Raw genomic sequence first — 144,179 nt, 5'->3', positions numbered from 1 at the left:
GCGGGAGCACTTGTTTATGTATCATTTGTCATATACTGGATTTCTGTTTTTCATGACGGAAAGTGAATGTACTGTTCTAATGTTAGAAAATATTTCTTATACGATTCATTTGTTGCAACAAATTGTAATTGAACACGATCTATGAAAAAATTAAATAAGAGATTTAAAAAATAATAATAATAATAATATTATTATATAGGGGCTTAAAAGTAACAGAACAATTTTGCGTTCACTCTGATGTTACCAAAAAAGATTGTCTTACAAAATGTATAACTTTGAGACTGAGGCTGAACTATAAACTACAAAAGCATAATAATGAAAAATATATATCTTCAATGGGAACGCTCACATTAAGATACTATTCATGCAACTAAACACATTGTTAGATGTTTGGGTCTTATTGTGAAAAAACATTCAGCATACTACACAAACAAATATGCTATTTAACTTAAGTGACCGATACATACAATGTTTATTTAACGGTACTGCGTCTTTCGAATGCAACAGCTCCGAGCTAATGGCCACTAGTTTGTTCCACATAATTTTCTTTGTATACGGAGATAACCCCAAGAGCTTCATTAGCTAGTGCATGACTCTTGAGAGAACAGTCCTCGCTCCGTACTGAATATTTATGCTACAAAAACAGCAGATTTTTTATCCAACATTTCCGCATTTAAATCCTTTAACTAGCATCCCACATACAACGCATTATCACATCCCTTGACAACCACGGGCTTTGAAATCTTAGAACCAGATTCTACATTGTACAGCATTAGCATTCAAAAGGATGGCATACTTATTAATTCACAGTTTCCAATCTAAGCTCAGGGACAATGTAGAAATTACTTAGGTGACTACGTTAAATAATGCCCTGGTAGATAACACCACTCAAAAGTTCAGGAGTTCAAACGATAATAAATGAGATGCCAACATTTCTTTCCTGTCAATGTGTCAACTGAATATGGAAGTTAGAGCAAAATATGAGATAAAGAGATTTTGCAAGTTTTTTTCTTTTTCTTAACGTATCATTTTTCAAGCAGGCGAAAGCACGAATACCACAAAATGATAGAATAAACTAAAAGTAATGTTAACCGATTAAGAACCAGGCTAAAGAACCAGAGACAATTTCACAGATTTGATATGCTCCCCTTTAGCTAAATATCACTTTGCAGGTGAATTAAGTATATTAATTAAGTACATTCTTTTTAACCCCTTGGTCAAAATGCAAATTTTCATTTTTTTTTTCATTGCTGCATTTCAAGAGCCATAACTTTTTAAAATTCAAAACATTTTTGTGGGACAATTTGTGGTTTATAATGGTACCATTTAATGTATCATATAATGTACTGGGAAACGGAAAAAAAAATTAAATGGGAAAATGGGGGAAAAAAAAACCACTGGTTCCTCCATTGTTCTTTCAGTCTCGTTTTTACAACATTCGCCGTGCGGTAAAAACGATATGATAATTTTCTTCTGTGGGTCAATACTATTACGGCGATATCAAATTTATATAGCTTTTTTTTTTATGATGTACTACCTTTTATAAAGGAAAAAATAATTTCTTTATTTTGTGTCGCCATATTTTTCTGTCAGTGGACTATGTTTTGATGTTGTCGTTTTTATTGATAAAAAGTGATCACTAAAAACATTGTATTTCATTTTCTTTTGGGGAGTTGATCAAAAAACAGCAATTTTCGTTTTTTTTTTTGTTCTACAGTGTTCACCCAGTGGGTTAAACAATTTGATATTTTACTAGTTCAGACTATTACAGACGCAGCGATACCAATTAAGTTAACTTTTTTTTTTTATTGCTTACATAATCTTTGGTTGAAAAATTGCAAAAGGTTTTTTTTTTCTGCTGATATTTTCTTGAATAAGACGTAACAAAATTAAATATGCATTTTTTTGGCAACCGTGTCATTTCACGCAAGTATTTTTACACACAGTATGAACCATGGGTAAAGTTCATCTCATTTCACATTCTGCTACTTCTCCCGTGTATGAAAAAAAGAGGCCATTTGTGCTTTTACTGCCTTCCTTACTGGCCTGGCCAACTTATATTCTGATATGTCATAGAAACCTGTGTGAAGATCACATAGATAAAGTCTGCGATTTCTGACCACCACAGATTTCCAGAATAAAAGGGCTGTTTAAAGAGCTTAAAGGAGTTATCCGGTGACAAACTGATCGCCTATCCTCAGGATGGGCCAACAGTATCGGATTCCTGCCAATCAGCTGTTTGAAAGGGCTGTGGTGCTCTGGTGAGCACGGCTTCTCCTTAATTCCGTGCACAGCTGTATACAGTATTAAAGTTTGACCAATTCACTTTAATGAAAGGAGTCAGGAATACCGTGCCGCTGCGCTACTAATGTGACAGTGGTGTGCAGTACAGAGCTGTGAAAGGAGTGAAGGGGAAGCAGTGTACGCCAGATTAATTAATTAAATGACATGTCCACTGGTATGATTTCATAAGTATATGACGGCTTTTGACAGGAGCAGCGTAAAAATATGAATATGTAAGGCTGGTTTCACACTCAGCATTTTGCTGCATTTTTCATGGCGTTTTTGTGGTTCTGTTTTGGTGCAGCCAGAAATTGCATTAGCCTCTTCATACCGAAGGGTACATATCATTTCTTGATTAATTTTTTATTAAATGTTTTTGGGGGGTGTAATGGGAAAAAAACCAGAAATTGTGCAAATTTTTTTTTTCGTCTTAAATTTACACGGTTTATCGTGTGGTATAAATAACATTGGTAATTTTAGGGTAAATTTGGAGTACGTAGAATTTTTTTTAAAAAAAATGTTTTTTTATTGAATTTAGAAGCATTCAAAAACAAGTATAAATGTACTATAGGAACGCAGGCCGTCAATCGTAAGCAGTACAGAAATAACAAAATAATGCGGAGAGGGGGGAAGGGGGGAGGTTTATAACATTGAATAAAAGAAATAGAACAGAGTGTCTGCATATAGCGGAACATCTACAAATCATAATGTATTGCACACAGAATGTCAATGTAAAGGATCTGCCAGACACAGCTTCTGTGTCGACGCCCGTGGGTAATCAGTCTGCACCTGCTCCTAAGTCTGAGAGAGTGACACGATCTTCTACCAGTCAGGCTGGGAGGCTGAGGAGTGGGAGAGCCTATCACGGCCTGGCCAGACGGAGCTAGCTTCCGCCCTCTGTCTATTTATACCTGCATTTCCTGCTCCTCCTTTGCCTGTGATTCTTTTCTGTTTCCTGGCTCTGCTGCTCCTGCTATGATTATTGACCTTGCTTCATTTTTGACCCTAGCTTTACGGACTACGCTCCTGCTCTGCGATTTGTACCTCGTGCACTCCTGGTTTGACTCGGCTCGTTCACTACTCTTGTTGCTCACTGTGTTGCCGTGGGCAACTGCCCCATTTTCCTTAGTTTCTGTGTACCCTTGTCTGTTATGCACTTATTGAGCGTAGGGACCGTCGCCCAGTTGTACGCCATCGCCTAGGACGGGCCGTTGCAAGTAAGCAGGGACTGAGTGACGGGTAGATTAGGGCTCACCTGTCTGTCTCCCTACCACGTCATTACATAATCACAGGCCCATATACCTTTTCTACCCTGGTCCCTGACACAACTATGGACCCCCTTGAGACCCTGGCTCAGCAAATGCAGGGCGTCTCCCTACAGGTCCAAGCCCTGGATCAGAAGGTAAACCAGTATGATCCTACCCTGGTAGTGCCCCCACCTCACCTCTTGAACCCCACCTCAAGTTGCCTGACTGGTTCTCAGGGGACCGGAAGACTTTTCTCCTTTCGGGAGAGTTGTAGACTCTATTTCCGTTTAAAGCCCCACTCCTCAGGTTCTGAGAGCCAGCGAGTGGGTAGAATTGTGTCCCGGATCCAGGACGGGCCCCAAGAATGGGCCTTCTCCTTGGCTCCTGACACCCCTGAACTTTCCTCTGTTGATCTTTTTTTTTCCGCTCTCGGGCTCATATATGACGAGACTGACAAGACTGCCTTGGCCGAGAGTCAGCTGGTGACCTTACGTCAGGGTAAGAGACCCGTTGAGGAGTACTGTTCTGACTTTAGGAAGTGGTGTGTAGCTTCTCGGTGGAATGACCCTGCCTTGAGGTGCCAGTTTAGATTGGGTCTGTCGAATGCCCTGAAAGACCTGTTAGTTAGCTATCCCTCTTCTGACTCCCTAGACCAGGTTATGGCTTTAGCGGTAGTCTTGACCGATGTCTCAGGGGACGACGACTGGATCGTTTTTGTGCCTTCCCCTCTGACCCCCCCATGATGCCTCCCGAGGTTCCGTTGCTTCATTCTTCCACGGAAAACTCGGATGAACCTATGCAACTCGGGGCCTCCGTCTCTCCCCAACAACGTAGAGAGTTCCGCAGGAAGAATGGTCTCTGCTTCTACTGTGGGGATGACAAGCATCAAGTGAACAACTGTCCTAGGCGTAAGAATAAGCAGCCGGAAGAACTTCCGCGCCTAAGTGACCATCGGGGAGGTCATTTGGGTGCACAGGTATTTCCCGTATATATGAAACCTAATGAGATCTTGCTTCCCTTTCAGGTCTCTTGAGGGTAGGTCTGCCACTGGCAGTGCCTTCGTGGATTCAGGGTCTTCTGCTAATATTATGTCTGTGGAATTTGCTATGTTTCTAGCTATGCCATTGATTGACTTGCCTAAACCTGTCCCGGTAGTGGGTATCGACTCCACTCCTCTTGCTAATGGTTATTTTACACAGCATACCCCTGTTTTTTAACTCCTTGTTGGCTCCATGCATTTGGAGCAGTGCTCTGTACTGGTGATGCAGTGATTATCGTCCGATTTGGTTTTAGGCCTTCCCTGGTTGCAGATGCATAATACCACGTTTAACTGGAATACTGGGGATCTTACCAAATGGGGTAATGAATGCATGACGTCGTGTTTTTCTGTTAATTTTATCGCTCTCCCTGAGGAGGTGAACACTCTACCTGAGTTTATTCAGGACTTCGCTGATGTTTTTTCTAAAAAGGCCTCCGAAGTGTTACCTCCTCATAGAGAATTCGATTGCGCAATCGATTTGGTACCAGGAGCTAAGCTCCCTAAGGGTAGGATATTTAATCTCTCTTGTCCCTAACGTGAAGCCATGAGAGAGTATATCCAGGAATGCTTGGCCAAGGGTTACATTCGCCCCTCTACTTCTCCGGTAGGTGCTGGCTTCTTCTTCGTAGGGAAGAAGGATGGTGGTCTTAGGCCGTGCATTGACTACCGAAACTTGAATAAGGTCACTGTAAGGAACCAGTATCCCCTTAATTTGATTCCTGATCTCTTCAATCAGGTTTAGGGGGCCCAATGGTTCTCTAAGTTTGATCTACGGGGGGCTTATAACCTTATCCGCATCAAAGAGGGGGATGAGTGGAAGACTGCGTTTAACACGCCCGCAGGTCATTTCGAATACCTCGTCATGCCCTTTGGGTTGTGTAATGCTCCCACAGCTTCTGTGTCGACGCCCGTGGGTAATCAGTCTGCACCTGCTCCTAAGTCAGAGAGTGACACGATCTTCTACCAGTCAGGCTGGGAGGCTGAGGAGTGGGAGAGCCTATCACAGCCTGGCCAGACGGAGCTAGCTCCCGCCCTCTGTCTATTTAGACCTGCATTTCCTGCTCCTCCTTTGCCTGTGATTCTTTTGTTTCCTGGCTCTGCTGCTCCCGCTATGATTATTGACCTTGCTTCATTTTTGACCCTGGCTTTATGGACTACGCTCCTGCTCTGCGATTTGTACCTCGTGCACTCCTGGTTTGACTCGGCTCGTTCACTACTCTTGTTGCTCACTGTGTTGAAGTGGGCAACTGCCCCATTTCCCTTAGCTTCTGTGTACCCTCGTCTGTCGTGCACTTATTGAGCGTAGGGACCGTCGCCCAGTTGTACGCCGTCGCCTAGGATGGGCCGTTGCAAGTAGGCAGGGACTGAGTGGCGGGTAGATTAGGGCTCACCTGTCTGTCTCCCTACCCCATCATTACAGTCAACAGGCTACATGTCAGAAATAAAGTGTGTCATTTAGGCGAAAGACTAAGTCCAACCAATGAGGTCTGACAACAAAGAGACCAGCTAAGCAGCAAATGAGGGGGCCCACCACTTAAGAAACCGTTTGTATACCCATGGGTCCCAACCCAACAGAACAAATACATCATGCAGACATAGTTCTACTAACAGTGGCATATATTGTATCATTGAAATCCCACCACGGTTTCCATAATTTAAAAAATTTGGTATGAGTACCTCGCTCCCAACTAGATAGTTCCTCCAACCGAGCAATTTGTTGCATTTTCTAAAACCATTGTTCCAAAGATGGAGGAGTCATTGATGTCCACTTCAGAGGTACGAGAAGCTTAGCAGCAGTTTACAAAATCGTGGGGAGATTATTCTTAGAGGGGATCAACTCCGGTGTTGGGAGTCAAAAGCAGGAGAAACTCAGGAGAGATGGAGAGAGACTTAGAACAAATTAAATTTACACGATGTAAAACATCTCTCCAAAACGGTTTGATAACCGTACAGTTCCACCAAATATGAGACATCATTTCTCGCTCAGAATTACACCTCCAACAGGTATCATCTGGAGAATATAATACGACCTTGTCATGGTATTAGAAGAATTCTCTTGGATTCTAATGCATCTCGAGAACCCATGTGAGTTAGCTAAGATTCTGGAGGTCTCAGCTGGTGTAAACCGTGTGTCCAGTTCCCTTTCCAAAGCTGCTATAAAGGATGGAGCAACTGAGTCATCATTGGAGAGCAATAATCTATACATTTTGGATAACAGGCCCTTAGGTAGCTGAGGAGCCACCAAAAAGGACTCCAGCCAGTTGGTGTCTCTTAAAGGTGATCGAGTTATTTCCGCAAATCTTCTACATATGCGCTGAAAAGACAATGTATGCAAAAAGGATACCCTATTAGTCTGGGTTGCAGATAACAAGGAAACCAATGCAGGTATTTGCGTGGGGTTCCTGAGGTGGGGAGAAATAGTACAGTTTGTTAACTTTTACCAGGGGAGTAATAAAGATGTAGGGTGTTGTGTGACATAAGCCGGGAGTAGACTAGGCGGCATTAATGGAGACGGGGAACTATAAGCTTGTGACAATGCCATAAAGTCTTGTACAACTGCAACAGTTCCTCCGGTAGTCAAGCTACAAAGAGGGTGGCTAGATTTAACCCCTGACCAAAGATGAATAATACCTTCGTCCCCTAATAAATATCTCTCTAACTGTAAGTGAGGGGAGTCTTCTGTCTGATGTACCAATGTTGATAGATGGTTTGCTCTAAAGTAGGTCCAGACATCCGGCAGGCCACAGCCCCCTAATGTCCTATGGTGTGTAAGTTGTTGAAAGGCTATTCTGAGGTAAGATATAGGTTTTAATAATATTCTCCCTCCCCAGCCAGGAAACAAATGAAAGTGAGAAAGTTGGTCTGCTATTTTCAATGTACATGCAAATTTTTGATCGCTTTTTATAAAAAAAATTTGAAGGCAGGATGAACGAAAACACTGCACTGTTTTTATTTTTTTTTTACAGGGTTCACCATGCAGGTTAAATAATGTAATCGTTTTATAGTTGGGGTCGTTATGGATGCTGCAGTACCAAATATGTGTAACTTTTAAAAAAAATTTTTTTTCCATAATAAAGCATTTTGTAAGGGGAAAGAGTGAGTTTTTCATTTTTAGCTATTATTAACTTTATTAAAGAGGCTCTGTCACCAGATTCTCAACCCCCTATCGCATGTGATCGGCGCTGCAATGTAGAGAACAGTAACGTTTTTTTTTGTTTTTTGAAAACGTTCATTTTTGGCCAAGTTATGAGCTATTTTATATTTATGCAAATGAGCTTTGAAATGGACAACTGGGCGTTTTTTTTTCGTTATGTCCAACTGGGCGTGTATTGTGTTTTTAACTGGCCGTGTTTAGGTGTATGATGCTGACCAATCAGTGACCACTCCGCGTCATACACTCAACATCTGCACGCTCCGCTCCTGAAATATTCTGTGCTGCTGTGAACTCTGCTCTTACCATTACGTAGCTCTCAGTCTGTTACCTCTCCTCCACTCCTGTCCTCAATAACACCTTAACACGATTGGCAAGTCACCACCCCGCACAAGATCCTACTGCACGGCTGACAGCCGTCAGCTGTATAGCTAACAGCACGGTTGTGTTGGAAGCGCGTCCTGCTGTGTCTCACTTAGCAGCTGGGTGTGTTCCCCTCATCTAGCTGCTACGTTCTATCCTGACCGCCGGTGAATTCTCCGTGCTGTCTTCGCAGCGCTGCTACCCCGTTTACCTACGGGAGCAGAACGCGGCTCCTTAAATACTCTGTGCTGCCTTATACTCTGTGCTGCCTTAAACTCTGTGGACATGTCAGGATCCTGTTTTTTTTAAATGCTGCTGGGGAACCCGCTCGATCCACTATATAAGGCTGCACCTCGATCCTTTTCTGCCCCAGTCACTTAAGGGCTGAGCATTTCATTGAATTCAGTCTTCTACTGCTTGTCTGTATGTTCATTACCCTGCACATAAACCAATCACGTTCTCCGAATATTCACAGCACAACCAATCTGAAAGTTTACAGTGCTTGGGAATAAGTGTCTGGGGCAGAAGAGGATGGAGGCGCAGCCTTATATAGTGGAGTCCTAAACGGTACTTATACAAGTTAGGTTACATAGGTTATTTTGACATAATCACTTTTGTAAGCCTTTAAATGGGTTGTCGGGTTTAGAAAATCCATTTAACAAATACCCCATTAGGGAATTCTGAATGAATAGAGGACTGTCCTCACTTCAGGACTCTTCTCTATCAGCCAGAGCAGCTGCAAAGAATGTCATACACTCTGGAGGACCTGCCATGTTCATGCATTAGACAGACAGCCAATTGATTTCAACAGGTGCTATGCAATGCTCAATTTTCCCAGCAGAGGCACTGCAAGAACATTGAGTTACACAACACATTACTGCTGATCGCTGGGGACAACCTGTAATTATTTTAGCATTTATGGTCCCTTAAAACAGACAACCCCGTTAAGCGAGTGCCCAAAGTGTTAAAAAAAAAAAAAATAGGATTATTTGAGAAGGAAAGCTTTCAGATTTAATGAGAAGTATGGAATGTTTGACTGTTATAATTGTCAAGTAACAGACTTTCTCTCTTAATAGCAATTATCTTCCACCTACATGTTGAGGTTTAGTTGAACAGGAACAGCTAGGTAATGATGATCTAGTCAACAATTAACTCTGTTCTTTATTATCTCAAAAACAAATTCAATTTTAAAAAGTATATAATTACAGCAATAAATTATATAATTTAGTGCCTCCAACACTTACTACATAGATATATGAAATATTGATCTTCTAAGCTACTAACTTTAGGCAGATTGTTAATGTCAAAAGATTTGAATTGTCAAAAGAAATTGTTTGCAACTATGACACCTAGAAAATAAGTTTATTTGGCAATAAATACAAATGTAAATTCTCTAGTTAAAAGGCGTATATCTGGAACAATATATTTTTCTCAGTAGTAAATTCATAATAGGGCTTCTTTTGTAGTGCATGTGTTCTTTACTGTACCTCCTTTTACATTGTTCACCCATAACATTAAAACCACCTGCATAATGTTCTGTAAGTTCCCCTCGTGCCGCCAAAACCGCTCTGAGCGGTGGACTTTACAAGACCTCTAAAAAGGTCCTGTAGTACTGTATCTGGCTCCAAGACATTAGCAGCAGATCTTTTAAGTTCTGTAACTTGTGAGTTGGGACCTCCGTGGATCCGATCGAATTGAAATCTGGGGAATATGGAGGCCAAGTTAACACCTTGAACTCTTTGTCACGATCCTCAAACCATTCCTGAAAATTTTTTGCAGTGCGACAGGGCACATTAACTTGCTGAAATAGGTCGAACGGCCTTAGGAAAAACAGATGCCATGAAGGGGTGTACTTGGTCTGCAAAATATATAGGTAGGTGTCACATTGGGTACGTGGACCCACTGGACCATACCGCCTTGAAGGTATGGCAGCTGGCCAACAGGACACAATTCACAGTCTCTAGTTCGTATAGGTGTACCTGTGGTAGCTCAGACAGTAGCAAGACAGGCTCGGCTGGGACTTAGGCAGCAGGCAGACAACAGGCGTGGTGAACCAGGACAGGCGTGGTACTCAGCTCAGCACGACTCGAACTCAATATGGCACTTGACCAGGATAGTACGGGTACGGGATACAGGTTACAGGTAGCAGGAATGGGAAACACTGGGTACTGGAAAACACTTAGGAGACCATTTGCATAGACAGATTAGGGTGATGACAACAAAGCTCAGGCAATAAAGGAAGGGGCAGAGCCCTTCTTATAGTCCATGGTGCTCTGGGAGCAATCAGCTCGATCTCACACCTGTGTGTGCTCTGGCTCCTTAAGGCTGGAATGAGCTTGTGAGCGCACCCTTGTGGTCACTGTGGAACAGGATGGCCGCACGTGCCAAAAATCTCTGGAGAGAAAGGCGTCGACTGGATGGAAGGAGTTAGTGGTCAGCGACCACAGACGTTACAGTAGGTACATAGTACGTGTCAAAGTAACATCCACATAAATGCGAGGACCAAATGTTTCCCAGCAGAACATCACACTGCATCCACCTGCTGGTCTTTTTACCATAGTGCATCCTGGTGTGATCTCTTCCCCAGGTTAATGATGCATATGCACCCAGCCATCCTTAAAATGTAAAAGAAAACGTGCTTCATGGTGCAAGCTTCTTATACGGGTAGTGGACAGGGGTCAGCCATGGGCACTCTAACAGGTCTGCGGCAACACAGCAAGCTGCATAGCACTGTGTATTCTTACACCTTTGTATAAGGTATAACCCATGTTGCATATAGATAAACTATTTCAAAAGGGTGGAGTTTTATTTTTCCAAATTCATCTGATAATCCATAACACTTGTAAATCCCACCCCCACCAGGTCCTGTAAATACCAGATTAATACAAACAAATAAATTATTTTACTAAAATCTGGCATAAAATGAACAATGTTCAGACAATTTTTGCCTCCTCCCCATCTAAATCTGTAAAGACTCATCGGTGAGTGACGTCACCTCAGTCTCCTGTGCAGATTTGTTGGAGGGGGATGGTCTCTTACATAATACCTCATATTGGGTGGAGGCTACAGCACAGCTTATCCGGTGTCATATTTACCATTCTGGAAGGATCTGGAACCATCTATACAGAAAAAAACTCAAAATTTAGGGTACTGTCATACACATTTAATCTGGATTACTCATTGGGGTCTCATACACATTTTGTAGACCTCCTAGAACCAAATTCATTAATTCAAAACAAAACTGGACCTGATCAGTCCCCTCACTACTCCCCTCTATTTGGACTCTGTAAAAGTAATGTAGCAGGGTTCAAAACGACATATCTCAACATAATAAGGTTGGGCACTCTATCTGGGGGCACTAATTTTGCCCCCTTTAATACACAATAGCAATGGAATAAAAATGACTTTCTCCTGACAAAAATACATTTTATCTTTTAAATAACTTACAACCATTTACCTTTAAAGCATCATACATTTTCAAAAATAACATTTAGGCAGCACTATAGCACTTGCCTGCATGTGTAAAAACAAAAACAACAATTATAATTATTTATCCAATAAAATAGAAAATATCTGCTAATATTAATTACTGCAAACCAATAAACTATATGTGAGAATAGGGATACATACATTTTCAAGACCCTGTGTCTCACAATATCTGTATTTGAATTCATTTGAATTAACTTCAAAACATTACAACATTAAATCTTATGACATCATAACATAAATATGCAACGTAACTTATCTTTTTGCAGACAAATTCAGCCGGCTGTAAGATTTTTCTCACTTGGTGTACTTCCAGACAACAGCGCATGCACAGAGATATAAAACATTCCTTTACACAGAGGAGAGGAACTGATTTTAACCCCATACACAAGACAGTAAAACATTTTTAGACAGTGCTGCTGTACAAAATAAGAGCATACAATATAGATCTGCTATATTGTGGGCACTAGTTTCAAACTCCACACGTGTTACATTACACACGTCTCACACATCACACAGATGTCACATCACACCCGTTTACATTACACTCCCCCCATTTGTCACTGCAATGTACCTGGCTGCTCCGTTTTCTTCACTCTTCCTATTAAAATTTAGACCTGTATTCAAATTGTTCTCTCTCATATCAACTTTCTTGTAACCACCTGTAATCACTTACTTTGTCATTTTAACTTATGCCCAGTTAACAGACTTTAACATCCCCGGCCATCCACCATCCCTTTTTCAACTTTCCACAAACCATTCTATTTATCACATGCAAACAACCATCTTACCGCTGACAGCCTCTTCAACAATTTTTTACAGTGTTAATTTGTCCTTCACATTCTTCCAGCATCACAACATCCAACTCCCATCAGTATTTAACATTCTTTACAATTAAATCCACAGCTCCTTTTTCTCATTCTACTATAATGATGGCCGGGACCCATGCCCCAAGGCTGTCCCACATTTTTGTCTCACTTTCTCTTGACCCCATGGTCTGAGAGCAGTAGGGTGATCTCCGGTAAATCCCCCACCTCCAGGCCAACTGGCTGTCTGCCGACAGATATCTCAGACCAATCTATCTCCTAGACTGTCTTAACAATACGATATCAAAAGTCGTTCCTCCAGACATTCTAGCAGTAAGGTATCCTTTCCTCTGATCCCTCACTGTTTTGAACATCAAGAACAGACAAAATGCTGCCAACCAACAATTGCAACAGCAAATTCTTCAACACAATCGACATTCGTGAACCTCCATTGAATCAAGCAGGAGTTGGTCACATACATTTCAAACATCTACAAACCCCTCACTGCTGGGGTATACAGTGAAGGAAATAAGTATTTGATCCCTTGCTGATTTTGTAAGTTTGCCCACTGTCAAAGACATGAACAGTCTAGAATTTTTAGGCTAGATTAATTTTACCAGTGAGAGATAGATTATATTTAAAAAAAAACTGAAAATCACATTGTCAAAATTATATATATTTATTTGCATTGTGCACAGAGAAATAAGTATTTGATCCCCTACCAACCATTAAGAGTTCAGCCTCCTCCAGACCAGTTACACGCTCCAAATCAACTTGGTGCCTGTATTAAAGACAGCTGTCTTACATGGTCACCTGTATAAAAGACTCCTGTCCACAGACTCAATTAATCAGTCTGACTCTAACCTCTACAACATGGGCAAGACCAAATAGCTTTCTAAGGATGTCAGGGACAAGATCATAGACCTGCACAAGGCTGGAATGGGCTACAAAACCATAAGTAAGACGCTGGGTGAGAAGGAGACAACTGTTGGTGCAATAGTAAGAAAATGGAAGACATACAAAATGACTGTCAATCGACATCGATCTGGGGCTCCATGCAAAATCTCACCTCGTGGGGTATCCTTGATCCTGAGGAAGGTGAGAGCTCAGCCGAAAACTACACGGGGGGAACTTGTTAATGATCTCAAGGCAGCTGGGACCACAGTCACCAAGAAAACCATTGGTAACACATTACGCCGTAATGGTTTAAAATCCTGCAGTGCCCGCAAGGTCCCCCTGCTCAAGAAGGCACATGTACAGGCCCGTCTGAAGTTTGCAAATGAACATCTGGATGATTCTGAGAGTGATTGGGAGAAGGTGCTGTGGTCAGATGAGACTAAAATTGAGCTCTTTGGCATTAACTCTACTCGCCGTGTTTGGAGGAAGAGAAATGCTGCCTATGACCCAAAGAACACCGCCCCACTGTCAAGCATGGAGGTGGAAACATTATGTTTTGGGGGTGTTTCTCTGCTAAGGGCACAGGACTACTTCACCGCATCAATGGGAGAATGGATGGAGCCATGTACCGTCAAATCCAGAGTGACAACCTCCTTCCCTCCACCAGGTTATTAAAAATGGCTCATGGCTGGGTCTTCCAGCACGACAATGACCTGAAAAATACAGCCAAGGCAACAAAGGAGTGGCTCAAAAAGAAGCACATTAAGGTCATGGAGTGGCCTAGCCAGTCTCCAGACCTTAATCCCATCGAAAACTTATGGAAGGAGCTGAAGATCCGAGTTGCCAAGCGACAGCCTCGAAATCTTAATGATTTACAGATGATCTGCAAAGAGGAGTGGGCCAAAATTCCATCTAACGTGTGCAAACCTCATCATCAACTACAAAAAACGTCTGACTGCTGTGCTTGCCAACAAGGGTTTTGCCACCAAGTATTAAGTCTTGTTTGCCAAAGGGATCAAATACTTATTTCTCTGTGCACAATGCAAATAAATATATATAATTTTATAATTTGGTTAATGTGATTTTCTGTTTGTTTTTTTATATAATCTATCTCTCACTGGCAAAATTAACCTAGCCTAAAAATTCTAGACTGTTCATGTCTTTGACAGTGGGCAAACTTACAAAATCAGCAAGGGATCAAATACTTATTTCCTTCACTGTAGCTTTTGGTTCACACAGCCGGTGATGTATTTGGGTGATAATTTCTTTAGGGGCCCTGGGTGTGAGCTAATAATGTCTTTCACTGTAATTTGTGCAGGGGGGCACGACGGCAGAAGTCATCTCTGTCTAAGTGTCATACTGTCAAAGTGTCCTGGCAGTGATACATGGCACAGATCTAACATCCATCTCTCTTCTCTTCATACAGGTATATAATCCATTTCATTCCTGCATGAACCTCATCCCTGCTGTAGCTGCATTTCAAAAAGCTGAAACTTTTATTTTATGGTATATAATCAATTTCATTCCTGCATGAACCTCATCCCTGCTGTAGCTGCATTTCAAAAAGCTGAAACTTTTATTTCATGGTATATAATCCATTTCATTCCTGCATGAACCTCATCCCTGCTGTAGCTGCATTTCAAAAAGCTGAAACTTTTATTTTATGGTATATAATCCATTTCATTCCTGCATGAACCTCATCCCTGCTGTAGCTGCATTTCAAAAAGCTGAAACTTTTATTTTATGGTATATAATCCATTTCATTCCTGCATGAACCTCATCCCTGCTGTAGCTGCATTTCAAAAAGCTGAAACTTTTATTTTATGGTATATAATCCATTTCATTCCTGCATGAACCTCATCCCTGCTGTAGCTGCATTTCAAAAAGCTGAAACTTTTATTTTATGGTATATAACTCTGCTTTCTTGTCTTGCTATATAGTCTAATGTTATCTCAAAGTTTTGTCAAAGTGTTTGATCGTCGTTAAGTTTTATGATCATCCAGACCTGCTAGTTTGTTTGTTTATCTCTGCATAGCTTTTCACCTCATGTGTCTAGTTGATTTGATTAATAGCTGAACGAGCTTAATTAGGCCTAGATCTGAGCATCTACTCCCCTATAAATTTAGATGTAGCATATGGGGAAGGCACTCGTGCAGGGGGGCACGACGGCAGAAGTCATCTCTGTCTAAGTGTCATACTGTCAAAGTGTCCTGGCAGTTATACATGGCAGTAAGACAGGGTCAGTGACAGGTAAGCTGCATTACCAAACCAGACAAACTATCCCACGCTCTCAATATTAGATTTCTAACTATCTGTAAACAAACATGTTTGCCACCGCTCTCATCATTATAGCTGCTCTTGGTTTTCAATCCTATCGCCCATTTAAGACTTGCCCAAAAACAGTCTACATCAGTCCCTCTCTCCTTGCCTCGCCCATGTACAGCTCCCATTCACTATTCACTTTCCTCAGTCAACTTAACCCATCTCATCCCACTGCCCAACATAAAACACGCTCTCATAAATCACAGAACCATCTGCTGTCTCTCTCCATTCTCCTGCTACTAGCTGCAGGGGACATCTCTCCCAACCCTGGTCCTCCCTTTTCTTCTGACAAGCTCAACCACTTACCTGCCACACATAGAAACCCTGCAAATCTTCTTGCCATTCCTTGTATGTCTTCTCCTGTCTCTTTTAACTGTGCTCTCTGGAACTCTCGGTCCGTGTGCAACAAACTCACCTTTATTCATGACTTATTCCTTTCTAACTCTCTCAACCTCCTGGCTCTTACAGAAACATGGCTACACCTGTCTGACACTGCTTCCCCTGCTGCTCTATCTTATGGTGGTCTCCAGTTCTCTCATGCCCCCAGAACTGAGAACAGGCAGGGTGGAGGAGTAGGTATACTTCTTTCCCCACACTGCACTTTCCAGGTCATTCCCCCGGTCCCCTCACTCACATTTCCCTCTTTTGAAGTCCACACCCTCAGACTCTTTCACCCTTTTCCCCTCCGAGTGGCAGTTGTCTACCGCCCCCCGGGCTCACCCCGCCAATTCCTGGATCATTTTGCTGCCTGGCTTCCACAATTTCTATCCTCTGAAACACCCACTCTCATCATGGGTGACTTCAACATCCCCATTGATAACCCAATCTCCTCATCTGCCTCCCAGTTTCTATCTTTAACCTCGTCCCTCGGTCTGTCACAACTTACTAACTCTCCTACACATGAAGACGGGCATTCACTTGACCTGGTCTTCTTCCGGCTCTGCTCAGTTTCTGACTTTATTAACTCTCCTCTCCCGCTTTCTGACCACAATCTTCTCTCCTTTACTATCAAATATTCTCTGCCTCCTCAGGTCATCCCTACGTATCAGACATACAGAAATCTACATGCCATTAACACTGTGAAACTCATAGACAGTCTACAGTCCTCATTGTCCCCTATCTCTTCCCTCTCCTGTCCCAATCTGTCTGCCAAACTTTACAATAACACTCTCAAAAATGCATTGGATGAAGCAGCCCCCACTACACTCCGAACCACCCGACAAAGACGACGACAACCCTGGCACACGCCTCAATCCCGCTTTCTTCAGCGGTGCTTGAGATGTGCCGAACGACTGTGGAGAAAATCGCATTTGGATGCAGATTTCCTCCATTACAAATTTATGCTCAAAACTTACAACTCTGCCCTTCACCGCGCCAAACAAGTCTACTTCACTTCTCTCATCTCCACACTATCTAATAATCCAAAACGCCTCTTTGATACTTTTCACTCCCTCCTTAGTCCTAAAGTGGAGACGCCAATCACAGATCTCAGTGCTGAAGACCTGGCCAATTATTTTAAAGTTAAAATTGACAACATCCGGCATGATATTATCTCCCAGTCCCCTAGTAACATCGATCCCCTTCCCCCCCGCACTCCCTCTTCTTCACTCTCAGCATTTGACCCAATAACTGAAGAAGAAGTCTCGAGGCTCCTCTCTTCTTCTCGTCCTACTACCTGCCCTAGTGATCCTGTCCCCTCACACCTCCTCCAGTCCCTCTCCCCAGCTGTCACTAGTCACCTCACTAAAATATTTAACCTCTCTCTTTCCTCTGGTATCTTTCCCTCCGCTTTTAAACATGCCATTATAAACCCATTATTGAAAAAACCAACACTTGACACATCCAGCGATGCCAACTACCGACCAGTCTCTAATCTGCCCTTCATCTCCAAACTCCTGGAACGCTTGGTCTACTCTCGCCTTATCCGCTATCTCTCTGCTAACTCCATTCTTGACCCCTTACAATCTGGTTTCCGCACTCTACACTCCACAGAAACTGCCCTTACTAAAGTCTCAAATGATCTCTTGGCGGCTAAATCGGACGGTAAATCCTCTCTCCTGATTCTTTTGGATCTCTCTGCAGCCTTTGACACTGTAGACCACAAACTCCTACTTAACATGCTCCACTCTATTGGCCTCAAGGACGCGGCTCTCTCTTGGTTTTCCTCCTATCTCTCTGACCGCTCATTCAGTGTGTCATTTGCTGGTTCCACCTCTTCTCCTCTTCCCCTTGATATCGGGGTTCCTCAGGGATCAGTCCTAGGTCCGCTCCTCTTTTCTCTCTACACAGCTCCTATTGGACAAACCATCAGCAGATTTGGCTTCCAGTACCATCTCTACGCTGATGACACCCAATTATATACCTCTTCCCGTGACATCACCCCTGCTCTAATACAGAACACCAGTGATTGTCTGTCCGCTGTCTCTAACATCATGTCCTCTCTCTATCTGAAACTGAATCTTTCTAAAACTGAGCTCCTTGTGTTCCCACCATCTACTAACCTCCCTAAACCTGATGTCTCCATCTCTGTGTGTGGCACTATCATAACTCCTAAGCAGCACGCCCGCTGTCTCGGGGTTATTTTTGACTCAGATCTTTCCTTTACTCCTCACATACAATCACTTTCACGCTCCTGTCATTTTCACCTCAAAAACATCTCCAGAATCCGCTCTTTTCTTACGGAGGAAACTACCAAAACTCTCATTGTTGCTCTGATTCACTCTCGTCTTGACTACTGTAACTCATTACTAGTCGGTCTTCCCCTCACTAAACTCTCCCCTCTCCAATCTATCCTCAATGCAGCAGCCAGGCTCATCTTTATGACCAACCGCTACACCAACGCCTCTAATCTGTGCCAGTCACTGCACTGGTTGCCCATCCCCTTCCGAATAAAATTCAAACTTATTACTCTCACCCACAAAGCTCTCCACAGTGCTGCACCTCCTTACATCTCCTCCCTCATCTCTGTCTACCACCCTACTCGGGCTCTACGTTCTGCCAACGACCTTAGATTAAAATCCTCCATAATCCGAACCTCCCACTACCGTCTCCAGGATTTCTCTCGTGCTGCACCCGTCCTCTGGAATGTGCTACCCCAGACAATCAGATTAATTCCCAATATCCACAGTTTTAAACGTGCCCTGAAAACACATCTATTTAGACAGGCCTATAACATTCCCTAATCTGACTCCTTTCCATGGCCCTCCATTTAGATTAGTCATCAGAATAAGACTCCCTCACACTCCTTCTCTTCATGTCCGTCATACACGGATACCGGCTGGTGAACGGCTCATGCAGCTTTATGTTACCACCGCATGTGTATAAAAATGGCCGGACTATTGTACAGAACAAACACTGTTACACTTTGTGTCTCCCTTATGTCCTCATAGATTGTAAGCTCTTGCGAGCAGGGTCCTCACTCCCCAGGTTTGAATTGTAAATGAACTTTGTCACTATGTAATGTCTGATATTGTTTTCATGTTCCCTCTAAATTGTAAAGTGCTGCGTAATATGTTGGCGCTATATAAATAAAGATTATTATTATTATTATTATTACTACTACGACACAGATGGCAATTGGGGTAGTGTCAGGTTCATCCATTGAATACAGGATGTTATTTTACAATGGTATTCAAGCCGGTGGTCTGATGTTAGATTACTACAGACTGACTGAATTTGGATGTTATACTACATCAAAAGTCCATGCCAGATTATCAAAAGCTTGCTAGAAATCAGTCTGTACTGATTCCCACCTTTTGCCAGTCAGACAATGCATACAACTGGTGGTTTTTAAAGGACCCGTACACATAATATTACAAGCTGGCAGTGTGTACTAAAAGTGTATCAATGATTATTCAAAACAACATTCAAAGTTTTCCCTATTGCACTGGATTCTCCATTATCAGGTCATTAAAACCCTTGTGGAACTACAGGATATTACTCACAAATATCCAACTTTTCCTGTCACCTACAGACAGTCAGTACCTCCCAGCCATTATCTCAGAGCAAATGGGTAACAGGATAACTATTAGGGTATGTGCACATGGTAGCAGGCTTTTACGTCTGAAATGACAGACTGTTTTCAGGAGAAAACAGTTGCCTCGTTTCAGACGTAAATGCTCCTCCTCGCATTTTGCGAGGCTTCTCTGACAGCCGTAAATTTTGATCTGTGCTTCATTGAGTTCAATGAATAACGGCTCAAATTACGTCTGAAAGTAGTGTCCTGCACTTCTTTTGCCGAGGCTGTATTTTTACACGTCGTCGTTTGACAGCTGTCAAACGACGACGCGTAAATGACAGCTCGTCTGCCCAGTACGTCGGCAAACCCATTCAGATGAATGGGCAGATGTTTGCCAACGTATTGTAGCCCTATTTTCAGACGTAAAACGAGGCATAATACGCCTCGTTTACGTCTGAAAATAGGTCGTGTGAACCCAGCCTTAATCCTTAACGATTTTACACAACAACTAAACAACTAATAACACTTCAACAGAGCAGCACAAGTTTTTTTTTCTCACTGTCCAAACTACAATCCTTTCATTTAAAGAACTTCATGTGAGTTACAACTTCTCTCAACCATGCGCTACGCCACCGCATTCCAAAGGGGGAGGTCATCACTTCTCACAACTTTTTCTGGTTAACAATGTAATTGCCTGCAAAAATTCTCTCATGTCTTTCATATCAACAGTTCAACATTACGTACACACCTGCAATCTTTCATCACACAAAAAGTTCAACATACCTTTTTGAATCCATCCTTTCATACCATTACTGGATAAAAGCGCCCTGTCCAGAAGATGGGACGTCAGGACAGCTAAATTCCGAGGCTTACGCAATACATGTGTGAATGGTGTAAGAATAAGCTGCTTACCTACAGCAGTTTTTTGTAATTCCCAGATGTAAAGCCAGACCTCTCTTGCGACAGCTATCAGACCACCAATCTCCTGGGGTTTTTCGGCACCATTACGGTCGTGGAAGTCAAAATATATTAGACAACTATGTAGAACTATGTAGATGAAAGGTCATTAAAATAACGGAGAATACATATCTTAGTAATTCGGCTTCCTGCTTGATAATTCATAATGTAAATTAATACAGAGAATATAAGCAAATAAACCATCCTTCACAGCAGTCACAGACATCGCAAATCTGTCAGAAAATGAAAACAAACAATGCAGGCGCTAAGATATAGGCTTATCCTGAACACATTTGAATACATTTTGCAATCCTAGGCCCAAGAGAGAGAAGGGAGTCTCTTTTTGTACAGTTATAATGTTTAGGAAAGAGATCACCTTGTCGTGGCTAGGGGGCACACACAACGTAATCAAAATGTGTGCGAAGAACCTTACATTTATAGGCAGGGCTGCCATTAGGAATTTCTAAGTCTCATACAGTCAAGAAGTAAGGGCCCCCACCCCCACACCTCATTACTGGGCTATAAAATTGTGCAGTATCAAAGATCTCCCACCACCGCAGCTCGCCTGGATAAGGTCTTTGCACCGTCCTCACAAGTGGCACCTACACCACCTGCTTAGACCCCCAGACCACATGCCAAGATTATTTTATATAAATAAATTCAGATCCCAGCCCAGACTCCAAAATAAATGTGTCACGCACTCCACCAGCCAGCATCAGGATCTTTTGGGTAGTTACCCAAGCAGTCGTTAGAGAGGAAAAGTTTCCATCACATATGTATATCTTAGCGCCTGCAAGGTGCTGCTGCATCTCTGTGTTTGCTTGCTTTTGCATTGCAGTCATAGCAGATTAACACCTGCCAATTTATTTCACTTTGTTAGGAGGTACTAACTTTGTCGGTCAAAAAATGACTTATTAACTTCTATGGTGTGACTGTTGTGAGCATGCTCTGTGACTTGTGCAAAGAGGAGGAGGATGTTAGCGGTCACTATTGTCTGTAGTGTGATCCTGTTTTCTGTCTCCAGTTTTATAATAGAGGTGATACATTTCACTGTAATCTATAAAAACAGTGTCAGTCATTAGGGGCTCGGCAGGCAGTAAAAAAAACTGCAAATTTACTTCAGTAACTTTTTTTTAATATAGATGGTAACATGGAAAATAAAAAAAACAGCCAACATTTTTTGTAAATGTTTAACAAAAACTTGACAAACAGTATTTTTTTAGGGATAGACTTCAGATATTCTGTGATAACCATGTGGAGGTAAATATACCCTTTTATAAATGGCAAAATAGGGTCATATATTGCCTCATTCTAGCTGGATGAGATCTGCTGTGTACTCACACCCATCTACCTACACATACAACTATCTTGGGATTCTCCCATTTCTTTCAGACTAGGCTGAGAACTATGACAGAATCCTTAAACTCGTCTGATATCATTGTAAACTTCAAAAGAATATACAGTGATTGTGTTAAGCTATCGTCTTCCTTTGTTATATATCTGAAAGCGTTTACTTTAAAATTTCTAGTCTTGAAGATCACCACGGAATATTGTGTATTTCTTCTTCTTGTAATATACAGGGACTCTCCTGCCACCTGCTGGCACACAGTAATAGAAACAATATATTTTTAATGCATTACAAAAGTCTTAAATTTGCGTGGTTAAAAGCTATGACCGAGGAAAGCTTTCGCCAAAGTACGAGTCTTGACATATCAGAATTGACCATCCTTCTGTATTAAATGTTAGACCAAAGGCCCATTTCTTTTTCACCCTTAGTGAGATCACAATGTCAATATTTTTTCAAGACCGTTGCATCCTCTGAAGCTGTACTTCCAGCCAATGTCACATGAACACATATCACTACTTAGTACAGGGTGTTCGAACCATGATGGAGATTTGTGCATCTTGAGAGGTTCTTGTTTCACGTAATCTGAATAGTTCAATTAAATATATGTGCCCTGAGCCATGTGGCAAAAAAAACATTAAAGTTGTTGTCCGCCTTTTATAATCACGGACCAGAAGTCTGAGTTGATATGTCTTTATAGCAGACAGCGCTGGTTTTCTGATATAGAGCTCCAAATCCCCAGTATAGACAGGTTTAAATGATTAAATCGGATTGCCTGCAGCCGCCACTACGGGGATTCAAAAGTAGTTCAATATATAAATCATATGCAGTTAGCACCGAGGAATCCCTAGTGGTGACTTCAGGCATCCTCCTCATTTAACTCTATATCTATGCCAGGGATTTGAAGCTCTGTTTCACAAAAACTAAGCTCCACTGCTATAAAGATATAAGAAATTAATCAGCACAAATTTTGGACCTATTGGTTTAAAAAAAAAAAAAAAAAAAAAATGGTGAACACCCACATTAAGAAAAAGAAGTGTTGCCTACAATAAAGTATTTGGCTTCTTCTGTTGTAAAGATCGCTAGGACATACATTTCTTTATTGCAGGATGGTTAAATTTACAATGTGGGATAATCTCTCTCTCACATGGTTTCAATATTCTCTTCTGGAAACTAAAGACTAAACACAGAAGTGGTTTGGAGCTTAGGATAGGATTATAAGGCTGGAATCATACATCGCGTATTTGTTGCAGATATTGATGCAGATGTTTAAGCCAAAGGGTCCTTTTACACTGGCCAATATGGACCGTAAAAACAAGCGCCGATCAATGAGACCGCTAGGTGATCGGCGCTCGTTGGTTTCTTTCACAAGGAGCTATAATCAGTAATATATGGGGACGAGCGATCGTTACTACGATCGCTCGTCCCCATACATTTCCATCATGTCAGCAGCACACCTCCTGAAGATGTGCTGCATAAAAGATAATATTTATTGCTGAATAAACTATACGATCAGCCGATAAAGGAGCATTTGATTGTTCATCAGCTGATGCTGATTGTTGCCCCGTTTACACAAGGCAATGATCGGGAACGGGCATGCATATGAACACTCGTTTTCCCAATCATTGGCCCCTGTAAAAGGGCATAAAGCCAGACGTGGATCCAGGAGAAGTATAAGTTCTTCCTTTTTATTTCCCATTATTTGGCAAACCACAAAAATCTGAACAAACATGCGATGTGTGAACATAGTCTGAGAGGTAGAGATTAAATGAGGCATATAACTAAAAAAAAACTGCTAAAGATTTTGCTCTTCCCCGTCCCAATTTTTAGGTGGCTGTGGATGTAATACTAAACTAAAAACATCTTGGAAATATTTCAGAAGTATGCACAAGATCTAATCGAATATCTAGTATCTAATAAAAAATAAAATAAGAGTTATATAGTTCGCAAAGTTTATTATTTGAGAAGCAAAATGTGATAACATTTTCATTGGCGACATCCAATATCTTAGGGAGCACAACAGGATTTATAATAATGGTTCATACAGTCAATGATTCATTGGACTAACTACTGCCTAAAGATACATTCTGATAAAAATATAGTTAAGATTATTTGCTTTGCAATAGGCACACATTAACAAAACCAAAGGAGTCAATAATATATAGAAAGAGAAAACTCCCATCAGCTTACTTGTTGCAGAATAACATCTTACTTGGAAGGGTCCTCCGATGCCACTTAGGCAGAATACTCTGGGGACATCCAAGAGATGAAAGAGCAACCGCTGCATTGAGAAAACTTGCACATACTTGGCTTGGCCGATCAACTTCAGGCACAACATATTTACATATATTGTTTCCATTCATAAATCTCATAATTGTTAGACGTGATTATCAGGTATGTGGATTGAGGAGATTAATATCCAACCAAAATTGTCTAAGCGTCAGCAATGCATGGAAAATAAATATCACACAGAACAGCACCTGCAACAATTTACTTAGAGTAATGTATTCGGTCTATGGGTGAACTAAGGGCAGCATCGTATACAGCAATGTCCCCTCAAAGACGTTTGGTTTATACTGGGCATTACCAGAACTAGATTCCCTGTTTGTTGGCATTTATGTGCATTTAACACTTATCAGCAAAACCGCACGTTACATGAGACGGCCCGATTATCTGCTTTGCTTTCCATAATTACAAAAAATATATATATTGTGCAAGTAAGAATGAAAAAAAGATAATCACACTGATATGATAAGCAATGCAGGAAACAAGATGGATGTTGTGATGGACAGTAAAAACAAAATTCAATAAAAAAAAAAAAAAAAAGACTATTACAAATTACAACAAATAGATATGACTATAGGTGGATTGTTCCTTTAGCGACCTCAATCTGTTCATAAAATACTTTAAAATGTAGCTAACCTAAACAATAAAAAGTTTAATAGTGCGTTAACATTTCTATGACCTTCCTTGAATAAACATATAAAGCGCTAGTTTCTTCATTAACCAACAATTCCATTATCTTAAAGTTTCTAGATTTCAAGTACAGCATATAAGCTTTTCATTAGCACTGTTCTATCCTGTGTTCATTTCGTGAGCTGTAAATCCCTTTTTAGTTTGCTGAAATCTTTTTGAAATGGGTCCCAGTGCTTAGTGGAACCTCCCACCCCCAAAAAAAAGAAGTAGTTTAAGGCGACTGCGTAGTCAGATTTTAAAAAAATAAAAAATTTAAATGTATATATGAAATACTCATCAAATTATTAGACACTATAGACCTAGACTGTCTTTAAACTTCTGACAGCAAGGATATGCAGCGCTATTTTTGCAATCAAAACCTTGCCAAAGGCCCAATGGACCCCGTCATAAGCCAATAAGGTCCATCAGTTGCCGTTGTACAAGAAAGCTTCATGATTTTTGTTATAAATGGAAGCCATGACGCCCGTGCGAATAGAGCTTTAACTATGAAATGTTGCTGAATTTGTATGTATTGATAGGTGCCATGTTGTAAAATAACTCTTGAGCCAACACAATGGCTGCCTCCACTAGTAGTGTAGATTGTTGGAGAAGTTAAAAAGCATAAAGTGAACTGAAAATTGTGCCTACAGTATTTACTGAATAATAAACTGTGTGTTTCTCATTATGGTTGTGAGACCAGTGATCTTCAGCTTTAGTAACAGTAGATTGTTTATAAAACTCATAAAAGTATCCCCGTGTATTGCATTTATCACCAGCGACAACATATTCAAGTGCCGGGAAACATCACATCTGCCTAAGCTGGATCTTCCCCTTAAATTAAATAAAAACCTTGGTCGGTAATTTTGGTACTAAAACAATATTTGCATTCTACCGTCCCAACAGTCCTTTAGGTTCAGTGCATACGATATCCCACCTTCCCCATTCATTTTAATGTACATTATTAGCATTATCTACAATAGTACAGCAAACTTGGTGAGTCACTGTTTCCAACCGGTAAAATAATTTTGATACAGTATAATATATATCTACATATTTATAGAAAGTACACTCTCCACTTCTCATCTAGGCACAATGTTGATTTGTCAGTACAATGTATAAGAAGGATGGGAGAGAAGGGGGCCCAAAGAAAGTCTTGGCTTAGTAGATGAGCACTCGGTACAAAAGGTTCAATAGACAATATGCAGGGCTAATGCAAAAAGCCTCTGACCCGTGAAATAGTCATCGGTAACTGGACGTTTTTCATCGTAAACTCGTCTGTTTGGGTAATTTAGCCCCCATCAATATACCTGGTGTCATCGTTGATGGGGCTTTCATTTGCATGCTGGACCCTACCATAGCTGGAAAGCTCCGATTCCTTCTAATTCCTGTGTTTAGATGGATTCCACCTATAGCACTTGTTACAACAGGATAACTTAAAGGCAGACCTTCTTGTAGAAGACCTCCAGGTACAAACGCCCGTACTGGCCCCGTGGCACCACACAGAATGGGACTGTCACATGCAGCAGATGCTTGTGCTGGTCCTGAGACTTTGACAATTCCAAATTTCTTCACCTTGTCCACTAAATTTAGGTTGGACACAGAAACATCAGTTTGGCTTTCACTGCTTCGTATGTTTTTCTTTTCTCTTACCTCCTTCAGAATGGAGCTGGCAGGTTTAGAAGCCAGGAAGTTGTCATATGGTGGGCTGGTGCATTTAAAGTCTAGAGAGGGAGGAGAGGAGCTTGGTGTCTGCATAGGCGAATTTGGAGGAGTGGAAGGTATGATCGTCATTTTTGGAAGACATTGATTCATGATGGAAGTCTTCCCAGCCCTGTCCCAACTCTGCGGGTTGTACATAGCTGCTGAAATACCCTGTTCCTTAAGGAGCCTTACCAATCCAAGAGATGTGCTCATAGTGGTTGTGGATTCCCTCAGATTAGTGGATGACTCTGCCAAGCTAAGACGTCTAGGTGTGCATGGTGTGCTTGCTGGCGTTGATTTTAGATTACTGAAGATGCTAGAAGCTGGAGTGGGTGCTGAGTTAAGGCTGCAAGACACAAAAAGAAGAAGTTAAACAATTATATATAAACCCTGAAGAAACCATATAAAACAATAATGGTCATAATATTTTAAGGTGCATACGGTTAGTGCTTGCAGTCCACATGCATACGGACATAATTGAATTCTTCATTTTTGTGATACAGTCTAACTTTTACTTGTTTTTCTCTGATTTAGCCATATATATAGCCATTTGAAACCCTAATAAAGCTCTGTTTGCACTACAGTTTGTGAGTTATAACAGCGATTCCATCAGGATTTCCAGTTTGACAGCATAGCGCAGTAAATCTCATGCCCATGCTGCGGGAAAAAAAAAAAGCTGTTGCGGTTCTCTCCATTGAACTCAATGGGGATGTAAAACCCGCAACAAATAGCCAAGTGCTGAAAGGCTGCAATTCCACCGCATAAATTGCAACTCAAGTTTTTTTTATTTAAAAAAAATAAAAAAAAATCTTATACTTCCCACCCAGGCGATGTCAGTGACTCATTCTTCTGTTTTTCTTCCTGGCCGTTTCATCCCATGTGACTGCTGGAGCCAATCACATGCTGCAGCAGCAACCTAGGAGGCCAGACTGCACGGACAACGGCGGGATATGTTGACATAAATACGGCTCGAGGTAAGTATGATGTTTTTGGTTTTTTTCCAAGCATTGCTTTCCGCAGCGGAAATTCTACCCGAAAAACTGCACCACATTGTGGTGCATTTTTTTGGGAAGAAATATGCTGCGTTTCTAGGTCAGATACATTGTGTAGTTTTACGCAGCATATCCAACCTGTGGGATCCCGACCTAAAGCATGCCTATGTGTTTTCCCTTGATTTATTTTACCCAAAAATACTTCTAGTAACATTTCATTTATGAGTTTGCAGCTTTACAACAGAGACCTGAAAAAGATGCTTCTTTCGAAAGTCACCCTGTATCACTTTAACAGAGGCAGGATCACGTTATATGCAGTATCAGCATTGTCAATCATATTATTACTTAATTTTTGAGAAATAAGCCATTTCATTCTTCTGTATGTTACTTTCACTAATGTCGGTGTTGATCAGTGATGGGCTGCTTTCTATGGAGTGCCAATTTAACATCAAAGCCATGTCAATTACTGGTGTCTTTCACTATCCTTACTTTAAAGCAGAAACAAACATATAAACAACACAAAAACTTCCCGGAATTGTTACACATCAAACATGCTTATATAAACTTTAAGGAAATTATAGCACATAATCATTTTTCCTTATTTAACACAAGTGGTTACTTTTAAATATTTAGCAATAACACAAGATAACATGCCAGAGAGTCCGATAAGACTTCTCTGTATTCCATTTTAATGAGAAAATCCATCATAGTCTTCTAGCTATATGGATCTTAGTAGTATTAGGATGATGATTCGGTCAGTGTCTATGTTAGCTGGGGGCAACACACACGTCTCAACTACAGTGACCCAGTCAGCAGGGGACTGTATCTGCAATACTGCTCACCCCCTGCCATGCTTGTCAAAGTGTCTGCCCTATAGCTTCTCTCAGCAAAACCTGGTATAAAGTGCTTTCTTCCTCTTCATCAAAAGACCTGTGAAAAACCATTTGTGATTAAGTAGCTCTATAAGCAATTAATGAAACAAAAAAGGACATTTCAAGCATTATACATGCTATCTAGTTCTCAGCCTTAACCATTAGACACAAGTTGAAATCTATATGTACCTTAAAAACGGAGAGCGCCGATACAAAATAAATTACAGATTTTTTTTTTTTTAATTCCCCTTTAATGCTGCCTAAACACATCTATTCCTCCAGACTCCCCTATACACATGCACGCTCGGCCGAGTGTCTAATATGTAAAGGCACACTAAGTTCTAACATTCTGTTAATGAGCGTCCGTGATGAAGAGTCATCCTCATCTCACAGGAAAGGTGTACTATCACCAACGTTAACAGGACTTTCAGGATTTTAGGTATATTAAACCAAGGACAGGAATCTGCATGAAGTAAAAAAACGAAACTACTAAACAATTGATATGAATTTAAATTCTGCCACTGTCCTCAACTCTTGAAATCCTACAGTAATATGTAAACAATACGGCCAGGTCTAGAGCCATTTTGGGAATGGGGGACAGCAGTGGAATTTTTATTCAACATCAATAGCCAAATTTATTTTCATAATGTAAAAAGAGGTATTTCCCAGAATCAACATTTATCACCTATCCCACCGTTGGGACCTCCACCGAACACTAGAACGGGGGACCCGAACCCCCTGTTCTTTTTCACTGCCATACCACAGTGAGGAAAAGTTTGAATGGACCTGCGAACGAGTATGTGCGGTGCCGCTACATTCAAAGTTTATGGAACGAATGAAGATAGCCAAAGAACAGCGCTCAGCTGTTTCCGTCAGGCCCATAGACATTAAATAAAGCAGCAGGGTAAACGCTCGTCCTCCGCCCCATTCAAGCAAACACTTACTGCAGGGGACATAGTGAGGAGGAACGGTAGGCTTGGCACCCCATTCTAGTGATTATGGGGGTCCCAGCGATCAAACACTTAGCACCTCTCCAGTGTATAGGTTACAAAATGTTGATTCTGGGAATACTCCCTTAATGAACCCAAAGTTCCAGACAACCATAGCATATAGAAAACTTAATATAACACTATTTTTAGCACAAGTGGTGTTAATGAAAGGTATGAATCGTTAAATAAACAAACAACCAAAATAGTGTTTAAAACTTTCTGAAAATGGCCTAAATGAGGGTCTTTTTGCACTTGTGCTGGATTCAGTTACATTGGGGCTCTGGTGTCTGAATGGAAGAGAAGTTTAGTCTGCACCACTATTATCGCAGTCAAAAACACTAGAAACCTGGTGGAGCACAGGGTTCTCAGTACATGGGGCCTCCATATACCCCTCTGACCCTATATATCTATATCTGTAGATATATATCTATAGGTATAGATCTATATATACATATACACACATACATACAAACATCTACAGAGCGAGGGTCTACACTATTAAAGTGGGCCAGCACTAGAATACGAGGCCCACAGACATATGTACGCGTATTTAGTAGGCTGTGTTAGAGGAGTACATGGGGGCCTAAATGCTGAAAACCTGGCCCCCTAGAGGACCCACCGGTAAGATACATCTAGGGAGCATGAGAGTCAAGTGTTGTTACCTAGTTACTGGTTGGAGAACAATAGAATAATATATAGCGGCATTTTATAGTCCACAAATTGCAGATGGTATGCTAGATCACTATATTAAGAAATTATTGAAATGCTTCAATTGTATGTTTTTTTTTTAAACAAATAATAATAAAGGTGGAACTTCACGTAAAACACAAAAGCAGTGCATAAAACTAAGAGCTGAATTAATATCTGACCTCGGAGTGACACGTGTGAGTTCATCAGACGGGTGCAATATCCGACATGTGGTGAAGGTGAAGGTGGAGTTGGTCTGAGACAAACATTTTCCAGGATGGTGCACTGTACACAATAGAGCAAACAAAACATCAGATATTGAATACATTTATATGAACTTCCTTAATAGAATAACATTTCTTCAAAAGAAACCAGTTTGATTGTTTTATTTCTAATATATGTATCTTATTGAAGAAGGTATCAAATGAAACAATTTCCCACCAAACTATTATCACCAAATGAATAATACGAACACGACATAAAAGGTTAGTACACATTTGCAAAAATTCTCTCTTGTATTGCACTATTCCATCAGTCTCTTTGCTAACTTGCCGAGTGTATGTTAGCAAGAAGTAGTGGAATCTGTCTGAATGGCCAGACTACACATGGTTTGTTTGGAATTTGTTACCATGGAGACAGATAGGTCTGAATAATAGCTGTAGACACAAAGCAGTAGAATATTTTTTTAAGAAAGACTCATAACAAAATTGCTTCATTTTAGGTGCACTGGGGCAATAGGAAAATGTTTGCAAAGGTGAATATACAATTAATTGTTGCATCTCCCCTCAAACTAGCCAATATATGATTTATTAATCCACATAGCAACGGAACAAAGATGGCTTCTCCTCCTTGCTTCTAAATCCAGACTGTGCAATGCTCATATTATGTGTGTGCGCGCGCACGCAGGCACACACACACATATATATATATATATATATATATATATATATATATATATATATATATAATATATACACCGAGATATAAACAAAACAGACAAGTAAATCACAGACATGAACAGATTTATGAAGCAAAGTTAAAGAGGTTCCAAATCTTAAAACAGTTGACAGAAGGAGCTGTGCAAAATCCATCTTGTATATGGGTCCACTATGTAGCGCACATAGGCTCCTTCTAAATGAAGGCCCACAACGAAGCTAGTAAGAGAACACAGATCAGCAATATTCTTTCTGGAATTTCTTGGACATAAATTTAGGAGCACCATATGCAACAATGACTGATGATGAGATAATAGAACATTTTGTAATCAGTCTACAATATAATAAAATATCTGCTGCATATAATTCCAGAAAGAAATGTGTTATTCTGCCCATTGGCAATCTCATCATTGTGCAGATCACTGGGAATGTATAATCATAGATTAGATATAGAGGCTGCTAAAAGAAGAGAGCCGAGTAAAGTTCTGAGCACAGAAAAACAGAGAATCAATACAATGTTCCCTGGTCCCGGGAAAGTGGAAAAGCGACAGTAAGGAGGTCAGATATATCATAATAGCTTGCATAACAAACCTTGATATTTTTCCATATTTTCAGGGCTGTAAGAGACAATGTCACGTAACTTAAAGCTGCAGGATCAACGCACACAAATTATTAAAATATTATCTTCATTTTATTTAGTAATAGGTTTTCCAGAGTAGCTGCCTTATTATACTGTATATCAGAATTGTCCCTTTTACAAGTGAGGGTGATCACACAAAGTACCATTAACCAGTCTATATATATTAAATAGGGGCTCCCGGCAACTTAGCCAGAGTAATAATAATAATAATAATAATAAAAAAACAAAAAAACAAAAACAAAACTAGTAATAAAAGTCCTGGCCCTTTAAGAGCAGAGTCGACTTTAGGTGAAGTGGGCTCTCCACATGCAGTGAGAAAGCGAAGTCTTAATATTTTTACTGATGTGAGAACTCCTGCTGAGCTGGGAGAGTCCACTGTGAGTGGGGAGACTGAGTGCACAACACGTGTAGACTGAAGATTCCTGCTTCCATCTTACCTTATATCATATAAGATGGTTTCCTGTGTATTATGGAGCAGTTCGAAGAGAAGGAGCCTAGTGGATAATCTGAAGCCTCTCGCTAGAAGCAGAGATACAAAGAAGGTAAATCCTGTCAAGCTTCTCTCCCACTTTCTCCTCAGTATGTCATTGCTGCTGGTTCTGTGTATGTAGTCAGAGACTCAGATTAACCCTTTATAAGCAGCAGTCTCATTTCTTCTAGCACATTAACCCTTTTACAAGCAGTTGTCTTCTGCTACTCTAGCAGATTAACCCTTTACAAGCAGCTGTTTCCTCCTCCTCTAGCAGATTAACCCTTTACAAGCATTTGTCTTCTGCTCCTCTAGCGGAACTAAATAATCCACAGTAGCAAAGTCTTATTACATGGCAGGAAAATTAACAGATATTCTTAAGTATGAAGTAAAGTTAAGGCTCTTGGCTAGTGGGATGCCAATGTTTCACCCCAATTTGCATTTTGACGCTCATTGGGATGCATTGGTAAATTAAATCACCAGATTTGAGATTCACTAGTGGCGAATTTATTAATTCTCTGGATCAGCGAATCAACAAAATAGTGAATTGATTCGCTCATAACGAATCCTGGCCACAAGGCTCCACTTATTCTACGCAGTATCTGAATGGCAAAGTTCGTCCTCCCCAGAATCTCATACGATTGGACCTCAGTCACTGAAATGAAAGTAAAACCTATGTCCTGTAAGGGCTTATTCAGACGAACGTGATATACGTCCGTGCAATGTACGCCATTTTCACGTGCCTCGCACGGACCTATGTTAGTCAATGGGGCAGTTCAGACAGTCAGTGATTTTTACGCAGCGTGTGACCGCTGCGTAAAACTCACGACATGTCCTATATTTGTGCGTTTCTCGCGAATCACGCACCCATTGAAGTCAATGGGTGCGTGAAAAGCACTTCCGTGTGACGCGCGTGATTCGCACAACAGCAGTAAAAACTATGAATGAAAACAGAAACGCACCACGTGCTTTTCTGTTTACAAACATACAAACAGAGTGTCATAATGATGGCGGCTGCGCGAAAATCACGCATCCATGCATCATACGCTGATTTTTGCGGGCGCAAAACGCACAAGCTCGTGTGAATCCGGCCTAATACTGAGGAAAATCCGCTGTTTTCTAATGATATGTGTAGGAAATAGTTATAATTTCATCTACCATCACTTTTTGAGTTCTCAGAACTAATAGGTCCTTCTTAGGTCTGTGGCTGTGTAAACAGAAGCGCGTGATTTGAAGCTCTATAAAGATTAATCTGCACAGACCTTTAGAGGATATATGTGAACACTGGTAAACTTTCTATTGGCCGCCCACCCCTATTGAAGAGAGGTGGAAAAAGTCAACGGTAGCCAAAGAGGCACTTTGCTCAGCCACAACAAACCATTTAACAGTATGGGGGCAGTGTCGAACCGTGGGTAGAGCTGCAGAGGTCCTCAACCATTTATAATACAGAATTAGTGCATGATAAATCTCATGAATACCTTGTCCGAAATAAAAACGGCTCCATATATACCCTAAGTATAAACTAAGAGGCACTGTAAGCCCTTGCTGACAGCACAATCACGGTAAAAAATACAGTAACAAACAAGCTAACATGGACAAATGGAACAAGAGCCACATGTATAACAGCTAGTGCAGAAAAACATGGTCAATGCTGCCCAAAGCAACCAATTTAGATCAACTCAGGAAAAATGAAAGATGGAATAGACTTGGTTAATATGTCCTTTCTCTGCACTAGTTTCTATGTATGAAGTCCTCTGTGTCTTCGCAAAACATTCAGGTTATTTCTAAACTCCTACCAAAATCCCAGAGTTAACAGAACCAAGAATACAGAAAGATGATCGCACCAAACAACTGTAATAACCTTCGCTTGTATATTAGGGAAGTTATCTACAGTTCAATAAGTTACTCCTATTAACAGAATCTTCATGGGGGATATCTAACAATAGTGTAGGGAAGACACGATAGGTCAATTTCCCATCAGGTGCCCTGCAGCATGTCAGCAGGTACCCTTTATATAGTGTCCCAAATATAGGGCAATGATGTCACAAGGTAAGGAATTGAATGTCTTTACGGATTCCCTGATCTATTGTTTATCACAAAAGGAGATTGCAATAATAAAGGATTTGGTGAATAACATGTAGTACCCTAGTACAGTGTAAACCAAGTGCCCTTACACAATTAAAGGACATCACACAAGTGTGTGTATATATATATATATATATATATATATATATATATATATATATATTTGTGTGGCGTCCTTTAATTGTGTAGGGGCACTTGACTAAGGCTTCGTTCACATCTGCGTCAAGGCTCTGTTCCATCTGGGCTTTCCGTCGGAACAGAGCCCTGACTGACACAAACGGAAACCATAGGTTTCCATTTCCATCAACATTGATTTCAATGGTGCCGGATCCGGTGCCAATGGTTTCCATTTGTCTCCGTTGTGCAAGGGTTCCGTCGTTTTGACGGAATGAATAGCGCATTCACGATGGAACCTTTGCACAACGCAGACAAACGGAAACCATCGGCAACGGATCCGTCACCATTGAAATCAATTGAGATGGAATCGGAAACCTATGGTTTCCGTTTGTGTCAGTCAGTCCTCCGTTCTGACGGAAAGCTCTGGCAGAACGGAGCACTGATGCAGATGTGAACAAAGCCTTACACTGTACTAGGGGACTACATATTCATCAAATCCTTAATATACTATTTTAATATTCATCAAAAAAGATTGCAATAATAAATCAGGGAATCCTTAAATAACTTAAAGAGGCTCTGTCACCACATTATAAGTTCCGTATCTTGTACATGATGTGATCGGTGCTGTAATGTAGATTACAGCAGTGTTTTTTATTCAGAAAAACTATAATTTTTAACGGAGTTATGACCTATTTTAGCTTTATGCTAATGAGTTTCTCAATGGACAACTGTGGGCGTGTTTTACTTTTTGACCAAGTGGGCGTTGTACAGAGGAGTGTATGACGCTGACCAATCAGCGTCATACACTTCTCTCCATTAATTTACTCGGCACATAGTAATCTCACTAGATCACTATTTGCAGCCACATAAACACACATTAACGTTACTCAAGTGTCCTGAGAGTTAATAGACATCACTACCAGCCAGGACGTGATGTCTATTCAGAATCCTGACACTTCCGTAACGTTTGTGTGAGATTTACAGAAAGGCGAGCGTAATCTCGTTTTAAATGACATTTTACAGCGTAATCTCGCGAGATTACGCTTGCCTTGCTGTAAATCTCACACAAACGTTAGCGAAGTGTCAGGATTCTGAATAGACATTACGTCCTGTCTGGGGGTTATGTATATTCACCGTCAGGACACTTCAGTAACGTTAATGTGTGTGTATGTGGCTGCGTGTTCTTTTGATTCCTTTTCAGAACGTCTATCTAATGTTTCCAATATCAGAGATCACACTTACTCAGTAGTTTAGTCCCACCGCCCGGATCTGATTGTATACAGGCGGTGGAGTAATTCCTGCTATTGTGCAGGCCAATCAATAAGAATCAGTGCACTAAAAGTCTTTCTCTGAGAAGGTGAACATTGATCATGCTTTGCCTGATCTAACAGAAAAATAATAAATGTTTTATCTGAACTCGTTGCAGAGGTGGCTAAACATGTGTGGTCACTTTCCAGCAAGCAAGGCAGTACACAACCACATGTGCTTCCACTGCCACTCGCCTACCACTGAATTAAAGCCATCATTGTTTTTCTATTCAGATTGGCTTCATATGGGTGTGAGAAAGAAGCAGGCTAACAAATTTATGAGAAAAAGGTAAGCAAGATCGAAAATTTAGATTCGCTTGAAATTAATCCCAAAAATCCATGACAACAGTAACCTATAGGGACCATTAAAACTACTACTACTATTCCTAGTTATATGAGCAATTATAAAATGTAGAATTCCAAATTACTACTACTAATGATGAAAAAAAATTTGTATTCCAAAATCCCTTTAATCCAAATATTCAGCTTTAGCCCTGCAAAATCTCAATTAAGATTTTATGCAAATCTGTACAAATACAATATTTTTTTCATTAGTGCAAAAATAATTATTTAGCAGTGCAAAATACTTTCCATAATGGATCATTTGTTACTTACAGATATTTACAATAGTTTTAATAAAATGCTGGGTACAGTGTAAAAATGGGGAGAAAAAGTGGCAGGTATGTAGGGCACATAAAAATGTGCAATTCCGTTACGCAAAGAAATATTTTAACTAATAAATCAATTAGACATGTCAGAAAAACATGATCGGTGGGGAGACTCCACCAAGAACATAGGGGTCTTCTTCCCAATTCTTGGTGGCCGAGTGCAGTCAATTTCCATTGAAATGAATGGCAGATGCAGAAACAGTCAACCTGGACTCCCGCTGATCCAACTTTTACAATATGTCTAATTGACACGCCACAAAAGTGTGAGCTACAAAGTTTATATTTCAAGGCAGAAGAGTACATTTTTGGAAACAAGCATTCTGCCATCTGTGGGTGAAGGCCTGGGCTGCACAGTGTGATTCCCGGTGCATTCTAGGCAAACAACTGATATTACACAGTGCAATTTTTGTGTTATTTGAGTAATGTAACCATTTGTTTTCTTCAAAAATTTATGGCGACCAGCACTACTGTAGTACAACTTAGGAGTCCAATGTGATGCTATCCTAGCGCAATGTTTGCATGTTAACTGAAGCTTACGGCAGTAGCATACAATGTGCGACAATGCGTTTATATGGACGCGACAGTCATGTAATTGATTGCAGCACTGTTTTTCTATTCCTAGACACCCCCGCTCCAGAGGTACGGCTCACTTGTGTTGGCTCCCTATATGCTAATTTGCTGTAGTTAGTCCACAGGGTGGAGCTAGCTTCCTTGCCTCTGATGCTGACCAATCAGCGTGAGGCAACCTCAGGGTAGTTCACGCCCTGTTGGCTAACTACAGCAAATCTGAATCAGCCGACACAACAGTGGGCCATATGTCTGGAACGGGGGGAGGGGTCCAGAAAAACAAACAAACAACGATGCTGGAATCAGGGCGACAGCGCTATTCTGGTCAGTTAACCAGTTCAACTTACATGACCTAGTGACAGGTCCTCTTTAAAATGCAGTCTGGCACTGTGCATTCCAAGTCAAAATGTAGCCCTGCTAGCATAACTCCACAAGATGGCAGACTAGTAAATATGCTCACAAGGATTAAAACATACTAACTCCTAATAACATAAAGCAAGTACATTCCGTGTTTACCAGCCTCTTTCTTTTAGCAGCCTCTACATACTATAATAAATGTTGTTCTTGTAAAGTATGTAAAACTGAAAACAGATACGAAAGAGGTGATGAGAGAGATAACAAAAGATCATTTGTTAATTACTCCGATCACTTATTGTATGATGTAAAACATTTGCGGATGTGCTGTGGTGTAGAGGTGAAAATGGCCCAATACTCAATATCCTGTAAAGATGTCCATTTTACAGGACGTAAGGAGGATCCCTCACCAGACCCCTCATCACCGTCTGTTGCAGGCTCTTGCAAGTCCTCTGGGGCAGCCTGAGAATGGCTTGGACAATTCTTGCTGTCAGATACAGTCACTTGTGCTTGAGACCTCTCACCTGAGGTCTCTAAATGATGGACGGGACTCGAGGTAGTTAAGCTCTTGAAGGGAATGTCACCTGTCTCGTCTTCTTCAAAGTCTGTGAAGCAGTACACGTCCTCCTGGTCAAGATCTAAGGTGCGGAAGCCCTTGGTAACCACTCCAGGTCTAGGATCCAGAATTCCTCCTAGGTGAGGCTGTGCCAACTGCTGCCAATGAAGTAAAGTTGCTGAACCTGGAATAGACAAAATAAATGGATATTAAGTTAAAATGATACAGGTCCATATTCTAAAAATAGTAGATCTTCAAATCTGATTCACTCATGGTAACCGATTTTGACTTCCAAGTGTAAATGAAAAAGTATTTGGATCAATAATCACCAGAGAAATAGAAGCCCCAAGTAAAAATAGTATTTTCCAAAATACAGTAACTTTGAAACTAGACTTTTCTCAAGCTTTGCAAATTTTGGTAAACATCAAGGTTGAAGTTATAAAACACAAACTAAGTATAGAAAAGTTGTAGGCATTTTTGCAAAAAAAAACAGTTGGCACAACCGTAGAATAACAGTATTTCCTTCCATAGATAGAGATAAGACTTGTGATATCCAGGGACGTTATCGCCCTCTGGTCGTGAGATTAGAAAATACATTAATAAAGCACAATAACTAGAATATAATAGTATAACTTTTGGTCGCTCTACAGAGCTTTTTTTTTCCTTAAATAAAATGAATTACTAAGTGGCAATGGAGAGAAAAGCAAACTTGAACAAAACTTTGCGAAGATCAATGCAATCTAAGCTACTTGCTTTATAAAGATGTGAAAAGTCCTCATGACAGGTTTGCCAACATGTGCCAAAACAATATTTCCAATTGATGAATTTTATGAAGAGACAACTTTCCATTCACCTGGACAGGAAAACAATTTTTTTCACCTAATTTTTGGTAGACACCTTAAAGTGTAGATTTAGTCTTGCTGAGATTTGGCAAGCGCCATTTAAAAAGCTGTGAGTTGTTCTCACAGTCGACAAGACGTCACTTTATCAACAACCATTTGCAGTCGATTAACAGCGACAGCGAGGAGTAATTGATCGGATTTAAAATTCCATCTGGCAAATTTCAGCAATACTGAACCTACTTTTAATTTTCCAGAAGAAATCGTATGTTATATTTATTTGAAAGTATTTCATTACAAAATGTTTAGTGATGTGCAAGTACAAAGAGACAGTAATGTTCTTCAGACTCAGAGCAGTGAGACTAAACTAGAACTCCCAGCCTGCAGCTATCAAGTTGGTTGCTCTAGTTATACAACAGATGTATGGTCACTGGTTAGAGATAACGTTTTAGTGCAATTTCAAGCAAAAACGTAAAAAAAAAAATGCACAAGGAGTTAAAGAGGTGTAATCCGGATCTAAGGCTATGGCTGGAAAAAATTAGGCGTAAAAAAGGTCAAAACTATTATTAAGCGGTGATTCAATAAACAAGCGTAATTTGATGTGTATTTGGAGCATTTTTAGGGGTGTTTTTTTTCATGTATTTTTTAGCCTCCCAGTGAATTCAATGGAATACAAAATGTTTAAAAAGTCCCAAGAATTGATAGGACGCTTCTTTTTCTTACACAACGCATAATTTAATTACACATCTATAAAAAAGTTAAAAAAAAGTCAAATGTGAAGCTTAATCCAAGTGGCTTTTCATAAGTATTTCAGATCATAAAACGCACCAATATACACGTTAGAAAGACGCTGTGTGAACAAGGACTTCGTGTTACTTCAGATATCTTACTTGCATAATTGTTTATTATACCTTCAGGATGAAGACTCTCTTACAAAGTTGCACCAGTTTTAAAAAAAAAAAATGTAAAAAAAGTACGTGATTTTTAGGATCAAAAATGGTTCTTGCTAGGTAATGAGATCCTCGTGAACAAACCGTATAAAGTTTTTATACGCTCAATGTGGATTTAAAGCGAACTACACATAATGCACTGCAGAGCAAATAAATTATAATTGGACGACCGATACCCATAAAGATTGCTACGATAGAATCATGGTAGTTAACCAACCTATAAGGACAGCATTCTACTCTTTGGTGATTTAATTGTTAACAGGAACGACACTGGGGGCAGCATAAAGTAGCGACAGGCATGCTGATTTCAGCGTTTTGTTGTGCGAACACGAAGTAGTTTTGGAGAAATTACACTTTAATTCTTGCAGTCCGCAGCCAGAGAAGAGTCACGCGTATTCGTGAGGTGGAACTCTGCCCCGCCCCCCCCCCCGCCCACTTGCTGCCGATTGACAGATCCATCCCTGAGCACAGAAATAGGGGGAAGTCCAACTTAGCGGTGTTTGGGAGGGGAGAGCAGCACCTCATGAATACGCCTGGCTCTTCTCTGGCCGCGTGCTGCAAGTGTACTCAATTACTACTTAACTTTAGCACATAAGTGACAAACCTGCTGAAATCAGCGTGTCTGTCACTACTTGTTGCTGCCCTCAGTGAGGGTGACATAACGGAGATTAAAGGTCATATACAAGTCATATACACAGTTAAGGTCTTAGGGACCAGGTGTGTGCCAGATTGGCTGGACTTTGGATTATTGGACTGATCATAGTCAGCTAGAAGCTTTTACGGACATGTTTGGACCACTGAATTCTTATGTAATGAGATGATACACTCATACTCATGTCGTTGTTAAGAGTATATAAAGCGAATATAAAGATAACAAGAAGACGTACTGAATGAAAGATTATGTAAAATATCCATTATCCATATTGACCTTTACGTCGGGGTGGTTTTGGTTTAGAGGCACAGACATTATAGCAGCATATTTTGTTGATGGTTGTGCGTGTGCGTATATAGAGATCAACCTCAAGTACTTCACAACACATCATTATTCTCATCAGCATAGAAAAGAAACACATTTTATAGTATTGGCTGATAAAAAGGTATACTTACTGTATTTATTTAGGACTCAATACTGACTACAGCACTAGCTATTCTAGGACGAGCTATACTCCCATAGCGGCCATTACATCCGTGTCGTACACGCGCCAGGAGGCTATAATCAGCACATAAACAGTCCCTGATGAAGTATCACGCTGTTAGTGATACGGAAACGCGTAGGATCAATTGACTTTTGTGGCAAGGGTGTAGCGAGTAATTATAAAACAAATAGGGAAAGGTGGTCTCTTGGTGCAATATACCTATCACTCCTGGACACCTCTCCTTTCGCTTACCACTTGCTTTTGCCTGTTTTTTGGACCTAGCGGCTGGTAGGGCCATATTTTAATGAAACAATAATAAAATTTTCTTTTAACGGGTTAATTGCCTTAATCAGCGGCGATGAGCCACTGATCGGCAACACTGGAGTGTCAGCTGTCGGGGACAGCTGACCTCCAGGTTCCCGATGCACACCTGGTCGCCGACAGTGTGCATCGGGAACAACACAGTGACTTCCTGTCACTCTGACAGGAAGCCTATCAGGACCAGCCGGAGGTTGGTCCTGATGGGCTTCCGTCCATGGCAGACATGGAGGCCATTGTTTGGCTTCCGTTTGCCATGCTAACTATCGGCAAACCCCGCGATTTCAGACCGGGGTCTGCCGATATGCTAGAAACCCCTAAAATGCGGCGATCGCAGCCGATCGCCGAATTTAAGGGGTTAATTCGCCAAAATCAGCGGCAAAGGACCGCTGGCCAGCAAGAGTGGAGTGTCAGCTGTCGGCGACAGCTGACCTCCCGGTTCCCGGTGCACATGGTCGCCGACCGTGTGCACCGGAAACAACACAGTAACCATACGTCCTCGTGCGGGAAGTAACCTCCCGCGATGACGTATAGTTACTGACTCGTGCGGGTAGGTGATAAGGAACCATGAATCTCTGGAATAATCTAATTTAGCCATTGGTCACAGCAGGAACAGTAAATGGTTTTCAAAACGGCTTAGATTATTTCTTAGAACAAAAATATATCAGCGCCTATGTAAATGTTAAGAATTGTTGTTTAAATGTTGATCCAGTCTGATCTCCACTTAGGATCAGGACGGACATTTTTGCTTTTTAGGGCAGATTGGTTCATTCCTTATGTTTTTCTTTTTTTAACCTTCCTCTGGATCAATAGGAGTAAAACAAAGTTCTATAGTTTAACCATATCCTTTTTCTTTCTCCCATCCCTTGGTTGAACTTGATGAACATATATCTTTTAATGTAATTGTACCGGCCATGTTAACATTCCAATCTGACTGGGAGATTCCACTTTTTAAAATATTTGATTTTTCCCTACTTATAGCTCCTTCCAGAAGTCAAGTGCAAATTCGAAGTAATCCAGGGAAACATTGCATCTAGGGTATATACACTAAATCACCCATAGCAAAAAAAGGTTGAATGGAGGATCTAACAAGCCGAAGCTTTCAATTCTACGCTACTGTAAATATTTGATAGTATACATACCCACCGGTTACATCACAAACCCTTCATATTTTTGTCTGACCTATGAGCATGGTCAAACTGAAAGCAATAAAAAAAGAAAAAGAAAAACGGCATGAAAGGGATGAAAAGGAATGAAAAATCAGTCCAGATGCACAAAAAGAAAGGAGGAATCAATACACTGTACATGAAAAGTATAACATAATAAAATATTAAAGCATATACTGTCCATAATACAGATTCGCCTTTCACATATGTATTGAAAATCAAGGGATTTATTTATGGGATTATGCAGATTTAAAAAAAAATTGGAAAAAAATAATCTGAGTGAAGAGGTTCAATTTGGTAGAACAAATCCCCAAATGGGATACAGATAAACCAATGAGAAATTGCATTGTGCTTCATGTTCATATAATATACAACACAAGCATTGTGGCTACTTTTGCTTGTAGCCATTATTTATTCTTTTGTCATGCTTTAAAACTATACAAACCTTATTATGGGCAGCCAAAAATAACTAACTGTGTATGGATTTAGGACAATGATGAAAAAAAAAAAAAAAGCATAGGAAAAAGATAGAAACAAATAGGATAGATTAAATATAATGGAGATTTTATTGAAAGAGAAGAATGGATACAATAGCAAAAGATATTACAAGATGACCAACTCAAAAGGAGGAGTGAAAGGGAAACATAAAAGAACATATATAGTATAGGTTACAGAATCACTGAAGTGCTTGTCTGGGAACACAGTTCAACAACTGCGGGCTATACATGCTATTCTGATCAATATGAATAAATATTATCCATAATAATAATAATAATTAATGGCAAGAAAATGATAACAATTGAAGCATAAGTGAAACGTTACTTCCAAAATACCTATAAAGGTGACCCCCCCCCCCACTCCACATGCACCTACATACTGAACATCCCAGGAAAACAATTGTGTGTATGAAAACGATGAGTATATTCTACATGGTGAATTCATTGCAATGTATTTTGAGTAATAAATCTTGGTAATAATTCTCGGATCTTTGCCTGCAAATTGTTTTTTAATTGGTGACCACCACGTACTGGACATATGAGGAAAGTTGCTTTAAAATTTCTACAACGATAACTTCCTAACACAGAACTACAAACGATCCATGTAGTGGTAAGACACGCAGGATCCATCCGATTACTCTCCGAGATAGGTAGGCTATAAGATGTTCAAGTTTTATATTAACGGCATAGAAAGGCGTGAATGTGGAAGATTTATGAAAAATAGTACAAGTGAGAAGTGGAGGAGATGATCATAAGACACTAATCAAATTCCAGTTCTAGTTTTTTTAAGATGCCGTTTGGAAAACGAAGGGGGCAAAGTGATTGTGAATCTCCTCCATTTTTCCGTTGCAGTAGTTTTGATACATCTCCCCCTGTATGAGATGTTTAGGCAGAAGCAATGTCAAACTTTCTCTCGTAACATGGCCATTCAAAATAAACATAATTTCCATAAATTTCGGGATAATGGAGACGCAAGTCAAAGCGAGTTGCAAAAGTAAAATGATTCAATAGTTTAATAATTCATAACATTTTTGCTCAATCACTAGGTTTGTGATCAGTCTGCCCTTCATTCCGTTCATATCAAATGGAGATATGGTAATCTCTGAGTCAAAGAAGTTTCTACTTCAATGTCTGAAGATGGCTAACAATAGACATCACTAAGGCTTTGTTCACATCCGTTTCCATCACCTTTGATTTCAATGGTGAGAGATCCGGTGCCAATGGTTTCAGTTTGTCTCCGCTGTGCAAGGGTTCCGTAGTTTTAACAGGAGGAATACCGTAGTATAGTACGGTACTCATCACGTCAAAACGACGGAACCCTTGCACAACGAAGACAAACTGAAACCATTGGCACCGGATCTCTCACCATTGAAATCAATGGTGATAGAAACAGGATCCTTTGGTTTCAGTTTGTCAGTCGGGGCTCTGTTCCGACGGAACGGAGCCCTGACGCAGATGTGGACATAGCCTTACATGTGTCTCAAGCAAGAGAGCAATCTGCTATTTTAAAGGGGTTATGCACGGACCAACAAATTATTAAAGGGGTATTCCCATCTTGATAAATAAAGCTTAACATCATAAAATTACGCATTTTTGTAAATACCTTCTTTTTTTAAAATGCGGTACTTTGCGAGACATCCTGGCTCCATCTTTCCATTTTACGGACAGCCCCTCTGTTTATTGCTCGTTGCCTAGGGATCCGGCCAACACTGCTTTGTTCTAGCGGTGGCCGCGCTTGCGCTGTTCTACCTCTTTATTTTGCAGTGAGGATGGCCGGGATCTCAGGAACGCGCATGCTAGAGCATATGCAGTAGCTCCCTGCCCGACCACCTCCCTTGAGTTCTATTCAAGTCTATAGGACAGCCCCCAGGCATGCGCAGTAGCCCTGGAGCCGTCCTGTACTCGGTACATCAGTAAAGGCCAGCCGAGTTAGCTGAGCCTTTATCAGAACAGGTAGGTAACATTGTCGGTTACATACATATGCTACACAGCAGCATGGACTGGCCGCTGTCCGTGGTGTAAGCTGCACATAAATCAGGTGTATGAGACAGCGTCCTGCACGGTCTCCGATACTCTCATCAGCTGTAAGGAAGAGAGCCCTGTATCAGTGCGCGCTTCGGTACAGCCGACAGGAGCACAGGAGACAGAGCAGGACGCGGTCAAATACAGCAGCTTATAGCACAGACCCTACGGTCAGGGGCTCCTCTAGGACAGGAATTCCCGGCCAGAGTGTCGGAAACTACATTCCTAGAAGGAGTCCCAATTGAGTTAGCTACAGGGAGGGGGAGGGGGTGTAGCAAAAACGACATTATCTAACATCGTCGGGAGCGCGCACTAAAAGAGCAGAGCGGCTTGATTGACATCAAGCCGCTCACGCCCCCTTTTAGAAAATATAACCAGCACTAGTTGAATTATCTAGTTGAGAAAAAAGGGAGTCAGGAAATGAATATGAATTATTTTTTTTTTAGAGCAATACATTTAGATTTTTATTTATGTTTAGGATGTATTAAAAATAAATAAATGACTAACTTGGGGTACAGCGGGGTCGGACACGAGATGAATAAGTCGTATCGTCATCGAAGATGATTGTGCAACTAGACTTCCGGTCCCCGGCAGTGCTATAAAAAGCGCTGAAAATCTCAGAATCAGCGCGACGGGGGACGGGAATGTATATTAACGAGTGTACTCACATACTGCAGTGAGTACACTGCTAATAATTTTTGGTGCCCGCATAACCACTTTATTCAGCGGAGAATCGTTCATACAATTATAACGAATGCGGATTACATTTTATGGAAAAGCATTCTGTTTATGGCCACCTTGAGGAAGCAGTATAGGACTTTAATACCACATGGAGTACATTCAAATTTGATAAGACGACCATTTAGAATACTCAGAACTGCCTAATTTTAGCAGCCGGTGAACCCCTAGTTTCCTTAGGCCGCTATGTATGCATTAAGGTGCAAACTTAAAAGTCCAATGGCTGCCTTAGATTCTTGAGAAATACACGCTACCTGCCAAGTCGTGAACACAGATTTTTAGTTTGGAAGCAACAGTTAAGCTTTACGGTGAGAAATAGCAAAAAGCTAAGAACAAAAACAAAAAAACATATGCAAATGTATTGTAGCACTAAATGTCAAGCAGCTAAGTGAATATTTGGGTAACTAAAAAATTGTCTTTAAAAATGTCTTAAGCGTCTGATAGTCTTACCAACCATGAATACGGATGGCACTTCGACAAGTCTATAAAAGCTATACTATTAACACACTGCATGTTACTCCTCAGCAATAAATATGTGGTGTGTAACGGAAATAGGAATACAAGTATTAAGGGTTCTCTTTTTATACTACTAGATACATAACTTATTATTTTCTTTATACCATATTAACACTAAAATATCTCAAACCAACAGCGAGGATGGCTATCTCTAAAGTAGAAAGAGTGTGTATTATGTAAAGTGCCTGCTTTCTGGTGATGTATCAGAGACCACAATGAGTCACTAAGCAAAACATAGAAGGGCCGGGGCCCCTTGTCACCTTCTAGGGGCTTCACGATCTGAAGTTTCTCTGGCAGGTAAGATCGGCTGCTGAAGGATATTCCTGAGATGCCGGTGAACTCTGATAGTCTGGAGGAGTGGGTACCCAAGGACATGATGCTTTCTGTTGGTGTTACAGATCCACTGTGAAGTTCTCCTTTCTCAGCTAGCCTGCGCAACTTCCGTTCTTGATCATCTTCAAAAAACTTGCGCTCCAGGAGGTAGTTCTCACGCCGAAGTGACAAGCGTCGAAGGGCTGTCTCAAGGTCATTAGAACCTGGTGTTCCTGGCGTGCCGGGCTTCTTGTTCTTCTCTCCATCACTAAAGATAATGGGAACAGCATAAAATATATAAGGATATGAGATATTAACCCATCTTTAATTGGGTTTTTTGTTTTTAATAAAAGACAGCAGATTATTTGCTCTTGACTATGTTAAAACAGATTTCAGGGTTTTACCTAGAAGTTTTAACCAGAAACCTAAAATGAGGTGTTCATTACACTCAACACTAAATGTTACATCACTTTGTAACTTCCATTTGAAAACAGATATGAAAACCAACTCTATATGTGAAGAATGCATTATATGTATGTTCACATACAGCCAAATCTATGGAAGAGCTGCCTACATTGATCTCTATGTTTGTAGTTTGTCCATAGAATCAACAGTACAGACAGGCCTGTGTAAAACAGCATACTATCCATACAGAACTGATCCCTCAAAAAAATGGGTGACCGACAAAAAAAATCAGAGCGGCTAGATGGTCTTCATGGTTAAACACTATTCGGTTAGAAGACCGGACTAGAACAAGTATAGAATTTATGACCATTGTTAAAATGCAATGTTTATGAAAAGCTTACAAGATTCTACACAAAACATGTGAAATATTCAGAAGGGGCAAATAAAAAAAAACAAAAAAAAACCCATTAATAAATAGAAATACATTATGAAGCACTGTACTAGCTTAGTAAAGCTGTGCTATCTATGTTTTATAGTATATGTTATAGTATATATAACTAGAAATAATGCTACATTCAGGACTTTAGATATTGCTAAACACTCTACACATTGAATAAGAGTCAAGCAGCAGCACTAACCTGTTATCAGGTGATTCCGTTTCCAGTATAATGCTATTGGTTTTATTATCTATGACAATATTAGAAATGTCTCCTCCATAAAGACTGGAGCGTGGCGTACTGACACAGCTAGATATTAAGGAGTTTATTGCCGAGGACTGGTTAGAACCTGGGATGTTCATTGGAGAAGGCGCCAATGACCTCTGTTTCACTACTTGGTTCACATTCCGCACAGTTTCAAACACGCGTTTTTGGTGATTGCCACTAGGAGAAAAAATATTATTTCATACAGCAATTAAAATATCTGTTTGTTAAAGAAAGTGGTAAAAATTCATAAAGAATTCTTAAAGAGCTTAGTTCAGTTATTTGTGTCAATATCTTCATTATATTCAGAGATTCTCTAGTGACTGGTATAGTGCCAAGGGACTGGCGCAGGGCAAATGTGGTGCCTTTTTTCCAAAAAGGGCTCTAGGTCTTCCCCGGGTAATTATAGACCAGTAAGCTTAACATCAATCGTGGGAAAAATGTTTGAGGGGCTATTGAGGGACTATATAGAGGATTATGTGACAATAAATAGTATTATAAGTGACAGCCAGCACGGTTTTACTAAGGACAGAAGTTGTCAAACTAACCTAATTTGTTGTTATGAAAAGGTAAGCAGAAGCCTAGACAGAGGGGCCGCTGTGGATATAGTGTTTTTGGACTTTGCAAAGGCATTTGACACTGTCCCTCATAGACATCTAATGGGTAAATTAAGGACTATAGGTTTAGAAAGTATAGTTTGTAATTGGATTGAGAATTGGCTCAAGGACCGTTGTGGTCAATGATTCCTACTCTGAATGGTCTCCAATTCTAAGTGGTGTACCCCAGGGTTCAGTGCTGGGACCACTATTATTCAACTTATTTATTAATGATATAGAGGATGGCATTAACAGAACTATTTCTATTTTTGCAGATGACACCAAGCTATGTAGTAATGTTCAGTCTATGGAAGATGTTCGCAAATTGCAGGCAGATTTGGACATACTAAGTGTTTGGGCGTCCACTTTGCAAATGAGGTTTAATGTAGATAAATGTAAAGTTATACATCTGGTTACAACCAAAAACATGCATGCATCATATGTCCTAGGGGGCGCTACACTGGGGGAGTCACTTGTTGAGAAGGATCTGGGTGTACTTGTAAATCATAAACTAAATAACAGCATGCAGTGTCAATCAGCTGCTTCAAAGGCTAGCAAGATATTGTCGTGTATTAAAAGAGGCATGGACTCGCGGGACAGGGATGTAATATTGCCACTTTACAAAGCATTAGTGAGGCCTCATCTAGAATATGCAGTTCAGTTCTGGGCTCCAGTTCATAGAAAGGATGCCCTGGAGTTGGAAAAAATACAAAGAAGAGCAACGAAGCTAATAAGGGGCATGGAGAATCTAAGTTATGAGGAAAGATTAAAAGAATTAAACCTATTTAGCCTTGAGAAAAGACGACTAAGGGGGGGGGACATGATTAACTTATATAAATATATTAATGGCACATACAAAGAATATGGTGAAATACCGTTCCATGTAAAACCCCCTCAAAAAACAAGGGGGCACTCCCTCCGTCTAGGGAAAAAAAGGTTCAATCTGCAGAGGAGACAAGCCTTCTTTACTGTGAGAACTGTGAATGTATGGAATAGCCTACCGCAGGAGCTGGTCGCAGCAGGGACAGTAGATGGCTTTAAAAAAGGCTCAGATAATTTCTTAGAACAAAAAAATATCAACTCTTATGTCAATGTGTGTTTGTGAAATTTTGTTTCACCCCTTCCCTTTTCCCATCCTTTGGTTGAACATGTGTCTTTTTCAACCGTACTATGTAACAAATTACTATAGGCAATTTCTCCACATTTCATGCGCTAATTTTGATAAATCTCCACTGTGTTAATAATATTACTAATAAAAAACAGGGAAAAAAATTAATATAGTTATTCATTTTCATAACTGAAAGGGGTTGTCCACTTTCAAATTAATGTTATTTTTTTGTATAATTAAAAGTTATACAATTTTCCAATATACTTTATATATTAATTCCTCAAAATTTCAAAATCTCTGCTTGTTGTCATTCAGTAGGAACATTTACTGTTTACTTCCAGTGGATAAAAATCTGTCTTGGTCATGTGGACACAGGTGCACGGCGCATTAGTTACGGTATGTGTATCAGAGCTGTGTCTTCTAATGAGCCGCACACCTGTGTGTCCATCACATGACCATGGACAGAATATTATCCACTGCAAGTAAACAATAAATGTTCCTACTGAATGACAACAAGCAGAGATCTTGAAAACCGTGTTGAATTAATCCAGAAAGTATACTGGAAAATTGTATAACTTTTCATTATACAAAAAATAACATTTGCTGAAAACTGGACAACCCCTTTAAAGTAGATCCCGCTTAAGAATTTAAAACGGTCTCTGTTGCTCCTTAGAAATAGACTACAAACTGTTACCATAACGGCATGTATGATTAATAACAATGCAGCAACTGGTAAGAGGAAATTCAGTCAAAATGATAATCTGATATGTGATAAGCACATTTAGGAAGATTACATGGTTTAGTAAAGTCCTTGATCTTTGCTTCAGATATTCAGTAACAAAAATCTATAAGAGGAACAGTATCTATGAAGTCCTTACAATATGGAATTCAGAGGAGGTCACAGACTTTACCAATGTGATCTTCAAACATGTATCTATGATATATTTGAAGATCATTTTAATTGAATTACTCCTTAAAGGGAATGTGTCGCGAATTAAACCTATTTTTTTTAAAGTAAGTCATTTATTTCTATTATATTTTTTACGTTTTTTTGCTGTATTTTTTTTCTTCTTCCACATGGTGGAAAGTATCAAAAATTAAATAATAATTTGACATGTTTTCCTATGTTGGCCACCAGAGGGAGCACTTCCCAGAATTACAGCAAAGTGAATAAGGCAAAGCAACCTGACTCACAGCTTCCGTAAATGTGGGAGGAAATCTCACCCCCCCCCCCCCCCCTCATACAAGCCAGGAAAAGGTGTCTTCAAATTGCTAAGCAGTGTCCGGCTGCCATTTTGGGTGTGATTGTACAAATGGCAGCTGGCAGAAGCTATGGGACACACCAAAAGGCTAAGGGTATGTTCACACGCTTAGGCTGGATTCACACGAGCACATTACGTCCGTAATGGACGGAACGTATTTCGGCCGCAAGTCCCGGACCGAACACAATGCCGGGCTCCTAGCATCATTGTTATGTACGACGCTAGGAGTCCCTGCCTCGCTGCGAGACAACTGTCCCGTACTGTAATCATGTTTTCAGTACGGGACAGTAGTTCCATGGAGAGGCAGGGACTCCTAGCATCGTACATAACTATGATGCTAGGAGCCCGGCTCCCTGCAGTGAATTCGGTCCGGGACTTGCGGCCGAAATACGTTCCGTCGATTCCGGACGTAATGCGCTCGTGTGAATCCAGCCTTACTAAACAAAGGGAAAACAGCTCCTGATTTTCAGCCATTTTTTAATCAAACTCGCGTTTTTGGGTTTTTTACGGCCGTTTTTGGAGCTGTTTTTCTATAGAGTCAATGAAAAAGGGCTCCAAAAACGTCCCAAGAAGTGATATGCACTTCATTTCGGCGGGCGTCTTTTTACGTGCCGTTTTTGGAAAACGGCCGCGTAAAAAACGCCCCGTCGGAACAGAACGCCGTATTCTGCTTCCGATTTTTCAGCCGTTTCTCGGCCGAAAACCGGCTGAAAACAGTGTGTGTGAACATACCCTTAGAATGATGAAAGTGAAGTGAATGACTTTTCAGTTGACAGGTTCACAAAGCGTGTATTTGCCACTTTTTTTTTGGGAGCATTTTACGTTCCAAAAACCGCATAAAAAAATGCTTGATTACGCTTGATTTTGCATGTTTGGGGGGATTTGTGTGTGTGTGTGGTGGGGGTGGGTGCTCGCCGCTGATTCTTCAAAACAGCTGATAAGCGGCTATGAAGGATCAGCGGCACCCGTGCATACTCCACTGCACAAAAATAGGACACCACTCTTCTGCGCACACAGATCTTCTGCGCACACTACACACACAGATCTTCTGCGCACACTACACACACAGATCTTCTGCGCACACTACACACACAGATCTTCTGCGCGAGCCCACACACACAGACAGCTCTGCCACACAGACACACACACACTCAGCTCTGCGACACAGACACACACTCAGCTCTGCCACACAGACACACTCAGCACTGCTACACACACACTCAGCACTGCCATACAGACACACTCAGCACTGCGACACACACACACACACTCAGCACTGCTACAGACACACAGCACTGCTACACAGACACACTCAGCACTGCTACACAGACACACTCAGCACTGCTACACAGACACACTCAGCACTGCTACAGACACACAGCACTGCTACACAGACACACACTCAGCACTGCTACACAGACACACTCAGCACTGCTACACAGACACACTCAGCACTGCTACAGACACACAGCACTGCTACAGACACACAACACTGCTACAGACACACAGCACTGCTACACAGACACACAGACACACACTCAGCACTGCTACAGACACACTCGGCACTGCTACAGACACACACTCGGCACTGCTACAGACACACACTCGGCACTGCTACAGACACACACTCGGCACTGCTACAGACACACACTCGGCACTGCTACAGACACACACTCGGCACTGCTACAGACACACACTCGGCACTGCTACAGACACACACTCGGCACTGCTACAGACACACACTCGGCACTGCTACAGACACACACTCGGCACTGCTACAGACACACACTCGGCACTGCTACAGACACACACTCGGCACTGCTACAGACACACACTCGGCACTGCTACAGACACACACACAGTACTACTGCTGCACACACACACACAGTACTGCTGCACAAACTCAGCACTGCTACACACACACACACACACACACACACAATTACAGCAGGTGTGGGGGGCTACGTTGGTCACTTTTTTCAGACATTTTAGCCAAAAAGACAAGTAGATTGAAGGACAAACTTTATACTAGATTAATTAAATTATTTATATTTAACTATTTAAAAAGTACAGACGGTATACCATCTCACCAGGATTAAAATGTCCCTTTAAATTTTTATTTTAATATAAAATTATCCATGTGAAGCACTTCTTACTTCATCTCAGGAGAGTCCGTATCATCAATCTGCAGCTCTTTCCTCATAGATCCCTCTATCTCGGCTGCTAACGAGTCCTGTTAACCCAGAATAAAAGAGTCACCAACATCAGATCAGTCACTGTGGCCATGTCCTAAACTAAAAAATATGGAGGAGCAAGCACATGTTTATGAGATCAGAACCAGTACTTAAAGTGTAACAGTCATTTAATATATCTTTTCTTAAATGTATAGGGCATGCGATATTAGGAAATATTGCAATACTTTTCATAAACCAATTCAGCCTCCTTTCATTGTAAAACTGCTCCTGAACTGCTGCCCCTATCCTCTCAGTTACTGGTCGTTACTAGCGAAATTTGGTTTTCAGCACTGCACACGTTGAATACAGCTACTCTGTATGGGTGACACTTCACTCGGACTGCTACTGAAACCTGATGCACAAAATGTCTCAGTGCATCAGGTATTTCTACAAACAGACTGTTTCAGTACGTTGCTAACAACCAGCCACACTGAGGGTCCTTTTACAAGGCTCGATATGGACCATAAAACGAGCACCAATAAATGGGACAGCTCGTCGATCGGCGCGCAGTTGCACCTTTTACAACTAGCAATGATCGGTTATGTATGGGGACGAGCGATCAGTACTACGATCAATCATCCCTATACATTTCCATCATGTCGGCAGCACATTTTTGTGTTTACAGGGAGATATGATGCCGACTAGTGGCCATTTTTAATGGCCACATAAACGAGCTGATCAGCCGATGAACAAGCATTTGCTCATTCATCGGCTGATCGTTGCACTGTTAACACAGGGCAGTGATAGGGAATGAGTGTTCATATGAATGCTCGTTTGCCCAATTGTTGGCCCGTGTAAAAGGGCCTTAACTACTTGCTCTTCCTGCTAGACACACTGCAGAGTAAGGGACGAGCGAGGAAATTCAGCCGAAGGTGAACATCCTACACTCACGAGAGCGCCTGGCAGAGAGAGCAAGGAGAGAAGTTCAGTGTGGCTGGTTGTTAGACATCGGATGCATCGAGTTTTAGAAACAGGCAGGATAAAGTGTCCCCCATAGAGAATAGCTGTATTGCAGCAGCCAGTAGTTGAGAAGAAATAGGCAGCAGTTCAGGTGCAGTTTTACAATGTTTCCTGAAAAAGCCTACCCTATACATTGTTAAAAAAAAAAAATATAAATGACAGTTACGCTTTAATGTATATAATAACACAAGCCTCGTCATTGCTAAAATAGCCCGTGTGATGTATGGTGTACTAAAAGTATGTAAAATAAAATAAAAATGCAAAGTACAGTTTGAAAAAAAAAAATCAAGTTAAAGTGTCCTGCCACAGTGTATTTAATGAATTAAGAGTCAAGTTAAAGATTGCTACATATGTATCCCCTCCACATATGTGAGAAGACCATGAAGCAATAAAAGAAATAATGACACGTAGATGGTTTAACTATTCATGTTAAAAACATATGTGATTAACACCAAAATTACTATTTTTGACCCAATAGAAATTGTACATTTATTTACTGGTGGGTAGTGCAGTGACCTATTCCCTACTTACCATGGGAAAAACGCCCAGATTGTGGTAACGTCGGGAAACAACATTTGGCATTGTTTTATTTCTAAGGTTCTTTAGCTCTTCCTGCGCCTCATGAAGCATTTCCATGCACTCTGCATACTTGTCCTCGAGCTCCCGCAACTGTACGAAACAGAAACAAATATTAATACTTTTGGCTAATAAATGGCTTCAAAACATGACAAATTAAATCCTTTCAAAACTTAGAGGCTCTGTCACCACATTATAAGTGTCCTATCTCCTATATAAGGAGATGGGCGCTATAATGTAGGTGACAGTAATGCTTTTTATTTAATAAAACGATCTGTTTTCCCCACTTTATTAGGGATTTTAGATTTATGCTAATGAGTTGCTTAATGCCCAACTGGGCGTATTTTTACTTTAGACCAAGTGGGCGTTGTACAGGGGAGTGTATGACGCTGACCAATCAGCGTCCTGCACTCCTCTCCATTCATTTACACAGCGCATAGGGATCCTGCTAGATCCTTATGTGATGTCTTATACTTACACATTAATAATACTGAAGTGTTTAGACAGTGAATAGACGTTCCACGGGATGTCTATTCACAATCTCTGCACTTCGTTACTCTGTCTGTGGTAGTTACAGCAGAGGAAGCGTGATCTCGTTGTAACCTGTCATTTACAGCGAGATCACGCTTCCTCTGCTGTAACTACCACAGACAGAGTAACGAAGTGCAGAGATTGTGAATAGACATTCCGTGAACGGTCTAAACACTTCAGTATTGTTAATGTGTAAGTATAAGACAGCACATAAGGATCTAGCAGGATCCCTATGCGCTGTGTAAATGAATGGAGAGGAGTGCAGGACGCTGATTGGTCAGCGTCATACACTCCCCTGTACAACGCCCACTTGGTCTAAAGTAAAAGTACACCCAGTTGGGCATTAAGCAACTCATTAGCATAAATCTAAAATCGCTAATAATGTGGTGAAAATAGATCGTTTTATTAAATAAAAAGCATTACTGTCACCTACATTATAGCGCCCATCTCCTTATATAGGAGATAGGGAACTTATAATGTGGTGACAGAGCCTCTTTAAGGCCAACATGATAAACAGGTTTTGCTTGGGCTTTGGGTTTTTGAAAAATGCCTCATCATATAGGACATTCAAGCTGGTTTCTTAGGCGGAAGGTCAAACACTAACCCAATGGGTACCACAAAATGAGTAATGCTAATGAAAAGACACGTGGACAACACATTTTCCCATTACAATACTCTTACCTCTGCTGTAAGTTGGCGCTGGGCATCTTTTGCAGCCGCCAGATGTTGCACAAGTTCTTCATTTTCTACTGCATACTATAAACAAAAAGTCACAATACATACAATAAGACACTTCTACGGCTTAGAAGACACACCAAACTTTATAGCGAAAGCAACTGAAGAGTGGAACACGCCACCATCTATTACAGATAGATGCACTAACAGGACATATAGACAGGGTTTGACTATAAATGACATCGGTTATAGTAAAAAAATAGGTATTTAAAAAAACAAAGGGGGGGGGGGGTTTTAACAGTCAAATGTTGTGTACGTTCTTGTTCAAAAGTGGGGTGCTCCTCAAAGGGAATCAATGAAACTAGCAACAGAGTAATATAGTGTAGCCTAATCTGAATCTAGCGCTTTTTAAATTTTTTAGCTGAACGCCTCCTCCGCAGCAAAAATCACTATATTCAATATATGCAAATGAGCTTTTCGGAGCAATGATGGCATCACCGTTCCACCAAACTGCTCCGGCTTCTATCCCCAGTCTTTCCGTCCGTCCCGCCCTTCTTTCTTTGATTGACAGGGGCCAGGCAGTGTAAAAGCAGAGTTCACGCCTGACCCCGTATTCTCCTGAACGCGTTTCTGCCTCTGCTTTTGAATCGGTGCATGTGCAGTAAATCCCGGAAGTGTCACCGGTCTAAACGGCTGTGTTGCGTATGCGCCGATTACCTCAAACTACACCCCGAAGAGATCACAGATTAGACTAGGGTGTAGCCTCCAGTGCTGAATGACCTTTGTTTTAAAAAGCTCCAAATGAATGCACCAAACAAAAGTGAAAACTCAACAATAAACATTTATTTTAGAATTAAAGCAAGGGGGAAAAAAAAAGGAGAAATGCTTAAAGAGGCTCTGTCACCAGATTCTCAAATCCCTATCTCCTATTGCATGTGATCGGCGCTGCAATGTAGATAACAGTAAAGTTTTTTCTTTTTGAAAAACGTTCATTTTTGGCCAAGTTATGAGCTATTTTATATATATATATATATATATATATATATATATATATATATATATATATATATATATATATATGCAAATGAGCCTTTCTAATGGACAACTGGGCGTTTTTTTTTTTTTCGTATGTCCAACTGGGCGTGTATTGTGTTTGTAACTGGGCGTGTTTACTTGTTTTACTAACTGGGCGTTCTGGAGAGAAGTGTGTGATGCTGACGAATCAGTGACCAATCAGCATGATGCACTCCTCTCCATTCATTTACACAGCACATAGTGTTCTTACTATAACGATGTGCAGCCACATACACAAGTGTCCTGATAATGAATACACATGACCTCCAGCCTGGACGTCATGTGTATTCAGAATCCTGACACTTCTGAATCTTTTCAGTGAGATTTCCAGCAAAGGAAACGAAATCTCGTTTACCTCGTAATCTCGCGAGATTACGCGTGGCTTGCTGGAATCTCACAGTAAACACGCCCAGTTAAAAACACAATACACGCCCAGTTGGACATACGAAAAAAAACACGCCCAGTTGTCCATTTCAAAGTTCATTTGCATATATATATATAAAATAGCTCATAACTTGGCCAAAAATGAAAGTTTTTTTTAAAAAAACAACGTTACTGTTCTCTAAATTGCAGCGCCGATCACATGCAATAGGAGATAGGGATTTAAGAATCTGGTGAAAGAGCCTCTTTAAAGGAACAGTGTCATCACAATTTTTTTTTTAATATGTTAAAGATGTTAGTGCTTTATTAAAAACGTTTATATTTATTTGTGTGTTTGTGTTTTACTTTTTCTTATTTTTACACTTTTTCTTCCCTATGGGGGCTGGCATTTTTTTTTCCATTTCTGTATGTGTCGATTAACGACACATACAGACATGGAATACGGCAGCCACAGTCCCATAGGGACTGCGAACGGGGCCCGTTCCATCTACTAACATGTACGCCGTCTGTGTGGGAACTGCGCATGCGCCGCTCCCACACAGTCCAATTTGAAATGCGCGCCGTCCGGCGCCATTTTCCTGTGGACCGGAAGTCGCGGCTGGACAGTAAGATTACTACTTCCGGTCGCGGCTTCCGGACTTGTGCACTTGGACCAGCGGCAGCAGACGGAGCGGACGGGCCGGAGGGAGCCGCGGCGGCAGGAGCAGGTAAGAGATTTCTATGTATGTTCGTGTTTGTGTACGTTTACTACTGTATGTAAAACCTACTACACTGTGTGTTAGCTCAAAAAATGGCGACACACAGTGTAGGAGGTTAGACCGTTCAAACCCCTCGTTTATCCCGGCACTAGCCAGGATAAAGGAGGGGGGGGGATGCTGAGAGCTCACTAGAGCGAGGGCTTTTTACCCAATTTTGAAGCATAAAGCAATGTGGTTGCTTTACCACATGCAATGCTGCAATTTTGGGAATAGCTCCATCTAGTGACCAGCAATGGGAAATATTATAAATTAGAATTAATTTATAATATTTCCTGGCTCGTGAAAAAAATAAAAAAAATTTGAACAATGTTTAATCACCTACACACTAAATGTTTAATTAAAAAAAACAAAACATGTTTTTCTGGCAACACATTCCCTTTAAGCTATAGTTGTTGAAAAGGCAATAACAGGGAATTGTGGACTAAAATACTGTAAGAATTAAGGAGATCTAATGTCTTTTCTCATTTTTAACGGAATGCGAAAAATCTCAGTCACATGTTGTCACATTTGGACAGATCACACTATTTTATGCCTAAACTGGCAAAACTATTCAGCTTTTGTTGCACAATACTTACTGCTTTAGACTTTTTCTGAATATCAACAATTTGAGAAAGCAGGTGAGTAATCTCTTCTTGTTGCCGAGCTGCATCTTCGGTTTTCTTTGCCAATTCGTCTGATATACTGGCAATCTGAATGCTGGCATCCCCTAGAAAAGAGAACAAACAGGACATCAACAAATCAGAAGTCGCATTAAATACCATAGAAAGGTAGAGTTAAGAAGAGACTTTGTTTTGGGTATACTATACAGCTTTTAATTTCTCTGTACTGCTAGAGAAGGACATATTAGTCTCCATGGACATTATAGATTATAATTAATGCACAGTATTTGCAATTTTTATAAATGACCTACTTAGTTCTTTCACACAATCATTGACAAGTTGCTGTTCCTTCTCCTCATACGTGATGGTCTCTGTTTGCAAGTGGCACGCCTGTGACAATAAACATACCGATAAGGCACCCCTTCAATAACAGGAGTCAATTTAATAACATCTACACTGACAGACCTACAACCAAACTAACAAAACACAGGGTAGCTACCTGCAAGATATTCTGCTTCAACTAAATAGTGTTAAAAAAATTCAAACAAACTGTATATATATATATATATATATATATATATATATATATATATATATATATATATATATATATATACCGAAAGCAGCAGCACTCACAAGAAACTGTTGCACGGGTGCCCAGCATGTCGTCCTGATCCTCGGACGGAATATCATATATAGAAAAAGAAAAATTTGCAGCACTCCAGTGTGAAGAAAATGGTGGTTTATTCAGTCAAACACAAATCGACGTTTCAATCCTACAATAGGATCTTTATCAAGCATGATAAAGATCCTATTGTAGGATTGAAACGTCGCTTTGTGTTTGACTGAATAAACCACCATTTTCTTCACACTGGAGTGCTGCAAATTTTCTTTATATATATATATACACACACACACACACACACACACACACATACATACATACATACATACATACATATATATATATACACACACACACACAAGCACGGTTCTTTGAAAAACCGCCCCATCCAAATTTCTTCTATTTTTGCATGTTTGTCATGCTTGAATGTCTTTAGACCATCAAACTACTTTTAGACCAAGATAACTAAAGTAAACACAAAATGCAGTTTTTAAATGATTATTTCATTTAATCGAAGGAAAAATGCTGTTCAGCCCTACCTGGCTCTATGTGAAAAAGTAATTGCCCCACTGAGATTCTAAATCAAACTGTTGACCAAATTTAATTGACAATTGGGTTCAATTTCACTACCCACACCCTATTACATATTCCCTCTCTTAGGGCCTATTCACATCAGCGTTCGCTTTCCGTTCCAGGGTTCCGTCTGAGGTTTCCGTCGGGTGAACCCCGCAACGGAAAGTGAAACTGAAACCACCACTTCAGTTTCAGTCACCATTGATATCAATGGTGACGGAAACATCGCTAATGGTTTCCGTTTGTCACCATTCCGGCAGATTTCCGTTTCCAAAACCACCATAAAGAAGTCAGGTTACAGTTCGCAACTACAAATGGGGACAAAGATCTTACTTTTTGGGGAAATATCGTCTGATGAAACAAAAAAAAGGAACAGTTTAGCCATAATGACCGTTGTTAATGGATAAAAAAGGGGGAGGCTTAGAAGCTAATCTCAACAGTGAAGGACGTGGGTGTCAGCATCATGTTGTGGTGGTGCTTTGCTTAAGTAGAGACTGGTGCACATCACAAAATAGATGGCATTATAAGGTAGGAGAATTATGTGGAGATATTGAAGCAACATCTCAAGACATCAGCCAAGAAGGTAATGTTTGGGCGCGAATGAGTCTTCCAAATGGATAATGACCTCAAGCATACTTCCAAAGTTGTGGCAAAATGGGTCAAGGACAACAAAGTGAAGGTAATGAAGTCGCCATCACAGAGCCCTGACCTCAATCCCATAGAAAATGTATGGGCTAGGGCTGAGCTATTAATCAGAAAAAGACCGAAATTCAGAGCAGATCACAGATGTAATCTTGCGCATTTCGTTTTTTCTCCGGTTTCAACTGTATCTGCGTCATCAGGACGCAGATACAGTTAAATCCTATAGCAGAGAAGGGGAACGTCCATTCCATGCTCTAGTATTCACTGTATAACGCTGGCCGTTCACGGCTCAGCGCTGACAAGCGCGATGACGTCACTGCCTGGGCAGAGCTGTGAGCGGTTCAGAATGAATGTATTCAGAGTCCGCTGCACTTCTGTCATGTACTGGCGTTGAAGGCAGCTTATTAGTTTTCAGTGTCCACAATACCCATCCCATTTGCTTGTCCCAATGGTATAGACACAGATGATGGGGGTAATATATAGGAACGATGAAGGCAATATACAATGCATTCAGAAAGTCTTCAGACTCTCTACATTTTTTCACCTTTTGTTTTGTTGAGGCCTGGTGCCAAAATAAAAATTATAAAAATTCAAGTTTTTCCCCATCATTCTGCACTCAATACCCAAGTGAAGACAGAAAGTTAGTCATTTTTGCGAATTTAGTAAAAAGGAAAAACTTAAATATTGTATTGACATAAGTATTCAGACCCTTTACACAATACTTAGTTAAGATATTTGGCATCACTAACAGCCTCCAGTTTTCTTGGGTATGATGCCACAAGGTTTGCACACCTGGACTTGGGGATTTTCTGTCATTGTTCTCTGTAGATCCTCTCAAGCTCTGTCAGGTTGAATGTGGACAGCCATTTTAAAAACTCTCCAGAGATGTTCTATTGGGTTCAAGTCAGGGCTCTGCCTGGGCCACTTAAGAACATTCACAGAGTTGTCCCTGTGTTATCTTGACTGTGGGCTTAGGGTCATTGTCTTGTTGGAAGCTGAACCTTCGGCCCAGAGCACCCCGGATCAGGTTTTCATTAAGAATATCTATACTTTGCTTCATTCATCTTTCCCTCAACCCTGACCAGTCTCCATATCCCAGCTGCTGAAAAACACCCTCACAGCATGATGCTGCCACCACCTCGCATCACTGTAGGATGGTATTGGGCAGATGATCAGCAGCGCCTGGTTTCCTCCAGACATGACGTTAAGAAATGAGGCCAAAAAGTTAAATCTTGGTTTCATCACACCACAGAATCTTGTTTCTCACAGTCAGAGTCCTTTATGTGCTTTTTTGCAAATTCCAGGCAGACTTTCATGTGTCTTTTACTGAGGAGAGGCTTCTTTCTGGCCACTCTGCTATAAAGCCCAGATTGGTGGAGTGCTACATGGATAGTTGACCTTCTGGAAATTTCCCCTAGCTGCACGCAGGTTCTTTGGCGCTCACCCAGAGTGACCATTGGGTTCTTGGTCACCTCTCTTACCAAGGCCCTTTTCCCCGATTACTTAGTTTGGTGGGGCGGCCAGCCCTGGTTGTTCTAAAATTCTTCAATTTAAGAATTATGGAGGCCGCTGTGCTCTTGGGAAGTTTCAGTACAGCATAATTTTTTTTTTTACCCTTCTCCAGATCTGTACATCCACACAATCCTGCTCTGAGCTCTACAGTCATTTCTTTCCTCCTCATGGGTTGGTTTTTGCTCTGATATGCCTTGTCAGATGTGAGACCTTATATAGTCAGGGGTATGTCTTTCCAAATGATGCCCAATCAAAATGAATCTTAAATTTAAAAAAAACAAAAAACATCATAACAACATAACAAAAAAAATGTAAAAAAAAATAAATAAAAAAAAGTTAAAGGGTCTGAAGACTTTCTGAAAGCACTGTACAGGGATGATGGAAATTATGAAAATATGCGCCGAGCAACACAGACCGGAGGAGCAGAGGGATCTCCTCCACTAGTCGTGTTTGTATTTTATTAGGCACTATTGGGGCATTATACCGCGTGGGGGCAGCTATAGGGACATTATACTGTGTGAGGTGCAGTGTCAGGGGTATTTTATATACAGCAGGCTCAGGGGATCTATATTAATTAAATTGTGCGGCATGCAAATAGGGGGCATGGCATGCAAAAAGGGGAGTGGCCTAACAATTGTTTATTCATTTTAAATCGAGGTTACACCTTTATTTAATCATGATTTTGATTTAGGTCATAATTGCACAGCCATAGTATGGGCAGAACTATAAAAAAATGTGCAAGCAAGGAGGACTACAAACCTGACTTTGTGGATGTGCCAAGTAGGTGGAGAGATGCAGTTGCTAGGAGCAACCAAACACAACAACTGGTCAACCTGGTTTAAAGGTACTGTGCTAATTTACTCCAAGAAGTGCCTGCTCGACTTTAACCCCAAAAACAGCCAATCATCTAGATAGCCTGGTAAGACTGTTCCGTTTAGTAGTTTGGGGGAAAATGTCTTAAAGGGAGAAGGCTCAGTAGGGAAATAAGTTCCAAAGGGACACTGAAGACCAGAACCAGGGTCTCAAGTTGTGGATCTGGCCCGCATAGAGTGTTGGCGGTGTATTGCACCCAAGCATGTTGCTGCAAATTGTCCCCTGACTACTGAGCCAATGGAGTGTGATACAGCCAGATGACTGTCCTTGTTTGCTGGTCCTGTCTGTTCTGCTGAGTCTTTACTGTTTCAGAAACTGAACAGCAAAGCTTTATTACAAAAGTTATTAAGGTTGATTATGTTTGCTCGGCGATTAGCCCTAAACCATTTGACCAGGATATAGTAGGTGTAGTTACAGAAAAGTCCTTCCCTAATGTAATCAGGAGGCAGGTGGACCTGCAATGAAAGACTTGGGGGTTAATCCCACTACTTGTCAGTCTGGATCCTGTCCAGGAAGTCTGTTCCTAAAGAAGGGTTCTGAAAGTGAAGAGATTGGGACTATACATTTTGAGAATGAGTTTGGAACAGTGAAAGATGAACTTATTAAATCAAATGATCTTGGTGAAGAGGTCGTGCTAGGCTGAAATTTTAGAATATTTGGGAAATTGGGGCAAAAGAACGTCTCTTCTAGCCATACTATTTACTCCCAAGAGACCACTTCACCAGAAAATGGTATTCATTTAATCAAAAAAGGACATGAACCTGTAGTAACTGTCTGGTAAAAATGTGTTGCATGGAACTGTACCGGATACAAATGATATACAGCAGGTATTTGATAACACTAGAGAAAGGTTTGAAAAGTGTTTACCTAAAGAAAATGTGTCAGTCATTGACCCTATCCCACTGGGTGAACTTGACAACTTGCAAGACATAGAGGTGACCCTAACTAAAACTGAGCTCTCTCTTAGAGGTTATTGAAGGAAATTGGTAATTTACCAGTCACTAGAAGTCACTTGCGAATAGCTGAACTCCGGGACCCCATGCTTACCCGTGTATAAAAGTAATAGGTGGGGTACCCCAAAAACCCAGGGCTGAAGTTTCACAGTTTTCAGTAAAAGTGTTTGAGTGCTCAAGTGTTCACGGTTGAGGATTCATTACACACAGAGTGATCTATTTCCAGCATTTTTTTCTGTTAATGTTGATGATAACAGTTAATGAAAACCCAAAATTTAGTATCTCAGAAAATGAAAATATTAAATAAGCCAAATTCAAAAATTATTTTTAATACCGAAATGTTGGACTACTGAAAAGTATGTACAGTATATGCCCTCAATACTTGGTGGGGGCTCCTTTTGCATGAATTACTGCATCAATGTGGCGTGGCATGGAGGCGATCAGCCTGTGGCACTGCTGAGGTGTTATGGAAGCCCAGGTTGCTTTGATAGCTTTGTTGCTCAGTGGTGCAAAGTCCTGTTTTCAGATGAAAGTAAATTTTGCATTTCATTTGGAAATCAAGGTCCCAGAGTCTGGAGGAAGAGTGGAGAGGCATCAATCGGAGTTGCTTGCGGTCCAGTGTGAAGTTTCCACAGTCAGTGATGGTTTGTGGAGCCATGTCATCTGCTGATGTTGGTCCACTGTGTTATATCAAGTCCAGAGTCATCGCAGCCGTCTACCAGGAAATTTTAGAGCACTTTATGCTTTCCTCTGCTGACAAGCTTTATGGAGATGCTGATTTCATTTCCCAGCAGGACTTGGCACCTGCCCACACTGCCGAAAGTACCAATACCTGGTGTAATAACCACAGTATCACTGCGCTTGATTGGCCAGCAAACTCGCCTGACCTAAACCCCATAGAGAATATATGGGGTATTGTCAAGAGGAAAATGAGAGACACCAGACCGAACAATGCAGACGAGCTGAAGGCCGCTATCAAAGCAACCCGGGCTTCCATAACCCCTCAGCAGTGCCACAGGCTGATCGCCTCCATGCCACGCCGCATTGATGCAGTAATTCATGCAAAAGGAGCCCCGACCAAGTATTGAGGGCATATACTGTACATGCATTTCGGTAGTAAAAATCATTTTTGATATTGGGCTTATTTAATATTCTAATTTTCTGAGACACTAAATTTGGGGTTTTCATTAACTGTTACAATAATCATCAAGTGCTGGAAATAGATCACTCTGTGTAATGAATCTATTGAATATTTGAGTTTCACTTTTTAAATTGAACTACTGAAATTAATTGACTTTTTAATGATATTCCTATTCATGGAGGACTAGTTTATATATTATACACACACATACATATACATATATATATATATATATACACACACACACACAAACACGCACACATACACACATATATATACATATACACACACACACACACACACACTCACTCTGTGAACGCATACTAGCACGAAAATAAATAATCCAGCTGTTCAAGGATAATTAAAAAAATAAATAAAAGTAATACAATAAACTCAATAGATAATCGAATTCCGGCAGAGAAAAAAAACAAACCCCCAGCAGGAAAGCCACTGCCACCTACAATTGAGCACGTTTAAAGGGGCTACTGAAGAGTGTCATTCCCCCAAAACCTGTGGTTGTATGTAAACTATATATACCATTATGAATGACACCATCGCAGCTATATTATTTACATATGGCCACAAGTTTAGGTAGTGGCAGCAGCTCTATTTAGGATAGGACATATAAGGGCTAATGGCATGTATCACTATGTACTGCGATTAACATTTAAATCTTTACAATAGTTTAATAATATTTGGACCTCTCCTAAGCAAATGGAGGGGATGAAAAAAGTTTCTATATGGAGTCGGAGGATGAATATTGAAAGTGGAAACTACAGTGTTCACTGGATCTTCTATCTAAAATGCAAAAGGACAAAAAAGGTGTAAGACATCAGATCAGTCACTAGGTGTCAGTAACATAACTAAACTTTGCACTGAGAATTTACAACTTCGGTAATCACCTCTACAACCGCCAGCACAGATACACACTGTATACTGTAGGTTGAACACCAGATAATATATTTGGGGCATTTTACTTGTACCCAAGAATAACAGCGGAAAGAAACACCGTGACAACTCACCTCAGACCGCAGAACAATGTTCTCATCTTCAAGGTCTTTCAGTTTCTTGTGTAGCGAGTCAAAGTGAAAAATTTTTTGGACGGATGATGAAGATTCGTTCCTCTTTAGGCTTCAGGAAGAGAAGAAGGAGAGAGAGGGAGAGACAGAGAGTTTTAGTGAATACTTGTATTCCCCAGAAAATAACAACTAGAAAACAACAATTCTGAAGCATCTTTTCTTCTAAATCTGCCAGGAATTTATTAGGCATGGCAATTCACATGCCAGTCTTAATATTAATAGTGAAACGTGCCTAATTTATTCAATTTGGCGTATCACTGACTGTCCGTGTGGCAGAGTGACATCTACGCCAGATTGGAGCTATAATATAATTCAAATCATAGCAAATGTGTTGGGCCGCTGGAAGCTTCACCTGCAGGAAATATGGTCAGACAGCCCTGGGGTCAGTCAATGGACCCTAGGCTGCCTGCCCATATATGGTATGTCCCTTGATTGCTTCACAGGGATTCCCCGTGACGAGAGTCAAAGGGCATCCCCATTCTCATTTACCCCTTTGAGTGGCGCGGAGATGAGAGATTTCTCTGATCTCCTCCATTAGAGCGGGGCTGCGGCTGTGTAATACAGTCATTGCCCCGTACCTGACAAGAAGTGCGCGGGTGCGGTCAGCATAAGTTGATATGGCCGGCGCTGCACTAATCAGCAGCTGCGCAGGCACTGAAGACAGAACATGGGGGTGTTTTGCAGTGTGCTCGCCATGTTCTGTCTTCAGTGCTGATTAGTGCAGCGCTGGCCGCATCACATCATGCTGACCGCACGTGCACTTGTCAGGACTAAGGAGCGGGGCAATGGCTGCATTACACATGTATCACACAACTGCAGCCCCGCTCGAACTACATTCATGTGTAACAATGCTAAGCTGTGTGGCCGCACAGCTTAGTATAGAAATACATGAAAGAACGGTATCGAACCGTTTCAGGGTGCACGGTATCGAAACCGTATCAAAGTTTCGATGCATCGTGCATTCCTAGTGCAAACACATGCTTACAAATATAGTAGGGAACTTGAATTCAAATTTTATTTGCTCGTCTACATTGCTGACAATTGCAGTAATGCAACAAAAAAAGTCACACGCTTTGTTCAAGGAAGGGGTAATAAAGGGGAAATCCATCAATAACAATCTTCTGATGTGCCATAGGCACATGTGAAAAGATCACCTCGGTGAAGTCTGTGAGCTCAGACCATTGCGGATTTCTGGAAGGAAAGGGCTCTACAGGGGACTCAACCCTTTTGGAACTACTCAGACTTCTGTTAGGGGAAAACTGACACGTCATTTTAAGCATCAGAAGAGGCTGTTTGCACTTGTAATTGCTTAAGGAGGTTTGTCCGACGGAGAACATTTATCACCTTTCCACTGATCGCTAGAAAGGGGACACCAAGCCCCATCTCCTCACTGCACGACTGCAGAAACGGAGGAATTTGAATGGAGCGATGGTCACGCAGATAATAGGCGATATTCATTTTAGCTGTCCATACTGAGATCAAGAACAAGCATATACAACACAACAAGCTACAGTGAAGGAAGCAGATGAGTGCGTGTAAGTATTGCCTAGCCCAATTTACCAGGTCCTACCCTTATTATATTTCCTTGTATACCAGTGCCCTCCCACCCTACACAAATAAACATCTATCACAGAGGAATGTGTTTTAGAGAAAGGTGGAACTCCAGGCAGGCGACATGCTCTTTGTCCAGATCAAGTCATAACAATGATTCTGGGGAAGTCAGGGACTTACGGCGTGGAACAGATCGACTCAGGCTCGCTCTCTTCAGCTGCGTTGGTGTAAAACTGAAGTAACTCATCTTTCATAGATAAGTCATGGCGCAGCTGTGAAACCTGAAGATGAAAAACAATGAGAAAATCAGTTCTTTTGTATTTTGGAGTAAAAAGAACTATACATGAACATTATTGGGATGCAACATAGGATCTGATTATCTATTTTCCCCAAATGTAATGGTCCTTTTACACGGCTGTGAAAACGAGCGCCGATCGACGAGACAGCTTGTTGATCGGCACTCAGTTGCTCCTTTCACAAGACGCAATGATCAGAAATGTATGGGGAGGAGCAATTGTTACTACGATCATTCGCCCCCATACATTTCCATCATGTTGGCAGCACTTCTCGCAGTTTACACATGGAGAGGTGCTGCCGACTAGCGACCATTTTATTGGGGCCGCATAAACGAGTTGATTAGCCGATGAACGAGCGTTTTCTCGTTCATAACTTGATCGTAGCCCAGTTTACACAGGGGAACGATCAAGATTGAGTGTTCATATGAAAGGCTCGTTTGCCTGATCATTGGCCCGTGTAAAATGGCCTTAACAGTGTTTTGTTAGCCACTAGTTTACAGTGCACAGATCATTTTTATTTTTTAGCTTAAAAAAGTTAAATATTTTACAACCTACCTTTAAATGTACCTTAAAAGCTACGTACACTTTTGAATGAATTTTTGTTTTCATTGAATCAATTATTTTTTTTTCACTTTTACGATACAACTTCTATGAAACCTGTATACATAGAAGCTGTATCGTTCTCTCTCAGCCGATCCCATCAGGTCAGCTGTACTGACAACTCGGAGGAAAGCGAGACCTAGGTCAACTTAGATGTGATCGATGTTAGGTGGATTTCTGTGTGTCAGAAACACACAGGACCTGCTCTAAGCAGAGCCGACCGTTCAGCAAAACTGACGGAATTGGCTGAAGGAGAACGATACAGCTTCTATGTATACAGGATTACAGCATGCATAGAATCTGAATTTCATTAAAAAATGTTTTATTTTTTACGATACAATTAGGAAAAAAAGTGATTAAAAATACAAGAAACATTGATGTAGTAATAAAAAAATTCAAAAGTGTATATATAGCCTTTAATCCCTTATATACGAGTGTCATCAATAGCCAGCTATTAATTGCATCGAACGATCAAGTTATATGTACAATATACATACAATGAAAAGTTCTACAATTCTCCAATATACATTATTAATTCCTCACGTTTTTGTTTTTTTTAAGAACCCTGTTGCGGGTAATCAATAGGAATCTTCATTCCAGGGGGTAAAAATCTGCCTGGTCATGTGATCATAGGTGCCACACAGGTTACAGTACGTGTATCAGAATTCTATCTGAAACACATGAGCAGTACAGATTTATATCCCATGAGCGTAAACAATGTGAGTTACTATTGAATCACTGCAAGCAGTTGATTTTGAAAACCGTGTGGTATGGAAACAAAGCTTATTGTAAAATTGTATAAGGAGCCTCACACACGAGTGTTCGGTCCGTGATATACAGTCCGTACGTCGGGTGCATTTCCCGGACCAAACACACTGCAGGGAGCCGGGATCCTAGCATCATACTGAAAACATTATTACAGTACAGGACAGTTGTCCCGCAGCGAGGCAGTGACACCAAGCGTCATACATAACTAGGACGCTAGAAGCCCTGCTCCCTGCAGTGTGCTCGGTCCGGGAAATGCGGGTGACATACGGGTCGTATATCACGGACCAAACACACTCGTGTGTGTGGGAGGCCTAAGGGTAGGTTCACACAGGCTATTTTCAGCCGTTTTTCGGGCCGTAAACGCCCTGCAAAACGGCAAAAAATGTGGGGGATGAAAGCCTACAAACATTTGCCCATTGATTTCAATGGGAAAAACGTTGTTCCGTTCCCACTGGAGTTTGTGCGGGAAAAAAACACCTTGCATGCCGTTTTTGGAGCCTCAACAGAAAAACTGCTCGAAAAACGGCCGCGAAAAACGCTAGTCTGATTAAAAAACGGCTTTAAATCAGCTGTTTTTCCTTGAAAACAGCTCCGTATTTTCAGCCGTATTTTGTTAACCCTGTAAACATACCCCAAGTCTCCAATATACTCAAAAAATAACATTTAGTTGCCGATTCCAGAATATCACTTTAGTATAAAACACAATATTTCAATACAAGCAAATAAACGAAAACTGGAAATTATTATTGTGCCATGTTGTGACAAGAGGTACAATGTTATAAAATACTGATATTTTACAGTACTGTGGGTTATCTTTATGACACAATCTAAACAATGACTTTTATACCATTAAGGGCTCACGCCCATTTGATAGTGCCCAGTGACCGTTGCTCCCTCAGTGACTTGGCCTTATTTATAGCAATACAGTAGGTAAAGAAATAAAGGAACACTTAGCAAAAGTAGTAAAAGATGACATGAAAATCAATACAATGAGAAATCTACAAAACTAAAAGCGCGAGATAGGACAAGGATTGAGAACTCCACTAGCTACAAGCTAGTGTATATTTCACCTTCTGGCGCACGCACAACAGAAGAGGCATCAAATTAATTAAAAGCCGTGTGCCGCTTAATAAATTACACAAAACAGGTTTACACTCATCGTATAAAAAAAACATGAATACTTCATTAATTCACTACAAAATAAAAAACATACAATAATTAAAAGGACATCGCACACAAGACATGTCCCAGAAGAACCAACAGCGAAATGCTTGTTGGGCAGGTGGTAGTCATCTTGGTCTGTATACCTCATCCCGCCTGTACTCATTATACACGTGTACCTCCGATTGTGTCCAGTTATATACTTGGCAGCTGTATAGGTACTTTTTTGCTCAGTTGTATACATGTGATATAGTAATGATTGTACTGTGCACTTTACATCCAGGTCTACGCATAATTTATACTATTGACTGCACCAAGCACTTTATTTTGGTTACTCTGCATAACCTGCAGTGATACTTTATTGCTCGCACATTACTGTATCAAGGTTGATCTGCATAGCCTGTATTAAAAATCTATAGTCTGAAATACGTTTTATCTTGGAATCTGGGTGAATTTTGGCATGTTCGTATCCTCGATGATACCACATTTCTTGTATGCAATGTTATTTTAATTATTTGTCCTTTTAACAAATTGTGCAGAGTGTGAGCCTGTTTTGTAGGTGTTGTGTGTAAGATAGATAGATAGATAGATAGATAGATATGAGATAGATAGATATGAGATAGATAGATATGAGATAGATAGATATGAGATAGATAGATATGAGATAGATAGATATGAGATAGATAGATATGAGATAGATAGATAGATAGATAGATAGATAGATAGATAGATAGATAGATAGAATAGATGTAATTTTAGAGCACTTCATGCTTTCCTCTGCTGACAAGCTTTATGGAGATGCTGATTTCATTTTCCAGCAGGACTTGGCACCTGCCCACACTGACAAAAGTACCAATACCTGGTTTAATAACCACAGTACCACTGTGCTTGACTGGCCAGCAAACTCACCTGACCTAAACCCCATAGAGAATCTATGAGAATTGTCAAGAAGAAGATGAGACACCAGACCCAACAATGCAGACGAGCTGAAGGCCGCTATCAATGCAACCTGGGCTTCCATAACACCTCAGCAGTGCCACAGGCTGATCGCCTCCATGCCACGCCACATTAATGCAGTTGACTGTTAGCACACACACACACACACACACACACACACACACACACACACACACACACACACACACACACACACACACACACACACACACACACACACACACACACACACACACACACACACACACACTACCGGTCTTAGTTTTAGAACACCTCAATTTTTCCAGTATTTGACATTAACACAGTTCTAGTACAGCAAATAATGTGAAATAGTTCAAAAGTAAGTGAAAACCACAAAAGTATTATGAATTTTTAACTTCAAAACGCAACAATAATCAGAATTTCTGATTTTAAACAAAGGGCTTTGTTCAGGGAAGGCATCAAGGACAGGATCAGGGCTGCAATTCAGGATATAGACTGGGAAGAACTAATCTCAAATAATGGTACAAATGATAAATGGGAGATTTTCAAATCTACTTTGGGTAATTATAGTGCAAAATTTATTCCTATAGGTAACAAGTATAAACGACTAAAATTAAACCCCACATGGCTTACACCTTCTGTAAAAAGGGCAATACATGACAAAAAAAGGGCATTTGAAAAAAACAAATCTGAGGGTACATCTGTAGCCTTTTTAAATTAGTAATAAAATCTGTAAAAATTTAATAAAATTAGTAAAAATACAAAATGAAGGGCAGGTGGCCAAGGATTGTAAAACAAAGTATAAAAATGCAAAAAAGCCACGGTCTGAACATGTAGGACCTTTAGATAGTGGTAATGGGGAGTTGGTCACAGGCGATCAAGAGAAGGCAGAATTACTAAATGGGATCTTCAGCTCTGTATATACAACAGAAGAAAGAGCAGCTGATGTAGCTGGTGCCAGTGCTGTTAATATATCAGTTGATATACTGAATTGGATGAATATAGATATGGTGCAAGCTAAATTAAATAAAATAAATGTACACAAGGCCCCGGGACCAGATGGGTTACACCCTAGAGTCCTTAAAGAGCTTATTTCAGTTATTTCTGTCCCCCTCTTCATAATATTCAGAGAATCTCTAGTGACTGGTATAGTGCCAAGGGACTGGCGCAGGGCAAATGTGGTGCCTATTTTCAAAAAGGGCTCTAGGTCTTCCCTGGGTAATTATAGACCAGTAAGCTTAACATCCATCGTGGGGAAAATGTTTGAGGGGCTATTGAGGGACTATATAGAGGATTATGTGACAAAAAAAATAGTATTACAAGTGACAGCCAGCAAGATTTTACTAAGGACAGAAGTTGTCAAACCAACCCGATTTGTTTTTATGAAGAGGTGAGCAGAAACCTAGACAGAGGGGCCGCTGTGGATATATCCTGTTTTTGGACTTTGCAAAGGCATTTGACACTGTCCCTCAGACGTCTAATGGGTAAATTAAAAACTATAGGTTTAGGTAGTATAGTTTGTAATTGGATTTAGAATTGGCTCAAGGACCGTATCCAGAGATTTGTGGTCAATGATTCCTACTCTGAATGGTCCCCGGTTATAAGTGGTGTACCCCAGGCTTCCGTGCTTGGACCACTATTATTTAACTTATTTATTAATGATATAGAGTATGGGATTAACAGCACTATTTCGGTTTTTGCTGATGACACCAAGCTATGTAATATAGTTCTGTCTTTGGAAGATGTTCGTGAATTGCAAGCGGATTTAAACAAACTAAGTGTTTGGGCGCCCAGCAAATTAAGTTTAATGTAGATAAAAGTAAAGTTATGCATTTGGGTACCAACAACCTACATGCATCATATGTCCTAGGGGGAGCTACACTGAGGGAGTCACTTGTTGAGAAGGATCTGGGTATACTTGTAAGGGTATGTGCACACTCACTAATTACGTCCGTAATTGACGGACGTATTTCGGCCGCAAGTACCGGACCGACCACAGTGCAGGGAGCCGGGCTCCTAGCATCATACTTATGTACGATGCTAGGAGTCCCTGCTACTCCGTGGAACTGCTGTCCCGTACTGAAAACATGATTACAGTACGGGACAGTTGTCCTGCAGAGAGGCAGGGACTCCTAGCATCGTACATAAGTATGATGCTAGGAGCCCGGCTCCCTGCAGTGTGTTCGGTCCGGTACTTGCGGCCGAAATACGTCTGTCAATTACGGACGTAATTAGTGTGTGTGCACATACCCTTAAATCAAACTAAATAACAGCATGTAATGTCAATCAGCTGCTTCAAAGGCCAGCAAGATATTTTGTGTATTAAAAGAGGCATGGACTCGCGGAACAGGGATGTAATATTGCCACTTTACTAAGGATTAGTGAGGCCTCATCTAGAATATGCAGTTCAGTTCTGTGCTCCAGTTCATAGAAAGGATGCCCTGGAGTTGGAAAAAATACTAAGAGGAATGAAACTAATAAGGGGAATGGAGAATCTAAGTTATGAGGAAAGATTAAAAGAATTAAACCTATTTAGCCTTGAAAAAAGACGACTAAGGGGGGACATGATTAACTTATATAAATATATGAATGGCACATACAAAGAATATGGTGAAATCCTGTTCCATGTAAAACCCCCTCAAAAAACAAGGGGGGATTCCCTCCGTCTGGAGAAAAAAAAGGTTCAACCTGCAGAGGCGACAAGCCTTCTTTACTGTGAGAACGGTGAATCTATGGAATAGTCACCGCAGGAGCTGGTCACAGCAGGGACAGTAGATGGCTTTAAAAAAGGCTTAGATCATTTCCTAGAACAAAAATATATTATCTCCTGTGTGTAGAAAGGTTTCCCTTCCCTTTTCCCATTCCTTGGTTGAACTTGATGGACATGTGTCTTTTTTCAACCGTACTAACTATGTAACAGCACAGAAAGCAAATTATGGATTGAAATTTAATGCAAACTATTCCTACAGGTGTCAACTTTTGGAGATTACTTTCAAACCCTCTGATTCTATATAACCAGTGTTGGAACAGACTGTATTACAACACCCTGTAGGGAAAGTTTTGGTCAGCTTTGCTCTTCAGGACAGAGCACATTGATATCATAATGGCAAGAAAAAGGCAATTAACAAAAGAAGACGAAGACAAAAACAGACAATTATAACCCTTAGAAGCGTAGACCTGACCTACACAGAAATCGCCAAGAAAGCCAAGGTGGCAATCCGTACAGCTTCCTATACCATCAAAAGGTACTTGGAAACTGGTGAGACGTGATCGATCACAGGTGGATCCGGTTTGTCGACCCGCTGACACTGAACCCGTCAGGTCCGCGGGACTAACGTATTCAGTGTAAAGCGAACGATGCAGCTGTTCTGTATAGAGAATACAGAACAGCTGTATCTCCAAAAGTAAAACACATTTTTAATAAAAAGTATTTACAAAGTTACATTAAACACACTGACTAATTATTTATAAAAAGAAAATAAAATGCCCTCAAAGGTGTATATAGCTTTTTAACTTGTTTATTTCTTCTATGCTTTCATTTAAAAGTACATTTGGGACATTAAACTGTGTAAAGATCAATAAAAACCAGAAAAATTAAGGTGTTCTACAACTCTCTATATACGGGTTGACGAGGTTAGGAGCTGTATACGGATAACCTATCTGCCTATTGTATAGCGGCCGTGCTGCAGCTCTGCTCCTATTCGCTTGAATAGGAAAAGAGCTGCAGTACTGCAGCACGGCCGCTAATCTGTGGTCAGAGCCTTCTGCCTCTGGCACTGATCTGGGTTCTGTGGATCGGTCATCAGTATAAAAAACAGTCTTAAATGGGTGTGTCCAGGTTGGGGGCTAAGACTGGCGTATAAAACGCCAGTCTTGGTAAATCTGCCCTATTGTATTATAAAACAGCCCATTTCTGCTGATAGGTTGGCAAGCCAACTGTGTCTCAGCAGCTAAATGGACCTGGATGCTGTCATTCACAGCATCAAGCTCCATCTCTCCCACCAGACGTGTTCACAGATTGGCCTCCTAGACCTAAAATACCCCATATGAGACAAATGCAGAACAAACCTATTATATTTAAATTGTTTGTTCATAATGGTAATCAGATTGCTATTTACAACGTGACCCCATTTACAACATTGTCTCTTTATTTAGTCATCTGCTGACCACTCGGGCGATCACTTACTCTATATGTATTGTCTGCTTGCCAACATGAAAAAGGTTTTCTGCAACTGTCTAATAAACATTGGGGCAGATTTAAAGCAGGCGTGGAGTACTTAATAAATTCATCCCTTCGTATTCCAATTCATCACCATATTTAACATATCTGTTTGAAATCGATGAACGAAAATATTCTGGTTTTTAATCCCGGAAAATATAAAAAGAATATTTCCAGTCGCTGACAGCAAGAAGTAGTCTTGAGGTATTGAAAAACAAAAGTATATTAGAAAGTTTCATAACATTTTATTACACGATTTGTTGCATATTAACCGGAGGATCTACATACTTGACAGAACAGGTAACCTTGGAGTCAATTCTTCAGAATTACACAAATAATAGAACAAATATATAATCAATCCATGCAAAGACTTAAAATAACTGTAGAAAGATTATTACCTCTTCTCTGATATGTTCGACTTGCTCTTCTAAGTACTCGTTCCTTTCTGTAAGCGTTTTATTCTTCTTCAACAAGGACTGGCCAATACGAGCAGCTAATTCTAGATCCCTTTCTTTCTGCAAAAGTGGAGAGAAAATTCAATACAAGCAATATCCAAAAGCCCCTCCCAGTGGAAGTGTCTGAATAGATAGTGGTATAACAAGGAATTTCCCTCTGTACTAGAAAGATTTCATTTAGGCGGGATTCACACGACAGGGTCCCGCCCGAGTGTCGGCCGGTAAAATCGGTCATTTTGCCCGGCCGGTTTGCATAAAGTTTTGCATCCGTTCCGGGCCGGGCAGATCTGGACAGTGAAATCAGCAGCAACTGCTGAAGGGGAATTCCCATGTGTTCGGGGATTCCGCTTCAGGAGTTTCCCCTGATGTCACTGCCCAGATATGGACAGAGACATCAAGCGCTCTGTCCAGGAGCGGAATCCCCGAAAACACGGGGATTCCGCTCCTTCAAGGAGCTAAAGTGGGGCTAGCACATAGAGCGGGGAGATACCTCCCTGCTCTGCTATAGTGGCGTCGCTACAGTAGTAGCAGCCGCAGCAGCTGCTAGCGGCGCCATGGAAGGTGTCGCCGGGCCAGGGAGCTTTTAAAACAAGCAGGGGAAGGGAGCCAGCGCAGTGCTCCCTCCACCTGCTGTACACCCCGGCCTTGCCACAAAGTGTACAGCCATTCGTCCTAATGGCATCAACTCCTCCTCCTCACACGCACTCTGCGCTGTGAGGAGGAGGAGATGGAGCGCAAGCGACGGAAAACCCGGCCATCACTCGGGACACATTCCGGTGATGGCTGTGTATTACCCGGCCCCATAGACTTCTATGGGAGCCGGGCACCCGGCCGAAAATAGAGCATGTCCCATTTTTTTACCCCATTAGGGGTCTATTATTCCTAATGCAGCCGGGTGCCGGCCGATTTATGAACGGCCGGCACCTGGCCGGGAAACCCTGTCGTGTGAATGAGGCCTAAGGCCTTTTTACTGATAAAAAGGAGGATACCTTTACCAAAAAAATAAAAATACCCCTTGGGGTTCAACGGACTGAGGTAACAGTAATTTAAACTTAGGGTATGTGCACACACACTTATTACGTCCGTAATTGACAGACGTATTTCGGCCGCAAGTAGTGGACCGAACACAGTGCAGGGAGCTGGGCTCCTAGCATCATACTTATGTACGATGCTAGGAGTCCCTGCCTCTGCGTGGAACTACTGTCCCGTACTGAAAACATGATTACAGTACGGGACAGTTGTCCTGCAGCGAGGCAGGGACTCCTAGCATCGTATATAACTATGATGCTAGGAGCCCGGCTCCCTGCACTGTGTTCGGTCCGGTACTTGCGGCCGAAATACGTCCGTCAATTACGGACGTAATTAGTGTGTGTGCACATACCCTTACAGTGGCCTTTCCTGGGCCATCTTAAATGGAATGTGTCATGTATTTAATTTTAGTTCCATTCATTAAATATGGATGATAAATAACGTGTTTTGTCTTTTTTTTTTTTTGTGTCATATCGATTTATCTTTTATTTGTAAAACCTTCCCTAGGGCGGCCATGTGAGAGACAGTACAGCAGGGTGTTTGCGCTTTATGGCAGCTGAAATGAAAGACAGAGAAATCTCATGGATTTTTTTTTACGCTCTCCATGAAGTGATGGAGTATTGACCCTCCCACAGAGCCCAGTGAGTGACAGGGAACAGTCTTTCCTTTATACCACTCCTTTTTCGATCCACTACTGTGTTTGACTTAAAGAAACTGCACCAAAAACTGCATGTGCGATTCCAGCGTTAGGCTAGATTTACACATGCAGTTTTGATGCAGTTCTTTGAGCCAAACACTGTAGTAGATACAAAAGGAAGGTAAAGTATATGAGAGACTGACACATATCCTCTCTTGACTTTGCCTCAAAAAGCTGCATTAAAAATTGCACCAAAACAGAATGCTTATATTCGGCAGTAGACAGATTTTCCCAAAATATTTTATCTCTGACAATGGTTTGTTTTTCTTTTTTCGAATGAATTAAGGATGGCTTTATATTTCTACTAAATATCAAATCTAATTATTCTAATTTAATAATTACACTAATACACAACCCATGCTGCTCTCCAGTGATATCATCCATTATCTCATGATCCACTAATACACTATTTGAAATGGGGGTTTCTAAACAAGGTAACCCCCTTTTATGATATCTATAAGATGCATTGCTAAAGGAAGTCATCGACTAACTCCTCTTAAAGGGGTATTCCCAGAATCGACAATTATCACCTAGGTGATAATGGTCTGATCGCTAGGGGCCTTACCACTAGGACCCCCACTGATCGCAAAAAATTGGGTCCTAAAACCATTTTTTAAGGGGTTCGGGGAGTCCAGTCAGGTTGTGAGGATTTGGGACACTCGTTCTCGTGATGGGTGGGGGTCCCAGTGATCACACAATTATCACCTATTCTGTGGATAGGTGAGAATTGTCGATTCCGGGACAATCCTTTGAGCAGGAGGTCTTATTGAAGCCCTGAAACACAGAGCACTGTCAGGTGACAGATGTTCTTTAAAACTGAAAAAAAATAATTGATGACTAAACTTGCTTTATATTAATACTTGGTCATTTAGATTAGGTTCTTTTCACACGGCGCTAATTATCTCCTCGTTTGACGATTACACCGGGAAAAGCTCCCAAAAGTATGCGCTAGACGGAAGTTGTGAATGATGCCAATAGCTTTTCATGACAGATACATTAAAGGGGTGCCATTATAGCCTATGGGTGATGGATGCATGAAACTAATGTTTAACAGTGGCATCTGTAATCCATAGGCTATAATGATATCCGTTTAACAGATACATCATGAAAAGGGTGATGAGAGTTCATTACCTTGCGTTTAGTGGTCTTCATTTGACTTATATGGTGGGAAAAGCTCCTGACGTACACGTTAAACAGAGGTCGTCACGATGCCTAACAATGGCATCTGTCACCCATGGACTAGAACGGTATTCGTTTAACGGATACATCATAACCCTTTTTATGATGCATCCATTGAACGTATACCATTAGAGCCTGTGGGTGACATGTGCCAATGTAAGGGATCTCTTTAATACATCCGTCCCCCATGGGCTACAATGGCATCCATTTAATGGAAATTCAATGAAAAGCTCATCACATATCAGTTTAACGGGTGCCTGTGACAAACACCATACAGTGACCTCCGTCACCCATAGGCTATCATCTTAAACGTATACTTTTTTTACATATCCATTTTTTTTTTACTGGATGCCTCTGGATAGAATAGTATAGTTTGCAACGCTATTCTATCCAGTAAAAATGGCAGACCAGACATATACAGCCTGAGGCCCCATGCACACGACAGCAAAAAACCTCCGTTTTTGCGGACCGCAATTGCGGTCCGCAAAAACGGAGCCATTCACTTTCATTGAACACTGACACCTTTCCGTAGCACTACGGAAGGGTGTCAGTGCCGTGGAAATGTTCCGGGAATTATGGAACATGTCCGTTCTTTCGCATTTTGCGGGCCGTGCTCCAATACTTTGTATGGGAGCACGGCCCGAAAATGCGGCTGTCAGTCAGCGGCCGGCCGTGCCCGCAATCGCGGGCCGTGATTGCGGGCACGGTCGTGTGCATGGGGCCTCACAGAGGCCAAAAGAACACTCTTAACCTCCGTCGCTATAATGGGAGCCTATGGGTACCTTTTTAATTTTGTTAGGATATGCTGACAAAATTTTTATGGGTACGTTTGACGTAGAGCTTTCCCGACGCATTCGTCAAATATATAAGGGACAATGCAGTGTGATATCAGATCTAATGCACAGTGGCTGCAGGCTTGCGTGGTGTTTCTCCCTTAGCATATTACGCCTACTGTTGATTTTTTATATCAATTTTATTTATAATTAATAAAGAATTTATTCCATATGTCACATTAATTCTCCCACACACTTTTCCATTCTTTCCCTTTCCCTTCAATTTACTCCCTTAGAATAATATACTTCCATACAACTGGGAAACATCATGTACAGTATATGTAAACGGGGAATCCATATGCACTTCTATACGGTCATGCATGTGTCAACAAGCAGAAGCCAGCTGGTGTTTTCAGTGATATCTAGACATGACAGAATTCGGACAGGATATATTTCAGTGCAGAAATCCTTTAATTATGAGCAACCCGTAAAAAACTAGAAAAAAAAGAAATCTGGTTTATGGTTCTGTAGAACAAGATATGTCCTTTTACTTTGCATACTGAAAATATGAATGATTATATTATTGGTTGCTATAGACAATGCCTTTTCCACAACTTTGCGGGTGCAGTAATATATAGATAAGTGAATAGCTGTTAAGGGAATGTCTAATGGCTTTGAACAAGGTTACAGACAGGTGCTCATGGACACCACGGTATCTATGTGCACTGGACTTTTAATTTGTGGCTTAGATTAAGGAGCTGTGTACTTTGTTGCTATCAACTGGATACAAAATACCCGGCACGCCTTTATCAATGTCCTCTAAGTCACAAGGGCATAGTCCTGTGCCAGCACACATTGTACTACACCTCAATAGATGAAACTGTCCATAGTTAAAGGAAAATAAGAATAGGAGCACATGGACACCCTAAGGGTATATTCACACTTTGAGTTTTTTGCAGGCAGAAAATTTTGCCTCAAAATTCAGTTTGGACTCTTGAGGCAGATTTTGATCTGCCTGCATGCCACGGGCAAAAACGCAGCGAAATACGCTTTCTCTGCCTCGCATTGATGTCAATGGGAGGTCAGAGATGTAAACGCCCAAAGATAGGGCATGTCGCTTCTTTTTCCCGCGAGCGGTATTTAGCGCTCGTGGGAAAAAAAAACACCTCCGCCTCCCATTAAAATCAATGGGAAGCATTTTCGGACTTTTTTTGGCGCGGTTTCCGCGTAAAAAAACTTGTAAAAAAACTCTGTGTGAACTGACCCTTTTTGCAGGAGGAAAATTCCTCCTGCAAAAACTGCTCCAGTAGGTTTTTGCACAGTGGTTTGACAAAAACTCGTCAAAACACTCGTCGAGGGTTTTTTTTCCTCTTTCTGACTCATTGAAATGGGGTTTTGGAGGAGGAAACCGCCTCAAGATGGGTCATGTTGCTTCTTTTTACCACGACGAGTTTTTTTTACTCGTGGAAAAAAAACTCGTCTGCCTCCCATTGAAATCAATGGGAGGCATTTTCGGGCGGTTTTTGAGGAGTTTTTTGGTGTGGTTTCTGCCCCAAAAAACTCGTCAAAAAACTCTGTGTGAACAGGGCCTAATAGCTCCATTACAAAGAGCTACTTTGAAGGAGGAAAGTCATGAGCTGGTTGGGAATATGGGACAGGGTAGTTCATGTTAGAATGTGAAGAAAAACCCGAAAGCCTCTGAATAAGCCTAGGGACACAAGGACATTGGTTACATAATGGGATGCATTTTTGGTCCATTGCAAAAGCACGGCATCATACCAGTCTACACACTGCCCAACTGAAACCGTGTGCAATATATCAGACAGGGCAAATCTAATGACCGGACAGGCAACATGTAGCCTCAGATGACAAATGACATCAAGTAGCCAAGGACTAATCTTGTTTAGTGGTCATCGAATTTGGAACAACCCATAATTTTTGGCCAAAAGTCATGCACTGTGATGTTCGTTTTTTTAAAAGGAAACGGTCACAGGGAAAGGCTCTTTTACATTCATCACATCTATAAGACCAGGCTCATGTGGAAGTTATCTATAGTAATTTTTCTACAATGGAGGTAATAAAACAGACTAGTGAAAAGCATTAGGGCATAACTTGTCAAATATGACCATACATGGACCCGTATACGGTAGCAAAACCAGAATGAGACGTTAGAATACACATTTCCCTAAGGAGTCAGATGATGGATGCGCTCTTCAACTCCTGATTGGCATTGGATGCGAGACGTTTAGTGGGCACAATTGCACTAACTAGCTAAGCTTGGTTAGGTGGTTGCACAGATACTCATATCTAAAGGTCCTGTTAGACGGGAAGATTTTTTTTAATGAACAAATCCACAAAATATGATTTAGCAGGTCGTTTCTGTTCGAAAGACGGTCTATTACACGTGAAAGTTTTGCTTATAGGTGGTGTGCAAATGACTGATTTGCGAACGATTGAAAGATAGAATTAGACGAGGGGATGTGGCAGTGACGAACGATAATCTTTCACTCAGGTGGATGTGGCAGATCCACGTAAAAACCCAACAATTTATTATTCATCGTTCGGTTATTGAAGACTATTACATATGGCGATTATTTCCTACATTCAAACCATTACACAAAAATTAGTTGAATTATCGCTCTGTCTAATAGGGCCTTAAATGAAACCTGTCCCGGTGGTTGGTCCATATAAAGAGATTTACATAAATTTTAGGCAAAGGCGTGTAGACCAGCCACATATTAAGTAGTCGTGGTGTTATGTTATACAACACAGCAGTAAAGCAATATTATGTGTCTTAAAATATTTCGACGGACAAACCTCAAATTCTCAAATTTAAAAAAAAGATTAAAAAAACATTTATAACAAAGTGTTGCATTACTGGCCCAAGAACCCATAACCTCTATTAACCTTCGGATATAGAAATATTTAATAAACATCTCGACAAAATGTACTTTTAAAAAGAAAAACGTAACAACCTGCACAACAGTGTACTACATGACAATTTATAAGATGCAATTTGACTTGCAGATAAAGTACATGGAAACCAATGCAAATCCCTGGCGGGCTCTACAGTCAATATGTGACTTGTGTTTATATTACATCCAAACAGCAAGACATTGTATCTGACTCGCCAATAATTAATATACCTGATCATGTTAAACAAGCCATGTGAATTACCAGACGGGCTCGCTACAAATACAATACGAGGAGAATTTTTTGGTAACAAAGACATTGCTAAACTGTCCTAAATGTAGAGAGGTAATGTAATAAAATTAAAAATATATACCTTGGGCACAGTTATACAGGCTACCAAGCCGGTCATCCCAACCAGTTCCCTACTGCTGGGAAAGCAGTGGGTGGGGGTGGGCAATAAGACCTCTCTGTTACATAACAGATCACTGCAGTGTTACAGAGGAGATATGACACATGATAATGGGACAATGATGTCATCTCAATTGATAGAGCTACAGAACTAAACAAAGAGCAGGATGACTAAACGCTGCGGCCAGTGCTAGACTGCAAATTTTCCTGTGTAGTCTCAAGAACAGGCCTGCTGCAGTCACACCCATTGAAGTCGGCCGATTCCACCGGTTTTGGGTGAACATCGGCCAAAAGGAGGACTGAACATGCTGGCTTTTAGCTGGGAATTATTCTCCTCTCTCTGATAGTACCAAAATTCTGTGTATACATTATGAAATATCGTCATAGTTGCGCTGGGACAAATTCGTGAATCCATTAAATATTTTAGGCCATTATGTGCACCTTCTCAAGCACTTACCTCTTCTAGAAGACGTGTAACAGCATCTATATCATTGTATGTTTTAGTCATCTGGCCCACTCGTTCAGCACATAAAACTGAAAAGAGAAAAAAGTAAAAAAATAAAAATAATAGTACTATGCTCTGTAAAACAAATCAAAGAGACTATTGTCTATATAGACATTAACACATTACATGGTTTCCATGCTTTCAATATTACGAACAGCAAAACCTCAAAGAATTTCATTGGTTCAGAAAAGCACTTTTGCAACTACAATACAAATCATGGCGGACCCCGTCAGCGGTTAAAGTGCTGCACACAGGCTTTTTGCAAACACTAATCTTAGAGAGCAATTCCAGGCTAAAACAATATACATATTACACAATCTGCAGTATTTTGTCACCTTTACCGATCTGCAGATAGTTAACTCTACCCATACCCGCCAGTGCGAAACAAACAAAATACCACTGAGCTACGACACTGACAACAATAGTCATTTCCAACACACACAAGTGAGTGGGGATGGAGGTTCTACTCAGAAGATGCTTGATATTGTACATGAGATAGTCACACTCCCATTATCTCAATGGAAGAAATGTGTGACTTATTGGTGACATTACAGAGACGTAACATCCACAACTCCCAGGATGGAACCCAATTTTGAGGTGGGAGGGGACGCCTTTGCCACCATTTTGGAGTACGGTGATAAAATAATATGTAAACCCTATGAGTAACGCTTTCCTGCAATTTTCCTATGCGTTGGTTGCTTATTAGCTGTGCTCCATCAGGGCGCAGCTAGGATTGATGACCTCCGCTTAACCGCAATGTCGAACAATCACATTAATTCCAAACATAGCTTTAACTGTGCCCTGAAAATACATCTTTTTAGACAGGCCTATAACATTCCCTAATCGGACACCTTTCCTTTACCCGCCTATTACATAAGTCCTCAATTAGCAGTATTGTCCCCCATACGCCTTGCACTTTATATCTGTTATACACAGATACTCGCTGGTGACATGCACATTAAGCTTTATGTGTACTACCCCATATGTATAAAAGATGGCTGGACCATTGTACTAAACAAGCACTTTTTACATTTTGTGTCACTCTTATTTTCTCATGGACTGTAAGCTCTTCAGAGCAGGGTCTTCACTCCTCGTTTGAATTAATTTGTTTGCTCACTATGTATTGTCCGATACTGTCTGCACATGTTCCCTCTTGACCCCTTGAAAAAGCGGACGGCGAAACACACGCCGGGGTGTCTTGGTGTGGTCTGTGGTTGACTCATTTAGGGGCAGACATGCAGAATATGGGTTGGTATTTGACATAGATCTGATCCTGACTTTATATGTTTTTTATATCTTGGATCAGTCTCTCTGACACTGTCATTTGTATTTTTTGGCCAGTGTGTACATATTTAGTATACCGTTAACTGTTGAGGTATTCTTGTACAGTATTGTCAATACCTTGACAATACACTGTTTGATTCCATGGATGTATAATATGATACATTTGTTGGTCCTAGATACCACTACCACATTTTTATTACGTGTTGTTTTATGTTGTATGTGTTGGTCTATGTATGTTTTTAAATATTTTCCAAATAAAGATATTTTTTTGATATTGGTTAGCGCTTTACTTGTACTATGGTTATTTACACTTCTAGTATTGTTGTCTATATATGTCTTCATAGGTATTCTCTATCTTCACTGCTTTTGTTTGAATTCATTTGTTTGGTCACTATGTAATGTCCGATATTGTCTGCACATGTTCCCTCTGAATTGTGAAGTGCTGTGGAATAGGTTGGCTCTATAAAAACAATATTAGTTACTCTATGTTATACTGTTTTTCAAATGGATGCATTTTTTATGAAAATTTCATAAATATCACAAATATTATTCTAAAAATGATCTCTCTCTCTCTCTCCAGCTATATAACTGCTGCTACTATGTAGAAAGACCATATAGTTCAGCCAGCATCAGCTCTGTATTCTATTCTCAATAGAGCAGTATCACACCCACACAATGTGAAGAGCTTAAATCGGAATACAATTGACATTCTGCGGCAGTATTTTCAGCTTCTTTACATAACATCCAGCGATTGGTGATCACAAACATGAGAAGTGGAGGTTCCATAGATACCTTTCCCTACACAAGATAATAAAAATGGCACTTGAAAACAGTGCCGGTGAATTTAGGGATTTATACTTTTTTTCATTTATTTATCAAGCATAATATAAAAAAAAAAAGCAGAAAACTCGAAAGTAAAATAAACAGAACAAAAAATGGAAGCTTGTGGGATGATTGAGGACTATGGATCTCATTGATCACTTTAGTCAGCCGTATCACAGCTCTCTGCAGGAGCCTTATATTAAGAGGCAAAATTGGGATCAGATCCCAATATGTGTTTTGTTTTTTTTTTAGGAGAGCCTTTTCCGAACTTTTACCTTTGGAAAGGCTCATCTGTTAACATATAAATGGTCCATTCTTTCAGCTTTAAACATGGGTCTGGCATGGTGCCGTGACAACTTCACTTCTGAAAAAAGACAGAAGCTGTCATAGTCCCAACTCTGTGACTAGTATCACTAGAATATGCTAGTCTTAAATTCTACAGCTTTATAATGAAAGAAAAACGTCACCCAAAATGTTGAGTAGTATATTTTATATATATATATATATATATATATATATATATATATATATATAGTGGAAGAGAAAAGCAGCTATGCAAACCTGACCATAATCTAAAACGGCCCTATAGACATGTGAAGAAATGATCGCAGCACTCCAATAGTTTGATGTAAAAAATGTGGTTTACTGTTCCATGTTTTAAAGGATAAGCTATGTTTCAGTCCAGAGCTTGAAAAAGGTCCTGTGAGAGGACTGAAATTTAGCTTATCCTTTGAAACATAGAACAATAAACCACATTTTTGTTTGACATCAACCTATTAGAGTGCTGCGATCATTTCTTCACACATTATATATATATATATATATATATATATATATATATATATATATATATATCTATGTCACTTTTACTACTAATGCTAATGACTAAATCACGGAGGATCAAATTTTCTCGATAATCATGAAACAGTATAAGAAGGTTTAGACTTTAGACAGCCCTACATATCTGTGAATATGATTGGTAGATAACAAAACATTACATTGGATTTATGGTTGTGGGGAATGCTGTTGTATCTTCATCTAATATATAAAGGCTTGATGAAAATAGTTCTTTCGAGCTCATTTGTCTATTTTATCTGTGGATTTTTTGTTGTCATAACAGTAACTAACCTGCAGACATTACACATAGATATTGATAGACTTTTTAAAGGTTTACGATGATTAATAGCTAGAAAGCAACATGAGATGAGATAAGATAGAAGCCTATAAATAACAGGAGGGAACTGCCCAAGACACCATTCTAATAAATAAAACTTGTGCTTCACTCCCATAGGGTATGTTCACATGGCGTGCAGCAAGCCCTATCAATCTCACTTTTGGCATGGCATAAGAAATAACTCAAGTAAAGTAGGAGAGAAACATTGCGCAGTCCTGAAAGTTGGAGGAGCACACTGAGAAAATAGAGCAGTACAAGTACTAAAGTCCCAAAATGTATATGTTGCTACAGCAACATTGGGGGTATGATGGACTCCCAGGACCCTGGGAAGTGGAGCCAAAGGAGCTCGAAGAGACATACACAACATAGAAAATTACAAAAGAAGAGTAAAATTATAAAGCACAAATAACAAAAAAAAATTAAAAACTGAAGCATTACTCAAACTGATAAAGTCACAACACAAGAAGTATGACAGAGTAAGAACTCTCCATAAAACATAACCTTTATACATTATTCAGATTATAATACTCTAGGTAATTAATATGAATACAAATACCCCTGACACAACCAGGGTTGAATCAAATAAGCAATACACAATAATAGGGATGCACGATGCATCGAAACAGTATCGATACCGTTAATTCCTGTATTTCGATACTAAGCTGTGTGGCCGCACAGCTTAGCATTGTGACACATGAATGTATGAGAGCAGGGCTGCGGGTGTGTAATACAGCCATTGCCCCGCTCCTGAGTCCTGTCATGTGTGCACGCGGTCAGCATGATGTGATGCGGCCAGGGCTGCACTAATGATCGCCGGTACTGAAGACAGAACATGCCGGGCGCACTACACAACACCCCCATGTTCTGCCTTCAGTGCCGGCGCCACCGCTCATTAGTGCAGCGCCAGCCGCATCACCTTATGCTGACCGTGCACACACACTTATTGTCAGGAGTGGGGCAATGGCTGTATTACACAGCCGCAGTCCCGCTGTAACGGCAGAGATCAGAGAAACCTCTCATCTCCGCCGCTATTCCCTTGAATGCTGCCATCAATGCTGACCGCAGCATTCAAGGGGTAAATAAGAAGGGGGATACCCTTTGGATTGCCTCACAGGGAATCCCTGTGACGGATTGAGGGCCATACCATATATGGACAGACAGCTTAGGGTCCATTGAAGGACCCCAGGGCTGTCTGACCATATTTTCTGCTAGGGCATACTGAAGTATGTCCTAACAACTATATAGAACAATCTAGATATGCCAGTACATTAAAGTTTACAAATAAAAAGTAGAAAAATAAAATAAAATTATGTTAAATTTAAAAAACACACTTTTTTTTTACAATAAACATTAAAATAAGTCTCAATACATAATACACACGTATTTGGTATCATCGCGACCGTAATAAATTTATAGCGTCATTTATGTTTATACTGTTATAAAATAAAAACTGCTTTCTTACACTTATTAATGTGAGGCACGAGGTATTATTAATTTTGAACCTCCATGTGCCTCACATTAATAGTAATTAACCCCATCATGTACCTCACACATTAACCCAATGTTGTCCATTATGACTGAGGAACATGGTGGGGTTAATTACGATTAATGTGAGGCACATGGAGTTTTAAAATTAATAATACCACGTGCCTCACATCAGAAAATGGAAGAACTTTTCTTTATTCTTATTATTGTTGGCAAAAGTATCGTTTTAGTATCGAGTATCGCAATACTACACGAAGTATCAGTATCGAAGTTCAAATTCTGGTATCGTGACAACCCTACACAATAATGACCTGGAGTATCCAGAAAATAATATCTAGATGGCATCGTACCATACACCACCTATGGACAAACACCAGGGATACAAAATTTCCGTCACACACAATTAGTGTAATTTCTAAGCACCAAATATTGCATAAACTGACCATCACACTAACACTTCATAACTGTCCTACCACCTGTTGGTTCATCAGGGGACAATATTGGACAATTCGTGTGTAATTGGAGACCTATAAAGGTATATATACTTGTATCGGCATGTTTGTGCCAGATTACAACTCACGACTCCTGGGAGTAAAGACGACAATTGGTTAAGGAATAAACAGGTGGATGAAGATAGTCCATTTCACTACATACCACGCCTCCCCAGGGAGTCATCACAGACCATGCGGAATGCCAAGCACCTATCAACAGCTTCTACAAACCAGCATGTTTTGTAAAATGAACCATCTTCATCCACCGGTTCCTTCCTCAACCAGTTATCTTTACTCCCAGGAGTCGCGAGTTGTAATCTGGCACAAATGTGCCGATACAAGCAAATGTTTATCATATATGTATATATACACCTTTATAGGTCTCCAATTATACACAAATTGTCCAATATTGTCCCTACATGAACCAACTAGGTTGGGGAAACGCATTAGGACGGTTACGAAGTGTTAGTGTTGTAGTCATTTTATGCAATATTTGGTGATTAGAAACTACACTAATTGTGTGTGATAAAAAAAAAAATTGTATCCCTGGAGTTTGTCCATAGGTGGCGTATGGTACCACGCCATCTAGATAACATTTTCTGGATACTCCAGGTGATTATTGTGTATTGCTTATTTGATTCAACCCTGGTTGTGTCAGGGGTATTTGTATTCAAAAGACTTAAGTAGTATTTTAATCTGAATGATGAATAAAGGCTATGTTTTATGAAGAGTTCCCACTGTGACACTACTTGTTTGAGGAACCCACATATTGATTTCAGTGATAATATGGCTAGCTTCTGTGCGTCTGGGGTACAATATAGATAGCCATGAAGGTGGAACATGGAAGTTTCTTAACTCCAGTTAACTTGGCGTCAAGGAGTTAGCACCAAGGTGAACCAGTCCCTCCCTTGCCATACTGAAGAAAGCACAAATGGTGCCAAGCTGATAAAAGGCAAACCACTTTCCCTGACCACATGGAGGGTAACTGATAATCCAGGAGACTCTCTTGGATGGCAAGGGCCCACGGCAGAGGGGGTGTACAACTGCAGGGTATAATACACCCGTTTCAACAATATAGTTATTATGGCCAAAGAGTACAGCAAGTCACAAGATAGAGATGAGAACAGGGTGCAACCACAAGTGGGGGGCTATATTGTTGTTAAGACACAAAGGCCCAAAGTACTTTCAGAGCAAGTCATGACCTGTAGTTTTATAGGTGTAGAGAAAGCCCATCGGAATTAGTAGTGCTCAGGAATTGTATCTTATTCCTGTAACATTTACTGGTGAAGCCCGTAATTGAGATACTGGGTGTTTTTCTTCTTTTTTGCGTGCTTATTTTTTTCTTTTTTTAGATAGAACTTAGCAGTCAGAAACAGAGCTCAATTTATGTTTTTCTACTTCCAGGCCAGTACGAGGGCCTCCCTCTTTTTATTGCAGATGAGGCTCAGCCAGCCCTCGATGTGTTACTTAGAATTATTTATTCCTGGAAAAACGGATTGACAACCAATATGTCTGCCATTACAGGTCCCATAGTGGTGGTCATCCAGCTTACAGATGGCACTGAACTGGAAATCTGCCTAGTTTCGCATCATAATGGGAATACAATGAAATTACAAAATAGAATTTTAATAACATGACAAGGGGACAACTGAAGGATTATTATTAAAGAGGCATTCTAGAAACAGACTTTTATCCCCCCCTCCCACCCAATGTGACCACAGTTAGGAGGAGTTTGTATAGAGCAGTGGCAAGAAGGTGTATAGAGCCATCAGTGGTGGTCCACTTGGTAGGTAAAGAGTGTTGCTCACTGGAATAACTTTTTAAGAGGTGCTTCAGATCTACATCTAACTGTTACACCTGAATTCCCGTGATAAAATCCATCCTTGTGGTTATGAAATAGGAATGCGTACTGGTCAATAATCTTATTCCAAAGTAATCTGCTTCAAAGGAATAGTACCATTTTAAAACTGATTTTCAGGCAGATGCACAAGGATTAATTTTGTAAATCCAATAGAATGGAAGCAGCTGACATCTGCTTTGTTAATCCAGTCGCTCTATTCAGCTATAGACTGAAATGCTATTATGTCTATGTCCCTACAATAGTGGGTTCAAAAATGAAGTCCGAGAGGTGCAGCATTGCGGTTCCTCCGGTGTTTAGACCATAGTTACTATGTGTATTTCACAACGATCTCATGCTACAGCAAACAAGCGGAGAACCTCATAATACCTCACACCATCCTACTGTTTGTACACACCACAACCAAATGAGAAATAAACCACAAAGTGGATAATAGACATAACTTTACACAAAACAAAGATTGTACAATGTCACTCATTGTAGAGTCAAAGATCACTCCATGAGGCTTTATTAAGATAACGTCTGGTCGTAGTTTATGATCAAGGATTTTTCATGTAAATCATTATTTTATGTTACAACAGCTACATTAATTATTATACAAGTGTAATACAGTTCAGTACGGTCAACTAGTTTCTTATCTGTCAAACTTAAAGGGTTAATCCCATCACCAAAAGTGATGGCATATAGCTAGGATATGCCATGCCTTTCTGATTGGTGGCAGTCCATGTGCCGGGACCCTCATAATCCTGAAATTTATTTAAGGGGCCACAGCGCCACTTTAGCGATGCATTCCCTTCAAAGGCGAGGCCCCCGGCCGTCGTTTGTGATGGAAACTGCTGCACGACCCCTTTCACATGAATAAAGTTGTGCAGGTAAAGACTAAAGGTGTTGTCTGAAGTGGACAATCCCTTCAACTCCCCTGCAGCGCCACCACACATGGGAATGACGCATTACACGCTACTCACTGAAATCAATAGGCTCACCAGGTCACGCACGAACGTGCAGGATCCTCTATAGTAATAGATGTGATTTGTAGCTGCTCTCTGCTCCAGCTACTTGATGGTGGTAATGAATGACGGACAATCCGGTTTGTTTACATCGCAAACTTGTTCTTTTGTCCTCTCACTAGCCTACAAGTTTAATGCCACCTAGCACTGGCATCTCAGCCAGCTGACAAGTGATACTGTGATGGCAGAGGATTGAGCAGGAGTCGTCACCAATGACCTGCCTGTACATGGAGTGCACCGGAACAGATGTACGGGAGTACGGTGGAAGTTGCGATTTCAAGTGTGAGATGCATCACATGACCTGCTAGGAGAAACAACGATACTGAGAAATACAGAACTACAAGTATATTGAAAAGTGTGATGTTAAACACGTTGTTATTTAGAAATTAGTGGATTGGTCCCGGAAAACCGTTAACTGCAGTCAAGAATTAATTTTCAGATTGTGTGTGGAATTTGGCTTTATTGCAACCTTTATAAAGATGCTGCGCACCCTACGGTATTTACAAGTGTATAATGACCGCAATATATATCTATATCCATCCATCCGTATATTGCGCATTCCTAGACCAGCACTTAGATTAAGAAGCATACTTTCTTCCAGACTTTTTTTTTTGTTTTCTTTTTGGTTTCCATAGAAACAATTTCTTTAAACCTGGGGCTTCGCCAAATGAGATTCCAAGGAGTAATAATCATTGTTACCATAGAAACAAATCATGGCTAGGAAAGGAGCATGTGCCGAGGTAGTCACCGAGCCAAACCTGCCTTTACTGATAAAAGTTTCACTGGTAAGACGTGCTGTATGTGACCGCTCCCTGGAAACAAGCCAAACAAATTATCTACCAGCATTTATAGCATTGTAGATACAGTACCACAACAGGTTGCTCAATAGTAGTAGAAATAATTATCAAGACGTTTTAAAACCTTAAATAATAGCACAAATTCTAACACAAATTTATAGTTTAAAAGATTGTTTTTGAAGCCGATCATGGGGATTCCTGTTTTGACTGCTCATCAATACCGGAAGTTCTATGTACGGGATATGTTCTCTGGACATTTTCTTGTCGTCAGAAATCACATTTATTGATAGTCAACAACTCAGTAATTACTAATCCCTGAAATCAGTACTTGTGTAATGAAGCTTCACTTATTTCATCCATACTTTATTCTTATTTTACATTTCAATAGTCTAGGAGCAGGAGAGCAGCCATGCGATACAGAACTTTGATCATAAATCAGCTTAGATAAGCGTTTAGAAGAAGATAGGAGCCGCTGGAGATCGAGCAGTCAGGGAGCCTGTCTGTCAGTATGAGCTCTGAACGCCATTCCTACAGCATGGTTGCATCATAGAGGTGTTTTTTTTTAGTGTGGACCCTCTCCTTGCAAGATATGCATTACCCACGGAGACCGTTTTTTGTTTTTTTTTTAACTCTAAGGGTATGTTCACACGAGGGCGTCCATTACGGCTGAAATTACGGGGATGTTTCAGCCTGAAAACATCCCCGTAATTTCAGCCGTACCGGCATGTGCAGGCGCTTGAACGCCGCGTCAATTACGGCCGTAATTAGCGCTGCTATTCATTGGAGTCAATGAATAACGGCTCCAATTACGGCCAAAGAAGTGACAGGTCACTTCTTTGACGCGGGCGTCTATTTACGCGCCGTCATTTGACAGCGGCGCGTAAATATACGCCTTGTGTGAAGAGACAAACGTCTGCCCATTGCTTTCAATGGGCAGATGTTTGTCAGCGCTATTGAGGCGCTATTTTCGGACGTAATTCGGGGCAAAAACGCCCGAATTACGTCCGTAAATAGGCCGTGTGAACATACCCTAACTCTTCCTCTTGGTTTGACATAAAGGACTGTATTAAAGGGGTATTCCCAGCTCAGACATTTATTGTATATCTGTAGGCTATGCCATAAATGTCTGATACATGCGGAACCCAGCTCGGGGACCCACACCTAGCTCGAGATCAGGGGTTTCCCGACCGCGTCCCGCCTGGTGAGATGGCCACCGATATTCAAGAAGGGATTTGGTGCGGAGGTGGTCGGTGTTTTGGAAACAGCAGAGTTTGCCGAGCTACGCTGTTTCTGTAACTTCCCAAATTCCCATAGAAGTTACTCGACTGGCTATTCATTTAAACAACTTTTTTAGTTCGTTTTTAGTCAGTTTTTTACAACTATGTAGAATTATTTAGCATATATGTCTTTGAAATGGGTAAATATTCAACGAGCTATGCAGTTTTATGCTTATTATATATACGGCTATCAGAGTCTAAGGGGTTTTCCCATAAACAACACTTATCTATCCACATGTCTGATCAGATGTTGGTATGCCCTGCCCGTCCTGTGCTACAACAGTGCAAGGTTTATCTGAATGTTTTATGGAGTTTCATAAATATTTATCATGTTTAAAAGGCATTTTACATCGGTTTACTAAATATGTAACAGGGGTTTGTTTTTTGGAATTAAGTCTCCATGCTTTGCATGATGCTGCATACTTTTGGGGCTTTTGGTTGTATTTAAATATGTGACGCTACCACACACTTATGATATGATGAAAAACGCATACTGCATTAGAAAAGTGTAAACGGTGGACTTTTATTTGTAGCGGTCGTTTGGTTTTGGGTGCTCGAAAAATAACTGAACTAACCATTGCCATATTGTGGTCATTGCTTCCAATGCTGAGCAGCTAATTTAGAAAGGGCTACGATGTGGCTACAAGTCCTGTTATGCCGCCGTCCTGTGCTGGGGGATCACTGCATCCGGCCATTAGAAAGCGACATCCTAATTGGATTGTGTATGAGGAAAATACACATTTTAGAACTGTGCACATAGTAGATTTATTTTCTGACTAAATAGGGAAACGTATCGGAGAGCTGGCGTTATAAAACCATACGTCTACTTAAGATCATCTCTGGGGAGATGTGAATAATTTGAGTTACAAGGGCTTAAACAAAGGACAAAAAACGTGATGTAAACAGGGTCTTCTAAAAACAGCTGTACTGGGTACAACCAAATGAAAGGAATACACGATTGTAATTTTTGCACAGATGTATGTAAATGTGGAGCAAGGTGTTCACATTTGGAGCTTGCTCACTAAAGCCTAACAAAATTGCACAAATGTTGCATCGTAAATGTTGAAGATATAACTTATTGCAAATGTACAGTACATTGTGTGACCAGCCGTTGTAGTTTAAAAGTTTTGTTGCTATTGAAATTGTTCCATGTTTAAAAAAAACATGGCGCACATTACAAAAAAAACCCAAAACGATTGAAGGAAGATCTGCAAGAATCAGCGTCCAAAATTGATGGTGATGAAATTCACAACTCAACCACTGAAACAGAAGCTGTAGGTACCAGAACGCTACCGCAGCAGTGAAAGTAATACCCGCTGTAGTGCGAGAGTGAGCAATGACATCACAGTTCTGGAGAGAAAGTGTCACCTTCCCTGCATAGCTCCAAAACCTCAAAATCTCTTTCCTAGAGAAGTTATTAGCAGGTTCGCTTATTTAGGAAACGGCCATTTAAATGGCAATTATTTTTTTTTTATCAGTTTAAGCTTCCCACGCAAGCAGTTCATGTAAGTGCCAGCTCTTGCACCTCTTCCCCTCCAGCGGCAGGAGAAAATATTAACAGTGTTTTAGAAGATGCCAATGGCTGGATTCACATGGGACGGAAATGCTGCCGAGTTCAGCAGCAGATTTCCTGCAGATTTTACCCCGCAGTTTACATCTAAAGAAGAATTAGGCTATGTTCACACGCAAACTCAAAAGCGTCTCAAAATACGGAGCTGTTTTCAAGGGCAAACAGCCCCTGATTTTCAGACGTTTTTTGAGCAACTCGCGTATTTCACGGCCGTTTTTGGAGCTGTTTGCGGCTCCAAAAACGTCCCAAGAAGTGTCCTGCACTTCTTTTGACGAGCCATCGTTTTACGCGCCGTCTTTTTAGAGTGACGCGTAAAATGACAGCTCGTCTGCACAGAACATCGTAAGACCCATTGCAAGCAATGGGCAGATGTTTGCCGACGTATTGGAGCCGTCTTTTCAGGCGTAATTCGAGGCGTAAAACGCCTCTATTACATCTGAAAAGAGGTCGTGTGCACATACCCTTAGTCCCCTTGCACCATTTATCGTCTTCTTACTTCATGAATAAAACGCCAGAACAACAGGGATGGTTGACACTAGGGCAATACACACATGATTTCGCCTGTACAGGGACTGTATGGCGACACGGTATCCCGTATGACTGTCAGAAAAAAAAAGTCATATGAAAATCAGAGGCACACAGGTACAATATGGGCCCATAACTTTTATAGGTGCCATATTATGAATCCCTACAACACAGTACCATAATACCATAATACGGCTGTATGGGAGCAGGCTGGGTTCAAACTGAGGTTTTTGCAGGAGGAAAATCTGCCTCAAAATTCCATTTGGAATTTTGCTCTGCCTGCACGCCGATTTTCACAGCGTTTTTCGCCCGCTGCCATTGAGCCAATGGGAGGTCAGAAGCGTAAATGCCTGAAGATAGGGCATGTCCCTTTTTCCTGCTTGCGGGAAAAAACGCCTCCGCTTGAAATCAATGGGAGGCATTTTCGGCCGTTTTTTGGCGTGTGACATGCACTTCTTTGACGCGGGTGTCTTTTTACGAGCTGTCTTTTGACAGCAACGCGTAAAATGACACCTCGTCTGCACAGAACATCATAAAACCCATTGCAAGCAACGGACAGAAGTTTGCAGGCGTAATGGAGCCATCTCTTCAGGCGTAAAACGCCCGAATTACGTGAACATACCCTTAAAAAAAGAAAAAATCACCAAATACCTCATGCTAAGCAATAAAACTAAAGTTTAGAACAATTATCTCATTTTCTATACTTCTACCACAAACAATACCTATATTATAGCACGTGTAGGTATGGTAAAGCAAGAAATATGTAATTTATTTTCTAAGAAATAGATGCAGCTGTGACTAAGACTTTAAGGCTCTGTACACCTTTGGGAAAAAAAATAAATAATTATATATATTTAAAAAAAAAATTATTTGTTCTTTGATTAAAAACAGGTGTATCCGTTTGATTTGTGCAACTTTCTAATTACTTTTTATTAAAAAAAACGTTGCCTTTTGAGATACAGCTGCTTTGTATCCTGTATCCGTCTCGGACACGAAGGATCCACCTGTTATTGATCACATCGAATTTATGAACCTAGATGTGATCGATAACCGCTCGATCCTGCGTGTCACTGAACCCGCTGTCACTGAACCGGGTCAGTCCCACTGATATGACGGATACAGGATTCAGAGCTAGATACAGCTGCTCTGTATACAGGATACAAAGCAGCTGTATCGCAAAAAAAAAATATATGATATATATATATATATATATAAATAATCAAATAGTTTCCAAAGGTGTACATAGCCTTTAACACATGTGTCGCAGATACCATCACCGCTATTCTTCCCGTCAAAACGAAGACACCACGACGAAACCCAAAGGAACTCACTAAGTCAATGTGATCTGTCCAGCACTGATGTTATCCGACATACAACAAATCCAACACCGCGTCGTTGCTTTCATTTCACGTAGCGTTTCGGAATGTTTTTGCCATGTTTTTTGTATAAATGACAGGAATTACATATGAAATACATCATTACATATACAGTTAATAAAGATAATTGTCAAAGAGTGGGGAAGGCTTTGTATATAAAAGTGCAGCGAGTTTAAGGCTCTGTTCACACTGGAATAATGGTTTAATTCGCTGTATCTTCCAAGCCACAGCATATTACACACATATATATATATATATATATAATTATTTTTATTTTATTTTATTTTTTTATATGTCACTTTAGACCCATACAAAAGATCCAGACATTCCCAAAACCGGGATCTAAGAAATAATATTACATTAAACGTGACACTAGCGATTTACAACGGTAGCGCCATCATACAACACAAGAAGAGCAGGTACTTGAACTCATAACAATACATTACAGGCATCCGCCAAGCCAGTATATTATTATATACTACAATATCGCGTCTAGCAAAGCCAAATCTATATACCTTCTTCCATAAACTCCAGCTGATCAGCAGAATGATCGTACGGCATCTCCTGGTCATCTTCACAGTCACACTCATAGCTTTCCTCTTCAGTCAACGGCTCGATAAAGGACATCATTAAAAGTAGTTATATCCAAGGCTTGGAGGACAATCTGCTAATAAAGCAATGAATGCTTCCTAATAGTCAATGGCACAAGTTGAGGGGCCCCTAAGGGGCCACATGTGTGGCACAGTTAAAGGACAGCAGGAGCCCCATTTATGGGGCAGCATCCCTGATCACTCACATACTTATAGCTAAAGGACTATGTGATTAAACCTGAGCACTCTCACCGCTGACACATAAGAAACCAGCAGGGACCTGGATACACCCAAGTGAAGCGAGGCACCTGTATTACCTCCAAGTAGATAACTGCTAGGTGTATATATAGGAAGCAGCCACAGCTATACAGCAATAATTTAAAATAAACTGCTCAAAAACATGTAGGGTGCAGAAAAAGTTACGGCGTAAAAAGTATGCTTTTATAATTCTGTCTTCCCCCATTACATTGTGAATGGTATGCTCCCAACAAGTTTCATAGCAACTGCAGCAAGGAAGTGCCGGCTGATACTACAACCAGCAGAGGGTGGGACAACAGGTGACCTCGTCAATGATTCATTAACCCTGCAAGTGACATGACCACAATTACATTCCTCCGCACAACAATTGTCAGGACTACAAAATAGCTGAGGAAAACGACGAGAATACTAAAACTTGAGCCGCCAAGATATCTAATATGAATGGGAGGGGGGGTGGGGGGGGCGCATCTTATTCAAATTAAGTACAATGATGGGATTAAATAATGTCTCTAAAAAGAATAATTTATTTATATATCACACCGAATATACAATGTAGGATAATGTATTGATACAAATGCAATGGTGTAGCTGCCGCATGTTTCCATTAATGCCAAATAACGCCACATAAACATGCCCACTTCAGTTATTTCCATCAGGGCGCTATCCGTTTGTTTGACACATTCATTTCAATGTGGCCATGCACACTTCCGTTGTTTTATCGAAACCGTGCGGCCGTTCCGTCAAAAAATGTGAATACTTCCCTAGCGCTGTCTCTTTGCAAAGAAAGTAAACGCAGAAGGAATATGCACAGTCCGACCATGGGAAACCGGAGGTAAAGTGCTATATGTTTATGGAGAGTAAGTTACGCGTTACCTGATCGGAACCGAATGTTTTTTTTCCTGATGAAGAGATCGTGAACAAGCAAAGTATGGACACCCCATATAATGTGTAACAGGGGTGCTGCAGAAAGTGCAATGGATGAGGAGACGACGACAAGAAAAAGAAGCACAATCAGATAAGCGCACACCCAATGCAAATAGTACAAAAATGAAAAGCTTTTTATAAAAAAAAATAGCACACCAGCTAAAAACAATTAAAAACGTACAAACATGAGCCCACGTCAAATAAGCAGGGCAAAACTACAGCCTCAACGTATGTCTCAGATAGGACAAAGAATGCAGATATGGGAATAGTAGCAAAACGGGTCGATATTGTGGACACCTACTCCAAAAAATATTTTGATATGTCATAGAACAACCCTGAATGGAGCTATGCCAAGAAAATATCTGAGGTGGATGCAGTTGAAGGCAAGAACACAGAAAAGGGCATAGTGAGAGAATAACAAAGACACAAAGTGGAGCAGGACCAAATGTAGCAAAAAATCTAATATACATGAGCCGGAAGGCTGTAGTGTTGAGATCTACCCCACGTGTGTCGCTGCCTCTCAGTGCAGCTTCCTCAGGGGAAATCGAGTCGATGAAGAGATCGGTCCGATCTCGTAACGCGTAACTTACTCTCCATAAACATATAGCACCTTACCTCCTGTCTCCCATGGACTGGCTGTACATATTCCTTCTGCATTTGCTTTCTGGGGAAGTTTTTCTACTTCTTTCTATACCTAATTTCATATGGAGGCACACAGATAATTCTTTTTCTCAGGGATTAACAAATGATCTATGGGGGAGAAAAAAAACAGTGGCATGCTCTGTGTTGCCTTACAGGTTCTGTGCAATGGCAAAGCTTAAGTCACCATCTTGGTACTTCCGGTCCGCATTATGGGCAGTCCACATTGGCAGAGTATAGGTAGCGGTGACTACAGCTATTGTGTGTATTACATGTATAGACAGTGTGGCCACTGATACAAGGAGTCATGAGCAGCTCGGGAGTAGGAGCCGTCAGGACATACTGAAGGTAAAGCACCACGTAATTAGGGATTTTGTAGTTCTCGGATTACAAGAAAGTGGTTCTACAAGTGAAGTAATGTCCACTCATCACAAAGTTACCATAATGACGGGGCTTGAACATTATAGTATGGAAATGTGATTTGGGAATAGTCTACTCAGTATCACATAGTTCATAGTAAGGCCTGATTTACACGAGCGTGTACGTTTTGCGCGAGCAAAAAACGCAGCGTTTTGCGTGCGCAAAAGGCACTCGACAGCTCCGTGTGTCATCCGTGTATGATGCGCGGCTGCGTGATTTTCGTGCAGCCGCCATCATAGAGATGAGGCTAGTCGACGTCAGTCACTGTCCATGGTGCTGAAAGAGTTAACTGATCGGCAGCAACTCTTTCAGCACCTTCGACAGTGCATTCCGATCACCATAGCGAGCAACCTGTTAAAAAAAAAAAAAAAAGAAGAGGTTCGTACTTACCGAGAACTTCCCGGCCGTTGCCTTGGTGACGCATCCTTGGTGACGCGCCTCTCTTGACATCTGGCCCCACCTCCCTGGATGACGCAGCAGTCCATGTGACCGCTGCAGCCTGTGCTTGGCTTGTGATTGGCTGCAGCTGTCACTTGGACTGAATTGTCATCCCGAGAGGTCAGACTGGAGGAAGAAGCCGGGAGTTATCGGTAAGTCAGAACTTTTTTTTTTTTTTTACACGTTCACGTATATTGGAATCGGAAGTCACTGTCCAGGGTGCTGAACCAGTTGAACTCTTTCAGCACCCTGCACAGTGACCGTCTCCTGCCGGGTTCGGTCAAAACGAGTTCGGCCGAACCCGGTAAAGTTCGGTTCGCTCATGTCTAAGACACTCCGTTCGGATGTTTGTAAACAGAAAAGCACGTGGTGCTTTTCTGTTTACATTCAGTTTGACAGCTCTTGCGCGAATCACGCAGTTCGCACGGAAGTGCTTCCGTGCGGCATGCGTGGTTTTCACGCACCCATTGACTTCAATGGGTGCGTGATGCGCGAAAAACGCACTATTATAGAACATGTCGTGAGTTTTACGCAACGCACTCGCGTCGCACGCGCATATATTACGCTCGTGTAAATGAGGCCTCAGTATGGTTAGAAAAAGGCATGTCCATCAAGTTTTTTAGAGATGCTAATGATCGACATTTGTATTTTTGGACGGAGCGTCTCTCATAAGCGATAGATATTTAGTGAATAAGTGATTTAGGCTTCTATGTTTTAGTGGCTGTTCGGAGTAACTACTCATCACTTAGCGAGTCCTTTTAGTTAGTTATATAGCGAAAATATAATTTTACTTTTTCCTTTTTCGAGATAACTAGCACTTGCTTCCTTGTCTGGAAGCGCCAATTGCGCAAGACATTTTGACTCACATTTACATCTGAGTAAAGGAGGCAAATCACTGAAAAAACTATATTAATTTAAAGGGAACCGGTCACTAGCATTTCACCTATTAAACCAGCAATACCTGGTGATAGTGGGTGGATTTATTTTTTTTAATGTAAACTATCTTCTAAGTAGGCCCTGTACCTTTAGTATTCCATTTTTTCCTGTTCCTGTGCCGTATGCTAACGAGCATAAAAGAGTCATGAATTAGTTTGAAAAGCGTCAATCATTCCGAAGCCTTTCCAAGTTAACCCCGAATCCTTACTTTTGATTGACAGCTCCTTGTCTCCCCCCCCCCCCAACACACACAAAATCCCGCGCTTGTGCATCGCTGTCCTGTTCTGGTGCGTGCGCACACCGGGACACCATAGCGGCGCATGCGGAGTAACTAGATTTGAGGCCCGAGCAGGAAAGGGTGTCAGACCATACATGACGGGCACATGCACGCTATCTCCGATGAGATTTCGGCATTAAGGACAGGCCGGGTTTTGGCGGTGGGCGGGCATAAAAAGAGGAACAAACAAGACTGCCGGATTATTCCCATAAAAGGAGACCATTTTGCACACCGTTATTTATGGTCGGAGGAGATTAGGAGAGGGGATAACAGCAATGAACTTTTGACAGCAGCGGCCAGCGAGGGGTGAGTAAAGTTCAATAGGTGAAATGCTGGTGACGGGTTCCCTTTAAAATCACTTAACTGGCCATACTTATTCATGAGGGCAGGTACACACACCACCTCCGAGCAGGATGCAGACAAACCACAATGGTACATAGAGGGAGATTGCACAGGTGCAATATACTGATTAGGGTTGTCCCGATAGTAGAATTTGGTTTTCGATGCCGATACTTAGAGTAGTATTGCGATACTCGATACCAAAACGATACTTTGCCAACAATAAAAAAAAAAAACCTCTAAAATATAAAGTCCTACAATTTTCTGATGTGAGGCACAGGGTGTTATCAATTTTGAAACTCCATGTGCCTCACATTAATAGTAATTAACCCCATCATGTACCTCACACCCAATATTGCCCATTACAAGTGTGAGCGAGGTACTTGATGGGATCACTTACTATAATGATTATAGTGGGCCTCATTGGGTTAATGTGTGACAGAAATTATGTGGTTAATTCACATGGCTGTGTTCGGTGCGTGAGATACAGACCGTATGTCACCCGCTTTTCCTGGATTCAACATGGTTCAGAAAGCCGGGCTCCCGTACTGAAAACATGATTACACTACAGGACAGTATTCCCACGGGGAGACAGTGACTCTCAGCATCATGGATGACTATGATGCTGGGAGCTCGGCTTTCTGAACTACGTTGGATGCAGGAAAAGCGGGTGACATACTGTCTGTATCTCACGCACCAAACACAACCATGTAAATTAACCACATCATTTCCCTCACACATTAACCCAGTGGTCCCCATTATAATCATTATAGTAAGTGATCCCATTAAGTACCTCGCTCACAGTTGTAATGGGCAACATTGAGTTAGTGTGATGTACATGATGGGGTTAATTACTATTAATGGGAGGCACCTGGAGGTACTAAATTCATACCACCAAGTGCCTCACATTAATATTAAGTGACTTCATAATTTCCCTCACATAATGGCAACATTGGGGTTAATGTGGGTCACATTAACCCCAATATTCCTCAATGCTGGCTGCCTTTATTTCAAGCTAGTGCTCTGCTGTAATACCTGCCTGGAGCCGATCTGTCGCTACACTGCAGCGCGAGCGTCACAGGTCAGTCATCAGGAAACCTGTGCCGCTCGTGACAGTCCCATCCCTGCCCCTTTCTCACATTCCAGATTATCATTGGTGGCAGTAGAGAAAGTAAGGAGGAGCGTTCCTCCCTCCTACTGTGACGCGGCCGGCACTAAAGACGAGTGGGGCGTCAAAGTAGGAGAGAGGAACGCTCCTTCCTTTCTCTACTGCCACCAATGATAATCTGGAATGTGAGAAAAAGGGCAGGGAAAGGGTCACTGTAAGGAGAGATCATGGGCGCTTTACACTGCGTGCGCGCCATGTTCTCTTCATTTATTTCAATACTAAAGCTGTGCAGCCACACAGCTTAGTATCGAAATACATAAATTGATGGTATTGAACCGTTTGCCCCCGCCCAGCATCGAAATTTCGATGCATCGTGCATCCCTAATACTGATGAACACCCACTCTCACGCCTACTATTCATGACAAGGGTGGCTAATAAAGTAAATATATATTTTATACGAGTGTCAGTCACATGGGTGCATGTAGTACACCATGGTGGCTTACAGCCTATTAGTCATGCCCATAATATTAGACCAGGTGGGCTGTCCAGCACCTTTGCTTATACCGACACCACTAGAAGGCCTGACTGCTTCCTGACCAGATATCCATGATATACGATAAATATCAATGATAAACATGAGGTATTAGTTAATATTTTGGCCAAAATATGCAAGCTCGCAACACGCCTCAATGGTCCCTATAGTATTGCAAGTCCCTATAGTCCTATGACAAACAAATCACTGAAAAAGAACTATATTCATTTAAAAATCACTGAACAGGCCATACTTGCTCACAAAGGCAGGTATACACACCTAAGTAAAGGTGGCTGTTGGAGTAATTTTTGCCAAATTTCTTAAAAGGCGCACGCCAAGCTGGCTGGTCATTTACACATTATTTGACCTGGAAACTCCCCATGTAAACTCCGTTATGCATGTGATAAAGATTAGGAAAGACAGGAACTTTCCTTTGAAATTAAACTCAAACAAAGATACTTAAAAAAAAAAAAATAATAATAATTTAACACAGCATTCAATGCTTAAAGTTAGAGAAAATTCTCAGAATTATGGTCCAGGCCATTCATCCAATGTAAGATATGAAGCGGGGGGTGGTTTGCCATGATACACATAATAATTCAGTACGGGTCACAATAGATTACTGCACATATGTACCAAAGCACCAATGCATTTATGTGCCCTCATTGGCAGTAAACTACAGACATAGAAATGATGATGCAGTTACAGTTAGGGCAGTGCCTGTAGTTAAAGGGTTATTCTCATCCTAGACATTTATGGCACATCCAAATGTCTGATAGACGCCATACCCAGCAATGGGAAATGCACCTATTTCGAGAATGGGGGAAACACGACCAGCCCGGTCAGTTGGCCACTGATTTCACACATGCACTCTCCATTATGTGCTATGGGAGTTGCGGAAACCGTGTAGTTCAGCAAGCTCGGCTGTTTTTGAACCAGGCCGATTTGCTTATCGCAAATAATGACATTAACTTAAAAGAGGTTGTCTCATGACGGTAACCCTTGTCCATTTAGGCCATATGAGCATGGAGAGGGGTCCGCTGATCAGCTGATAAACCCTTTCAGAATGCAGCCCCAGGGGTGATGCTTTAAAGAGGCTCTGTCACCAGATTTTGCAACCCCTATCTGCTACTGCAGCAATGTAGATTACAGTAACGTTTTTATTTTTAAAAAACGAGCATTTTTGGCCAAGTTATGACCATTTTTGTAGTTATGCAAATGAGGCTTGCAAAAGTCCAAGTGGGTGTGTTTAAAAGTAAAAGTCCAAGTGGGCGTGTATTATGTGCGTACATCGGGCGTGTTTAATACTTTTACTAGCTGGGCGTTCTGACGAGAAGTATCATCCACTTCTCTTCAGAATGCCCAGCTTCTGGCAGTGAAGACACAGCCGTGTTCTCGAGAGATCACGCTGTGACGTTACTCACTTCCTGCCCCAGGTCCTGAATCGTGTCGGACACATCGGCACCAGAGGCTACAGTTGATTCTGCAGCAGCATCAGCGTTTGCAGGTAAGTAGCTACATCGACTTACCTGCTAACGCCGATGCTGCTGCAGAATCAACTGAAGCCTCTGGTGCCGATGTGTCCTCGCTCATCTGACACGATGCAGGACCTGTGAGTGACGTCACAGCGTGATATGCCAGAAGCTGGGCGTTCTGAAGAGAAGTGGATGATACTTCTCATCAGAACGCCCAGCTAGTAAATGTATTAAAAACGCCCCGATGTACGCACATAATACACGCCCACTTGGACTTTTACTTTTAAACACACCCACTTGGACTTTTGCAAGCCTCATTTGCATAACTACAAAAATGCTCGTTTTTTAAAAATAAAAACGTTACTGTAATCTACATTGCAGCGCCTATCTGCTGCAATAGCAGATAGGGGTTGCAAAATCTGGTGACAGAGCCTCTTTAAGTCTATGGCCCACATACAGTAAGACTGGGGTCTTTTAGGCCAGTCTAAGTAAAGGAGGCAGTTGGAGTGATTTGAGACAAATTTATTAAAAAGTGCACAACTCTTTGGAGGATTTTCACCTTCCTGTAACACTTAGGAAATAAAATCTACAGCTGCTCATTTGCGTCATTTCCACCTACTCTATTTGGTCAATCTGGCCATAACGAAGTCTCCTTGAGACCATACCGACTTTTCCCATCACTTACAAATTTGGCGCGGGACAAGAAAAGTTGCAAATTTTTCCGCTAAGATGTCATATTCCATAATTTGCAACATTTTAGTGGCGAGGTTCACTCCAAAAACTGGCATAAACTGCTTTGCAAATGTGGGCCCATGCATTCTGAAAAACCCCACAACGCATGCATGATTTCAACTTCACAGACTGAACTACTTCTGTGTTACCATAGTTACAAAATCCTGACACGCATATATGCTTGTGAGAAAACATCGATAGAACTAGGCTGTGGTTTACATAAGCATTTAGGCGCTTTCCACATCTACGTTTTTCCGCTCCATCATAGGAACAGAAGAACACAAAAAAAAAACTATAGTGCCAGAGCCATTGCATCACGGATACTAATGGCACCCGATAGAACCTATTGACTTTAATGGGTTTCCAAGAGTGTGCCAGTCATTTTATCAGAAGAAATAGCATAGAATTCTGCACAATTTTTCTGGTATTGCTCACCGAGACTGCCATGGAGGCCCCTAACAGAGACGCAGATGTGAACAGAGTAAAAATAAAAAGTGCATAATAATAAAAACAAAAAACAAACAAACAGTATTTCATCATTAGGAGTTTTAAACCTTAAAAAGAACCTCACTAGGGGCTAATGGGGACTTGGCACTGTAATATAGTGTGTGCAGCGCATTATCCACACCACATCAACATGACCCTCCTTTGGCATGTTAAGTGCTGCTGAGGAGTTGCCATGGTGTGGCTGAAGAGACACTAGGGGGGGGGGGGAGATTCAAAAAGTCCTGCCCCAAAGAATCATGTTAATCTGCCACATAACCTGGTGTTCTCCCTGTGACTATCTTTGCCAGCCGGTTGTGTGCAATCTCTATAGATGTGCACAAGCACTACAGGATAGGAACACAAGTAGGGGGTAAATAAATTGTGTGCGATATAGCAGATGCAGGAAGCTAGTCTGACTTTCCTTTGCAATTCTAATTTTAGCTATGGAGTGAGCTAAAGGGGTATATGACCCCCCAAAAATGCGAGCCTTTTTGACAATAAAAACGACAATTTTCTTAATCCTTTACTGTATGTACAGTATACATCAGGATATAATGGCACAACTGGAAAGCACTCTTCCCAGACAACCCCGTTAACACACCTATTTAAGGGAGATAAGCAGCTGCCAGACAACTCTAGCAAAGTTTAGTTTTAGGCCAAAAGTGAATTTGTATACCTATCTAATACTATATTATGTACTTAGGACTGAACTGAATTGAATGACGTCGACCTTGATTTCTGATTGGCTGCCAGTCTATTTAAATAGGTGATTATTGATGGAGTTACGCTCTGAGGAAGTCACGTGGTGACGAAATGAGTCAGCGTACGCCCTCTTTCTGTGACACAAGCTGAGCAGTGTGTGGACTTACTCGTGGACTCCCCTGTGGAACCACTCACAACCTTTTACAACATGTATCTGCTTGAGAACGTGTAATCCTTGTGCCGATGGGAGCTTGGCGATCAGAGAACCTGACGATCAGGGAGAAGGGGCCGACATACACGCAGTTAGCTTTTTCACGTCCGAGTTGCACCCGTGCAGGGTCCCGTTTTCACAGATCGCTCATAGACTTGAGTGTATTGAGAGATCCGTAAAAACGGAAGAAAATAGGAGATGTATTTTTCAACAGACCCTTCACACAGTCCGTTGAAACAACGGCCGTGTAAACAGCCCGATTGAAATACATGCGTCGGCATGACGGCCGTTGTTTTATCGGCTGTCACACGGACGTATACTACGGTAATCTGAATTCGGCCTTAGCGTGTGGCGTGACCGTGACATTATTATCAAAGCTCTGCATGCTATAGGTATGCCGTATTTCTCCATAGGCTACTCTATAGGACTTCAAAACTCCAGAAAAACCTCCAATACAAAACGGCACAAAAAGAAAAAAACGCCATTGAAATCTTGAAAAGGTATGGTGTTTTTTTTACCGTGTTTTAAAAAGGCAAATGGGGAAAAAAAATGTGTGAAGGAGGCCTTAAAGGGGGTACTCTGACGAACAAAAGGAAAAAATACCAGTCATAAGTAGAGATGTGTGTCTTCTAGTGGTTTACATCAGGTTTTCCTATTAACTTTTCCAGAAATGCAAAGTCTGTGTTTAGTTCTATACCCGAATGCCCAGCTGTATTACTGGTCCAGAGTTAGGATGCAAGCGCACTACACAGTACAGTCCAATGATAGCACATGTGCATTTGGGCTTATGTACTCGGTATCTGTGATCATGTGACCACTGATGTGATGATGGGGGGGGTGATTGCAGAAAGAGCAGGAGAGCAGCCAAGCCCAGTTTTAGACACGGACTGTGACATGTTGTCTCAGAGGGGGGGGGGGGGGGTACTGTGCAATAAAGGCAACAAATCAATATAAACAGAGGAACTAACAGGAGTGCCGGGGACGGGGGAGTGCGATATGATCTCACAAAAGCACTTCATTCGGAAAGTATACGTATGTTAGTTAATAATTTTTGGAAGATAAATTACTGTACATTTTTCTGTGAGCAAAAAAAACCTTTAAAAGGGAGTTAACCATGTCTCAAGTTATTAAAGGGGTTGTCTGGACATATTTCATTGATAGTCTAACCTTAAGATAGGTCATCAATATCAGATTAGTGGGGGACTCCTGGCCCCCCTGCCGATCAGCTGACTGAAGGGGCCATGGCGTTCGTCGCCGCAGCCTCTTGAGTTTTTACCAGGACCATCGCCATACACCTCGGTGGCGGCTGGGATTGCAGTCCCAATCACAGCTGCTCCAGATGTGTACAGCACTGTGCCTGTAAACAGACTGCGGCGACTAACACCGGAGCCCCATCAATGAGCTGATCGGCGTGGGTGCTGGGAGTCAGACTCCTGCCGCTCTGATATTGATGACCTATCCTAAAGACGAGCCATCAATAGAAAAATGTCCGGACAACCCCATTAAAGACAGTAATAAAACAGACAAACAAAAAAATATAGTAAATAGAAATAAAGTAAATATCACAGAAAATAAAGCCTTCATATTTCAACAATACAGCATTTTTGGCACTGATGAAAGTCTGAGCTACTGAATATGACACTAACATACACACATTATACAAATATTCCTGCTAATCCAGAATGTTACTATTTTAGCAGCCTAAGGCCCCATGCACACGAACGTGCTTTTGCGGCCGCAATTCCCCCGAAAATCCACGGAAGAATTGCGGCCCCATTCATTTCTATGGGGCCATGCACACGACCGTATTTTCTACGGTCCGTGCATTGCCCGGGAGCCTGCACCGCAGAAAGAACGGACATGTCTTATTACGGTCGTCTTCTGCGGTTCGGGCTCATTGAAAAGAATGGCCGCGGCCATGTGCATGACCCGAAAATCACGGACGTGCACATGGCTACGGTCATGTGCATGAGGCCTTATTATTACGTTTTCCAGATCATGTCCTGGATGAATGGAATTTTCTAGATTTAAACATTATTTCTCCCATGATACAAAGGCACCAGGTCCTTCCTTCTGTACTGATATAGAACGGACACCCGATTCGCAAATCCTTTTCCTCCTGTGTGATCATCTAAGGCTTCATTCATATCTGTGTCGGGACTCCGTTCATGGGTTCAGTCTGAGCTTTCCGCTATTCAATGGCGACAGATCCGGTGCAAATGGTTTCCGTTTGTCATCGTTGTTTAAGGGCTCCGTCATTTTGTCGGGAATCAACACCGTAGTCGACTGCGCTATTCATTCCGTCAAAACGACAGAACCCTTACACAACGGTGACAAACGGAAACCATTTGCATCAGATCCGTCACCATTGAAATTAATGGTGATGCAAACTAAAACCTATGGTTTCCGTTTGGTTCAATTTGGATTCCGTTCATGGGTTCCCCTGACGGAAAGCTCCGAAGGAACCCATGAACGGAGGTCCGATGCAGATGTGAACGAAGCATAAATTGTTGAATTTTGGTTAATTTCCTAAGGCCATTTTCACACAATGGAATTTCGAGCGCAATTGGTTAGTATTCCACATTTAAAAATGGAAATAAACCTTGTCCCATTGAATTCAATTGGAAATAGGCACCGAGATTCACTCAATGCTGACATTTTACACAGGGGATTTGAAATCTGCATCACTGTTGTAATAACATGATTATATTTAGGCTCTATTCACATCTGCGTCGCTAATTCCTTCTTTCTATTATGTTATTGTAACTGAAAAACAAAAATAATGGAAGAGTCAGATCTGTCACATGACTGACACCAACGGCGCTTGATGTAACCCATTGACCTTAATGGGTTCCTTCAGGTTTCCGTCATTTTACCAGACAAGATAGCACTGCATGCTGCCCTATTTTGGCCAGGATTTTTGTCAGAATCTGCGACGGTGGTCAGGATGCAGATGTGGACACAGCCTTAGTATGCTGCACATATTCCCTATTCGTTTTATATTTGCACCTGCTACGGGACAAAGGCCACCTCTTGTTGCTGCTGACAAACTTATTTTTTGTACAATTACAGTATATTAATAGAATTTTGGATAAAGCTGTACTCCAGGGATAATGTCAGTTTCAATGACTTCCTAATTCTGCCAAAGCAACTAGGCAAAGTAATGCACACCTAAGATTTCCAAACGTCTTCACCATAACACTAATGCCTCATGCACACAAACCATATGAAAAATTGGTACCAATTGTCATTTATTACATTTGCACAAACCCCACTTAAAAGGGTAACTAAACGTTCAACAAACTTCCAACATGTTATAGTGGCACGTCATAAGTTTTGATTGGTGAGGGTCCAAGCACCAAGACCCGCACCAAAACACTGAAATGGAGCGGCAGAAGTGCTCGTGCTGAGCCGCTTAGTTACTGTTCGGCTTTTAGTGGGAAGCCGATGTAGTGGTGTACGGGCTCATAGACTTTCTATGGAGTCCACACACCGCTACATCTATTTGCGGAAAAAGCCTTACAGAAATAAAGCAGCTCAGCGCTCACACGAGCGCTTCTGCCGCTTCGCTTTAGCGATTGGTGGGGGTCTCAGTGCTCGGACCCCCACTAAACTTCTGACATGTCACTATGACATGTCAGAAGTTTGATGAACGTTTAGTTACCCTTTAAACTTCCATGGTATCATATTTCTAACCATATGTTTCCGTATAGTATTCTGCAAGGGTACCCTATGAGTTCAGAAGAACTTCCTGCTTCAAAGCCAGTTCTCCTTCCCACTAGCTTAGGGGCAAAAAACAGATCCAGTATGGAGGATCCATAAACAGAAACAGAAACAGACATACAAACATACAGCGTCAGAAGGAGGTAAAAAAAAAATCTACATAGGTTAACATTATCATAAGGCCTTATGCTCAGATACCCACAGTTTGCATTCATTGACACTTAATATTAAAATGATGGCACCACTATATTTACTGTTATTAATACATAGTGCTCAAAGCTGAATAGTGAGGGAATGATGTTGCATGATTCAATTATTGCAAGTCCTGTTCAATGCTTGACAAACCCATTGGGGTACTCCAAACATGAGCGGACACGTTACTTGCGTGAGGGTCAGTACTTCACCGTAAAAAAATAAAAAAACTGTATACAACAGAGAAAATGACAAAATGGGGAGGGAAAATATATACAGCACAATATTGTGAATAAAAACAGAATGTTATTAAGCGTCGTCGGGCAGATTCCATTTCTATAAGAGTATCTTAGAAATCACAAGACAGAGAAAGTCTCATTGTGTTTGAACAGCAGGGACATGGCACAAGGCTTACTCGCATTGTCTGTGCCCACTCATTCAATAAGAGTTCACGGAAAGCACCGCAGATACCATGCATACTAATAAACGGACAGTGCAGTACAACGTCATGGGTAAAAATACAGATCTAAAGACTACAGCACAACAAAATCATTCATTTTTAATGTTACATACGGTATGAAAACCGCTAGTCAGATAAAAGAACATCCACTGCAATAATAATAGCCGGATCCTGCAACTCACAAATATATTACATCGGGGAATAAGACGCAAGGTGGCAGCATGAGGGTGGCTGCATTATAGATCACACAATTTGATCATTATACATATACATACATACATCTATACAGCATTTGGGAAAATCTCTACCCTGTCAGAAAAGCCAATGATCATTTGCCGCAAAGCCTGCTGACAATAAAAGGGTTAAAAAAAAAAGAATCAGACAAAAACACAAATAACATTTCATGAATATTTAATGAGTCGTCCGCAATCCTAGTCCACATCTCTTACAAATGACCCTATAGGTTTTAAATAGATTCCCTAGTCACCACGTGGAGATCAATTATTTCACCCCTTCATTGCCAGAACACATTTCTACTCCACGGATGCTGGCTGCCGTAATCCGCATGCTTCTTCTATATACACCGATAACCACAACTGCCTTTGTTACAGTAACTGGAGAGAAATAATAGTGTAATCCATTCAGAATTCTTACAATGCATGCATTACATTCCAGAGACATCATTCCTCATCACCAGCAGAAAGCCTCATTACCATCAGCACAATCCTCGTACCACCAGTCCAGCTGATAATAATCCTCTTCTATAAATTTCTGCATAGTCAATGTTCCTTACTGTAACAAGGAATGGACTGTCAGGTGAACCTCAACCAGGCCTCTCGGCTGTGATCATCACATGGCGTACAGAGCGATATATAGGACCGTGACACCATAAAAAACATCTTCTTAGGAAACAGATCGAGGTGGTAGAGATGGAGGAAAAATGGAAAAATAAAATAATGGGTTCAGAAGCCTGCAGTAGATCTCACTGGCAGCATGCTGTAATGAAGAAGCAATGTAGAAGCATCCCGGATGGGAGTTGACCCGATTGTCCTATCAATAGGCTGAGACCGTGACGTCAGGGGCACACACCACCACTTGCCTACTGTTCAGCCATCCTTCTGCTTGGGTCCTGCACATCACTTAGCTTAGTGGTTTCCATAGAGACTGCATGGCCGGGAAATGATGCCGAGGATAGAAAAGAGGTATTTTACTAGATCAGATTAGATGAAGCTTATGGCAAATTAAATGAACGCTCAGCCTTATTAAAAACAAAGAAAAATATCTAAATGAGAAGTGTGGAGAACTTCATATTTTACTTCCCATATTTGAATTGATCCTTTTTCCTTAAAAAAAATGCCTTCAAATAGATTAAAATATGCAAATAATATACTAAAAAATAATAAAAAAATTAATATCTACACTCACAGCCAAACGTATGCGGACAACTGTTCCAATTAGCAGGTTTGACCACACGCAAACGGGGCATAGTGCCAATCTTTAAAAACTAACATTCAATGTGGCACAGTCATAGGGTACAATTGAGGACCTGCTGCCGAAATGACATGCAGCACATCTCAGCAAGACCGGTCCTACAGTTCAACTTTCTAGAGCTCCATCTTACCATATTCAGCATTTACAGCAGTGTTATTAGTGTTTGTGGTGTTCATGCAATTTTCTTGTGACTGACGCACAACAAATATATCAAATATAACAAGATTATTCAGCCAAACAGAATAAAGAGAGAATCATGTTGTGCGTCAGCAAGACGTGATTCAATTGATCGATACATGACAACTGTGAAAACCTATTGGAAAACATTTTATTTGCATTTTGGTGGTAGGACTATAAGCAATGTCCACCAGTTATAGGAAAAAGCTCTATAATATTGGTTGCCAGTTTAAAATTATTTTAGCTGACAATTATATTATGTCCATGGCCAACCTTAGATTCAACACTTGGATTTGGTCACATATTTCCGTAATGATAGTGATTTTACCCAATAGCTATGATAATGACTCATACATTTAGGTACCATTGCTATGTGCCGTCTCTGTCCCATCAACTTACCTGACTGCTAAAGCAATCTTATCAGTCTTATTCATGATCAGAAGTCCAGAATAATAAAACTAAGGGTTGGGTCTTTTGTCACTGGGTGACTGGTATGAATAATGTCACTGTTATATTGCCCTGCTAGAAGTCTAAATAGAATGTCAGTCACACCAAGGTAATTTTTTCTTGACATGACAACATATGGTTAAAAAAAAAAAAAAAAAAAAGCAGAGAAGCCCTCTTCGCCCACAAGCTCCCCATAGACAATTATTTATGTTCATCTGGTCTCCCTACACTCCCCCAGAAGGTTTAGTCTGCCCTAGAAAATTCCATCGAACTTCTTGAACTGCAATCAGTCCTTAAACACTCTCAGACTGTCAAAGCACGGGGCCCTGGTGACCTCCCTTTAACTTACCATAAAACCTTTCTCCCTGAGCTCCAAGTTAATTTCCTCTCGAATATAACTCACTCACCACCAACTGCGCTCTCTCCTCGGATACACTCAAAGATCATATCTCGGTTATCCCCAAGAAAGGTAAGGAGCACTCTCAATGTCCTAATTATAGACCCATCTATCTTCTTAAAGAGGCTCTGTCACCAGATTTTGCAACCCCTATCTGCTATTGCAGCAGATAGGCGCTGCAATGTAGATTACAGTAACGTTTTTATTTTTTAAAAACGAGCATTTTTGGCCAAGTTATGACCATTTTCGTATTTATGCAAATGAGGCTCGCAAAAGTACAACTGGGCGTGTTGAAAAGTAAAAGTACAACTGGGCGTGTATTATGTGCGTACATCGGGGCGTGTTTACTACTTTTACTAGCTGGGCGTTGTGTATAGAAGTGTCATCCACTTCTCTTCACAATGCCCAGCTTCTGGCAGTGCAGCACTGTGACGTCACTCACAGGTCCTGCATCGTGTCGGCACCAGAGGCTACAGATGATTCTGCAGCAGCATCGGCGTTTGCAGGTAAGTCGATGTAGCTACTTACCTGCAAATGCTGATGCTGCTGCAGAATCAAGTGTAGCCTCTGGTGCCGACACGATGCAGGACCTGTGAGTGACGTCACAGTGCTGCACTGCCAGAAGCTGGGCGTTGTGAAGAGAAGTGGATGACACTTCTATACACAACGCCCAGCTAGTAAAAGTAGTAAACACGCCCCGATGTACGCACATAATACACGCCCAGTTGTACTTTTACTTTTCAACACGCCCAGTTGTACTTTTGCGAGCCTCATTTGCATAAATACGAAAATGGTCATAACTTGGCCAAAAATGCTCGTTTTTTAAAAATAAAAACGTTACTGTAATCTACATTGCAGCGCCTATCTGCTGCAATAGCAGATAGGGGCTGCAAAATCTGGTGACAGAGCCTCTTTAACATTGACTTTAAGTTGTTTTCCAAAATCCTCTCTGCCCCCCCCCCCCTACTACAGTTCATCATTCGTTGGGATCATGTGGGCTTCATGCCTACCAGGAAAGCCGGGAACACCACAACAAGGGCCATTAACATCTTCCATTATCTCTTCTCTTGCGATCTCACTTTCTACAGACACCGAAAAAGCATTTGACCATGTGGATTGGGGGCTCCTTATCCAAAACCTTAAACAAACATATACAGTGAAGGAAATAAGTATTTGATCCCTTGCTGATTTTGTAAGTTTGCCCACTGTCAAAGACATGAACAGTCTAGAATTTTTAGGCTAGGTTAATTTTACCAGTGAGAGATAGATTATATTTTTTAAAAAAACTGAAAATCACATTGTCAAAATTATATATATGTATTTGCATTGTGCACAGAGAAATAAGTATTTGATCCCTTTGGCAAACAAGACTTAATACTTGGTGGCAAAACCCTTGTTGGCAAGCACAGCAGTCAGATGTTTTTTGTAGTTGATGAGGTTTGCACACGTTAGATGGAATTTTGGCCCACTCCTCTTTGCAGATCATCTGTAAATTATTAAGATTTCGAGGCTGTCGCTTGGCAACTCGGATCTTCAGCTCCCTCCATAAGTTTTCGATGGGATTAAGGTCTGGAGACTGGCTAGGCCACTCCATGACCTTAATGTGCTTCTTTTTGAGCCACTCCTTTGTTGCCTTGGCTGTATGTTTCGGGTCATTGTCGTGCTGGAAGACCCAGCCACGAGCCATTTTTAATGTCCTGGTGGAGGGAAGGAGGTTGTCACTCAGGATTTGACGGTACATGGCTCCATCCATTCTCCTATTGATGCGGTGAAGTAGTCCTGTGCCCTTAGCAGAGAAACACCCTCAAAACATAATGTTTCCACCTCCATGCTTGACAGTGGGGACGGTGTTCTTTGGGTCATAGGCAGCATTTCTCTTCCTCCAAACACGGCGAGTTGAGTTAATGCCAAAGAGCTAAATTTTAGTCTCATCTGACCACAGCACCTTTTCCCAATCACTCTCAGAATCATCCAGATGTTCATTTGCAAACTTCAGACTTGCCTGTACATGTGCCTTCTTGAGCAGGGGGACCTTGCGGGCACTGAAGGATTTTAATCCATTACGGCATAATGTGTTACCATTCCAAGAATGGTGACTGTGGTCCCAGCTACCTTGAGATCATTAACAAGTTCCCCCCGTGTAGTTTTCAGCTGAGCTCTCACCTTCCTCAGGATCAAGGATACCACACGAGGTGAGATTTTGCATGGAGCCCCAGATCGATGTCGATTGACAGTCATTTTGTATGTCTTCCATTTTCTTACTATTGCACCAACAGTTGTCTCCTTCTCACCCAGCGTCTTACTTATGGTTTTGTAGCCCATTCCAGCCTTGCGCAGGTCTATGATCTTGTCCCTGACATCCTTAGAAAGCTCTTTTGTCTTGCCCATGTTGTAGAGGTTAGAGTCAGACTGATTAATTGAGTCTGTGGACAGGAGTCTTTTATACAGGTGACCATTTAAGACAACTGTCTTTAATGCAGGCACCAAGTTGATTTGGAGCGTGTAACTGGTCTGGAGGAGGCTGAACTCTTAATGGTTGGTAGGGGATCAAATACTTATTTCTCTTTGCACAATGCAAATAAATATATATAATTTTGACTATGTGATTTTCTGTTTTTTTTTTTAAATATAATCTCTCTCTCACTGGTAAAATTAACCTAAACTAAAAATTCTAGACTGTTCATGTCTTTGATAGTGGGCAAACTTACAAAATCAGCAAGGGATCAAATACTTATTTCCTTCACTGTATGTCTTGGTTATAATATGCTATATTGGAGTGGCAGCCTATATTCCCATCCCTCGGCAGCTGTTAGCAGTAATGAGGTACTATTTTCCCATTACAAACGCCACCTGCCATTGCTGCCCCCTGTCCCCCCTCATTTTCATGCTCACTTTAGAACCCCTCCTTAGATGTATTCGCCAGAATATAGATATTTCAGCAATACAGTGTAATCCCTTGGAATCCAGCTTACCCCACGCACATCGGGACTTCATCAGGCAAATTTCCCTTAGCTTCTTCCGCCCATAAAGACGGATCTAGACCTATGGTCGCGTGCCACTTTCACCTGGTTTGGCCGCTGCTCAATTCTGAAGAATAACCTCCCCAGGATACTATATCTCCCTATTCCCCAGAGTAGCCACCCTATTTACGGAGTACATATGGAACAACAAACCGGCCGGAATCTCAAAGGCGATCCTATATAGAACTAAAGAGTTCGGTGGAATCGGCTTACCTAATATCCACACCTATTTTGTGCTCGCCCATCTTACTAGATTGGCATCGACACGTAGATACCAAATTATGGGATTCTCTGGAATCGCATTTCTGCCTCACTCCCCTTCAGATCATCCGTTGGTTGTCTACTACCCGCTATTTCCCCACCTCGTTCTACCATCCCCCCTACATTGGCAGTAATTAAACGATCCATCGCAAACTAGCTGTTGCCTTGCCCCTCCACCTTGCTCTTGGTTTTGGGTCATCCCTCATTCACGCCGGGTCTGTCAGATCCAGTCTTTTAACGCTGGGCCTCCTCTGCTATCTTTCGAGCCTTATTTTCTTGTAGGGGGATCTTGGCACTCTCTGGAGTCTCTTACGAATACTTCGGACCCATGTTCTTTAGATTTCTGGAGAGCTAACCAACTTCATCACTTTCTTCTTTCCCATCCCTCTCCATCTTCCCTTGCTCGTGACAAAATACCTTTAGAAGTTCTCTGTTCTAATCAGGGCCCAGTGAGACATACTTTATTCTCCATCTATGACACAGCCTCCTCCCCCGTTCCTGAGTAGGTGGGAATTCTTCACTTGAATGGGTGAAGAATATAATACTGTGAACTTCTGCTACTTGTGTGTCGCCTATTCACAGTACGAGTAGATAAGACATGAAGGGGAAACAGCATTCGCAGGAGCGTCAAGACCCCTTCAAAACAGCTGATCGGCAGGGGTGCCGGGAGTCGGACCCCCAACAATCAGATATTGATGGCGTTTGCTCCGTATAGGCCATCAATTTCTTATGACTGGAAAACCCCTTTAAGTCTGTTTACATTCGTCACAAGCTCTTTCGCAAATTCTGTCGGAACCACAGACTACTAGCAGACCTCAATTTTAGTCGTTGGGGTCCAGCGGGCACCAATAGCATCCATCGTTTAATGGATCCGGCAGAGCATTGTGGCAAGGGTGCAGATGTGAACTGAGCCTAAAAGATAGGCTGATGGCAAATTCAGCAATCCACAACATCCTCCAAGGATTTCATGGATTACATTACACAGAAACAAAATGCTAAAATAAAGCACCATACAATTATTAAATACATTTACATGGACATATTTATCATGCATTTATATATTTTATGTTTTTGACTTGAAATAAAATTTGAAGTCGCCATTTATGATGGTGGATAAAATTATGGAGATTAAAAAGTAATAGGTTAGGACGGTTTCATTTGAGATATTTCTTTGGAGGTGTCTATAGTTCTACATAGTATGTGAGGCTGAAAAAAGACATAAGTCCATCCTCTTCACCCTTACATGCTGTAATGATTTAGTAGACACCAAAGTAGAAAGGAGACAATACAATTCCCAGATCAGCTAGATCAATGTTTCTCCAGTACTCAAGTATGCCCAACAGGTTGTAATTTCAGGATTTCCTTAGGATTCGCATGTGATATACAGTAGTTATTGTCAGTGCATCAGGGATTGCCATAGGTGTTCGTAAATTATTCCCAGCACGAGACTATGCCCTTTATTATTTTAGATACAACTGCATTTAATTAGCAGTAAGAGGGAAAAAAAAATGTCTATGATCCACGGTGGGTTTTAAGTCTTGTGTGCTGCACCTAGATCATCATACTGGAGCCAGCTAGTCTACTGTACTACACACAAGGAAATGTGCCAGCAGCTCTCAATTCGCATTGTCAAAGTCAAATTCACCTTGGTCGCTGCTTAACTAATCTAATTTGCTGCAAATATTAGATCTCCATTTATATTAGTTTTTGCTCAAGATAGGCCATCAATATCTCATTGGTTGGAGTCAGACTCCTGGCACCTCCACCGATCAGCTGTTTTGAAGGGGTCGAAACACTACTACGAGCGCTTCTTCCCTTTCATCCCTTATCTGCTTTTACTGTGAATAGCCGACACTTGTAGCGGCGGCTCACATTATTACAGACTTCTCCCATTCACTTGAATGGGTGAACGCTAGAATACTGTGAACATCTGCTACTTAGGTGTAAAGCAAGTTTAAACAGCACCTAAATTGAAGTCCTTCCAGTGCACGTCACCTACTGGGTTTGGTCTGACTCACCCATACACTATCAACAAGTAAATCACATATGGTGACAGCACTCAAACTACATAAAGTTGTGATTTCATTATGTGACCTCTGAACCTAATGGGTGGTCGCACCTTTATGATGTCACACCACTATAAATATGTGCACGCACGCTTCCCCCGTTTTGGCATGCTTGAAAAAGGCTGGGTTACAGCTGAAACGTTGCATGTATAAAAACACCTTGTTTTTTCACTAACTCCTGTATGGATTGAGTGCGGTTACCATATTTGACTTTACTTGTTGAGTATCTGAGATGAAGGCCTTCAATGCAGATAAGAAAATACTCAATGAGATTAATCAGCATGAATTATAGACCTATTTATTAAAAAATAAATAAAAAATGATTAAATGTGTGGGACATCCACTGGTAGATATACTAACTACTCCGACAGAGAGAAGTCTACTTATCATAAGTAAAGCTAAAATAAGTATCACTGTGGCTCTGTTCTCATCACGTTCGTGCTTTCCGTCAGAGGGAGGGACACGTCGGGAAATCATACTCATATACCGCCGATGGAAAACTGAAGTATGCCACGGTGTAGCTTTCCCAGCACGCGCTAAACTTGTTTTGTGACTGGCTAAAGCACCATGGATGACAAGCAGAGAGGGGTTCCTTTCTAACTGGGACACCTTTAAATGGCACTAAGCATTCAGTGTTTTACAGGGGGGGCTGTACAGCACCGTCTACGGGGGGGGGGGGCGTACAGCACCCTCTACGGGGGGGGCGTACAGCACCCTCTACAGGGGGGGGCCGTACAGCACCCTCTACAGGGGGGGGGGGCCGTACAGCACCCTCTACAGGGGGGGGGGCCGTACAGCACCCTCTACAGGGGGGGGGGCCGTACAGCACCCTCTACAGGGGGGGGGCCGTACAGCACCCTCTACAGGGGGGGTCCGTACAGCACCCTCTACAGGGGGGGGGCCGTACAGCACCCTCTACAGGGGGGGGGGGCCGTACAGCACCCTCTACAGGGGGGGGGCCGTACTGCACCCTCTACAGGGGGGGGGCCGTACAGCACCCTCTACAGGGGGGGGGGCGTACAGCACCCTCTACAGGGGGGGGGGCGTACAGCACCCTCTACAGGGGGGGGGGCCGTACAGCACCCTCTACAGGGGGGGGGGCCGTACAGCACCCTCTACAGGGGGGGGCCGTACAGCACCCTCTACGGGGGGGGGGCGTACAGCACCCTCTACCGGGGGGCCGTACAGCACCCTCTACGGGGGGGGGACCGTACAGCACCGTCCACAGGGGGGACCGTATAGCACTGTCCACAGGGGGGACCGTATAGCACTGTCCACAGGGGGGACTGTATAGCAGTCTACAGGGGGGCTGTATAGCACTGTCTACAGGGGGGATATACAGGAGGGAATTATGTACAAGGGGTGGTGGTGGTGTGGCACCCAGGGGAGGGGGGTCCAGTGTTTCCTAGTTATACCCCTGGTCAGTGGCAATATCACATTGGTAACCGTGTCATCCATGCCATAGAGAAAGCCTTGCCACAGATATAAGGAATAGCAAAAAACCAAACCAAGCATTGACTAACAATTCATTCAATTAAGAACATGTATACTGCATATCATACTGCTGATCAAATGGGGGAGTTGTATATAAGGCTATATAGTTCAGAGAGCATGTGTGATGTACGATAAAAAAATAAGTAAAAAAAAAAAAAAATGAAATAAATTATTGGTATTACACATTATTATTAGTGAGGGGTGACAATTTCCTCACCGTCATCTCAAGGTTATAGGAACATAACACGCATTGCAGATTTCAGGGGAGGAACTGCTGCCTGGAAGGAGTCATCTAGATAAATTATATTTATCCTGTGACTTAACAGTTATTCACACTAATGATGTATTTCTAATCAGCACCGCTAAAAACAGCTAAAAATAATTAGGACCATGTAAAGCCATGTAATACAACATTTAATACATAAGGAGAGTAGAACAAAAACATAGAGACATCATTTTATATTTACTAGACATTTTATACAGAGTGCAGATTCCCAACAGTATTTTATAATCAGGTTTGTATGTAAATGGCGGAGAAAAATAGGATTAAAACTAAGTTGAGAAATGTATTTGCAAAGTAACCAAATATTTTATACAGATTTAGAGTGCAAAATGTTACAAAACTAAAGAACCGCTTTAATAAGTGCCTTTGTACTTAAATATTGTTCCTGTTTTTACATTTGTATATTATTTAGAAAGTGATCTGGGTAAAGGATAGTAATTTTTAGGTACATTTGAACCTGCAGTGGTAAGCAACACTACATAGGACAAGCAAATAAACGACATACATAGAAAATGTACTCACTATAGACAGGGCAAAGTCTACAGTCCTCTCCCATCGCCATGTACAACAGGAAAAGTGCAGATAATAACTGCAGGGATTAAAACTAAAGTGAGCTTGACTTCTGTAACAACAACCCAGGTAGTCTGCGGACACTTACATAAATAGGAGGATGTGTGTACAGTAATCACGGTTAGTTTTGGAAACAATAATATATAAGGATTCTGGCATCACTTCATATTCTAAAGCAAAATTGTCTATTCTACTATGCCAACTGGGAGAAATCATTGTGAGTTTACCTTTTAACATTTAAAAGAGGTTTTGAAAGGGGTTGTCCGGTCCTTAGAAAATGATGAGCTTTCCTCAGGATAGGTAATCGATATCTAAATCGGTCGGGGTCCGACTCCCCGCATCCCAACCAATCAGCTGTTTTGAAGGGGCCACATACGAGCGCTGCTTCCACTGTATTTCCTTTACTGCTCACACTGTGAATCGCCAATACACTTGCAGCGGCAGTTCACAGCCTTCTCCCATTGACGTGAAAAGTCTGTAATACTGTAAACCGCCGCTACAAGTGTGTCGGTGGTTCACAGTACAAGAAGATAAGGAATGAAGGGGAAGCAGCTCTCGTACTAGCGCTGCGGCCCCTTCAAAACAGCTGATCGGCGGGGTTGCCAGGAGTCAGACCCAGTCAGAGGAAATATTGATGGCCTATCCTGAGGATAGGCAATCAATTTCTTAGGACTGGACAACACTTTTAAACATTTTAAAGGGGTTTTCTTACAACAATCATTTCAGACCAAATGCCATATTAGGCCATATGGACTCTATACCCCCTTTTAGAGTCCGAACAAAGAGTCACTATGTAAGAGTGGCTTCCACTCTGGTGGAGCCGGCCTGCTCATTCATGCAATGCGATATTTTTGAAATGTTTGGCAAATGCAGCTTCCCCGGCGAGAACAGCTGACCGTGGGAAGTTAGCGAAGTCGGACTCCCAGCGATCAGCTGATCACCGGACTGGAATCTGTTTAAAAAGTGGTGGTCTTTGTGAGAAATGCCCTTTGACAACATCTCAGTATAAATTTACATTAAAGCGTACATAACCATTCAGGCGACTTTTTAGAATAAGCGGTCATATATGTACATGAGGAATAACACTATTTCTGGCCCTTATAGTACTTGTATATTGCATTTTTTAGCAGTTTTTCCCCTTGGCAGGATCTCTCTAAAGTTTTCCCTGAACTAACGGGTGCAAACTAACTGCTATGATATCTTCCATACACAGCACACAGAGAAGAGAACATGCTGCTCCCCAATCGCTTTGTAGCACACCCTCAGAAACAGCAGCAACATGGAGGACATTATATAGAAGTAATGAGGAGCGTAGCCGTGAAACCAACACTAGGGTGGGATAAAAATATTTTTTTTACGAGAAGCTGTTACAGAAGCGTCTGTGTCTCGATCTTACTGTGGTCCTACCTTCTCCCCCTACACTCTCTATAGACTTCTATGGGCATCATGTAACCGGATCCCTCAGTGAGCTGATACTCCAGGAGGAGACCGATTTATCTGTAAATTCAGAGTAGCAACTAGGAGGGAGGATGAGGGGGAAGAAAAGAGCCTGATAAGTGGAGAAAGAGGTATTTTTCTCTAATAGGATACATTACATAGTTTCTTGTGTTCGCTTATACTATTGATTTATGCGAAGTTTGTTGAATAGTGACATTTAAAAGTTTAGCTACTTTTAAAAAAAAATTATTTTGTTCATTTTTAGCTGATCCAATCACATGCAAAAGGTAAATGTATTATTCTGTCAGATTCATGGTGTGTACAGTAAGGCCTCATGCACACGACCGTAGCCGTGTGCACGGCCGTGATTTTCGGGTCGGCCGGCTGCGGACTGTCAGCGGACTGTCAGCCACAGGCCGCCCGCAAATCGTGGGACATGCACATGGCCGCGGCCATTGTTTTCAATGAGCACGGACCGCAGAACCGGGCCGTAATAAGACATGCCCGTTCTTTCTGCGGTCCGGGCTCCCGGGCCGTGCACGGACCGCAAAAACTACGGACGTGTGCACGGCCCCATAGAAAAGAATGGGGCCGCAATTCTCCCGTGGATTTTCGGGGGAATTGCGGCAGCAAAAACACGGTCGTGTGCATGAGGCCTAAGAGCGCAAATGATAAAAAGAACTATGCGGTTTGTGTAGTGCATATAACCTGCATTTCAAAGTCATCAGAATTTTAAAAGGAGTTTTGCATGTTAATGGAGAGGAAATCAAAATCAGAGCAAGTAAAGCAAAATATAGGTTTTTGAGCTGCTAATGTAAAGATGACACAAATATACAATTTAGCCTCCCAAAAAAGTTATCAATAGAACTGAACACATGCTAGATTTATTTATTGCCCAAACGAAAGAGACCATTTTAGTCTCTGAGTATGCCATCCAGGTCTATGCGAAAAAAGCTGCCCTATCACTAAGCTTTTCTTTTAATAGAAATGGTGTGATGATGATTAAGTCTTCACTCCAATAAATTACTTGGGTAGCTGTAATTTCTTCAAAATATTCTATTAAAATCAATGAACACTTGGGAACCAGGCAGTAAAATCATGTAGTAGCAGGCGACTAGACAACTGATGACGTATCCATAGGATAGGTAATCGGTATATGATCGGTGGGGGTCCGACACCCGGACCACGCACCGATCAGCTGCCTCCGAGCAGAGGACGTCCATGACGGAGGCAGATGGCCCTGGTCACGGAATAGCGTCTGAGCTGCAGTACTACAGCTCTACTCCTATTCAAGTGAATAGGAGTAGAGATGCAATTCTGCAGAACGGCCGCTATGCAGTGGTCGGAGCCATCTACTTCCAGCTCCAACTACTCCATACCCTTCAAAACATCCGGCGCCCGGAGGCAGCCGGAGCGGATAATCGGTGCAGGGTCCAGGTGTCGACCCACACCGATCATATACTGATGACCTATCCTGTGGATAGGTCATCAGCTGTCAGGTCGTGGGAAACCCCTTTAAAGCAGAGGTCCACTTCTCTCTATATAACTTTTCAGAGTCATCTAGGAAACAACTTAGAGTTTTTCAATAACAATGTTTTAAAGTAAGAGGCTGAAACGGCAAGTACAGCACTCCTTACCGATTTTAATTACGTTAGTACAAAAAAAAAGTTTTCTTTTGACCTAACCCCCCAGCGTTTACCGCTATCCTAAATGGGAATGATCTACAGAACTGTTGAACCAGAGCATGCCAGTCCACATAAGGAAAGTCATAACCACAATAAAGTTTGACACATCGGCAGAGAAGTGAGATGGATCAAGGGGAATGGGTGTATGTCTACATTATACATAAATATCTGCAAAAACCTTGGAGACAACCTCTATAGGCACTGTAAAGGATGGCATAAATAGTTATATCCAGCATCTAAGTATAATTAGAAGACAAAGATCTCACACAAAAAGTCTACATGGACTGTACAAGAGGACAAAATTAGGACCCAGTATCCTGCCTAATCCTTATGAGTGCATGGGAAAGCAAACAGAGGTATGGGCCTGCCCCATGCACCCCTATGGGTGGCCCATGACGCCTATGTACAACACAAACCTGTAATACCGCCAGGTGCAAGAGGTCTTAGAGTTTGAGCCCCAATGGAACAGGAGTGGATGTGAATTAATACATTCTGTGTACAGCATTGTGGAATATGTTGCGGCTATATAAAAACAGTTGAAATTATTCACTACATGTAAAAAATCAATATAAGTGAATATAATGTAAATCTTTAAAATAGTAATAGATGAATACATAGAATGTCAATCACAACAGAGAAACAAATGAAAGGGTTTTATTCCCATCTCGGGTTTATTTTTTACTTTGGCCAGCTGAAGACCATAATATACATAAACAGAACCTACTGGTGCGGTCAATTCAATATTCTTACAAGGATTTTTGGTCTTCTAGTGTTTTTTGGCAGCTCCATGTTCCCACGATCATGACCATTTGTGGACAATACAATTCCCCTGTCACTCACTCCAACATGCACGCTTCCAATGCCTCTGTATTCTTTGGGAATAAAAACACGCTGCCTACTTGTGACAACCGGCATGGTAAGCGTGATTGCCACAATCCCTGTAATCCCACAATCCCCCTCGCACAGTGAACGTCTTGATAAGGGTTCAGCAGCTAAGTACCATATGCAGCACTATGGAATGGATCCCGGGCTACTGAGCATTCTCGGGAGTCATCCTATAGACTTGAGGAGGGCTGCAGTGAGGTGGACGGGGCGGGAATTACTGTGCATGTTCTGGCATGCGCAAACCAGAGTTCCAGGCCATCTCTACTGTAAAATTATGCAAGAACGGTGCAAACGCGGCCACTACTGCTTGCCGTAACCATAGACAATGAGTGACAAACAAAGAGGAGCCTTTGTGGAGAGGAATCTACATCTGGATAACAGTACAAAAAATAATGTACTTGCTAAAGTAAATCTATTTACATTATCTATCATATTAAATAGGATTGCAGAGATGGGAATACCACTAAGCTTTCTTCTTAACTTGTGTTTAATTAAATACATAAGTACTTACGGAAGTATTTCAAGGTCTCTTCAATTTGTTCAGTGGTCAGGTCAATGTTGGCATCAGGAGAGATGAGTGGTGTTTGGAGCCAGTCGTCGTGATCATACCCATAGATGGTGTCGGCTCTTAACTTGTAATGAGGCAGCTGCTCTTCCAGCAGACTGATGATTTCAACTTCCGGAAGGTCAGTACTATTGCACACATCTATATGAAAAAAACACAGGGATTTATGAGAAAGTCAAAAAGATACAAAAATGTTGCCTAGTGAAGTGACCAGTCCTGTTACCTTATATGACTTTGCCTTTCACTTTCGTAATGTATTAATACCAAGCAATGTTTCATCGTATGGCAACTACAGAGTTCACAGGGCAAGGACTATACAACACCATAACTACAAAAAAAGTAGCAGTCCATATTCTCTCCATCTCCATCCACCAGCAGATGTACAATGTTTTACAATATTAAAAGGGGTTCTCCGGGATATATCTTTAATTATCAAGCCCTCTTATACTGTACTTTTCAACATAATGTTGGTTAAAAAAAAACGCTCTGCCGCCCTAGGGCACTCACTGAACGAAGCTCCGCTTGATGTAAACATTGCAGTGGTGCGCAGGCCATATATGACACCTCCCTCTTCACACAGTCTGTGCAAAGCACGGGTCCACCCATAAATTGCACAAAGTTCCGGAACACCTTCATAACTTCTGAACGGCTCGAGGTAGAGGGTTGAAATTTGGTGTGATTTAATGGGGTCATAAAATCTACCAGTTAATGCAAAAAAAAAAAAAAACACCCCGACCCCCTTGGGGGCGGTGGGGTGGGCAGCAAAATCTTAAATGGAATGAGGGGGATGAGTGGGGGCTCATTTCAAAGCTCTTTTCAATAAAAAACCATGCTGCAAACGATTTTGAGATAGGATTTTTTTTTCGCTGAAATACTTAACGTTAAAGTTCTCATCTTCGTTATCAGCTACCGCCGCTGTTAGCATTACCTAAAATGTAACGCACGGGTAAAATCCGAAATATGTGTGGGCGCGTGTGCGTGTGTCAGAGCTTGGGAATGTCACATCAAGGTGACTTAAAATTATTAAAATCGGCCATATCGGTAGTAGATTGTGAAATTCTGAGAGCGCTAATACGGAGAGTAATTTTCATTTTGTACAGGGTGGGTTTTTTTGGCGTTAACTGCTAGATTTTATGACCCCATTAAACCCCATCAAATTTCAACCCTCTACCTCGAGCAGTTCAAAAGTTAGGAGGGTGTTCCGGAACTTTTGGTGGGCACTAAAGTAAAAGTTCCACTCCGTCTTTAGGACAGTCCAGGGTTGGGCTGCCTTATGAGTCTCATTAGCTGCCAGCTGTTAAGGCTCCTTTAAGAAAGGTGTGATCTATTCGCACAGGGCTCCCAGTCTGAGGAAGACAGGTATTGCCAGCCTGTGGGAGTCAGAATTTCTGGTAAAAACACGTTTGTTGTGATGTGCTGGGCAGAAGGCCTTTCAGCCTGATAGATAGGGTAGCCATTTGTTTAGTTAGAGGCTGGACGGCCTAGGGTTTATTTTGAACGGTTTTGTAAAACCGCCTTTCATGTATGAAGACAATAAAGCTGGTTGCAGCCAGTTTTAAACCGAATCCACTGTGTTGGAGTGAAAATTCTTAAGTTTGCCAACCATCTTACCCTGGAGAAACTTGGTTAAACTTACCCCGAGTTGTCACAGCACATATATATGTGCAAAATATTAAAAAACGTTTGGATGTATGTAGATAAAGTGTGCCTCCAGCCAAAAACAAATACTGCACTTGAATCATTGTGCACTATAAAGGTCAGTTCTCACTGAGTTTTTTGGCGCTAATTTTGAAGTGGAAACTGCCATGCCAAAGACTTCTGAAAATCGCCCCCCATTGACTTCAATGGGAGCCAAAGGACTTTTTTTTTTTTTTAGCCACTCGCGGGAAAAATAGCAGCATGTCCTTCCTATCAGAAGTTCCGCCTCTGACCTCCGATTGAAATCAATGGGAGGCAGAAAAAGCATTTTTTTGCTGCATTTTTTGCACGCGGTCCTCAATGGCCACAGGTGAAAAATTCTGCGAAAAACACTGCGAAAGTCGCAGCAAAAACAGCGCAGGTAGGTCAAAATCAGCCTCAATTCCCGAAGGAACTTTGAGGCAGATTTGTTCTGCCTGCAAAATATTCCGGTGAACTAGGCCTAACTATGTGGAGTCTTACTTTGTAAGCTCAGCTCGTGCCGTAGGTTTCTTGGACAGAAAGTAGCTGTCTCACAGTTACATCCGATCAGCCATATCTGCTCTCAAGGGAGAAATGTGTGTGTCACTTAGTCACCCAGAAGGTCTTCACTTTTCCCTCTCTCATCTCTGGCAGTCAATTATAGTAAGGAAACCTTTATACAACACGCATGAACAAGTCTATGTCTGTAGAGGGTGATACATGAAATGGGTGAAGAACATATAACCTTTTTAGGTCACATGTTTTTTTTTTTTCAAATTTGACAGAGGCTCCATATAGCAGCCTGTGTATGTAAAGAAAAGAAAAGTCATAATTTATAGTACAATATACCATGCCTACATAGGGTAGGGTATGCGTAAAACAAAATTCAGTTATGAGTGACAAGCTAAAAACTAAATAAAACAATTAGCTAAACCACCAAAGATACTAAATATTAAACTAGGAACAGAAGTCAAGCCAAAAGTGTAACCTTCAAGTTTTTAAGATAAAAATTGTGCCAAATGAACAGGTTAAGTATTTGTGAAATCATTCTTGGCAAGGATTTGGGACGGACGCTGCAGAGAATTGCAGGATTGTGTTACACAAAATAAAAAAATAAAAAAGGAAGCAAAATACTGTAGCAGCTTTGTATTTGTATATGGACTGATATGAACTAGTTAAAGTGCAGGGTTCTCATAAACCATGCCAGCAGTGCCCAGAGATAAGGAGGGAAATGGATATGTCCCCATCATATGACATCAGAGCAACTGCATGAGATGCTTCTGCTCTACGGATACACCCAATCATTGCTCCTCTTCCTCCATATAATTATTACATAAAAACAAAAAGACAATAAAAGAAGTTCAAAAAAGGATCTACCAAAAATTATTATTATTATTGATCATGTATTAAAAGGGAAACGGTCAGTAGAATTGGAGCCACTAGATATTCCATTATGCAGCTGGAGTGTAGTGTTCCAAACCTACCTGCCAACATCAAAGTAGCTTTCAGCAATTTGCGTAGCCCCATCAATTTTAATAGGGGGCTCAACGGAGACTACAGTGGTTGAGAATCAGCGAGCATGCATCACAGGACCCTCCTTTCTACTGTTAGGGATGGGTCCCAGATGTAGGACTTGCATCGATCAGGTATTTATGGCATATCCCATGGACAGGCCATAAATGCTCAAGATAGGAATACACCTTTCAGCTGAGGTTTCCTGTGAGTAAAATGCGTTATGGAGATTAACACAGGCTGCAAAAATGTAGAAGCCATACTGTAACAGCGAAAACTGGGAGCGTAATAATATTCTACTGACAGAGACCACTACAAACACTATAAAATAGCCGGCTTCTTATTTTCAGCTTTTTGTATTTGAACTTCTATCTACAATGTTATAAGCAATGTTTTACTTACTCATTTTGTGTATGTAGTCAGTCTCCTCTCTGACCCCTCCCGTCTCTCGTTCAGATGGTTACATTTTCCCTCCAGCTGTCATGCCTACTGTCTGTCTAAACACAACACATGCGAGCGATGTTGTTGGTACGGAGACCACCGGTCACATGGGGCTATGAATTTACTGACTAAACATAGCTAAAACAAAGCCAGATCACTGACTAGGCCTTGCTGAGCCACCAGTTCACCGACTAAAATGGCTGCCCTTCTAGTTTCTGCCAATTCCTTTTCTAACAGACTGACTAATGCAACGCAGCAAGTCTACATTCCTCTGCAGAGATGTACACTGATGTAGATCTCCTATAAAAGAACATAAAACATAAGCTGCCAGTATAAGTATTTTGTGATCAAGTTTCCTTTATCTCATAATAATTCACAGAAGGTTAAGGGGTTGTCTCACAACAACAACCCCTGTCAATATGCCCTTTGAGGACAGAAGAATGTCACAAAGTTGGTCCCCTGCTCGGGATCCCCTCTATGAACCAAAAAGGATTCTGCTCTAGCGGACCCGGCCACCATGTAGAGCTACATTTCCCTTTTTCCAGCCACTTCAGGGGAAAATTCTGGCCAGATGTGGCTTTCCCAGGTAAGGGCAGGTGATAGCCGGAGGTTAAAGGGGCTGGACCCAGTTAAACAGAATTTACCTTAAAGAGGATGTCACCAGATTTTGCAACCCCTATCTCCTATTGCAGCAGATAGGCGCTGCAATGTAGATTACAGTAACGTTTTTATTTTTTAAAAACGAGCATTTTTGGCCAAGTTATGACCATTTTTGTATTTATGCAAATGAGGCTTTCAAAAGTCCAAGTGGGCGTGTATTATGTGCGTACATCGGGGCGTTTTTACTACTTTTACTAGCTGGGCGTTCTGACGAGAAGTATCATCCACTTCTCTTCAGAACGCCCAGCTTCTGGCAGTGCAGACACAGCCGTGTTCTCGAGAGATCACGCTGTGACGTCACTCACTTCCTGCCCCAGGTCCTGCATCGTGTTGGCCACATCGGCACCAGAGGCTACAGTTGATTCTGCAGCAGCATCAGCGTTTGCAGGTAAGTAGCTACATCGACTTACCTGCAAACGCCGATGCTGCTGCAGAATCAACTGTAGCCTCTGGTGCCGATTTGTCCTCGCTCGTCCGACACGATGCAGGACCTGTGAGTGACGACACAGCGTGATCTCTCGAGAACACTGCTGTGTCTGCACTGCCAGAAGCTGGGCGTTCTGAAGAGAAGTGGATGATACTTCTCGTCAGAACGCCCAGCTAGTAAAAACGCCCCGATGTACGCACATAATACACGCCCACTTGGACTTTTGCAAGCCTCATTTGCATAAATACAAAAATGGTCATAACTTGGCCAAAAATGCTCGTTTTTTAAAAATAAAAACGTTACTGTAATCTACATTGCAGCGCCTATCTGCTGCAATAGCAGATAGGGGTTGCAAAATCTGGTGACAGAGCCTCTTTAATGAGTCAATGATAATTTCTACCTTAAAGGGGTTTTCCCACGAGAGACATTTATGACATATCCACATGCTAAGCTGCTTCCGTAATTGCCATTCACTACTATTGGAGTTACTGAAATAGCATAGCTCAGCGGTTTACGTAACTCACGACCATATAACCTTTTTCATGGTCGGAATTCCCCTCATTCAGCCGCAACACAGCGGCTGAACAGGGTTTAGGGGGCCCCTTTCTGGAGATAGGTGCGAGACCCAGATGTGGGACCCGCATCTGACATTTATCTGCTCCCTGTTCTGTCCCGGCTCTGCCTCTACCGTTTCACAGGACCGTGAAAAAAGGTCCTTTTGTCGGTCGGATTTCACAGCCCGACCATGGTACATGTGAACGAGACTCCTGGCATCATAAGCATATATGGTGCTAGGAGTCCCTGCTTCGCCACGGAACTGCTGTTCTGTACTGAACAAAATGATACTGTATGGAACAGCAGTTCCGCGGGAAAGCAAGGACTCCTGGTATAGTGCCACACCCCCCTGTAGATAGCGCCACACCCCCCTGTAGATAGCACCACCCCCCCCCCCCCCCCCGTATCTCCCTCTAGGAGCGGAAACCTCAGCTAGAGCGTTGCCGACACTCTGCCGTGGATTCCGCTCCTAGAGGGAAACTCAAACGTCTGTTCAAATATGGACAGTGATGTCAGGGGCTCGCTCTAGAAGCTGAGTCCACGGACAGAGCATCACAAGATCTCTGGCCGGGGACTCCGGTCTTGAGAAAGCCCTTGACGTCACTGGCTACTTCTGGAGCAGAATCCCCGGGCAGAGCATTGCAGACGCTCTAGCAGGGGATTCCGCTTTTAGAGGGAGCCCCTGACGTCACTGTGCACATACGGATAGAGACGTCAGGGACACCCTCTACGAGTGGACTCGCCAGCAACTCTGGTTGGGGATTCCGCTCCTAGGGGGGAGCTATAGTGGTGCTATCTACATGGGGTGTGGCCCTATCTACATGGGCACTGTAGCACTATGTGGGCTCTGGCAGTTTATTTGTGGGCACCATGGCACTTTATTTGGGCACTGCAGTGTTTTCAGAGTGTTGGGACAAAAAAAATAAAAAATAAAAAACTGTCAAATGAAATCAGTTTTTTGTTTTTGTTATTTTTAACAGCCATGAAAAACGGATGGCAAATGGATGACAAACTGCCATTAAAAAAGAAAGACTGACTGGAAGCGGATGAAAATTTGGAAACACACTGATGCAAAATGCCCATGAAAAACTGACAGTTGGTGGTGGTTATGGGGATATTATACGGTGTCGGGGAATCTATAGGAGCCTTATCCTATGTGGGGACTGCTATAGGGGCCTTATCCTGTGTAGGGGCAGCTATAGGGGCCTTATCCTATGTAGGGGCAGCTATAGGGGCCTTATCCTGTGTAGGGGCAGCTATAGGGGCCTTATCCTGTGTAGGGGCATCTATAGGGGCCTTATCCTGTATAGGGGCAGCTATAGGGGCCTTATCCTGTGTAGGGGCAGCTATAGTGGCCTTATCCTGTGTAGGGGCAGCTATAGGGGCCTTATACCATGTGGGGGGCACTAAGGGGTCGTTAGACTGTGTGGGGGCAGATTTACGGCATTATACTGTGTGGGGGCAGCTTTACGGGCATTATACGGTGTGGGGGCAGCTTTACGGGCATTATACTGTGTGGGGGCAGCTTTACGGGCATTATACGGTGTGGGGGCAGCTTTACGGGCATTATACGGTGTGGGGTTCAGCTTTACGGGCATTTTACGGTGTGGGGTTCAGCTTTACGGGCATTATACGGTGTGGGGTTCAGCTTTACGGGCATTATACTGTGTGGGGGCAGCTTTACAGGCATTATACGGTGTGGGGTTCAGCTTTACGGGCATTATACGGTGTGGGGTTCAGCTTTACGGGCATTATACGGTGTGGGGTTCAGCTTTACGGGCATTATACTGTGTGGGGGCAGCTTTACGGGCATTATACTGTGTGGGGGCAGCTTTACGGGCATTATACGGTGTGGGGTTCAGCTTTACGGGCATTATACTGTGTGGGGTTCAGATTTACGGGCATTATACTGTGTGGGGTTCAGATTTACGGGCATTATACTGTGTGGGGTTCAGATTTACGGGCATTATACTGTGTGGGGTTCAGCTTTACGGGCATTATACTGTGTGGGCTTCAGCTTTACGGGCATTATACTGTGTGGGCTTCAGCTTTACGGGCATTATACTGTGTGGGCTTCAGCTTTACGGGCATTATACTGTGTGGGCTTCAGCTTTACGGGCATGATAATGTGTGGGGCACATAAAGGTCATTATACTATGTAGGTGCAACTATGGGGGCATTATACTATGCATGGGGAGGCACTATAAGGGCATTATCCTGTGTGGGAGCAGCTATACGGGCATTTTACAGTGTGGGGGCCACTAGGGGTCAATATACCCTGTGGGGGGCAGACTCAGATGTTTTTAACCCCCTGTGCATATTTGGGCCTCAGCGACGCACAGCAGCAAGCTACCTTGAGCCCGACTCATCCCCCGCCCGCACAACTGACGTTATTTTCGATGTTGCAGGGACATATTTTTCGAATGGAGCTTAGTACCGACATCTAACTACAAATGACGTTGACATACGTCAGATGAAATGGGGCTAAGTACGGTAGCCAAAAGTGGCTCCTGGGCTCAGAAAGTTTGGGAACCTCTGCAATAATGTAATCTCTCCCAAAAGTGCCCACTCGGCGCTATCTGCCTGGCCCTGCTGCAAGTAAGATTGCTGTCGCCTGCAATGTCGGAGACCGGCTGAGGTGGAACGGGCCAAGAGGGATGTCCGAGCACGCAATGCATAATGGATTATAGATTCTGTTAACCTGTTACCTGCCTGGGAACAGGTTAACAGAAGTTTCAATCAATTCAATATACATTTTTCCAATTGTATTTCTGAAAAAGTATTTGCAGAGGATAAAAGTAGTGAAGTTATATTATTATAGTAATATATGTCAAAAAGTTATTTATATAAAAGAAAATAATTTATTAAATTATCTCTTGGTATTTTTTCAATTTATTTAAACAGTAATAGGAAAATCAAGATTCAAATCAAAAAGCGCCCATAGGGTTGGAAAAAAATATATATATTTAGATCTAACTTTTTGGCAAAACCACCCAGCCGAAACGTTTCAAACCTTATTTTGCCTATTTCTGAATAAACCTCATCTGCATATCTAAACGGAACGCTCCAGTCTACCTCTACAGTGTTGATGGAGTGGGAACTCTAGCTACATCACCCGGAATACACACAAAGTGCCACAGATAATATAAATTGCTTTTTATAGAATTGGCGGGATTCTCAAAACAAAATGCACCCATAACAATGGAGTACATGGTATGTGCCAAATTTCTGTGTTTTGAACACCTTTTCCACCTACCTAGGAAAAGGACGCAGTTGTCGTGAAATGCTCTAAATTGGACAAAGATGTCCACCTTTTTTGAGGAAAACATTGGTGTATATGTACTGCACACATGAGGTGGCATTAGGAAGAGAAAAGCATCTAAACATGTTCGGCGAGTTGCACCAAATTTATCATACACCATTCTCTTAAATGTAGTGCCATTTTCAACACTAGGGGTAAATCTCTCCCAATATGTGTGAGTATATATATATATTTAATAAAATCACATGCAAACATCTTGTGAGTGGACACCTTTGAGAAAAAACAGGAACTGTGCAGCTTTGTTCTTAATTTGCAAAACGGAACCTATTCTTGGATGTGGGCCATGAATTCAATTATCAGCATCTCCTGTATACACACACCTGGTTACAACGGCAGAGATAGATGGGTATTATAACAATGGCAGCCAACCCTTCTACTCCTATCATCTTACACAGCAAATACATGCACGGAGTACGCAAATACACAATCATATGTGACAGGGACAGTACAAAGAGCAGGTCCCTTGTCAGGTAGTGAGAACTAAAGGTTACCCTCGAGCGGTGACAAAAGCAAACATTACCGCCACTGCAGCGACTGGAACAGAGTACTGCATCTCAAGCATTAGGGGTGCAAATGTAAAGGAGGGAACCCCCATATTCAGGGGCTCCAAGTAACAATGTTTCTGCTGAAGTATCAATCTAGTTCTGGTATTATTAACCAACAAAGGTTTCTTCAGGATAAAAATTAAATCGATAATTTTAAGTGCTTTTATTTCTTCGGCGACCTATGCAACTGAGAACTGAAGAGTCCTGCAATCTGGGAAGTGTCCTGTATTCTAAGCAGAAACCACATAATGCAGGACACTTCCTGGATTGCAGGACTCTTCAGCGCTCTTTTGCATACGGCAACCGGAGAAATAAAAGCACTTTATGGTTCACGATGGGCTGACTTAAGCAACAAAGGTATGTTTGAAAAACGATCATCCTTCCCTATATAGCGGATTTAGCGAATTGGGAGTTGAAAATGTGATGACAGACTCTCCTTAATATTCCATTTTGTGCCATTCCCCAATATTCTAGGAGACGACGGTTGTATTTACACAGGTTGGTAATGGTGCAGGAGAGGATTAGAATCATGAAACACACATATAGGGAAAAAGATTATGAGCCCCGTTGGGTCTAATGTAAATGATGATAGTGCTGTATAAATAATAAGAAACATTTCAGTGCCATAAAAATGTACACCTGCAAAATCCAGTTCCAGTGCACCTGCTGTGGAACAAGTAACGCGGAACACAAGTACTAGAAAATAATGTACGCTTTCCTATGAATCTAAAAAATAAGTACCTGGAAGCCATGTTTGCGCTTCCCTGGAGCAGGTTACAATCTGCACACCGTAGCATAGCATAATCATGCCGGAGATTGTAGTAAAATGCCACCTAGTGGTCAAATGTGTATTACGCAGTGCATTTTAATACATTATTGGAGATTTATTAATACTGTCCTAAAGTTAGACAGAATAAATCTACACCATACAGGCAGAAACTGCGCCAAATTTATCACAATGGCACATACTGTAGGATAAATTTGCAGAATCTTGCTAGACGCGTTTCTCTTCCTTACACCACGTTTTGGTTGGTGTATTTTACCTTAATAATACTTTCTCTCCATGTTTTCTTCTGCACAGCGACACTCCCAGCCACCCGCTGTGCAAAGAATTGCAGCGCATCAACATAATTCATTCAACACATTCCCCCATGCGGCTGGGATCGCTTTATTCTAGGAGTATGTGAACACAACGGATTTGTTGGAATTTGAGGTAGATCTGCAGCAAATCGTGCGTTTTTTTGCTGCGAATTTCAATGCGGATTTTCATCTTAAATCACATACATTTTTTTCAACAAGTAATAAAGACGCAATCATACGCAATTTAAAAAAAAAATACAAATAATGCAATGCAGATCAATTTCCTGACAGAAAATGTCTACATCACACCCAGTTTGCCGATACCGTAAAACGCTGCAAAATTTCCGTTTGCAATTCTGGACAGAAATTCCCCAGCTATTCTGCAACGTGTGAATAAGGCCTAATGATGGTGGGAGGTCTAAACAGACCCCTCTAATCAATAAGGCCCCATGCACACGACCGTTAAAAAAAAACAACAAAAAAAACAACGTAATTGCGGACCGCAATTACGGACACGCACGGTTCGATTGGTCGCGGACACCTTTCTGTATCGCTACGGAAGGGTGTCCGTGCCATAGAACCGTGCCGTGAATTATGGCGCATGTCCGTGATTACTGGCACGGCCGTGTGCACGAGGCCTTAGTGACGGGATAGAAGCAAGTAATCACAGCAATGATTTTATCATTTTAAAATGTTTTGGGCATAGAGAAAACCCCTTAAACGAGCCAGCTAGAATAAGATGGCTCAGCTGCAGATACCCTGCTTGTTGACAGTTTCCACAAGTGTTTGTTGCCTTGTTTTTTACACATTTTCAAAAAGGAGAAAATAACTACAAAAAAATTACAACTCTGTCAATAAGAAAAACAATAAAGTTATCTTGAAATGTGCCAAAAACGTAATCAACAAGTATATCAATATAAAAATTTAAGGAGACGTAGTTTACACCAGATATATTATGAAAATTAATAATGGCATAAAAAATGCCAGTCTTACCAAATGATGGCTTATGTGTCAACTCACCCAAAAGAAGGGCAGACATACACACCTAAAAGCCTATATTCCCTCATGCGGACTGTTCAAGTATGTTTTGGGACCAAAGTTCAGGACTGGGAAACGTTGACCTTCACATTGCCAGTAGTCACAGTCACTTTGTGACCGTGTAAATTAAGCTACTGATTAACCCCTTACGGACCAGACCATTTTCGCCTGGAGAACCAGAAAAGTTTTTTATTTTTTGTTTGATGTAGCTGCAGTGCTTTATGTAGGTGCCATTTTTTTGGTACATTTATCTTATCGTTTAATTTATAATCATTTTTGTTTTGAAAAAAATGCAGAAAAAGGTAGTTCTGCTGCAGCTTTTTTGATTTTTATATTTTTTACAGCATATACCGATCATAAATGATGCTATCAATTTATTGTGCAGGTTGTTATGGTTGTGACGATACCGAATAGGTGTAGAATGTTTTTGTTCTTACATTTAATAATGTTCATTTATTGTAAAAAAAAAAAAATATAGCACTTTTTTTTTTTTAATTCATTTTACTCTTTTTTTCATCCAATAGGCAGATTTCTTATTTTGATTTCTGTTTTTTAACTTTAATGTACTAACATTTATCTATATACCAGTACATTAGCCACAGTACTGATAGTAGACAGGCAGTGGTTAGGGCATACTTGGGTATGCACTAACAGGAAATATGGTCAGACAACCCTGGGGCCCCTTATCTGCACATAGAAGTTATGTTCCTCAATCGTATTACAGGGGTTCCCTGTAATACGATTAAAGAGGGGTCTCCCCTTCACGCTTTCCCTTTAAAATGCCACGAATAGCATTGATTGTGTCATTCAATGGCAGAGATCACAGGCTTCTATTCGGGTATGTTCACACGGTCTATTTTCTAACGTTTTTCGGGCCGTAAACGCCCGGAAAAATCGGAAGCAGAACGCCTCCAAACATCTGCCCATTGATTTCAATGGGAAAAACGGCGCTCTGTTCCGACGGGCCGTTTTTTTACGCAGCCGTTTTGAAAAAATGGCTGCGTAAAAAAACGGGCGCGAAAAATAAGTGCAGGTTACTTCTTGGGACATTTTTGGAGCCGTTTTTCATAGACTATTGAAAACAGCTCTGTATTTTCAGAAGTTTTTGGTTAAGCGTGTGAACATACCCTTACAGCCGTTGCCCTGCTTCTCATCGCACGGGCACACTGGCTCTGCCCACGCGATCAGCATGACGAGTAGGCTCGTCCTGATGCTGCAACGTTCTGCCGTTTATGACGAGCGTACTATTCATAGGTCGGCAACGAGTTAAAATATTATGTAGATAAATAGGATAAATTGTTACATCTACGGTAATAAAACACATTTAAAAATCAGTTTCAAATCCTTTATTAGATCTAAATTAATATTGGATGGGTATACAAATTTTAACGATCGTTACTTATTATTGTGTAATTGTTGATATTTCTCTGTGAGGCCCATTGAATGAAACAGTCTTCAATTATAACACTGGACTATTACATTGGGGATGCAGCTCGACCGAGGTGCGTCTGCAGCCGAAATGACGTAAAAGATGTAAATCAGCGTGGCTTTTTAAATTCCCTACAGGTAAAAGCACTTTCATTGACAATTGCAGCACCGTAAACTGCTGTCTAGCTGCATAACTGGCCATTAACAGTGAAAGTGCATCTACATGTTGGGGTAGTTTCGTTCATATCGCACCTAGGACTCGGTACATCTGAAGTGAGAGAACCCGGCCTTAGTCCATCAATAATATATTTAAAAAAAATTATTGACGTGACAATCGGTTATTATTAAAAGGCTCTCCAGCATCCTCCCAGTTTTTTTCCTGCACAGTGCGGGTCCCGTGCACCTGCTGTACATGGACATGTAACACAACCTTTTTAACTTCAATGAGCTGTGTTGCAATTCCAGACCTAATCGGCCAATGGGACCATCGATGAGCAGAGAAACTATCTAAGGGGTTTCTGCAAAACAATTTTCGTGGGATCGGTAGGGGTCCTAGATGGCCACCTTAATCAATAAGTGATGTCATTTCGCCATCACTTTTCAAGATAGGAATATCCCTTTAAAAGATTTAACAATATTGGGATGGGGGAGATTTATTAATTGATTGTCCAGACTTAGTAACTGAGGAGCAACTGATGTTTAAGTGACAAACACTCTGTAGACGTGGGGAAGGTGTAAACAGTAAGACACATTTATCAGTAGCTTAGTGGAAACGATAGATCAATCAAACGGAGTTTTCAAATTGATCCCAAATGGTGTAAATTACATGTGGCACACACCATGGCAACACTAGACAAAACTTACGCCATTTTGTAACTCTCATACGTGTATGAAATATATAAAGATTGTTGCACATTTCGTAAAGCAATATTAAAATAGTGTGTGTGTGTGTGTGTGTGTGTGTGTGTGTGTGTGTGTGTGCGTGTGTGTCTACAACTTGTGCTCAGAATGCAAAAGAAGCTGCTGTAATTTTATGATTATTAAACCAGAGTTATGAAGGAATTATGGAAGACATTCCCAACCTTTTTACCACAGAGGACTATTGTAAAATGAGAGATCTCCTGCTGTTTTGCGGTGTAACCCTATCCAGGTTCGGCAGAACCCTGGATTAGGGCTTGTAATATTTTTTGTCTTTATAAAACCAAAATAACCACAAGAGGGCAGTCAGCACCTATGATAGGAGTTTACATTACTAGAGAAACTTTTCTAATCCTCTTAACTTCTATTACTTCTATTTATTTACATATATTTATAATCCAGAATTTGACAAATGAAAGTATAATTCAATATCAGATTAGTAAATTATTGGATAAAATAAAATCTTTCAAAAGAAAAATTATTACTGGAAAAAAAAAAATTTGCCCATAGCCATAATTTTAGAAAACAGTAATGCTGCAATCCGGTTGCTTTGGGCCTTTTGCCTGCACTAGTTTTCATAAAGGCGAAGTATGTGCTTTCATTGACAGTGGAAATGGCTCCTAAACGATACCAAGAAGACTATATTTGGGGATTTGGGGATTTAGCTACCGAGCCGTATAGTGGGATCTCTTACAACGCAACATAATTACTACAAAGGAAAAAGTTAAAAAAATAATCACATTAGGAGGTGGATTACAAAAACATACGGAATAAATTTACCTGGAACTGTAATCAGAATAAATCCTGTACCCCAGGCTGTTCCTATGTTACAGTAGATGACATCCAGCTAAACTACAAACTACAAACATTACATGGTCAATGGCCTTGTACTATGACACTGAGTAATAGTACTGTAAATTATAGTGATGCCCTGTCAGCAGAAAGGGCAGCTGTTACATTAGCGCAGGCCAGTGCCCGGTGACTGGAATTATTACTGAACGTCTCACACTTTCCTTGTATGTCACAGGTCAAAGCTTGCAGTTACGGGGGGTTAATCACAAGAACGCCAGCTTTCGAGGATGTAGACAAGTGGTAGGCAACCTTTCTTGTGTGGATTTTAGATAAACAAAAAATATTATATATATATATATCAATGATGAAGTACTCCGTGTGCCATGCAATCACGAAAGTCACATATGACAAACATTATGTGACCTAAACCAATTAATCAGTTAAACTTACATTACTGTGTGACCCTCGTACCGGAGCTTCTTTGCAAAGACGTTCGACCTTTGGTGCATACGAGGCTACTGAACACCAGCTGTGGGGGCACATAGGAGAGACCGCAGCTACTGAACACCAGCTAGGTGGAACTGCATACAGGAGAGACCTGGATACTAAATACCAACTAGGGGGAATGGCATACAGGAGAGAGAGAGCAGCTGCTCAACACCAGCTGGGGAGGAGTGCAGCACAACGGAGAAACCTTGGCTGCTGAATACCAGCTTGGCGGCACTGCACACAGAAGAGAGAGAGAGAGCGCGACTACTGAACACCAGCTTGGGGAGATGGGTTCACAAAGGAGACACCACAGCTACTAAACACCAGATTTGGGGTGTGCACATAGGAGGGACGGCAGCTACTGAACACCAGCTTGGGGGGTGCACTTAGGAGATGATGGCTACTCAACACCAGCATGGGGGGGGGGGTGCACAGAGAGGTGCCGACTTTTGCTATATTTTTTTTTACAGAGCGGTTACTGAACTCAGTCGTTGCGGCCCTGATCACATGGAGAGAGAAGCGCTGCATTATGCGCTTGGCGACACCAGGAGAAAGTGTAGTGCTGCATTGTGTGCTTGCCAAGTATTCAGCATGTTTACATGCACGTTGCGCAGAACGGCTGGGATAGGTAGTTCATAGAAAGCAATGTATGTATCCTGTCAATGTAGTAGCCAGTAGGTACAGGCAAACATTTTTAGCCAAAAACATTTTATAGCCGTCGGTCTCAGGCTTTTAACCTAAATTAATTTGCACGTTCAGCTCAGCCAAACGAGCATCTTACTTCAATATAAGGGAGTACATAAGTAGGTGCCAGACACATTTGACACCGCTTATCTACAAGGAAAACGAGGTATAGATTAGGTTTGACTCCAACCTGTTAGATCCATCTTTGCATCTGCCAACGAAAATCAAATGTCCTTGAATGGTGTTATGTTGCAGATCCCTGTACTGCAGGTGGATGGGACCTGTGTCATGCATAGAAACTCCCAAATGGGCTCCTGTTCTGCCTTCTTAGCGGGGGTCCCAAAGGTCAGACCACGCTCCCACACGGATCATGAAGTTAGCGATATGCTATTACTTCTTAAAATGGGAATACCCCCTTAAGACCACAGTATATGGTGGTCTATAGTATGCCTACAGAGAAATTAATTAATAGTAAAAACAAGGAATTGCAATAATGCTGTTCCCTAATATAAAACTGCTAAGCAATTTCCTCTATGATAATGTACAGTACATTGAATGCAAGCCGGAACAACAACACAGGAGTTCAGGCAGTTCACTTTCATTCCGACTTTCTTAGAAAATAATGGTTTCTAGCCCGAATAGTTTAAATAATTATGTCTACATTTTATAGTCCATTTGCATGTAAATAGACTATTCAAGGTCATGACAAGGGCATGTGGCAGATTCTATCCAAATCCGAGGTCACAGACACGTTACACACCTGTAATGGTGCCGGCATCTTTGTATGCGCTCTGACCCAGCGCATCTTCAGGTCGCACAGCTTCACTTACATAGTGCTCTTCATGAATGCCTGTGTCACAGGCTAGGACTGCATTGTCACTTAATGGCGGAATGGGCACGATGACGGCCGAGGTGTCGTGTTGCACAGCTGTAGGGTCCAGCTTGGCAGGTTTCACGGGAATGTGCAAACTGCCATCAGTTGAAGCAGTGACAGGGCCGTGGTCTAGTAGTCCATAAGCTTTCCCAGTGTGTGATTGCTGGTGTCACAGTCCGTCAGATGGCTGTGGGGGAAAAAAAAAACAATGACACTTGTGTTTAGTGCATGTGTTCCTTACATGTAGCAGATAACATACATGTGAAACATACAGAAAAACATCACAATATTGCTATATCAATCCTCTTCTAAATAATTAATAATATGAATGAGTGTGTCAATAAATGTCATAGTATCTTTAACCCCTTAACGACCAGGCCTATTTTGGCCTTAAGAACCAAGCATTCTTTTTCATTCGGTCATTGTCATAACTTTTTTATTTTTCCGGTCGACATAGCCGTATGTGGGCCATCAAAACAACAGAACCTCAATAGACGACATTCCAAGTTAATGGGTACCGTTAGGCGCAATTCGTATCCATTGTACTACTTATGACATCACTGCGCCGTTATCAGTTGTAGTATTTCCCATGTTGAATCCCAAGTGGCTCATGACCGTGCTGATGCATTAAAAATGGGAACTCCGCACTCCAAGGTATTATGCAATAAGTGATATTTTATTTCACATATAGAGAAAAGTAGTAATCCAAAATTGGTTTAACTTTTTGGTCTATACATCCGGCCTTCTTCAGACACTAAAAAAATTAATAATATACACAGAAATCAAAAATAGTAAGATCAAATCCACAAATATATACATATATACATTAAATATGAATCTCCCCTAGGCTTAGGTGGAGATTAAATCGAAGTTAACATACTGGTATACAGTAGTTTATCTATAGCGAGAGCTATTGTACAATGTATGGATAATTTAGAAATATTCATAGTACAAAATGTGTTTATGGGAGAGGAAGACACGGGGAGAGTAACTGTGATAGGACATTGGTACAGAGCACACATTGAAATGGTTATTAGTAAAGCGACGAGATCGAAGGAAAAAAAAAAGTACCAGTGCTGATCCATTGTCATGACAAACCCTGACTTCACATGTGACATATGAGAGGACAGTGGGGGTGTAGGGTCTCCAGAATTACCCATTTCAGGTGTATAAAACTTCAGGAACAAATAAAGCTCCATAAGTTTTGTCAAAAGCAGAATTTACAGTTTTTCCCCATGGCATACTAAGGTTTTTTCCATGCGAGTCCTACAGAAAAAAAAAAGTGTGTACTGCTGTATTAAATCAGAGGCATACGAAGACACAGTAAAGGCCCCTCGCACTTGACGGCATGTGCGCACAGCCCCGAGCACACGCTCTCCTGTCTCCAGCTCTTGGTGTGACTCGGTCTGTTGCTGATTGGACAGTGTCACAGCCATAGTAACACGCCCGCTTACCATTACATGCCCCATTGACCGTTCAGGTGGTTATTTAAATATCGGGCACCAAATATAACGGCACCGATATCTAAATAATGGAGGAGGGTAGGGAAAAAATGTGCCCCAGGGTTTGTGCAGCCAGGCCCATTACATGCTGCATTTAACTTCACATGTATGGGCAGGTGAAAGGTTTTCTTTAAACTGTGTCTTCAGCGGCTGCCTGCGATTTGCCCGCAACGTTTGCCCACTGAAGTAAATTTGCTAATTGAACAAGACATACTCCATGCTACAGCTATATACACAGGACACGAATACCAGGAGTAGAAATAAACTACATACACACAACTTTCTTGCAAATTGCTGGATCCATTCACAATTATTTAAGTTGCTTTCTGGACTACTTCAGCACCAGTTAGTCTTCGTTCACAACTGCGTTCGG

At 41.4% G+C, this 144,179-nt stretch overlaps 1 protein-coding gene across 12 annotated transcripts; it reads right to left on the bottom strand.

Moving 5' to 3' along the window:
* Positions 1-24,045: 24,045 nt before the first annotated feature.
* Positions 24,046-142,461, bottom strand: TRAK1 (trafficking kinesin protein 1). 12 transcript variants are annotated; one of them, XM_075827098.1, is made up of 17 exons: positions 142,191-142,461; positions 125,827-126,021; positions 82,946-83,022; positions 75,433-75,549; positions 67,232-67,332; positions 65,444-65,552; positions 58,414-58,492; positions 58,079-58,209; positions 55,297-55,371; positions 54,040-54,177; positions 52,471-52,547; positions 47,286-47,528; positions 46,191-46,510; positions 37,717-37,932; positions 30,233-30,335; positions 28,345-28,432; positions 26,772-26,856 (listed from the first exon to the last, which is right to left on the bottom strand). In XM_075827098.1, exons 3-16 carry the CDS (start codon positions 82,994-82,996, stop codon positions 28,360-28,362), a joined length of 1,833 nt encoding a protein of 610 aa, XP_075683213.1. In that variant the 5' UTR covers positions 82,997-83,022; positions 125,827-126,021; positions 142,191-142,461; the 3' UTR covers positions 26,772-26,856; positions 28,345-28,359. The 12 variants fall into 12 exon arrangements, with proteins under 12 accessions (XP_075683208.1, XP_075683209.1, XP_075683206.1 ...); XM_075827093.1 differs by lacking the exon at positions 28,345-28,432 and having other exon boundaries at positions 24,046-26,856; positions 37,603-37,932; XM_075827094.1 differs by lacking the exon at positions 28,345-28,432 and having other exon boundaries at positions 24,046-26,856.
* Positions 142,462-144,179: the final 1,718 nt, after the last annotated feature.

This window comes from Rhinoderma darwinii, chromosome 5 (assembly GCF_050947455.1).
Source record: "Rhinoderma darwinii isolate aRhiDar2 chromosome 5, aRhiDar2.hap1, whole genome shotgun sequence".
NCBI lineage: Eukaryota > Metazoa > Chordata > Amphibia > Anura > Rhinodermatidae > Rhinoderma > Rhinoderma darwinii.
This window is presented reverse-complemented; position numbering and strand designations above follow the sequence as displayed.

Bases quoted from the DNA above. Each gene is read 5' to 3' on its own strand.
- TRAK1 (XM_075827086.1), bottom strand. From the start codon at position 97,289: ATGATGTCCTTTATCGAGCCGTTGACTGAAGAGGAAAGCTATGAGTGT. The intron at 83,023-97,174 runs GTATATAGATTT...TTCTCTTTTCAG, and splicing joins GCTGGAGTTTATGGAAGAAG to TTTTATGTGCTGAACGAGTG. The intron at 55,372-58,078 runs GTAAGTATTGTG...TTTTGTTTATAG, and splicing joins TTCAGAAAAAGTCTAAAGCA to TATGCAGTAGAAAATGAAGA.